Below are 144179 nucleotides of genomic sequence, written 5' to 3'. Positions count from 1 at the left end.
AAAATGAGTTCCTCCAGTGCCGTGTGACAGAGACACATAGAGTAGGATGCTCGGGTTAAGAGTAAAGAGCCAAGCAAATAAACAAAAACCTTCCCCACAGTTTATAAGTAAAGCAGGAAGTCAACTGTTTGCAAACTATATTGCAGGGAAATGAAGCCTCTATAAAGCTTGTATTTAGGTGAACTCTGAACTTTGCCAATGCAAAGAATAAGTACTATTTAAAATCCCTATAAGGCACTGAAGAAAAGAAGTAACAATTCAAACAGGGAATGGTGTGGGGGTAGACATGGGAAACAGAAAATGGTTGGCAGAGCTGGGACAGTACAGGAAGAAGTGTCCAGATCTGACCAAACCTGAGATTGTTCCTGATGTCATTCTGCTTTAAGGATTCTCACAAAATCTTTAAGGAAGAAAATCTGGAAATTAATATAAAAAATACACTTATATGATGTCTATGGATGTATTATGAGCCTTTCACATTGTAATTTGCTTAATCTTTAAAACAACCACATGAGGTACTATTGGTCCCATGTTATAGATAAACTGAGGCATAAGTTGCCTCAAAACACGAGGCAAGAAACAGAGCCCGAATTAAAAATCAGGTAGTCTTAGAGTTATCTGGGGCACCCGGGTGGCTCAGAGGGTCAAGCATCTGCCTTCGGCTCAGGTCGTGATATCTGGGTCCGGGGTTGAGGCCGGTGGAGCCCCGGCTGGAGCCCCACGACAGGCTCTCTGCTCAGAGGGAAGCCTGCTTCTCCCTCTCCCTCTGCCACTCCCCCTGCTTGTGTTCTCTCACTCTCTGTCAAATAAATAAATAAAATCTTCTTAAAAATTAAAAAAAAAAAAGTTATCATAGGATATAGTAATTTCACGCCTAGGGCCTACTAAATCTGTTCCAAGAGAAATGAAAACATATGCTCACATAAAAATGTGTGCACTAATGTTTATAGCAGCATTATTCATAATAGCTAAAAGGAGGAAATAATTCGAAAGTCCATTGATGGGTGTGAATGGATAAACAAAATGTGGCATATCCATACATAGGAAATTATTCAGCATAAAAAGGTATGAAGTGCTGATATATACTATAACATGGATGCACTTTGAAAACATAGTGCTAAGTGAAAGAAGCCAGTTATAGAGACCACTTACTATTCCATTTATATGAAATATCCAAAATAGGCAACTCTGTAGAGATGGAAAGTAAATTAGTAGTTGCTTAGGGTGAGAGGCATGGGAATTGGAGGTAATAGCTAAGGGATAATAGAATCTTAGGGGAAAAAAAATCAGGTAATCTGGTTCAAGAGACTGGGCTTCCAACCCCTGCGCTATGGCATCTCTCTTGACCACAGAAGCCTGCCGACCAGAACTTTTTGCTGTATATGCTCAGATACTTTAAAATACATATGGTTTTGGGGCGCCTGGGTGGGCTCACATCATGATCCCGGGGTCCTGGGTTGGAGCCCCACATCGGGCTCCCTGTTCAGTGGGGAGCCTGCTTCTCCTTCTCCCTCTGTGCTCTCTCTCTCGCTCTCACTCTCTTTTGCTCTCTCTCAAATTAATAAATAAAATATTAAAAAATACATATGGTTTTGATATGCATGGGGGAAAAGTCAACTAAAAGAGACCTTAAAGAAGGTTGGCTTGATGAAGCTCAATGATAAATGGATGGATAGCATGTTACACTAGGTTTTAACATCTATCTGCTGTACCCTTCCTTCCCCATGGAAAAAGCCTACCATTCTCTTTTTGTTGCTGAACATCACAAAAAATGTGGGATAAAAGTATCAGGGTAGGACTCCAGAACAGATTCATTACATTGTTGCTCTATTTAGCTAAGTTCACCTTTCAAAAATGGCCAAATTGAATTCTGAACTTAATCTCTCAAGGAAACAATCTTCAAGTTGTGAGAAAGTGTCAGGTAAGTAAATGGTGCACCGATACTTCAAAACTGAAAAGCTGAAAACTTTTATTTCTCTTGCCTTTGTAAAAAAAAAAAAAATCTCAATATTAATTTCTGGTACTCGCCGACAAACAGGTGTGAAGGGCCCCCTGCTGGCCCTTTACTAATAAATACTAAGTGAATTGGAGGCCTATACTCAGTGCCTTGGCCTGGCATGTGTAAACTGTCTAAAATTACCAAGATACTAGGCTCTTTGATGATAATAGTCTCAGGTTGTAAATAACCCTCTCATCATGACCAAGGCTGCTTTATTTTTATTTTTATATTTTAAGATTTTATTTGACAGAGAGAGACACAGCGAGAGAGGGAACACAAGCAGGGGGAGTGGGAGAGGGAGAAGCAGGCTTCCCGCTGAGCAGGGAGCCCAATGCAGGGCTCGATCCCAGGACTCTGGGATCATGACCCAAGCCGAAGGCAGATGTTTAACAACTGAGCCACCCAGGTGCCCCAAGGCTGCTTTAATTGACCCGGGTTTCATGTGAACAACCATCAGTCAGAAATGGTAATATGAAAAGGCACACACCTTGTTATTTGTCCCTGTTTTCTTAGAGGAGGATTTCATTCCTCAGGTCTCCATTCTAAAGCTCCCAAAAAAACTTTCATTTGAAAACCTGATTATGTCTATGGCAATAATAATTTTAAAAAGTGCCCACAATTACACATTTGGTAATTTTCCACATTCTTTCCTTCTTACCCACCAGATGGTGCTACTTCCTTACATTTCCTAAAGATATCAATTTACTCATTACAGTAGGTTTTAGGTACTCTGTGTTCATATTCAAATTTGCAAATTTCTCTTATTCAACATGCTGTAATGTAATAAGGAATTTTGTAAATGGAAACCTGTCAGTTGCAACTGAAAAGCAAGGTGCTTGACTTTTTAAGTCACTCTTGTATATTTAAACCAGAAGAAAGGCCAAGTGGTCACAGGCAAGTTGTAGGGACAGAAACCACACACTCACCAGAGACCCCACCCTTCTACCTGCATGGTATCTTATTCCTAATGTGGGTAAGAGTAGATGTGTTCTCATCCTATAAACACTTAAACAATTAAAAACAAAATAGATTACCTGCAATGATCTCAGAACTGTAACTTCATCTTTATTAAGATTTATAAAGATCTTGCAATATTCTTCCCCGATCACAAAAGGTAAAGCAGTCTCCAAAATAAGGATAATATTTATTCTGAACCTAAAAGGAACCTTGGAAATGAAAGATCTGAAATTAGGAGGGGGTAAGTACTGGATGTGTGGATCAGGTTTATAGGGCTGTGACAGAGATAGGGCAAACATTCCATTTGCTCTTCTACATTTCCTGGCCCCTTTGCAATGGAATGAGTAAAAAGGACTTAGTTCTGACCAGTGAAATCTTAGTGGACGTAAGTGTATTATTTACAGGCTGAGGTAGTCAAAAGCCCATGCGAGTTTCTCAAGTTTTTCTCTTTCCCTAACAAAATACTGAGGAAGGTGCATGTCCAGGATGGTGCAGCTAACCAGATGGCGGCAGCTCCATCTCTGTGTGGATCTCTGTGTGGAGCAGAAAGTTTGCCAACTCCTATGGGACATGTAATGGGAACAAAAAATAAATTTTTGTTGTATTAAGCTACTGAGATTTTGGGTTGATCATAATGCTTGAGCATATGCCCAGAACAATGCCAGCTTGCTTTCTGCTCTGTGGCTTTCTTACATCATTCCTAAGCAATATATTACTTGATTCTGTTTCCGATTATTTGCTTTATGGGCTTTTGTTAGAACGTAGATTTTAAGTTGATTTGCCTTCATCTGTATTACATACTGTGCTGGAATCCTTGGCTTTTATTTTCTTTTTAGAAGTATTAACACAAAAATTTCAAGAGAAGGCATTTAGCATGAGTTTTGTAGATAGAATGATTGGAGTCCCAATAATGTAATTTGATAATTTGTGTTATAAGTTAAAAGGTAAAAAGATCTTCATAAGTATCAGTTTCTTCTCTAAAATGGGAGTAATAAGATCACTGAACTTGTAAGTTTGATGTGAAGATTGATTGAATCAGATAATAATTATGAGTACTTTTTAAAAATTAACAGTATAATTTTTTTTTGCTTTTCTGAGCTCATGATTTTCATCTTGGTTTTAAGGAGGCTTCCCTCTGTGTAAGATGAATCTAAAATTTGTTGTATGAGGAGTGCAGATAGAATAAATTAAAATTCTGCTTCTGATATATACATTTGAATTGTGCAGGAAGATAATAGCCATGTTAGCTTGATGGACTCAGCTAAGCAGTTCTCCAGTGATAGAGAGATGTCACTCCTACCTATGACCACCAGGCCCTCTCTGGGTAAAACATTCATTTTTGAACTGCGGGGAATAATGTGAAGAAGAGAGTAAGAAAGTGAGAGTGAAGGGAGCAGATATCTCTGTACATTTTCCTCTGTGGGTTTTGGCTCTGGCCTAGAGCTGAGCATTCTGTAAGTGAGAAGAACATTGAGAGTAGAGAGGTATTCTTTCCTCCTTTCACTATTTGAGATTCTGGGAGAAAGCAAGCATGCTAGCTGCCATATACCAATTTCAAGAACAGTCATCCAAAAATGAACTATGGTCAGGTAGCTTGCCTGAGCTGCCTCTGTTCTTATGTGGTATACATTGACCCCAAGTTATTGAGCATCTGACTAGAGAGCTTGCTGGAAGGAGTAACCTTCGCAGAACAAGAAGCCTAGTGGCCAGGATTTTAGAAGAGACTCTGATCAAGTTGGAAACAGACAGACCTAGAGCAGTGACCTGGACCAGCAGAAGATGAGACTGAGTCACCTGGGGGTCACTACCCTGAGACAAAAGAAGTCAAATCACAGCTGCACCCAACTTCAACCTCAGCCGTAAATACCTCCAAAGGTAAGCAATACCCTGGTGGATAAAGAATATTACACTACAAACCAGAAGAAGCAAATACATTACATTCCAGATCCTGGATTCTTCCCTACTGCCATGAGGTTGTTTAAGCTCCCCTTATGTACCCCCACATGAAAGGACACCATTCTTTGTGAGAGATGTAGAAGAATGAAGGAGGCCATACGAAAGACAGCACTTTTAGTCTACAGAAAGAAACATTATACTTTTAAAGATGTTGGGTTTGATTAAATTTAAATGGAATTAAACAATTTGTTTTTTAACTCAGAAGTAGGGGGTTCAAACTGAAGACCAAAATAGTTGTAGACAACTATTGTGTGTGTGTGTGTATATATATATATATATATTTATATACATATATATGTATACAATGAATGTATACATACATTCTTGCAAATATGTATGCATATATGTGTGTATATACATAAAATGTAATTGCTTTGTTTTGTCTACAACTACTTTGGTCTTCAGTTTGAATCTGCTACATGTGAGTAGGAAGAAAATACACAACAGAGTATGACTTAAATTTACGACCCTGCTCCATATGTTAAATAATGAACACAGTGCTCATAAGTGCTTAATACATGTTGAATTAATGTCAACTTAGAACTTCCAGAAAGTGCAGCATCTCTTGGATATTTAAGCAGCATATAAAATTTAATATGTTAAATGAAGAATTCTTGATTCCCACCATTCTGATTTACCCCTTCTCTGCCTTAGCCGTGTCAATATATGGCCTCATCTTTCAGCTGATTTCCTTAGTCTTTAGGTTTTCCCTTGTCTTTTATCTCCACATTCAACCCAGTAGGAAATCCTGTTGGCCTTCTTATTAAACATGTGTTGACTCTATTTCTCTCTCTGTCTCTGTTACCTAAATTGAATCAAAACCAACCAGATTTCTGCATTTTACTTCCTAACAGTTCCCCTATCCATTCTTTTTTTCTCTCAGGAGCCAATGTAATTTTTTAAAAACATAAAATAAATCCTGTCAATCCCCTTTGTCTCCCACCTCTCTCCTCCTTCCTCCCCAGTGCAAACCATACAGGACTCCTTGCCATTTCTCAGTCATGCCAGAACTTTTGCATAGGTCCCGTGTGTCTGGAATTCTCTTTCTCTGGATCTTTGCAAAACTAGCTCTTTCAGTCTATACACATCTCTTCTCAAATATCAATTTAGAAAGATTTTTCTGACTATCCCAGTTATTCTTTATCAAATGTTTATCTCCATTATAATATTTATCACCATCTATAACTATTTTGATTTTGAAATTCTGCCTACCTGTTAATTTCCAGTATTCCCCCATAAACTCTGTGGAGGGCAAGAATCTTGTCTATTCACTGTTGTATTGCCATCATCTAGAATCATTAGCAGTATATAGAAGGGTTCAACAAATATTTGCTGAAAGAGGAAAGAGGGAAAGAAAAAAAGGAAGGTGGGAAGGAAGGAAGGAAGGAACGAAGGAAGAACAGATATGAGGAATGAATGAAATGCTCCCAAGTCCAAACCATTAATAAAATTCATTATGATTAATGGAATATATCGTAACCTATTTTCTGCATATAAGTCAAGATTAAGCCATTTATTATTTATAATGAAACCAGAATTTATTTGCTTTTTACAATCATTGTATATTCTGAACTAATTTCATATGAAATTTTATTAATCTTGGTTATTGAATTGATTTACCAAATTTGAAACACAATTCATCATGTTGTAGTGCTATTTGTCAAATATTTTCAGGTTCCTGCCTTCAGATAAATGGTAGGAGTGTACTTTTGGTCCCTTTTTGGTTGGGTGGGGCCATGTGATGAGTTCTAGCTAAAGAGTAATGAGTGGTGACGGCAGTGGTGTGTGTCATTCTCAGACTGGAACATATAATTACCGATACAAGATGTTTCAAAGATTTCTTTTCTTCTGCCATGGGTTCACCAGATAAAGTTGCAGTCTTTATGCTACTTTTATTATTTGTCTTTTAGATGTTTTTTTTCCCAATAATTTATTAAATTTTGATGAATGTATGTATTTTTGCTGCATTTTTGTAAGGCCACCACTTCAATATGTCTTGGAAATATATATTTTTAAAATTTTTATTATTGGGGCGCCTGGGTGGCTCAGTCGTGAAGCGTCTGCCTTCGGCTCAGGTCATGATCTCAGGGTCCTGGGATCGAGCCCCACATCGGGCTCCCTGCTCCGCAGGAGACCTGCCTCTCCCTCTCCCACTCCCCCTGCTTGTGTTCCCTCTCCCGCTCTCTCTCTCTGTCAAATAAATAAATAAAAAATCTTTAAAAAAAAAAAAAAAAAAAATTTTTATTATTGAAGTACAGTTGAGGGGCACCTGGGTGGCTCCGTCAGTTAAGCGTCTGCCTTCGGCTCAGGTCATGATCCCAGGGTCCTGGGATCGAGCCCCATGTCAGGCTCTCTGCTCAGCAGACAGCCTGCTTCTTCCTCTCCCTGCCGCTCTGCCTACTTGTGCTCTCTATCTCTCTGTCAAATAAATAAATAAAATCTTTTTAAAAAATTGGCTAAAAAAAAAAGTATAGTTGACATATATTAGTTTCAGGTATACAACATAGTGATTTGGTAATTCTATACATTATGCAATGCTCATCACAATAAGCATATTGGAAATAGATTTTTATAAATTCTTCATCATTCACTTATTCAGGAAACATCTGCTATGTATCAGGTACTCTTCTATGCTCTTGGGATAGATCAGTGAACAAACCTGACTATGACGTTCACCCTTTTGAAGCTTGCATTATAGAGTTGTAGAGATAGACAATAAATATGATATTCAAGTAAATTATATAGTATGTGGTAAGGTAATAAATGCCATGGGAAAGAGAAAATGTAAGGGAGAATGAGAAGTCTGGGATTGGGAGGAGGTGGTCAGGGTAGGCCTCACCAGGGGAGTGAAGTATAAGCAAAGTCTTGAAGAAGGTGTAGGACTGAGCGGGCAGATATCAGAGGCCAGGGCACTCCACGCTGGAGCAATGATTCTCAATGTCTTGGTGTCAGGACTCTTTGATACTTTTAAAATACGTTAAGGACCCCAAAGAGCTTTTGTTTTATTCTTGACCATTTAGATCTCATGAAAGGATCCTGAGGTCATCCTTTGATGGATGCTGGAGCAAAGGCTCTGAGGGAGGCCTGGTCTGTTGCAGGGACTTCAAGGATGCCATTGTGACCAGAGAGAGGCCTAGGGGAGAGAGACAGGAGAGGAAACTGTGACCAAGTTTTTTAGGGCCTTCTAGGATACTGTAAAACCTTAATCTGTACTCTGAGGGGCATGGGGATCACTTAAGAACTGTGAGCAGAAGAATGGCATGATCTGACAAGTTTTTAACAGGACATTGTGGTTGCTGTGTTCCAACTAGACTGGACAAAGCAAGAGAACAAGGCGAGAGACTTGTAAGAGGCTACTACGGTAATCCAGTGAGGGCATCCTCATTCGTCAGGTGGTTCTAAGTGCATCAGTAGACTCATCACGAGCTCCTTTAGTGCTGTCGAAGTAATGCTCTTTCCCTTTGACTGATTCGCGTTCAGTGTACTTTTCTCTTCCTTTCCTTCATAGCCATATGTAAAGACTTTTTTTTTCCTTAATTGCACATTTCCTTTAATTTTCTTGTTAAAAGGCAATACAGAAAAAAATATTTATTTTTATAGCTCCTTTTTAGCCAGTATTTTCAATTCCCTACTCTTTTATCAGCAGGCTCATTTTTCTAGCTCTTTTAAAAATTATAATACTTTGAAAGGCAATTATGAATCATTTTGTTAACATTTTGTTAATCATCTTTCATTTATTCATCTAGCTCCATGTTTTTTGTTCGTTTTGTTCTTTTTATCAGACATATTTTTCTACAAGTGAGTCTCTTGCATTTTAAACTAGGTCTGCCTTTGACTTCAATTCTAATATGAATTTTTTTCCCAATACATCTTTTGGTATGTGAATTCATTATAAAATAAAAATAGAAGTTCCTCCTCTTTTGGTACTTAAAAAATCAAGTAAGTCTATCATCTGCTATGATTTAATTAGAATGTAGTCACTCCATTTCTCTGTATTTAAAAAATTCTTTCTAGTGTAATACTCATCCATTTTAAATGTCAATATTATTTTGAAATATAATTTATTATGCCAAATTGTTTTCTATGCTTATTTCATCCACTAGATTGTAAACTCCTTGAAAAATAGGCTTCACTAATCTTCCTTTACCCACCACCTATTCATTTCCATAGCTCTTGTTGGCTCATAAGAATATAATCAATTATGGCATTTATTCATATAATTTCTCATTCGTTTCTGGTTTCCATACTGAGGCACTTGAAAAAAAATTTTTTTAAAGTAATCTCTAGGTCCAATGTGGGGCCTTGAACTCACAACCCCAAGATCAAGGGTTGCTTGCTCCACTGACTGACCCAGCCAGGTGCTCCTGCACTTGAAAAAAATTTACAAAACCTATTAAAATTTTCTAAAACTTAATTTTTAAAACTCTTTTTCAAATTTAAGTGGAACTGAGTGGGGGTGGGAGTAGTATTGGGAGTTATTAATCCAGGAAAGGAATTTTGGTCTCTTTTCTATCTGTGGACCTTAATATTCTCTCAAAAATAGATGAAATATTTCAGTGCACTCATTAGCTTGAACTAATGATTATATGAGACCTTTTCCCTTGTGGGAAGAAAGAGTAAAAAAGTACAAATCAGTTTATTGAAGATGGCTAACAATTCTACAATTAAATTTAAAAATATATAAAAACTGCTTATTTCTAAGCAGTTTAAACTAACTCATATATAAAGTTAATCAAAGTATCACATCTAATTGATATCATCAATTTTACTGCATGTTTGATTTTGTAAATTTTTTTTTTGCAATTTCATATTCCTCCATTTTGTAGGCTAAGTAGAAAGTTTTATAATAACTTTTCTTCCTTCCTTCCTTTCTTTTGCTCAGACTGCATCCTCACCCTCTTGCTCTCCCAAAGGAAGAGAAGAACCAACCAGTATCAATGGTGAATGGCGTTCGCAGAAGCAACATCAAGAACCAGCTTCACGCTCAGGAGAGAATGCTGTGCCTCCTCCTGGTAGTTTCCAGTGCTCTCTACACATTCAGAGAAACTTCTCTAGTAACAAACTGTAGAAATGATCCTTGAAAGTATGGTCTTTGAAATTTTTATTTTTGGTATTATGTGTCTCCTGAGTATACATGGGGCAATTGCTACACATGGAGGGTGTCCATGTAATTTACCGTCTGAATTGGGGCAGTTTGGAGAATTAAAAGGTGGCACTACCAGTAATCACTTGAGGACAATGGGTGTGACCTGTGACTGTCCCCAGCACACCGGAATGTCTGGTCACCCTACAGTCAAGATTTTAGGGGAACACTTTTTCCCCTCAGGATTTTGTGTCCTAGAGAAGAAGGAATTTCTAGAATAGTATGGAAAAAAACCACTTTTATCTTTTCTCTGCCTCTTCTCTTATACCTCCCCAGGAGAGGAGGAGTGATTTTGCTGATTGATGAGTTTAGGAGAAGAAATGGAGTGTGTAATCTCCGAGTATAACTACTGACAAAGCAACCAATATAATGCCTGATACTTCTAAAAATAAAGATTTCTCCAGATGCTTGTTGCAGAAGTTTCTGACATTATATAAAATAATATTTTTTTTTTTGCTTGATAATTCTAATTTTAAATGTCCATATGGACTTTTGGAAAACTAAATTTAAGCACATCCCTCTCTTTACCACAGCTCCCTCTACTGTAAATCTTTTCATATGTTCAGGTAATATGTTCTTTAGGAAAGCTTTCCTATTTTTACACATCACCCAAAGATGCCTTCTCTGTTTCAGAGAATCCTCTGTTTATTTAAATTTAAATCGAACTCTTATCGTTTTGCATCCACTAGCTTTTTGATTTAGGTAATAAATCAGGTTTCATCTACTTTATTTTGTGTATTATTGAGCTACATTTATTAGTAATCTAACATTTTTTTTGAAAGATTTTATTTTTTTTAAGTAATCTCTATACCCAACGTGGGGCTCAAACTTACAACTCCAAGATCAAGAGTCCCATGCCCCACCGCCTGAGCCAGCCAAGCACCCCATATTATTAATCTAAATTTTTTTTTAAGATTTTTTTTTTAATTTATTTGAGAGAGAGAGTGAGCGAGCGAGCAAGAGAGAGAGAACACCAGCGGGGGGAAGAGCCAAGAGAAAGGGAGAAGCAGACTCCCCACTGAGAAGGGAGCCCGACCCCGGGGACTCCAGGATCACAACCCGAGCCAGGCAGACGCTTAACTGACTGAGCCACCCAGGCGCCCTTTTAATCTAAATTTTAAAATTTAACCCAAATTGTACAGACCAAGTTGGGACGATTTCTTTTTCTTTTTTTGAAGACTTCCCTGCAAAAGAGGACAGCTTAAGTTTGTTACTTTTGAGCACTCTATAGATCTTTCTATGATACTGAATCTTTAATGTTAAAGACAGAATCAAAAGATACTAAAGCAAAACTAAATATTAACAAATACCTATTTTTCAATTGCTTGCAAAAATGAGAATGGTTTAATAAATAATCATGAAAGATGCAGTACTATTCCAAATATAATATATATTTTAGATTAGGAAACATCTACGATTGTTTACCACTATATTACGCCCCTCTCTTAAATCTCTCAAAACCAACCTTGCTGTTATTTCAGGACTAAAAGACACCAAGCTCCATGTACCTGACTATTTACTAGGACTCTGAATTGAGTGTCGGTCTCTTCCTTTAGCTCGTTAGGAATAAATTCAGTTGAGTACCCCGAAGTTGAGAGGCCTGTACCATTCAGACATTCCTCCTCCAGAAGGGATCCTCCCTCCACTCCCGCTGAAGGAGCTTGAGCGAGAGATATCAAGAGGTCCCAGGGAGACTGCACTTGAGTCTGAGGAACAACACTGCCTTCACTCAATGGACTTCCTTATTAATCCCTTCATATTTTGAGGCCAGTCAACATCTAACTGCCTCAGCAAGTTGCCTTTTCTTGGTGTTCATCTTCCACAGCTCATCATCTTCCTTAAATACTGTGGTCCCTCGTCTTTAGGTACACTGTACTGTCCTCCCAATTCTCTCATGACTTTTGTTTGTTTGTTTTTCTGTTGTTGAATATTTTCTCTCCTTTGATTTTGAGGTGATCCTCAAAATTCTGTCTTCAGGTCTCATCTCTTTTCTGTAGATATTTCCCTCCTTTGTGTCAACCACCACCTCAACACAGAAGAATCCCAATTCTACACCTCTAGAAAAATTCCTAACTGCCTGCTAGATGTCACCACCTTGAGATCTCTACACCTCAAAAGGCAATGTCTGTTACCATTTGTAAGTGCTTTTTGTCTTTCTTCCTCTGTATCTTTCCTCTTGCCATTCCCTCCATCTGGAGTCTCTTTGCAATTTCAGCCTGTTCAAATTCTGCTGGTAAGTTAAGCCTTAAATATTGTCTCCAGCTCAAAGCTTATCCAGATTTTCTTTCTTTCTTTTTTTTAAGCTTTTATTTATTTATTTTTATTTATTTATTTATTTTTTAAAAGATTTTATTTATTTGACAGAGAGAGACAAAGCAAGAGAGGGAACACAAGCAGAGGGAGTGTGAGAGGGAGAAGCAGGCTTCCCACTGAGCAGGGAGCCTGATGCAGGGCTCGATCCCAGGACCCTGGGATCATGACCTGAGCCGAAGGCAGATGCCCAACGACTGAGCCACCCAGCAGCCCCTATTTATTTATTTTAGAGAGAGAGAGAGAGCATGTGTGGTGAGGGCAGAGCGGGGAGAGAGAGAGGGACAAGCAGACTCCGCACTGATCATGGAGCCTGATGCGGGGCTCGATCCTAAGACCCTGAGATCAGGACCTGAGCTGAAACCAAGAATCAGATGCTTAACTGACTGCGCCACCCAGGTGTCCCTTATACAGAGTCCCTTAACCACATTTGATGTCTTCATGTTTTAAACTCACTTGGCATTCCAGGCATATCTAACTTACAGAACTGGTTTTATTCCACATAATTTGTAGGTTATTTATATAATCATCTTATCCTTATACTATAGTTCATAAATTACTCCTACTATATACTCTATACATGTTAAGCAAATGTAGCTTTTCCCCCTCTGTGACTGAGCTGATTATCCTCACAAACCACCACCTGCCTGGTATGAATAAAGCACAGAAGTAAATGGCATATGTGACGTGACATTGTTTTTCTAAAGAAATGTATGATGAGTAGGGTTATGCACATATTTTTCCTGATTTCATCCACCAGTGAGGATAAATGTTTCACATGTGAAATAATACAGCCAACCCCAGTGCTCTGAGATCCCTCATGTGGATGATCAACATTTCACTCTGGTTACCCTCTCCAATTTTTACCTTGTGGACTCCTAGAGGAAGGGAGAAGAAAGATTCTCATTTGATCAGCACTTCACATCCCTTCTGCTCAAGCATCATCTGCTTTTACTTTGTGACCTATTGTCACAGTTTGCTCAAGGGTCTGGTCCCTGCCCTTTCCTGTGTGGCCACCAGTCTATCCAGACCACTGCATACTGATCCTTTTCTCTCTCCCCTGGTAGGTGAGAAGCTTGTCTGAATTCCACAAGAGAACTGTAGGTCCCTACAGCAGTAGAAAACAGTACTTTTTAGTAAGGGACGGTGGGGGCTAGGTAGGGAGAGACAGCTTGGAGGTTTACGGGATCAGGCTCACAGAAATCCCAATAATGTGGAGGTGTAAGGAAACCAGAAATAGGGGAACACACCAGACCACTCTGACCTAGTTGTCGGCGGGGGCGGGGGGGGGGGAGTCTTTTTTATGATAGTCACCTGTGACCAACAAAGAATAACCAGACCCTAAAAAGAAGTAAGCCATTAAAGATGTCATCACTAGTCCTACTCAAGCCAAGACATCACAAGAATGGTAAGTCCACAAGCTCCCTGGCCAGTTCTAAATAAAAGACTGCCAGTGGAGGCCCGTGTCGGCAACCCTGTCTGGATCCCTCTCAGTCCTGAGAGCTTTTTCTGTGTCCTTGCTTAATAAAACTCTATTGCTTTACTCACTCTGCTTTGTCCACGAGATTCATTCTTTAACTCCGTGAGACAAGAACCTCACTCTCCCACCTCACTTTCTTCTGTCTCACAGCTCTCATTTCCAGAGAGCTCCTGAAGGAAGGAGCCAAGGAGAGCTCAGGAGATGGCCAAGCCCAATCTCACACAGTCCTTGTACCTGTTCCCTCCAATCTTTGGATTCTGGAGCTCAATCTATCTACCCCTCAAGACTATTATACCTTCTGGGGCGCATGGCTGGTTCAGTCAGAAGAGCATTAGACTCCTGTTCTTGGGTCTTGAGTTCAAAACCCATGTTGGCCTAGCACTTACAGAAAGAAAGAAAGAGAGAGAGAGAGAGAAAGAAAGAAAGAAAGAAAGAGAGAAAAGAAAGAAAGAAAAGAAGGAAGGAAGGAAGGAGGGAGGGAGGGAGGGAGGGAAGGAAGGAAGGAAGGAAGGAAGGAAGGAAGGAAGGAAGGAAGGAAGGAAGAAAAAGGAAAGAAGGAAGGAAGGAAGAGAGAAAGAAAGAAAGAAAAAAGACTACTATACGCCCTTGTATTCCCCTCTAGGACTCTCCCTCCAGCCATCTCTTTCAGGGAGCCTGAATTCATCTGACTGAACTTACAAATTAGAAGCCTATCTGCAGGGGAGATTCATGTTTTCTTCCACAGTCCTGGGTTTCATAAAGATCAGAAAACACATCTGGACTTCTACTCCAGTGTCCCTGTCTCTGATATTAAGCATCTGCTCCACCAGGAGCTCACAGAGAGCCTAGGTGTCTGGATTGCCTGATGGTACACTCTAATGGAACAGAGTCTCTGCCCACACAAACATGGATTTGCCTTTAGAGAAATCTCTGTAAAAGTGCACAGAAAAATATTACTTTGAGGGTAATGAGAATACAATCAATCTGAATTTTTCTTTATATTTTTCCATATTCAGTACAATAACCATTAATTTGATAATAAGACAGCTGTTTTTTAAAAAGAGAAAAAGTTAGCACTTGTGTCCTTCTGCCTCGTATTTTAATTGGGGTGTATACTTCCCTGGCCTCCCCTATTCCCATTCTATGCACACACATATGTATACACAGGCCCCCACACACATTAGCCTGAGCTTCTTGGGCATAAGAGATATTTTGAATCTACCTTTAACATCAAACATGGTGTTGTGAATGTCGTAAACTGTCAAAATTCATCAAATTCAAGGGTTAGGAGCTCTATAAACCTTGCTGCAATGAACCAAATGTTTGTGTCCCCCCAAAATTTATACATTAAAATCTCAATCCTTAATGTGATGGTGTTAGTAGGTGGGACCTGCTAATTCATGGGTGGAACTCTCATGAATGGGATTAGTGCCCTTATAAAAGTGCCCAGAGAGGTTGCTTACCTTCTTCTTGTCCTGTGAGGATACAATGAGAAGTTTGCATTCCACAGCCTGGAAGAGGGACCTCGCTGCAACCTGAGGGTGTGATCTGACTTCTAGCCTCCAGAACTGTGAGAAAGAAATTTCTGTTTATAAACCACCTAGTCTGTGGTATTTTGTTATTGCAGCCAGAACTCACTAAGCTATTTGGCTATAGCTGAGACATTATTGATCCTTTATATTAGTGAACTTTTACCAGGCATTTACAATTTTTTGCCTTAAGCATAATAATTTCACAGATTACGAATGTAATCTAGTCTCATGTCCAGAGGTGAGGGTGGGTTTTCCTAAGTAGGGTCTCAGAGACAAGTCCCCCCGCTTTTTTTTAAATGTTTTAATTTTTTTAAAGTAATTTTTTTAAAAGTATTTATTTATTTACTTGAGAGAGAAAGAGAGAGAGAGAGAGAGAGAGAGGGAGAAGCAGGCTCCCCGCTGAGCTGGGAGCCAGATGTGGGGCTCAGTCCCAGGGACCTGGGATCATGACCTGAGCTGAAGGCAGACACTTAACCGTGTGAGCCACCCAGGTGCCCCTTTATTTAAAATTTATTTGAGGGAGAGAGAGAAAAAAAGTACAAATGGGAGAGGGAGAAGCAGGCTTCCCGCGGAGGAGGGAGCCCAATGTGGGGCTCAATCCCAGGATCCTGAGATCATGACCTGAGCTGAAGGCAGATGCTTAACCAACTGAGCCATCCAGGTATCCCGAGATAACTCCCTTCTTAATCTCTGGCCTCTCTTCCCCAGGTATTTTGGGAAGGTGGAGACAGCATGAGTCAGTAGATGCATTGCTATGTAGTAAATAATAGCAAGGGTAGAGCAATCACAAGTCCATTTATTTGGGTCTCCAACAATCTATCTCAGTGAACATTAATAACTTTCCTTTGTAGCAGTCTTGCACAAGTTTTGAATCTTCTCTTTAATTATGTTTTCTAGCTGTTTCCTGCTGGTGAATAGAAATACATCTGACTTATATATTAATCTTCTATCCAGCTACCTGTTAAACTCTGCTAGTTTTTAAATTCTTTGTGGACATTTGTGAGCTTTCTACACAAGCAATAATATCTGAATATGGCAGTTTTACTTTCTCCTTTCCAAGTATTAGGTCTGTAAAAGCAGGGGAGTGAGTAAATGGAATTATACTGTTGTAAGATTATTACATTTGTGAAGCATGAAGTGTAAAATGTCAAGTGGAAAGTGAGAATTGAAAAATGGAAAACAGAAACTGTCAGGTATAAAAGGTAAAGTGTGAATAGCAACAATATTGACAGTAAATGGACATTGATGAGTTAAGTAATCCTATTGTTAGTCATAGAACAAATATTAGCAACATAATAAAAAGAGATACAGCTAAGAAGGCAGTAGATAAAATGGAACGACAAAAAAAAAAAAAAAAAATCAAGTAACCCAAAAGAAGGAAAGAAAGGCATAACAGATTAACAAAAAAGAGAAGATATAAAATGAAAATAAGTAGCAATATTAGAAACTTAAATTAACTATACTGATAATTACATTATGTGCAAATGGACTAAATACACCAATTAAAAGGCAGAAATTGTCAGACTGAGTTAAAAAAGCAAGTCCCTACTCACTTCTGGGGAAATTATAAACCTTGTAAGCTTTTCAGAGAATTTTTGTTACTTCCTTTTTTTTTTGTACAGAAATTTACATAATTTGAATTTGATCTAGCTTGTCATTTCATTAGAAATTGGAAATATGGGTGAATCTGAGCAAAATACTGTATTGAATCAAATCTGCTTTGATCACTCTTTCTCTTCCTTTTCTTTTTAGAAAACTATTACTCCTTCTCTGAGAAAAGAAAAACCTAAATAATCTGCAGGTAAAAAAAACAAAAACAAAAACACAAAACTTATTCTGAATGCCTTCAATAGGGCTCCAATTTTCATGCAAACAAGACCCCAGCTTGAGAGAAAATTTCATCTTTGCCTGGAATGCCCCATAACACATTGTAAGAGGCTCTATAGTATAGTTATGGAACTTGGTGTTTTTTTTAAAAAAAATTATTTATTTAAAGTAATCTCTATACCTAACCTGGGGCTCAAACTCACGACCTGGAGATCAAGAGTCAAATGCTCCTTCAACAGAGCTAGCCAGGTGCCCCTAAACCTTTGTTGGTTTAAAGTTGTAAATCCCAAAGAGATTTTTTAGTTGATCCTAAGTTAATAAAGCATTATCATAATAAACTTAGTGATTGGTCATTTTATCATATGTAAAAAAAATACATCTCTCTGGGAGACATCACAAGATTTGCTATCATTGAGTGGAAAGAATAAAATCCCCAATCATATGTGAATTTGGACTCTATGTACACACACACACACACACACACCTATATTTAGAACCATCTTAACAAGTTCACATTTCAACTGAAGAAAATGTATAACAAGAGCATGGTAAAACCACATCTTTCTCACCTTTGACACAGTTCTTGGAAGAACTGAAAAGGGGGACCACAGAACTCTGAATGCTTTTGGCAAAATGATGCCCTGTCCCCCTAATACCTCTCACTGCAAATATCTAAGATACCAATGACAAGTAGGTTATCATTGGAACCGATTATTTACCTCCCCTTAAAAGCCCATTAGAACTCATTCCATCATGCCTTGAGTGCATAAAACCCAAATTACCAGGTTATTTTTAGCACTTGTGTTTTCCTCTCTGTACCTTCTCATTGAGTCAAATTCACATCACTCCCTGACCTGGCAAACCTGTCCGTTACGTCCTCTGTAACTTAAAATCTGCAAGCAAGAAAATCCCTTAGATCATACAAATGATCCAGGTAGCTACACAGCTATTCTCTGCCAAGTCCAGACCTTAACCCACAGCTTTTATTGAGCCAGGGGCATGGAGGTGAACTCAAAGGGCAATTATCTAAAGTGGCACCACCTGGGCACCATAGGATCTCTATTAGTTATCCAAGGTGGCGCCTTCTGTGCACCACTTTAGGGAGATCAAAACAAGTCTTCCCACATTCCAGTCAGGGCTTACATTAACTTCCATGCGGCCTGGAACACAAGCCCCAAGGGAGGTTGCTCAGTAGGCATGAACAAGATGGAGGGCCAAAGATGGAGTCAGGGTCGTCAGCACTCCTACAGATCTGTTGAGCAAAAAACAAAGCGTATATATGTATGTATACAGGTTATAAGTCAGAAAATTTAGATCTAGTTTTATATTCTGAATAATACAAATGGCTAGAAAATGGAATAAAATCTCAGTAAGCATCAGAGGGAAAGAATTAATTGTATTTAAAAATTCATACTGTTTAATAATGCATAATTTTGTTTTTGTAATAGAAGGTAATTATAAAATGTATACTGGGGACCAAGATAATGCCAAAGTCTTTACAAACTTAGGGTGCTATTTTGCCAGAGTTAACATATAATTTTGGTTGGTATCATTTCTTGCATTTAATATATTAAATAAAGACAGCAGGAACTACACAAGAAGGAACGTATGACTCTCAAAAAGATACTGAGCTTAATTACATCAGAGAAAAATCTGTGATTCCTTTATGTAAAAAAATATGTACATGATAAAATAATTTTGATATATAACTTCAATTTGACTGCTTTCGAGTGAGGTCTCATTGGCTGGAATGCATCATTTATTAGGCAGTCCTCATATTCTGGAAGATTCTTTGGCAGTTTTTAGTCAACTGACTATTCAGAAGGGATTTAAAGAGCCAAGATCATTTGGGATTTAACTGGTGAAAATACAGTCCAATTTCTTGATGAGAAAACCATACAGTTAAAGAACTAACAGGTTTTTAGGCTTATTTATGTACCTGAGAGAAGACAGCACCAAATCCATCATCAACAGCAGGTAAATGCCATGTCTGTTTTCTGTTTTAGCCTGTGCTAATTCCAAGGGTGATTGCTGTCTTTTACAAATAAACAAAATAAAACAAAACAGATAAACAAGTGGACAAGCAAATCTTTGAGGACAGTGCATTTCAAATAGCAAGCAAAGTACTGCTATTGCTGCTATTATTTGTTATTTTTTATTCCAGTTAATAGTTGTTAAAATGCCATTATTTGTTAATTTTCAACAGGCCATGTTCTTGGTCACTTTTCCCGTCATCAAGAAGAAGATATGGCAATCCATTCATATTCTTTTTTCCTAGTTTTCCTTACAACCAAAGTTTGGTCTGTACTGGATGGATTAGATCAATGTAGTCAGAATAATAGGAAATTAAAACCAGAACATCTTGCAGGTAGAGTTGGCATAGCTGAGAATTTGTGTGAAAACTTTTACTTTAGTTTTTATTCACTGGATTTTGTTTTCACATTTCCAGTGTTTGTTTTTTTTTAAAGCCTCATTTTTCTTTTCTTGTTCAAATGAAACTCTAAATTAGGCCTAGATATCAATAAACCTCATAAATCTAAAAAAAAAGGTCTACCATTTAAAGAAGAGCTTGAACACTACTGAGTTTACTTCATTTGCTACTCACTGTGTAGTATGTAGTATGAAACTAAAGGGACATTTGACTCCATCATGTCTAATTTTTTTTCCCTCTTCTTATTTTTAAGGAGACTGCTGTAATGGTGAAAACTATAAGCCATGTGTAACCCGTGGGTGGCATGGGTAGGAGTACTGCTGCCCTTGATCAAGTTCACTCATTCAGTCCTCAAACCAGCACTGCTTCCAGTGATCAAGAACCAACCTTTCAGCATTTTCTGGGCTGCGCCAACAATGCAGTGTCAACATTTCTTCAATGTGGATTTGACTCTCCAGTTATTTAATATTATAGCAAATCCTTTGGAGACTCAGAGGGGATCAACAATTGTCATATTTTATCCAAATGAATTAGGGTATTATCCTTATTTCTCTCAAGATGGAAAACCCTTTAATGGAGGGATTCCTCAGAATATGAGTCTTTCTAAACACCTCAAGAAGACAGCTGATGACATTGCAAAAGTTGTCTCTTGGTGGAGATCAGAAGGTCTTGTCGTCATTGACTGGGAAAGCTGGAAACCCCAATGGGGTAGAAATTGGGGCAATAGACTAATCTATAGAAACTACTCCTTAGCCTTCACTAGAAACCGCCATCCTGACTGGTCAGAAATGAAAGTGAATACAGTTGCCCAACAGGAGTTTGAAAATGCAGGAAGGAGTTTTATGCACACCACTCTCTCACTGGCTTTAGAAATGAGACCAAAGTGTTTATGGGGCTTTTATCTCTACCCAGACTGCTACAATTATGATTATAAAATAAACCCACAGACGTACACAGGTAAATGCCCAAATGATGAAATTTTCCACAACGACCAACTCCAGTGGCTATGGGAAAAAAGCACAGCACTTTATACTTCAATATATTTGGATAAAATATTGAAGTCAAGTTTAAATGCTTTGAAATTTGTTCATTATCGAGTTAGGGAAGCCATGAGGATTGCTGAAATGGCTAGACATGACTATATTTTGCCAGTTTTTATTTTTTCCAGGCCATTTTATTTGCATAGTATTGAAGCTTTGTCACAGGTAAGAAAAAATAGTCACTCACCTAAAAATGGAAATTTAGTACAATGACTATATAAAATCTGTGAAAAAATGCTTTAGTATAATTATTTCCCCTTAATAATAGAACACTATTTTATTTTATTTTTAGAACACTATTTTATTATTAAAGGTATATATTTTTTCAAATGTCAAGTCAGTTCTGAAACAGCATCACTGACAATTAGATGTTTACTTGGTTTTAAGATGATGATTCTTATTAGCTTAGCATTTTCAGGGGTTTCCCGCAAAAGAGTTGTCAAGCTTGAATTAAATGATGCAACAGATTAATTTTAACCCTGGAGAAATTTCAGAATCAGCTTTTTAATAGGAAAGAGTAGTAGCAATTTTTCAAATCTAAAAACATACAAAACAAAGTTTGGGTAAATTATTAAGCAATTACAATTTTTGTTATATTGCATTTTCATGTTTTAACTAAGTTCATTGAAAAATAACATCAATTCCATTGATTTTATATATTTAAGAGTCTACAATGTGATCTAGTGGCTAGTGTCAAGGCTTTTAAAATGGTTTATGTACACAGATAGATACTGTCCTTAGACTTAACACAAAGTAGGAAGCACAAAGAGGTGGGAATGAGCTTGTTTGGAAGATAATGAGTTTGCAGACACGTGGAAGTATTCAAGCTTTAGCTAGATTGTTATTTAGATAGGAGATTATTATAGGGCTTCAATCATTGGATGGATAGCTAGATAAGAAAACCCTTAAATCTCCATCCATACCTGTGAGCCCACAGTTCTGTTACTCCAATACCCAACACAGACACAGGGCCATTGGAAAGACAACACAGCTCACCTTATTAGACCACTCATGTTTGAGATGAGGAAATTTAAAAGCAGTATCAATTCTTCCTCAAATTTTTCAGAATAAACATCTACTGACCCAAATGCTGTTGATCAGACTTGACATTTCTATCATTGAAGGATTACTCATTAATGATGTTCATTCAGTCATAGCATCTTGGCAAAAAGTTGGAGATCTCAGAGGTGTCTAATCCACCTTTCACCCAAACATGGATTCTTTCTTATCTGGCCTCTGCTTCAGCACCTTTCAATGGGCTCTCCCTATTCCAGAAGAAAAACTGCCATTTTGGGACAATGTTAATTCCCAGAAAGTTCTTGAGTATGTTGAGTCTACTCTGCTCCTGGATAACTTCATACCATTAATTCTAATTCTACCTTCTGGTGCAACCTAGACTAAAGCAAATCCTTCTTTCAAAAGTCAGGTCTCCAGGTATTTGAATACATCAGTTATACCTACCAAAGTCTTCTCATAAGTCATTCCTCAAGTAACAGATCTCTCAAATCATGTCACTTTCTCAAATCCTTTTGGGAAAAAGACTAGGTTATATTTATTCATTCCAAAATTATTTACTGAGTGCCTATAATGTGTCATTGTATTAATAATAATAATGATAATAACAGTACTAATATTATTATTGTTAATAATAATAATGGTAGAAACTAATAATGGTCCATACAGTTAGTCTTGAAAGGAAATGAGAGAATGAGATGAGCCACATTATATATTTTTTTTTAAAGATTTTATTTATTTATTTGACAGAGAGAGAGAGAGCACATGAGCAGGGGGAGGGGCAGAGGGAGAAGGAGAAGCAGGCTCCCGGCTGAGCAAGGAGCCTGATGTGGGACTCGATCCCAGGACTCTGGGATCATGACCTGAGCCGAAGGCAGACACTTAACCGACTGAGCCACCCAGGTGTCCCAAGATGAGCCACATTTTAATGAAAGTCTTGTTTAACTTTCTTATTTTTTGTGCTATTAGACTTCTCACATAAATTATGGGCTAAGTATCACCTCTGAGCTCTACTTCAGAAATCAATAGATCACATACTCTACTCACAAAAAACTATAGAATTAATCTGAGTATTATTATATTGAAGCATTTTAAAACATCCTATTGCCTTCACCAATCAACAAATGATATGAGTCTTTTTTACTTATTGTCTAAATAACATAAATTTTCAAAGAAATAATTTAGAATACCAACTCTGTTCGATATTTTCTTTCAGAAGTGTCTCAATTTAAGTGAGGGACTTGATTTACATTTAAGGAATGTAATACTGGCTAGTAAAATAGAAGGATGGTTTCCTTTCTTGTTGCATTACCTACCCAATTTGCGGAACGTAAGCACTAGTGTTACTGGAGGCTTCCCATAGTGCAGGGACATTTTGCCATGACACGGCCATTTTCTCATCCTAGTTTTTGAACACTGTGTCTTTGCACTGGATCTCTGGTTCTCCACACCTTGGAACGAAGGGAAGAATGCAGATTCCTTCATCTATCATCTTCTCTTTGTTCCATCTCCCCTTATGCCCTGCATCTTTGTTCTTGCTCTATAATCATAAACATAACCTTCTCAGTTACTTGTCTTGGTAAATTATAATCTACTTAGTCGCTCAGTTTGAGTGTCACTTGTATCCTTCCTTCTCTTTCCATTATCCAATAGATATCCATCTTAATTTCCAAATCACTCTTCAATCTGTCCCCTCTGCTTTACAAGGACTGACATTGCCTTTGTTGAGGCCCTCATCATTTCTCATTGAGCAGTGTGCATCATCTCCTAATTGGTGTCCCTTGCTACCATCTTGACTTCCTCCTCCAATACATGTTTTATGTGACAGCCAAAAACATCTATCCAAGTTGCAAATTTGTGGTTTTCCAATACTAAAACTTTTTTTTGTACTTAAGTCCTAATAATTTAAAATAGCATAGAAGACTCTTTGTATTTGGATCCTCCCTATATACAAAGATTCAGATGCCTTCACTTCTTCCCAAATCCCCTGTGCTTTACCACAAGAGTTACCGGCAGTTCCCTGGGAGGACTGTTTTTTTCTACATAGGAACCTCTGCCCTTATTCTTCCTACTGTACAAAATTCTGCCCTCTCTAATTGGTCTTATGAATTTGCACTCATTTCCAAGAACACATCTGAAATCTCACCTCCTGTTTTCCCAGACTCTTCCATATAGCATTAAGCAGTACTTCTGATCCATAGGTCTAGTGGGACAAAATAGAACTTAATTTGTTATACTATAATTACTTTTTTTTTTATCACAGCAAGCTTTGTTCTTTTTTCATTATTATTATTGTTCAGTAGTTAGAGGTGGTAGAGCATCAAAGTTAAGAGTTCCAGCAAATTGTAATTACTTGTTTATATGTCTGTCTCAACCATCACACTAAAGAGCTCCCTTGAGGACAGGAACTGGAATCTATTTCATTTTCATATTCTCGGTGTCTAGAATATTGCCTGGAACATCATAAATATTTGTCAAATAAAAGTAAGTAACCAAGGCAAAATTACCTTTCCTAATTCTGCTCTACAGTCCTTTGTTTCAGAAACACGGATAACATTATCAGTGTGTTTTTTACCACAGTTGATGGGTTGAGTCTTATCACTGAAATGTCAATGACTAAATTTAGTTTGGCAGAAACTACTTGTGATACTTTTCTTTTCTAGGAAGATTTAGTACATACAATTGGCGAGAGCGCCGCGTTGGGGGCGGCAGGGATAATACTGTGGGGAGGATACGAATATTCTGATTCAAAGGTAAGCAGTGATTTCTCTGTCAGCATCTTGAATATATTCTAGATATTGTTTTTCGTTTTACTTTTTCACTTCAGAGACAAATGGTTATCTGCTCACATGATTTTAATGAAGTTCAAAGAGTACAGGGACTAACACTGCTCGAGCACCTCCCTGTACCAGCCACTGTGGCTAGTGGCAGCATGGAAAGAGCACAGGTTGTCCAATCAGACAGCCTGAAGGGGGGATTCAGTTTTCATGTTCTAGAAGTGTAATCATAGGCTAGTTAATTAACCTCTCTGAGTCTGAGTTTCTCCATCTTAAAACAAAAAAAAGGTACTGAAATAAAATCCCTAAAAAAATCCCTACTCTGCAGGGATTTCAGTAGATGCAATGATATAATGTATATGTGACAAAGAAAAAGAATACTAAAGTTTAAAAATAAATATTATTTCATCCACGTTAAGAAGGATGGATTTTCTAAAAATGGCTCTTTATTGCCTGATTGGTGATGATAGAAATGCTCTTGGGAGGAAAAAATATATGTATACAAAGGTTTATTAACAATCTGTTCTTGATGGTAGTGCATACACAAAATAGCTATTATTTTTCACAACTGAATTTGAACATGTTCTATTGGTCGCGTGTGACACTGCCTAAGTGAAAATTCTGAACCACAGCTTTTCCTCACTTCCAGGTATGAACAAATAGTCTCATTTTCAGGTATTAAAACATCCAGTCTCATAAAACATAAAAACAGCCATCTCTTTCTCATTCAGCATGGCACGAATGAGAATCTGCATGGAGGAGCTGTTAAGAGCAGGGGGCCTGAAGCTGGGTTGTTTGGGGTCCACTGCTTGCTTTTTGTCACCTACTAGCCATGTGACCTTGAGCAACTCATTAACTCCACAATTCCTCTATCTGTAAAATGGGGGAAATAATAGTATCTGCCTCACGGGGCTCTTATGCGAATTGCATCATAACACACGTAAAGCGCTTAAAACAGTGCCTGGGATGCGGTATGTGTCAGGTACATGTTGGCTATTATTATCCGGGTTAACATTTCCTGCCCTCTGTCCCCACACAACACACTTAGGTCTTAGGTATGGGCAAGAGGAGTATGGGGCAATTTCTTTGTTCGTTTGCTTTAAGGAAGGGTGTGGGAGACTGGGTTGGGGAGGAGACAAAGTGGGCAATGTAATTTTTTTTATTTGGGGCATTTATAATATTTTTATCTTTTGAAGTTCTTCCCACACAACTGCCACATAGGGACTGGCTCTTCCTCGCATGCGGGGTCCCTGAGATTTGGTTAGAGACACCCCCACACCGCACGCAACTCGCACCCCCCAAGGCTTTGCTCCTGAGGCATTGGCAAGAGGAAGCTGGCATATGCTCAGATGGGGAAGACTGCCAGAGTTGCAGGCTGGCAAGAGGATCAGCAGATCACATTGGACTGTGTTAAGTTTGAAATGCTTGTGAGACATGCAGGTGGAGATGTCACATAGGTAGGTGGGTGTGCAATTGGTTCAGGGATAAAGTCTGAGAAATCACAGCTGGGAGTTCTATTTAAAGCAAGGAGGTGGGGTGAGTATATCCAGAGAGAATATAGCTAGAGAAGAGAAGAGGTCCAAGAATTAAGCCTAAAGTACTCCAGTGCTCAGACGTAGGAAGGATGAGCAGGAGCCAGTAAAGGACACTATGAAGGAATGTCCAGTGAGGTAGAAAAAACCCAGTGGGGTGTGATGTCCTGGAAGCTAAGTGAAGAAGGTATGTCATGGAAGAGCACTGGGACAGAACAGGAGATGCCCAAGTTGAACCTGTGTTCATAGAACCTGTGTTCTATGCTCTCTTTGAGTATAGTCTTCCCTCAATCTCTCTCTCTCTCTCTTTTGTTCAATGGTTTGCTTGTTTTTTTTTATTCCATCTGTCCTAGAAACCCCCTCAGATAAGGAGGCTTGTCCTGACTAAAAATAGCATTTGTTCCTAAATAGAGTATGAGGCTAGCTCAGACCGATGTCCCTGCACCAAAAACATTACACACAGGATTTTCATCACTTGTTACTGCCCAAAGTGATACCTTGTTCAACCACCTGTCATTAGGAGCTTTATTCCACCTTGTGACTTTCCATTTGAACCCCCTAAGTTCTCTCTAGATGGATTCACAGTACTGGTGCCTCTTTCTCACTGAGAAAATATCCCAGTGCTTTAAATTAATTGGAGTTTAATTATGGACCAGTGTTAATATTGATCAAAATAATTGAAGTGCTACTGGAGAATTGAGTGTATGTTATTAATGAATCTACTAGGATTTTCCCATGGTTCTTCCTATATGGATCAAGGCAGGAATTTATCAAGGTTCTAGCCAGATTCTTCTGGGCTACCTGATGATATCATTTTGATTAGGCCAGCCTATCCTAGCAGCACAGTGTGATCAATAGGTGGAAATATGTCCTAAAGTCCAAAGTTGGGGACATATCATTCACACTTAATGGCAGCTTGTGGAAGACCACCTTCCTCACTATCACTGGACCCTATATGCTAGTACAAGTGATTTGGGCATTTGGTAATAAATAATGACCTTTTATATTCTACCTACTACAACCTGACTGATGGATAAATAAAGTATGCTGTATTTATACTATAAATACTGAGTCACAGCTAAAATGAAAAAAAAAAACAGAGCTACATAGCTACATATATCAATATGAAACAAAAATCTTGAAAATGTTAACTTTAAAAGGCAAGTTGCAGAAAATAAAATATCTCTAATGATATAAATTTATGTGAAAGTTTAAAAACACAAGATAATACTATAACTGCTCATAATTATATATATATGCAAAGTAAATATATATATAGTAAAGTTATAAAAACATGGATGCAAAGACTACCCTCCCCCCCCAACTTCAGGAGAACTGTTACCTCCTTAGAGGTAGGGAGAAGAATGGGATAACATGGCAGTCTTAGAAAAATCTGACCTATAATATTAATGTATATTAAGTATCGGTGTTGAAGATGTTTCACAATTAAAGTTAAATTTAAAATAACCACGCCATATTAATGCTGACCTTTTAAAAGTGTTACTACAAATACCTCTTTATATTAATTCCTAGTTAAAGATATGGATCTCCCTCCTCAGCCTTACCAAATATAAAGCTTCAGGTATTAATACCACCTGTATAATAGAATCACATTTTGAGAGTGAGCTAAATCGATCTCTACTTTTCCTACAGGAGACCTGCTTATCTGTGCAAAAGTCTATCCAAGGGCCATTGGGCCATTATGCTGTTAATGTGACATCTGCAGCCAAATTCTGCAGCCAAAGTCTATGTAACAGTAATGGAAGATGTATCCGAAAAACACCTGAATCCTCCTCCTATCTGCATATGCCTGAAAGCAGCACTAAGAAATACATCCTAAGTAAGAGTTTCAGATTCATCATTTCTCCGACTAGTAAACTGAAGACAATAAGGGCCATGAAGAATGGATTTGTGTGTCACTGCTATTACGGCTGGCAAGGAGAATCTTGCCAGCAACAGTCTTCAGATCTCTTGAGAGGGAAGAGTGAGGCGCCTATGACTCACTTTAATTTATCAGTTTTTCTCAGCATGACCTTATCTATGATTCTGTGGAATTCTGTCACCCCCTATTTCAATGTCAATTTTTCCTTGAAATACTGAAGAGTAGAAAATGCTGGGGTTTTTTTTTTCCCTTTCACTTAAGCTACTTCTAAAATATTCATTGGCTTTAAAGTAAAAAATTTTTCAAAAGTGATCATTGGCTCCCCATTCCTTGCCAGAGTGATTATTTTATGGGGCGCTTCCTTCGTGCTAGGCACTAGGCATGAGGAAGTGAACACACAAAAGTCCCTGCCCTTGCAGAGCTTAGATTCTTGTGAGAAACTGAACAATAATAAGTAAACCATAAATAAATACATATATATCAAATGAAGATAAGTGCTGTGGGGAATAATAAAGTAGGGTGAAGGGATCAGGGGGTGCAGCAGAGCACTGGAAATTGCATATAAGGTAGACAAATAAGCCCCCTAATGAGATGACCTGAAGGGGGAAGCACATAGCAACTACATCCGCATTCTTGGAGTGGGGAATAGGGAAGAGCAAAGGGAGCAGACGTGGAGAGTTTCAGGACATCAAGAAGGCCAGTGTGGCTGATGCAGGAGGAAGAGGAGGGGGAGGTCATTCATTAACTTTGTAAGAACTAAGAGTGTGAGCGAAGGTACTTTTTTTTTTTTAATAATTAAAGAGAAATTTCTGGAGGAAATCCAGTCAAATAAGATACAATATCTACATTAAAAAATAATATACACTTAAATTGGATAAAAACAATAGCATCTATTAGGATTAGATCGATATTGCTACTATGTTCTTGAGACTCCAACCATTTATAACAAATTGGAAAATTTGTTGTTAGGTCATATGGAATATGGAGCACTACAATAACATGGGAGCTAAAGAAGGCAAACATTATGTTCTAGCTATTTGTGCTCCAGGGACTGGGAATTTCTAAATAATTCAAGTGACCCCAGGATACCAAGTCATAGGGCAAGAGGGAATCTATACTGAATTCTGTCAGGTTCAGTTTTATCAGGAGTATCACTAGGGCTCTTAGAAATTGATTTGGCAATATCCTCATCAGATGGTAAGTCCTATTAGACTCCTCTAAAATGGAATTTATATAAGAAATTCTTTGATATTTGTTGGTTTATTAAAGTATACTGTATCTAAGCAACTCATTTCCTTTCAATTCTTGACGCATGCTAAGTCATTTGAAAAATTCATTTGGTCACTTGGGCTGACCTAGTTATAATCCAGATCAGTGTATTTCATAAAGACTCAAAAGAGATTAATAGTATCCCAAATAATTTCCCTCAGCTTAGGGAGGATACTGTCGGACACTTTCCAAATATTGTACTTTCATATGTACTTCATCTTGGCCCACATATAGAGGGTGGATAGGAAGATCATACTCAGATTCGGACTTCATTTGTTCATTTGTTCATTCATGCATTTTCAGGAGGAGTAAAAGTTAAGGAGGCAGTGAAATAGAATAAGTCAAATTTGAGGGCTCTTTGCTAAATTCCCCTATTTTGTTGGTATTCTGCTGCACCAAGGCTGAAATTACAGTCATTCAATTCTTTTGCCCAAACAAGAAATGTTTTTACAACTATCAAAGTTGGTACTAAGCCATGGCAAGTGAAGAGGAATGGCTCTTATCCTTACAGGGATGTTTTCAACTTTATTCTATCAAGGTTTTGATATGCAATGAATTCCACTAAAGCAGGAAAAGTCAAATATTAATAAGTATTATCACCGTTCTGAAGATGAAGTAAATAGGATATGGAGAGAATGAAAGGTATAGCTAATTTTACCCACTTATCAGTGAATACATCAAGTATAGGATACACATCACCGCTCCCTACTGTTTAAGCTTACAGTGCCTCCAAAATGATCAAGGGATAATAAGAAGAATTGAGGTAGATGAAAGAAAAAGGGAAAACATATAGAAGATACATAGAAGAAAATAGGAAACATCCCAATTCTATAATTCACAGATAATCATTTTTTTTCTAAATAAAAAATGTTAAATTTTATGTCACTTAAATTTAATAGCAAGCAAAAGAAACTAAGACCCAAGGAACTACCACATTTCTAATAATCGATTCTTCAAAACTTTGGTTTTTTTTTTTAAATCTGCTCAAGTTAAAAACAGATTATGAAAAACATTTAATTTTGTTGTAATTTATTTTGACTTGCATAACTTTGGGTTTCCAGACTATAGTACTTAGTCAACTATCTCATAAAAATGGGAAGTCATCAATTATGTCCAATCCAAAGACAAATATGCACCTCTTTATTTTTCTTGTAAAAAATCAAAATTTAAACTCTATTCCTCTGCTACGATAATTCTTCAAGAGACATTAATAAAGGATACATCTGTAAGAAAAATGGCTTTTAAATACTACAAATCACTTTAGTAAATGAAACATACTTTCCAAGATGATAGGTAGTCCTCGTTAGACACCCAAAAAGCACCTGTCTCTTTCCTGACTTGCCTGAAAAATGACACTGCCTCTTCAGGGCACTGAAGGTATTTCTTACCACCCATTAATTGTTCAAAACTCACAGTACCTTTTATTTGGACACAAGCTTTTTTATCAGATACTTGTTTTTTTCCAGTCTCTTAATTGTTTCACACCACAATCAGATGGAATGTATGTCTTCATCTCAGAAACAGAATGTCATAATCATACTTTCTGGTCCTCAGTAAATTCATAATTCATGTCATCATCTTTATTTTATTTTTAAAAAATTATTTATTTATTAACAAATAATCAAGTCAAAAAGTGGGCAGAAGATATGAAAAGACACTTCTCTAAAGAAGACATACAAATGGCTAACAGACACATGAAAAAATGTTCATCATCATTAGCCATCAGGGAAATCCAAATCAAAACCACATTGAGATACCACCTTACACCAGTTAGAATGGCAAAAATGGACAGGGAAAGAAACAACAAATGTTGGAGAGGTTGTGGAGAAAGGGGAGCCCTCTTACACTGTTGGTGGGAATGCAAGTTGGTACAGCCACTTTGGAAAACAGTGTGGAGGTTCCTCAAAAATTTAAAAATAGAGCTACCCTATGACCCAGCAATTGCACTCCTGGGTATTTACCCCAAAGACACAGATGTAGTGAAAAGAAGGGCCATATGCACCCCAATGTTTATAGCAGCAATGTCTACAATAGCCAAACTGTGGAAAGAGCCGAGATGCCCTTCAACAGATGAATGGATAAAGAAGATGTGGTCCATATATACAATGGAATATTACTCAGCCATCAGAAAAGATGAATACCCAACTTTTACATCAACATGGATGGGACTGGAGGAGATTATGCTAAGTGAAATAAGTCAGGCACAGAAAGTCAATTATCATATGGTTTCACTTATTTGTGGAACATAAGGAATAACATGGAGGACATTAGGAGAAGGAAGAGAAAAATGGGGAGGGGGAATTGGAGGGAGAGATGAACCATGAGAGACTATGGACTCTGAGAAACAAACAGGGTTTTAGGGGGGGGGAAGGGGGGACTAGTTAGCCCGGTGATGGGTATTAAGGAGGGCATGTACTGCATGGAGCACTGGGTGTTATACGAAAACAATGGATCGTGGATCACCACATTAAAAACCAATGATGTATTGTATGGTGACTAACATAACATAATAAAATTAAAAAATATATATTTATTTATTTATTTATTTGAGAGAGTGAGTGAGAAAGAGTGAGAGAGAGAGAGAGAGAGAGAGAGAGAGAAGGAGCGGGGGAGGGGCAGAGGGCTAGTGAGAAGTAGACTCCCCACTGAGCAGGGAGCCTGATGTGGGGCTTGATCCCAGGACTCCAGGATCATGACCTAAGCGGAAGATAGACACTCAACCGACTGAGCCACCCAGGCACCCCATCATCTTTATTTTAAATTAGGGATAGTCTTTACAAAGCCTTGTAGCTTTCCCTTTTAATTTAGACTCTCATCTTTAGCTCAGGATAATTTTCTTTCATTATTTTTCAATGGTTTCCTTTCTTCCATTCTCTCTATCTACTTATGAAATTACTATTAGATGGATCTTAGTTCCAGATCTGTACTATATGTTGCTTTCCTTTCCAGGATTCTAAGTCTTTGTCTTTTTTGCTTTGTAACAGATTCACCCACCTTTTCTTCTAGAATACTAGTTTAGTCTTCATCATATTTTTAATTCCAAAGAACTCTTTTTTTTGTGCATGTAAGGAAATTGCTCCTTTTTTGTAACAGCCGTGTTTTGGTTTGTGGATTTGATAGCTTCCTGAACCTCTCTGAGAATATCAATTAGATGTTTTAAATTGCAGTTGTTGTTATACATTTTATTCTGTTCCACTTTCTCTAAGATCAGCTGTTCACTTTATTAATTTCTTCTCTTTCATACTGTCCATGTGTACCAAATGTTTGGTGATCCTTGGTCATCTATTTGTATTCATGAAGGACCGGAGTGACTGAAAAAACTGTCACAGGGATCTCCCCTCCCCACATTTCTTTGGGCATTTTTACTCAACAGGATTCTTATGTGGAATGGGAGGATGGATTGTATGTAGACAGTGAAAGGGGCTGAGGCATGTTGACAAGTCAGAGCCCATTTGGAGCATGTGAATAGAAAACAGGCAAGTCTGGTAGGAACCCTCACAATTATCAAAGTAAGGAGAAACTAATCATGAAAGAAGAGTCTAATTCCTCATGGGTTGAGCAGGCTTTCCTTTTTTATCCCCTCCATGCCTACTAGGGAGACCAGTTCATCTCTGCTTTTGTAGTTGGTCCAGTAGTCAAACTCTGAACTCTACTTAGGAAGATCTTTATATTTAAATGTCCTGGGGTCATGGGGCACCTGCCTGGCTCAGTCGGAAGAACATGCAACTCTTGATCTCAGGGTTGTGAGTTCAAGCCCCACATTGGGTATAGAGATCACTAAAATAAATAACTAAATAAACAACAACAAAAAATTAATGTCCTGGGGTCAAACGTCTTTGCTACTTGTCATTCTACATACTCTGGGAAGTTGAATGGTCTGGTTCTCCTATACTGGAAGAAATATTTAATTGATTGCTCTGATAATTAGTCTTCAACACACTTCATCTTTTGGATCTCTTGTCTCTGCACTTAGGGTTTCTCTCTCCAAAGGAAGGAACAGCTCATATCTCTGCAATAACTTTCTACTATGTTTTTTTTTTTTTAATTTAAATTTCTGATTCAATTACATCTGTTTTTAGTCATTGGGTCATGTCACCACTTCTTGTTTTCAGGTTTATATCATATTTTTTTCTAAGGCATACACTGAAAACAATGCAGTAAATACATGTGCTTAGTGCATCATCTTGAACCATTCGTTCTGGTAAATTAATGTTATATTTACTCAGGATGATAGCTAATGCCTTGCTAAGAGTTAATTATTCCATTATCATCAAAGACAGCCATTAGAATATATTTTTTAAATAATATATATTGTGGTACACATAGCATTTGACCTCCTTTTTTCCCTTTAATCTGGAAATCTTTTAAATATAGTTTTCTTTACCTCTCTATTATCCAGCTAAAGTCTCAATCAAAGTTTTCTTTCTTTCTTAAGTCAGTGAATTTAAGTTGGGTATTTTCAGAAAGCAATGGTCATTTCTACCAATATGCTTTTAAGAGAGTCTGAGTTTGGTTATAAAGAGATTTAATGCAAGCCTCCAGTTTAACTTGGAGGACTGAGTCACCCCTGTAATGACATGTTTCTCTGAACCACCACAGGGCATCCTTTGCCACTCAACCTCTGCTTGGCATCAGGTGACTAAAGGGCCAGCAGCAAACAAAAGCAAAGGTAAAATATACTTTTTGTTCTGTTGGAAAAAATTTAAGGACTGTTTTTAGAAATATGCTTTCTTAGGGGAGTTAAAAGAAAAGTAATTTTGTTTTATTTCTTGGAATACCCCAATTTCTTTTCTGGACTAACTGTATTTACTCTGCAAATAGTTTACCTTCAAAATGTGAGCTTGCTTTTATGAACCTAACACTCTACAAAATATATTTGTCACTGATAGTTGTAAGTTAAATTTCAGTTAGTTTTTTATTTATTGTAAATTCATATTTGAAATGGATTCTCATTCGAGGCTTGTTTCATTTCTCCTCTGTATGCACAATTTCTTTGAAAAGTAGCTTTTTGCAGTATGTTGGGCTATCATAACCTAATACTTACCTTATAATAGCATCAGGATGTATTCCCTGAAGTAGATTAGAAAACTGACTTTAAATAAGCCACAGGAGAGAGAGTACCACAACTTTAATATTTTTTATAACATATCTGTGAGGAATTCCTCAAGCTAACATTATATACCTAAATAGTTTTCTTTAGAATGTAAGTGCATTTCTTTATTGGATAAAGATTTCATTTTTGCTTAACTTTTAGTGAAGGATATTTTTAAAGATATGTTCCATAGTTATCATATCTACCATGATGGGCAGTATTAGAAGACAGTTACTTAGAAAAAGAAATTCAGTTTTTAGGAAATACATGACATTTAAAAGGGTTCAGAAAATGGATTTTTTTGGTCATATAAATAGATTTAAGTTTTCTTTCCAAACAGTAACAACGGGACTGAATACTTAGAGATGACAATCAACAGGCACTTTAAATAAGAAAATCCCTCAGTAATTGGTAAGAAGATATATATGTAGGTAGATAGATTTAGATTTTCCAGAAAAGAAGGAACAAGTACCAAAATAATATAAGAAAGATAAATCTTAAACCATTTAATCCGGAGACAGAAAATCTTAAAGTCAAGAAATTTCCTAATGATGGAGAAAAAAATTGTCTACTTCAGTGGTTACATATATCAAAGGTAAGGTGAAAGATCTGAAAAATTAGGAGTTGAGGAAGGTAGTGTAGGCAATAAAACTTGGTGTCTCTAACCCACTTGCCAGCTAACTAACTTTAATCTAGAACCATTGTTAATCGGGATACTTATCTTACTGATAGATACTGATGTGGTAATAGCTAAGGAAGTTTAGTCACATGATTTATTTCCACCTTGTTTGTAAATTAGAATCCAGTTTGATGCTGGAGGGAAGATATCTTGCTGAGGTATTCACAGATTTTTTTTTTTTTAAGATTTTCTTTATTTATTTGACACACAGAGAGAGAGACAGCAGGAGAGGGAACACAAGCAGGGGGAGTGGGTGAGGGAGAAGCAGGCTTCCCGCTGAGCAGGGAGCCCGACGTGGGGCTCGATCCCAGGACCTAAAGATCATGACCTGAACCGAAGGCAGACGCCTAACGACTGAGCCACCCAGGCGCCCCGGAAGTCACAGATTCTTAACATTTAAGTGGAGTTACAAGCAAAGAGTTGAAATGGTGTTAAACAGAGAAAGTTAAGAAAAATGAGAAATTAACAAGTTAGAAAAAATTCATGCGCAGAGATTCAGGGTTCATATTCTTCATGATTTTTTTTTGAGAATTATAATGCATACCATATTTTCTTAGCAATAGACTTCTTTGTGAACCTGATTCTTTGTTGGAAAAAGCTTTATCAAGTTCAGTGAGTTATATTTAGACTTACATCATCATCTATAATTACTTGTTTGTTGAAATGTTAGTCTCCTTAGTTTAGCACATTCCTTGACTTTTTCTACGTATGATAGAAGTGTAGATGCTGTGAATTTCTAACAGGAACAGTTTCCAGTTTGTCTTTTTGGCAGAATGAAGCCTTTCACCTGAGCACAGGTCCAGTGTTCATAGTAGGTCCAAATGAATGAATTCCATGTTCCCTCTTATCAACTATATTTGAAAAAACAAATCCTACTCTTCAAGGAACACTCTTTCTTAGACATATCCTTTTGGGTGGCTCAAGAATGGGCTATCATCCTAGGCTGGGACTGCGCTGCCTCTGTCATAGGCATTCTAGAACAACCTTGCTGCATCTTTAGTCCAACTCAGAACCTGTAATTGGAACATTTCTCAATTTCCTCATTGTCATAGGAGACCCTCTCAAGGTTATATTTGGAAATTAAAATACATTTCCTAATATTTTCAAGTTATATGGTTTGCATAATTAGAATGCCTGCAATTAATGGCTGTGAATAAATAAACTTATTTTTAAGAAATTAAAAAGTCTTTGTATGAAAAAGCATTTATGCCATATTTATTGTTAATGATCATTAATGCAGAAACTCAACTTTCTTTACTAATATCCAAATGTAACACAGTTCGCATTTCTTGTGAATGGGCAACCAAAGTAGAGAACGTGGTCTCTAATGATCTGTTTAAAATGCATGCAAATTATTGATTAGTTATATACTATATTTGGTGTTTCAACAGTTTATTATTATTTTATTAAGAAACAAAGCATAAGGACGCCTGGGTGGCTCAGTTGGTCAAGCCTCCACCTTCGGCTCAGGTCATGATCTCAGGGTCGTGGGATCGAGCCCCACTCGGGCTCCCTGCTCAGTGGGGAGTCTGTTTCTCCCTTTCCCTCTGCTTCTGCCTGCCACTCCCCCTGCTTGTGCTCTCTCTATCAAATAAATAAATAAAATCTTTAAAAAAAACAAACAAAGCATAATCTACTTGGTTGCACAATAATGCATACTATTTGTTTTTCAAAACTGATGGAAATTAGCCTAACTGGCAACAGTCAGTTGCAGCAAAAGCTCATCATTCATCCAGCAGGTGTACCTGGAGTTAAAGCCTAGTGCCTTAGAAGGAGCTATGAGATAGCTCTATAGCTCATCGTACAAGATCCAAACCTAAAGAGTGAAGAAAAATTCACGTGCACATGATTTCACCAGCTCTTACTTTCTTCATGTGCCACAATCTTTTCAGATAACTTAATTTTAATGAGTTTGACAGTTTACCATAAAGTTTAGCAATGGTTGATGGTGATATTTCAGGTAGGAAACATTAGTTGCAATGCCAAAGGGCACTGTAAACTCAGGTGTGACTCAATTGAGTACCAGGAGATCAGACCACAGCAGTGAGATGTTCAGAGAGCAATCCAATTCAGAGATAGGTATCCTGGGTAGAAAATCTGGCCTGTGTGAAAATGTCAGCAAGAGGGCTACAGAGTTGCAGAGAGGCATGAGGGAAGGGGTCGTGGGCAAGATTCCATCCCATATTCATACATCTTAAAGATTAGAATTAAAGTTTAATTTTCAACAGCCAAGACTTCAGCTCATAGGCAGAGAATCAATGTCTATGCTGTGTTTGGATTTATAAAATGCTATCATTATTTATCATCACCACCCCCCAAGACAGTATTGTGACACACTGGAAAGGCTACTTGAAACAATAAAAATTAAAACTGAATAGGTGAAACCATGGAACTTTTTCTAATGTGTTGAATGATAAGTACCCTGGAGTCTAAGATTTTAACCTCTGCTTTATATACTGTCTGCTCTTATATTACATTGAAATTTCCTTATTTTGTCTTGTAAAATAACACAAGAAGATAGCCGGATAGAATTTTTTAAAAGCAGTAAGAGTTGAGAAAGGATTTTTTAGAAGAGCGAGGAAGAATAAAAAGAAATAAAAATAATGCCATGAACATTTGAAGAATTAAAAATTATTGTCAGGGGGCACCTGGGTGGCTCAGCCATTAAGCGTCTGCCTTCGGCTCAGGTCATGATCCCAGGGTCCTGGGATGGAGCCCCGCATCGGGCTCCCTGCTCAGTGGGAAGCCTGCTTCTCCCTCTCTCACTCCCCCTGCTTGTGTTCCCTCTCTCGCTGTGTGTCTCTCTGTCAAATAAATAAATAAAATCTTTAAAAAAATAAAAATAAAATTTCTAAAAATAAAAAATAAATAAAGATTACTGTCAGAATTTAAGCTTTGTCAAAAAGGTATAATTGGATAAAATACAATGGAATTGAAGTGCTTAAGAAAGTTCAAGGAAAAATGATCTGAAGTTGAATAGGTAAAATGCAGCTACCTGAGTTATTTAAAATTAGGTTGGATAAATCACCAAAACTAATAAATTTTCAAGGAAATAAGAAGATTCAAAGCATCTTTTTCATATTCAATTCCTCCAAGTACTTTTATTGTTCTAACTAGAGTTTTGCATTGTTTACAATCAGAGAAGGCCTATTACTCTATGGCATATTTTTCTACTTGTAATAAATAACATACTCATATGGTGCACCGCATCTTGTGGTGCGTAATAATACTAATCAATTTCTTCAAGTCTATCTTCTGTGTTTCTACTGAACTTCTACTAAACCACTAACCACTATTAGTTTTCTTTACCATAGAGAATTAACCAACCTATAATTAGCTCTTAACACCCACATGTCAGAATAGTGTGGTAACTTAAAGCTCTGGCTGATGGTGTTCACTTCAACTACAAAAAAAAAAAAAAAAAAAGGAGGAGGGTCTTTGCTATTTCCTGAAGAGGGTTTTTCTTGCCAGATTTTGACAAAGCATAGCATTTTCTCAAGTAACTTTATAAAAAAATGATCTTTGTAATAACATCCAACTCTGGATGTTTTTCAAAACTGGAAGCCATGCCTGATTCCTTAAAAAATTTTTTTTAAGATTTTATTTATTTATTTGACAGAGAGAGATAGTGAGAGAGAGAACACAAGTAGGCAGAGCAGCAGGCAGGCAGAGGGAGAGGGAGAAGCAGTCTCTGCTGAGCAAGGAGCCGGATGTGGGGCCTGATCCCAGGACCTCAGGATCATGACTTGAGCCGAAGGCAGCCGCTTAACCAACTGAGCCACCCAGGCGCCGCAGCCATGCCTGATTCCTTTTAGTCAGAATCAATTTGTATCTTATCTTTTTGTTTCAAGAGAACTCGATTGGTCTTCTAATTCAAATAATGGTTTTGAATAGCTGTTACGTCAACATAGGACAAAATCCCAACAGAAGTTGCCACTCAAAGAAATTTCGCCCACTTCTTTCCCTCGGCCACCAGCTCTCCTTCCTGGAGGCAAGCAACATAATCAATTCTTGAGTGTCCTTCCGGATATATTCCTTAGTACTCAAATTACATACAAACAATGCACACATAAATATAAACAGAAATATAAATATACCCCTTTTTCTGAAAAATAATGGCAGCTTTCTATACACGTTTTGCTTTTAAAAAATGTTAAATATACGTACGAATAAGTGTATAAAACAAATATATATATTAAAGAATAATTAGGGTATCTGGTGAATATCCACATCAATATGTAGAAGCAACCTCGTCCTTTGCTATGATTGCATAGTATTCCATTGTGTGGAAGTCCACAGTTTAACCACTTCTTTAATAATGGCCATTTGTTTCCAAACTTAATTATAGGCAATGCTGCAGTGAATAACATAAAAGCAGAATTTCTAGGTAAAAAGTTGTATGCATTTGTAATTCAGATAGAAATGTGCAGTTTTGTTTCCATTGGGAATGCACCAAAGCGCTTTACCCTCTGCTCATTACGAACACCATGGAGTCTGTGCCTGCACATTTTGCCTCGCTCAGGTGTTTGTTTACCTTGCTAAAATATGTGTGCTGTACAGAGAAATGGGTGCCAGCTGGAAAGCCAGGCCAACCCCAGTTTTCCCCAAGGTATTCCTGTCAGGACTCAGGCAGAATATGAAATTAAGCCATTAAACTCAATTAAAACATCGTGATCCGGCTACAGCCTTTGGCCTCTCACGTGCCTGCCCTTCTCCTCCCATCTTGCGCCCTGACAGTCCCATCTAGTACCCGGAGAATCCAGATCCAACTCTTCTGTTTAAATATGGTTCCGGCCTTCAGGCCTGAGGTTCGGCCTCCACTCCCCCGATCCTAGTTTCTGTCTGTTTACCTGCCTGGTATCCCAGCTCTTCCAGCCAACGGCTTGGCTCATATCTTGGAAGAAGGGGGTATTGAATTTCAGTTATCATCTTGACTATGGCCATTGAAAGGACCTAAGTAACATTTCACAAACCACTAGGTTGCTTTACAGTTCAAAATCTTTAATTAGAAAGCTGAAGATTCAAATCAACCTAATGTTATTTTAAGGAGCTTAGTTAAAAACAGGTTGACAGAGGGAACATTTTATTCAAAATGTGGTCCCTAAGACTTTGTGTGCTTTTCCAAGAAAGCTGTTGATCTTGGCTGCAAGAAATTTCAAGTCCTAAAGGAAAGTCATACTTTTTGACAAAGACTAAGTATATACTCTTGCATAAGGACAATCATATTCTCTTTCAGATCGCATTTCTTAAAACGAAAATTGTTCTTGCTTCATAAAAAACGTGGCCTTTCCCACTGAAGAGTGAATTTTCCATTAGCATGAGCGACACGGACATAGTCATTTTTATATACTTGGCAAAACTGAAGCTTATTTTTTAGGAAGACGGGAAGGGAAGCAGTTTTATACAATCAAGATAATCCAGTAGTTTTAAAATTTTTTAGATAGAGGGACATCAGTGCTCTTTGATAATGGCATGAAATAGAGTTATAATAAAACTCAGTACCTAATGACGAGTTTGGGGACTTAAAGGGATATTATCATATGGTGGATTATATTATAAACCAATTGGCACCAAGTTTTTAAGAAAAATGTATGGGAAAAACTTAATTGAGAAACTTTATCCATTAAAGTATATTTTTTCTTCTGCTGGAACATACAGCTTTCACAATATTGATATTTCATGAGAGAAGAACTTACAAACCATCAGGATAAGACATTGACTGACAATCAGACTAAGGCAGTAACATCCTTCAGAGCAAAAAATGGAAGCCTATTACTGGCGTTTGCTTTAACGAGCTTTTATCAGAAAGCAGGTTAGCAGTTCGTTCTGCAGAGCTGAGAGTATCACTTTGAACTCAGAGGCTCTGCTGTATCTTCCATTCTGATAAATATTTATGCATATATTTTTATTATTAGCAACAAAATATCACTTTGGTCAACATTTTCCTTAAAGGTTTGGAAATAAAACATTGCATTTTTAAATTTCCCAAAAAACTGGGTTCACTGGGATCCCATTTAGAGATCATACCTTTTCAAATCTTATGGATTTAGGGGCAGACGCTCGACATCTTAAAGGTTTTGATAACAAAATCTCAACATTGTGAAAAAGAGCAACAGAAGAGTTGTAGATTTGGAAAATTAATTCCTTCCACATTAAGAGATGGGTGTGTATGTTTTTAAAAGCCTTCCAACAGTCTTCCCTCTATTTAGAATTTAGAGTTGCAATCAAAATTAAAACAAAACTAGCAGGATTAATTTACAGATTTATAATATTATTATTTTTCTCTTGTAGTGATTGTTAAAAATATTGTGAAATTCTGAATATCTGGGTTGCAGCACTCTCATCTGTGTCCTGGATTATTGCAAGAGCCTCCTGACAGGCTTCTGGCTGCTTCTCTCTTGTGCCCTTTCCCTTTTGGGCTTGCCTTAGCAAAGCAGCCAGAGGAATCCAGGTGAGCCCAGTAAGCCCAATTCAGACCAGGTCATTCTTCTCTCAAAACTTTCTAATTCTTTCCCACCTCACTTACAGTGAAAGCCAGAGTCCCAGCAGGGCCCTACAAGACCCTCTCTCTTACCTCTCTGTCGCCTCTATCTAGTCACCGGTTTCTTTGAAGTTCTTCAAACATGGCAGGCATCCTCCTGCCTCAGGGCCTTTGCACCTGCGTTCCTCCCATGCTTTCCCAGACATCCTTCAGGCTTACTCCTTTTCTCTTTCAGATCAGTGAGGCCTTCCCATCTAAAGTGAATCCCTGCATTATTTTTTTCTTTGCCATTACCACCTTCCAATGTGCTATATATTTTATGTACTCATCTTGTTTACTGTCTGTCTCCCCTGAAAAGATTTTTTTTAATTTTATTTATTTATTTTTAAATATTTTATTTATTTATTTGACAGAGAGAGACACAGCGAGAGAGGGAACACAAGCACGGGGAGTGGGAGAGGGAGAAGCAGGCTCCCCGCTGAGCAGGTAACCCGATGTGGGACTCGATCCCAGGACCCTGGAATCATGACCCCAGCCGAAGGCAGACGCTTAACAACTGAGCCATCCAGGCTCCGCTCCCCTGAAAAGATTTAAGCTTTATAAGGGCAGGGGATTTTGTTTGCTTTGTTCACTATTGTATTCCTAGTACTTAGGCTGGGAGCCTGGTCTTTAGAAGGTGCTCAATAAATACTTCCTCAGCACTAAGTACTGCCTTCACACAGGTGTCAGTGACCCTCAGACTACCAGGAACACACCCACAGTTAAATGGGTTGTGTTTATTACACGTCACAGCAAGGGAAAATGCCCGTCATGAGGAACCGGGAGGTTTCTCAGTAAGAGGATATCAGGAAGAGCCTGTGATAGAACTTTGGTTTTAGTTGGGTCATCTGGCAGACTGGCCTAAGAAAATGGAGGTTTGCCCCATATTGGATGCTGTCAGAAAGGAGGTGCATATCTGTAATTGGGTAAAGAATAGCAGTCACTCATTCAGCAAGAGAGAGGGATGTTTGATATTTTACGGGTGGCACAATGACCTTGTTTTTAATCTGTGCTTGCACAAAATGAAAAAGTGGCCTTGCTTTGTCTCATTTTATCACGGTCTGAGATTAAACTTGCTTGACGTTGGTATTCTGTGAAATTGTTTGTCTGACAGGAGAATAACACGGCATAGCTTTAAGTGTCTCCAGCTTCTGAAATCTGGATGTTGCTTTTTTTCCCCCTTAAATGTATCACAAGCAACTACACTTTTGTGGGAAAGGAGTGAGAGGGAAATAGGAGTAAGCAGAGGATAGAGACTTCTCTGTTCTCTGAGACTCTTGTATGTGCACATGGCAGGCCCGTCTCCCTCCGGGGGACCTCCCCCCTTCTTCACCATCCTTCACATCAGGATGGGGTGAGGGCTGAGGCCTGCTGGATATAAGGCAGGCCCCAGCTTTCTGTTCTTTTTGTCACCTTCCCCTCTAGTGGGCTAAGCCAAGTCAGAGCAGCTTCAGCTGAGCCTTCCACACTGTGGCTCTTCTTTCTACCAGGGGAAGGGTCTGAGGAGAAAGCTACCTCCCTTGACCCTCAGGTTTTCTGGGAGCTGTGGCCTTGCTGGGAATCATTTGTTCAGGGGCCTTCAAAATGCCTTCACAGAAGTTTCCCTGTTGAAGGAAGGGAACTAGCCCCTCATATATGTTCCCAGAACAAACCCTACTCCTAGGAAGAGAAAACTGGGGGATAAAATCTAGGGGAGAAGTCCAAGTTAAACTCCTCACTTATCCCCACCCCGGATATCTTGCCGACTCTTCCTAAAATTCCACCAGTTAGAGATTTGCTTAAAGAAGCAAACCTTCCGGGGTAGACTGTAAGCGGGGGGAAGGAAGAAAGAAAAGGCAGGTGTTGCTCCTGGTGACTCGTGGTTAAGTGTGGGTAACCGCACAGACCGCTATGCTGTAACAACCAGTCCAGAGACGGGGAGAGCTCTCGGCAGTGGGGATTTGGGTGGCAGGGCCGGGATGAGCACAAGGGGTCCAGAGGAATTCTGAAGCCAAGGGCATGCTTGGAAGGGCAGGTGTGGGGAGGTTCCCTGGTGAGGGAAGGAGGGCAGGAGAAGCAGACAGCCAGTGACTGCACAGTGTGGGCATAGAAAAGCTTCTGGGAGGTGCCAAGTGAAGGGATCTCCTCTCAGGGAGCCATGTTTAATTAGGAGAGTGACAGAGGGTTCATCAGCACCCTGTCCTGCCTGAGTGGGAAGCAGAGAGCTGAGACATACAGCAAACAGAAGACACAGGCACTGAATTTTCCTTGTTTATTTTGCCTGTATTTGTTGTGTAATTCGCACATTTTATTAGGAGTTCTGCCTGCTACCTGCTGCGGAATGTGCACCTTCCATTCACCAGAGGAAGGGGAATAAAAATGTTCCAGGATAAGGAGGAAGGAATCACTTGATAATTTTATAATGAATGGGTGAGGATTTCTGAGGCAGTAATGTGGGGGCTGACCAAAGGGGAAACAATAATCAGTGGAAAGCAATGTTCTGAACAAGATCCAAAGCAGGAAGTGTTCTGATAGGTTAGATTTTTTTTGTTGTTGTATACATATATAGCCTTCTCTAACATGAACTGAATTTTAACTTAAAAAAATTTTTTTTTTAATTTTTATTTATTTGACAGAGAGACAGAGAGAGAAGGAACACAAGCAGAGGGAGAGGGAGAGGGAGAAGCTGGCTTCCCGGCGAGCAGGGAGCCCGATGCGGGGCTCGATCCCAGGACCCTGGGATCATGACCTGAGCCGAAGGCAGACGCTTAACGACTGAGCCACCCAGGCGCCCCCCTGAATTTTAACTTTAAATAGAAGCTTTTTTCTCCCCTATTAATGAACACATATGCAGATAAATCAATTTTTCTTATCCTGAGGCAGAACATAATAAAAAAATCAAAGATAAGGAACACTTTTAAGGACCATGACTCTTATTGTATTCATAAAATTATATTCCCTTGGAAATACTGTTCTTTTCAAATCATAATTTATACCTTCAGTATAACATATTTCATGTTACTAAGTGAAGTGATCTTATTCTTGTTTGTTCTGTGGAGGAATACAGATATTTATTCAATTCATGGATGAAGAAAATATCTACCTCCCTAGTTCTTAAAAACTGATATTTTATATATATATCCGTTCACTTAGTACTTCTTTAATGTCTTTGCATAAAGTTTTATACATTATTTTAGTAATTGGTCTGTTCAGATTTTCTATTTTTCATAAATTATTTTATTTATTTATTTTTTCATAAAGTATTTTAAATTTTGGTTTACCTAGTGTCCTGGCCTAACAAATGCTATACGGTGTAGCTGGTGACATCTGGTGGTTAAAAATGATAATTACATACAACATGCTGCGCTCAGTTTTGTTGATGGAAATACTCAAAAGCCACAGATTGCATGGAAAAAACCTGTGTCAGTCGGTGTTCCTGGCTGTAACCAACCAAAACGAAACCTCACTGACTTGAGCAGAAAAGTCCTGTCCCACGAGGACAATGCTGCCACTTAACACCAACACCATGGCTATCTGGTTCTGGATGCACTGACAGGCACTGTCACTCCTGGATGTGGGAATTTCTGGCACCACCACCTTTTAGGCTCTCTGATTCCCAAGATCTCAATTCAAAGTCTGGAGTAGGAAAAAAGAAACACACACACACACACACACACACACACACACACACACACACACAAGGTCTAGAGTAGGATGGATCCTGGCCAGGAACATATATAAGTACCCTAGCTGCAAGGGAGCCTGGGAAAGCATTCAGACATCTGGGCTTACTTAATGAAATAATAAAAAGGTTAAAAATAAAAAAATAATAAAAATAAAAATAAAAAATAAAAAGATTAAATGAGATGAATATTTTATAAAGTACTTAAAAATGGTGCCTAGGCTTTGATGAGTTTTCCAAAATGATAGTTGATATAATTTTGCATTTTTTTGTTTGATCATGAGGTTTTTTGGAGGGCAAGGACCACATCTTGTTCATCTTGTATTCTGGACATAGGGTCTGAAGTTCTGTGAATGTTCACTGAATTGCATTGCTTGCCCCTGAATAGAAGCTCAGTCACTACCCTTGCTTCTATATCTCAATTTATTTATATTCAAGCCTTTAAATAAAAAGCACCTTAAAATATAAATATGTAACAACAATAATATCTATCCAGTATTTGAGTCTTTTTCCTCCAAATATCACTAATAGAAAATTATATCTCCCTACAGGTCTTCCACAGTATATTAAAGCAGAAGATAAGGTTTTATCTTATCATGAAAGTATTATCTGAAGGACAATTAAGGTTTTGTGTTGTTCAACCAATACATCTCACGTCATGGCTGCTCATATTCTTCATTCTGAAGTCTATCTCTTCTCTAAAACCTGCCCGACTTCCAATTTATCAAAGGAAACCTTTTATAGCTGCTTGGAATGCTCCAACGGATCAGTGTTTGATAAAATACAATATAGGACTAAATTTGAAAATGTTTCAGGTGATTGGAAGCCCGCTGGCCAAGGCCAGGGGGCAAAATGTCACTATATTTTATGTCAACAGATTGGGATACTATCCATGGTATACATCACAGGGGGTTCCCATTAATGGGGGTCTCCCCCAGAACATAAGTTTGCAAGTGCATCTAGAAAAAGCTGACCAAGATATTAATTATTACATCCCTGCTGAAGATTTCAGTGGACTTGCTGTTATAGACTGGGAATACTGGCGACCCCAGTGGGCCCGTAACTGGAACACAAAAGATGTTTACAGACAGAAGTCAAGAAAGCTGATTTCTGATATGCAAGAGAACGTATCAGCTACTGATATTGAATATTTAGCCAAAGCAACATTTGAAGAAAGTGCAAAAGCTTTCATGAAGGAAACCATTGAACTGGGAATGAAGAGTAGACCCAAGGGCCTCTGGGGTTATTATTTATATCCTGATTGCCACAATTATAATGTTTATGCCCCGAATTATACTGGGTCATGCCCAGAAGAGGAAGTTTTGAGAAACAATGAGCTCTCTTGGCTCTGGAATAGCAGTGCTGCTTTATATCCTTCTATTGGTGTCAGAAAATCTCTTGGAGACAACGAAAACATTTTGCGTTTCTCGCAATTTCGAGTGCATGAATCCATGAGGATCTCTGCCATGACATCCCATGATTATGCTCTGCCTGTATTCGTCTACACAAGGCTAGGCTACAGAAATGAACCTTTATTTTTTCTTTCTAAGGTAAGACACCCCTTGCCAAAGATGGGGGGATTTCCTCCCTGTCTTTAAAAGAGACATTTCTTTTTTTCTTTTTTTTAAGATTTTATATATTTATTTGAGAGGGAGAGCACGAGCAGGGGCAGGGGCAAAGGGAGAGGGAGAAGCAGACTCCCCACTGAGCAGGGAGGCTGAGAAGAGGATGATCCCAGGACCCTGAGGTCATGACCTTAGCCAGAGGCAGATGCTTAACTGACTGAGCCACCCAGGTGCCCCTAAAAGAGACATTTCTTTGTTAATTATGTTCTTTGAAGAATTCTCAATTAGTGGTCTATTAGAAAGGAGCATAATTGTTCCTTTGACTAGCCATCCCTTTAGACTCTTCATTTATGCCAACTGAATTTTTTTTTTAAGATTTTATTTATTTATTTGACAGAGAAAGACACAGCGAGAGAGGGAACACAAGCAGGGGGAGTGGGAGAGGGAGAAGCAGGCTTCCCGCCGGGAAGAGAGCCAGACGCGGGGCTCGATCCCAGGACCCTGGGATCCTGAGCCAAAGGCAGATGCTTAACGACTGAGCCACCCAGGCGCCCCATATGCCAAGTGAATTTTAATTATCTTATTTATTATTCTTTTAAGGAACATGTTATGGAGGGAAGGTTAAAAGGCAATAAGAGCAACTCCTCCCCCCCTTCTTCCCCAGGTTTGAAGGTGCTCCCTCATGATTGGCTTTTTTTGAAGCAGTTGATGGTGGGCAGGCTGAAAAATCAGAGAGGATATTTTAAAATGGAGTAGTTTGCTCTCACATGTGGAAGTGTAATTGGAAGCATTCTAGCTCCTGGCCTCACCATCTAATGTCAAGAGAAGAAAGTGTTTCCTTTTTAATGCATAATACCAGTTTTGATAAAGCGTACAAGGGAGGCACAGCAATGTGAATATATGTAACACTACTGAACTATACGCTTAGAAATGGTGAAGGCAATAAATTGTATATGTGTCTTTTTACCACAATTAAAAAGTTTTTAAAAATTAAAAAAAATTTTTTTTAAAGGCATAAGGATGTTGCAAATCTGTAAAAAGTAGGTGGATCTATAGATTTAGCCATCTGGTTTATCCTTGACTATGACCATAGCTAATAGAAAGTTGGTAAGAGTGGTGCCAGTTTTTAAATTCAGTCATAAATTCATCACTAGTAGATGGTTTTGCAACCCTAGGGTAAAACTTACAAATACAAGTTTTATTCTGTTTATTTTACTGTTGTAGCCTAAGACCTCCCAAAAACCATAAGGGTAACTTTTAAAATAGATGAACTTTCAGCTCAATTTTCTCTCCCTTCTTCTCCCCTTGCTACTCTAGTAACTCAAATAAAAACTTTTAGAGATAAACACTTAAAAGTAGTTGCCGCTCTAATTGTTGGACTTCAATAATTATGTGTAAACTCTCTATGATGAGAAGACCTGAGACTTGTTCAGGCCTTCACATGGGTGGTGCAGTGGTGTTTTAAGATATTACTGGATATTATAGGTTTATCACATTTCCTCCTTCTCCACCATTACAAGTTTCAATTCACCAGCGTGTATTTTAATACACTTACACTTAAAGATGTTCTGACTGTGAAGCATCCAAGGAAGGAGGCTCAGGAAACCCAGATGAGGGCTTTAGCATAACCAGGAGGTATCTATGGAGTATATAGAGAATACAGCCTAATCCTCTGAAGAAGAAAAGGCACAGATGTATCGGGATTTGGTAAATGCTATGCCTTGGACATCATTAATGAGGTGAGTAAAGAAGAAAAAAGTCTCTATTGTGAACTGATATCTGTACTTCCCCGAAAAGTCATCAACAAATGATTAAGAATGATAGGAAATCAATACTACCTGGGAGGTTTAAAAAGTCCTCTAGATCTTCTTGACCCTGGAACTGAAAGTTAAATATTACTTTCTTCTATGAAACTTCTTTCCTTTTTTATATTTGACTTAAACAAGTTTCTATCTTTGATGATAATAAATTTACTTCCGGAAGAAACAATAAACTTCAAGGGACAAAGTCTTCATTTTGAAAGATTAGTTGACACTATTGGTACATTCTGCACATTTGGTAAACTTAGATAAGCTTCCTTGAGTAGCTACAGCCTCAGAAATATTTCTATTTTAAGAAAAGAAGGAACAACAGTTAGGGTCTCATCAAGAAACAGTTCTCTTTGGCAGTCCCAGGAATCATTCTGTATCCTTCTGAAAACTTTCTAAATGGTAAGGTATTTCCAAATGTTTTAAACCATCAGTTTACCCACCATTTTACTCTATCCTCCATAAAAATCTGCCCACAAAAATTTAAAAACCTGATATTCATCTATACCAAATCATAAATGACTAACAATGGCTTCCATTTCTGATCTTCCCAAAGATAGCTGCACTTTATTTTTTTAGGACTTTTTATTTTTAAGTAATCTCTATACCCAGTGTGGGGCTCACGCTTACAACCCTGAGATCAACAGTCGCATGCTCCACCGTCTGAGCCACCAGCACCCTGATAACCACAGTTCAGAGTCTGTTTATGTATGTGCGTGTTTGTGCATGTGTACACATACATATACAGTTAGGATTAGAGAAACGATTTACCAATAAGTAGCAAATTGCCTCAGCTGTCCAGACCTCCGTGACTCATTGTCTTAATATATAAAATGAGACAGTATTACCCGCCCTACCTACCTAGCAGAAGTATTATGAAAATCAAATGAGAAAATAGATATGAAAATTTGAGATACTAAAAAATATATGTGGTGCCGCTGTCACTTTTTAACAGGACCAAAGCCTTAAACTTGGAAAGGGAATATCTAAGAACAGAATCGAGGTCAGCAGCCATAGCTTGGTGGGATGATACAGGGGCAGTAACACTTCATTTCACACAAAAGATTGCCTACACTACTTACATACACACAACCTAAATAAAACCTGATGTTATGTTTTAAAAAATAACGAAAGGAGTTTTCTTGACTGTAGATTTAAAAATGTCTTTCCCTCTAATTAATTAATATTTCCTCTGATAACACGCAAAGGGAGCTCATTAGTGATGCTCCAGCTCCCCACAGTGGGCACCTTACTTATATGCACTGTGGTGAGCATCAGGGAGTGCTGGAGAAAACGCTAGGACCTGGAATATTTGTTGCTGTTACATCATGCGCTGTTCCCTTATTTCTTCTTTCATGTGACATCACTCATGTAGCTCATGCTCTCATGTGGTCCTTATCTATTCCCAGAGGCATCTTACCTGTGACTTCCCTCACTGAATAGTGCCCTTGCTCTTTTGGTCTCCAAAACATAGCTGCTCTGTGATTCATTCAGTACCCTGCTCTCAGCTAGGTGACAGTGAGCTAATTTAGTAGAGAAATTTGCATTAATATCTGCTATTGATTCCTTACCTCTAGTCAACATGTGCATAAAGACTCGCCATGTTGAATCAGTTCCAATAAACTCTAAAGGACACATTGGGAAGAAACTAACATTCCTTTTTTTTTTTTTTTTAAGATTTTATTTATTTATTTGAGAGAGAGAGCGAGAGAGAGTGTGAGCACACGTGCAGGGGGAGAGGCAGAGGGAGAGGCAGAGGGAGAGAGAAAGGGAGAAGCAGACTCCCCGTTGAGCAAGGAGCCCGATGTGGGACTCGATCCCAGGACCCCGAGATCATGACCTGAGCCGAAGGCAGAGGCTTAACCAACTGAGCCACCCAGATGCCCCTTAACATTCCTTTCTGATAATCAACCTCAGAAGGTGTGGGTTTCACGGCAAACATCTGTAGCTTCCTTACTTATAACCTATAAATACAAAATGTAAATGCTGTGTCTCCCACTTCCCTCTGATGACACTGCTTTAGCCCAAAGGAATTCATGGGAGATTTAGGGTTTCCAGTTCAGCATGGTAAGAAGCTTGGAAGTTGCTACTCCATCCTAACAAGTAAAAAGCTAAACAGACTGAAAAATCAAGTCTTCTTAAAAAAAGAAAAAAAAAAAAAAGAAAAATCAACTCTTCCTAGGTTTATGAGAAGGGATGGCACAGGGAAAATTGATGCCCTCAAAATTCGAGAGGCAGGCAGGTGAACACAGAGAATCACAACTTACCAGATCAGAAATCTCTGTGGGAACCACAGCCAGAGTAGGGAAACCTGAACTATAATTGACGAATTGCTGGAGGCTCAGTGAGGAAAATCTGAGAGATTAAAAACTCCAGGGGACTTGGTCATGGGTAGGGGTATACTTTTGCGAGTTTTCCCTCCAAAAGCTTATCAGGTACTCACAGGAATATCAGAGAAAAACGTTTTTATGCATCTGGCAGGGGGCAAGAGAAAAAGAATTATTTTGAATACTCAAGAACATTCTGTTCTTCTTAACAAGGTCTGCCCTCAGGAGAAACTATTTAACCAGTGCCAAACCTACTGGGGACTTATCAGAGCCTAAGTGAACTGGGAGAAGGGAAATACTCAACTCCAGCTGGCTCTAGTCTTCCACTTGCAAGAAGGGAAATGTCCTCCTAGCCCCATCTAGCCAACCTATTCCACCTAATAAGGGGGAAACACAACTGATCAACCTGTGAATTTCACAGACCAGAGGCAAAGGATCACTAAAAGACTGAGACCTAATCATAGGACTATAGAACCCTTCCATTTCCCCTACATCCTTACTAGCATATTACCGAGTGCCTATCTATAGCAGTTCCTTTTACCTAGTATGATCTATTTGCCCATCAAGAAAAAATTAAATCATGTCTAGCTATCAAGAAAAAAAACCACAAGACATACTAAAAGGCAGAAACAGAATTTGAAGAGATAGAGCAAGCATCAGAACCAGACTCAGATATGGCAGGGATGTTGGAATTATCAGACTGGAAATTTGAAACAACTATAATGAATATGCAAAGGGCTCTAATAGCATGCAAAAACAGATGGGCAATGTAAGCCCAGAGATGGAAATGCTAAGAAAGAATCAAAAAGAAATGTTAGAGATCAAAAACACTGTAGCAGAAATGAAGAATGTCTTTGATGGGCTTGTTTAGTAGACTGGACAGGGCTGGGGAAAGACTCCCCGAGCCTCGGGATGTCTCAATAGAAACCCCTGAAATTGAAAAGCAAAGAGAACAAAGACTGGAGAAAAAACAAAGCAAAATAAAACAGAATAGAATATTCCAGAACTGTGGGACAGCTGAAAAAGGTGTAACATACATGTAATAGGAATTCATGGAAGGCCATTGGGGGATTTGGCCCTTCTGATCACATCGTGTGAATATGGCTTCACTGAATTCAAAGTGAGTGGAGGGAGGTTCCCTGCTCCTTCTATCTTTGCCCAAAGAGGCAATGGGTGTAGACCCAGCAGAGTCCTCATTCTGGGCACTACATAGCTGGCCCCTCCCATATTCATCATATCATAGATAATTTTCAAAAACATTTCACTTCCACTATTTCGTTAGAGCCTCACGAAAACTCCTTCCTTTCCTGTTATGTCAGCTCGGACCTATTCAGCCGACTCCGTGGTCATAGAAATGGAAATGGATGTGAGCCTGAAAGGGAAAGTCGTTTAAACCAAAATCTCCACCCTTCTTGAAAATTTCCAAAAGAATAAAACTTTAAACACTGAAATTGTAAAACCTTTGAGTGGACCATAAAAGTGTCAGATAAGAAGATATATCTCAAGTGTTGATTTTAATATAAAAGGCCCAGGCAAAATACAATTATAAAGTTCTGCTTTTATTTCCCACCAAATCACCCAGTTACATTTTCTAGCAGGTAACTGATGGAAATTCATCCTTGGAGTAAAAGGTGAATGCTTAGTATCTGAAACAGTGGGAGAATATACTATAATTTAATTATCTAGGAAACCTACCATAGGACCTTAAATTAGGAAACCAACTGCATACCTTCAACTCCTAATTTCCTTCTGAAATGGCCTCAGTCCATGTTAATCCTTAAACACTTAAATCCTTTAGGATTACAAAACCAAAATTCCCCTGCTGAAATTTTGTTTTCATTTACCTTAACATACTAAGAAAAAGTCCGGCAGCTTTATCATGACTGGATGAGTCATAAATAGAGCCCATTAAGTCAGGTACTTTGAAATTATACACAAATAGTTTCAGAGACCAAATATAAGGGCAGACCAAATCAGAGCCTGTAGGTCCTTAACACTGTGTCCCTTTGCCTGGCCTTGGGATCCAAATGACACAAAACCCCTCTGGGTCCCTGTAGAGGTGAAGTCCTCACAGGAGTGTTGCAAATTGGGAAGAGAATTTAGCTAAGAGGAATGTGAGGTGTTCTCCACATTTGGCGAAGAAAAACTTTTGGATTCTGTTTCTGGGTCATGTACATATGGCGGGTTTGTGTGCATGTGGCCCTAGTTGACTTTGATTAAATAGCTTCCGGTGGCTATTTCTAGGCTGTCATCAAAATAATATCCTGTTTGGCAAAATGCAGGTTTTTCTTTAAAAATATTTAGTATGTTTTTCCATATGATTATGGAGTGTAATTTTTTTATTTTATTTTTTTAATTTTATTATGTTAGTCACCATACATTACATCATTAGTTTTTGATGTAGTGTTCCACGATTCATTGTTTGCGTATAACACCCAGTGTAATTTTTGAGCCTTGGTTTATTCAACATTAGTGTTACTCTAAGAAAGTGGAGAATCATCCTATTATATTGCACTCAGCCTCTAATCTTAATCCCTGGCGTGCTGTTTTATATCCAAATGAATAATGGACTTTATTCTCTTCAATCTAGCAAGATCTAATCAGTACCATTGGAGAAAGTGCTGCCTTGGGAGCTGCAGGCATTGTCATCTGGGGAGACATGAATTTAACTTCATCTGAGGTAAGGCAGGACCTTGACGGTACAGTTAATATTATTTAAAGTATTTGCTCTTCCTTGTATAGCTAACTCCAGTCGGAGCTCTCATGGCTCCCACAATAAACCAGCTTTAGAAGTAAAGTCCAAATCAATGCCTAATACACAGAAGGAGCTCAACAGTAATATTAACTTTTGTTAAGATAGTAATCATAATACTGACATTTGTTGACTACTTATTATGTGCTAGGATTGTGCTAAATGCTTTTTGTTTTGGATTTGCTCACTTACTGACCATAATAACCCTTATGAGGTAGGGACTACCATCCTCATTTATAGATGAAGAAACAAGAGAGGAAAATCCAACTAGGGTAACAGCTAGCTAAGCTAGTTAATGGTGTGCTGGCATTAACCACAGTTTGATTCTGGAGCCCTTGCATTTAACTACTACATAAAATGTGTTACATCCTATTTTGAGAAGAAGAAACAGATGGTAACTTTTTAATCTCCACATTGAATCTATTTTTTCTCTATGGGGAAATTAGCTGAAAATTAATAGCATTTAAAGTGAGATCTATAGCTCCCTTCAAATTTCTCCCAGATCAGATATGATTTACTCTAATAATAGTCTTTCTAGTTTTCCCCAATCCACATTAATCACTATCTCTTCTGTATTTCCAGATGCTGTTTGTTTATATCTCTATAGCATGATACATTTGCCTGGAATTGTAATACTCGTATCAACATTTTTTGTTAAATTGAATTTTTTGCAAGTTCGTGATGATCTGATATTATTCTTAGAATTGCACAGGCTCAATTTGTTGCTGTCAAGATATCTTTCATGAAACTGTTTGTGACAATTTCAGGTTAAAAGTCTCCTCTGTCCAATATAAGAATTAGGTAGAAGTGAGGAGAATCAATTCCTGACTGTCTAGGTGTGGTATTCCCCCTCCAGCCCATGCGGCTCATGAGAGGAAGCTGAGTGCACAAACCAGGTGGCCTCTGTTTAGAACACATAACAGGAACCACAAAAAAATGACCTAGTCAGCCTTCCAGGCTTTCCTGTGTTTGAATTGTATACAGAAGTCCAGAACCCAGGGCAGTTGATACTTGAGCATAATTAACAGGATAAATCCAGGAACCTACAGGTTGACTGTTAACAATAAATCGGTAGACTATGAGGATTCAGGTTCCTACACAACCAGGAAAGGTATCACAACACCCAAAAGGCGGCCAGAGGACAGCAGCTCTGGCATGATTTCTAATTTGGGCTTGTTCTTTTTTTCACACCTATTAAGTTGGGGGCTAGAAGGAGGAAAAAAGGATGTAAATCGGAAGAAGGCAGGGTGTGCTGACCCTGGGGCCCATTTGCAAGTTCAGTTGCTTAGCCCTAGTGTAACCTATTCTCCATCTCCTGCCCCTTGGACCTTTCATCCTTTCTGATCAGCTCCCCTGTGTTACAGCACCTGAGCCTAAGAGATCAACCAACTGGAGCCAAGATGTTAGGTTTCACTCCAGGCCAAAGAACTGCCTTGGGGGCCTAGACGCTCGAACCCTGTCAGTGCCAAAAGCCACTAAAACCCATTTGTTTCCACATTCCTAGGGCAACTGTACCAAGGTGAAGCAGTATGTGAGCTCTGATTTAGGGAGCTACATAGTCAACGTGACCCGAGCGGCTGAGGTGTGCAGCCTTCACCTCTGTAGGAGGAACGGGAGATGCGTAAGGAAGGTCTGGAAAGCTCCACATTACCTTCACCTGAACCCTGCCAGTTACCACATAGAGGCCTCCGCGGATGGAGAATTTATTGTGAAAGGAAAAGCATCTGACACAGACCTGGAAGCGATGGAGGAGAAATTTTCCTGTCATTGTTACCAGGGGTACGAAGGAGCCGACTGCAGAGGGACGAAGATGGCCCATGGCTGCTCTGGGGTTTCCTCCTTCTCTGGCTCACTAGTAACACTGAGCCTGCTGGTTTTAGCAGGTTCTCAGAGCGCTCGGTTGTGAGAGAATTGAGTTTCACGGGAACTGTATGGCCTATAGTCACTTAGAGAAGAGATGAAACTTAGGATGGGTTTTTTTTTTTCTTATGAAATCCATTGAGAGGTATCATAAGTAGACATTAACATAAACACGCACATATTACTTTATTTGGCTCTGATTTGGCTAAGAAACCAGATCCAGGAATAAAATCAGTGCAGTCTTCTTCATTACTGGAATGTTTAAGTTGTATTTAAACTAGACCTAGTATATTTTAGTCTTTATATGAACATGTGTGTGTGTGTGTAAATATACATATTAAATTATTGATTTCAAAGTCTGGTTTTTCTGGCCCTCAATGTATTAAGGACAGATTACGAAGTAATTATCTGATTCAACAGAAGAGGTCACCTCAGGGTATTCAATCTACTGAAAAGGACCAAATACAAAGTTCCTTGTTCCAGCCTTAGGTTCACGCTGGGCTTCTGTTCCCCACCTGAGCACACTGACTGCAGACCCAGGTCCTGATGTAGCTTCTCATGGGGGTGCAGAGACCGAGGCAAGGGGAGCTGTTCCCAACTCACTGCAAAGCCATCTATTCCAGTATGGTGCTTCTCTTACCCACTATGAGTCCTTCTCTCACAGACCCTGGCAATTTAAACACTATAAACGGCGGCAGGATAGTAGTCACGCTTGCCTAGGCTGACATTGCTCTAGGTCCAGAAATTGATGTCATGCTCATAAAAATGTGGTTTGTGTCTTTTGCAAGCAAAAATCATCACAAAAAAAAAATATTTAATAAACATTTAAGGGACCCAGAAGTGCTATTGGAAAGGGGTTCTACCAAGAAATATTTGATATTTTGGTCTCCATATGTAAGTTTTTAAGCAGTAGTTTTAGAGTCAGTTTGAATCTAATTTGAATCATGGTTTCATTACTCATCTGGATGTGTGACTCCAGGTAAGTTATTTATACTTCCCATTTTCTCATCCAAAATTTGGTAATATAGTTCTCACCTCAGTGAATTATTCTGAAGAGTAAATGGAATAGCATATCCCATGTGTACTTTGGCTCTTAATACATGTTGCTAACCTTCAACTATCTTCCCTTGACCACCAAAGTAATGGAAACACTTAGGATAAAACAGGGTCTTGGGCAATTTCCTCTTTCTGATGTTATGTTCTATTTATAAACCAGTTAGCCATTGTGTTCTCTTGAGAGGCATGTTCAATTGATAGGATTTCCTACCCCTGGAGAAAATCTACTTGGAAGGTAAACTCCAGATAGGTATGATGTTGTAACAAGGCATGAGACTTGGTTCAACCTCCTCCGCTGCCTCTTTTCTCTTTTTAGGAAACATTTGCAATCCAGGTGTGCTGTTTTCAACTTTGGGTCCAGCTTGTCCGAGTTATGGACATGGTTAAGGTCTAATTTGTAAGTGTTAAATACAAACAAAACGAGACAAAATACTTTTATAATACTATGAATGAGAGGTATCATAGACTAACTTTTTATTTTCATATCAAAGATAAGTCAACACATTATAGAAAATTTGGAAAATAGAAAAAATAATAAGGGGAGTCACCAATAATCACTATTAACATCGGGTAACTTTTGGTATATTTATTTTTAGCCTTTCTTCTAAAGACTTTTTTTTTTACATGATTGTAATAAAAATACATGAATAATTTTGTGTCCTGTGTTTTTCACTTAACCATGTTAGAAGTAGTTTTCATGCTCTTTCATAATCCTCAGGTCATCTGAATGTCATCTTTAAAGCCACATAATAGTCTATCAACTGGATGGAGCAAAATTTAATCAACAATTTTCCATAAGTTTTATTTATTTATATTTATTTATTTGAGAGAAAGAGAGAGAGAGGAGGGGAGGGGCAGGAGGGAAAGGGAGAACCCCAAGCAGACTCCCTACTGACCAGGGAGCCTGACACGGGTCTCGATCTCATGACCCCAAGACCATGACCTAAGCCAAAATCAAGAGTGTGACGTTCGACCAACTGAGCCACCCAGGTGCCCCCCATAAGTTTTAATTTTGAAATGTCTACCATTTAGTCACCTCATCAGAGAATACTTTCCAGATCACCCTCCTAATTCATTCATTCACCTAATAATCAGTTTTTACATTCATCAATTTATTAAGCATTTCTTCTTATTAGGCACTGTTAAAATGCATCCTTGAACAAAAGAAAGAGCCTTGTCTTCTTAGAACTTACATTCTAGCTGGAGAAGACAGATATTAAACATACAAATAAGCAACTTATATCAGATATTAGCTCTCTGGGAAAGAAAATAGAGAGGGGGGTGGGATTTTTCCATGTGTTGGGCCTCAGTAAGCAGGTGCTGTGTGAATGAAAGAGAGTTAGCTATGAGGATATTTGGGGGCACAGTTTCAGAAAAATGAGTCAGCTAGCACACATTTGGTAGTAGGCCTGGTGCATTCAAGGAAGAGCAAAGAAGGTACTGGGGCTGGATACTTCCCTTCACCATTAACTTCCATCTTTTGGTCTGTAGTATTTATCACCATCTGGCATAGTGTATATTACATACTTGTTTTTTTCTGTCTTCCCTTACTAGAACGTAAACTAGAACAATGAGGACTTCACTTTGTTCAGTATTTGCTAGAATACTACTTGTTACAGTGCCTAGCACATAGTATGTGTCCAATAAGTTTTTGAATGAATGAATCATTCAATGATTCAGAAACCTGAATCAATGGAAGCTATATATTTGTTGTAAGGGTTGTTTTGTTGTTTTTTTTTTTAATTCTGCACATGAACAGTAAGTTGTTACCAAGCCATACCCAAACATTAGTGTTCTATTCTAATCCTAGAACATTAGCTTCTGAAATCTGTAGTTTAACTCTGTTGAAGAACTCAGGCCCAAAGAGAAAAAATCATTTGGCAAAGTCAAAGAGCCAGTTTGTAAAAGGGCCCAATCTGGGGGTGGGGGATGGGTGAAATAGGTGATGAGGATTAAAGAGTACACTTACCATGATGAGCACTGAGTAATGTATGGAATTGTTGAATCACTATATTGTACACCTGAAACTAGTATAACACTGTATTTTAACTATAGTGGAATTAAAATAAAAAACTTAAAAAAAGTATACTCCTCCATCCTCCCACAAAAAAAAAAAAAAAAAAAAGAGCCCAATCTGGAATCTGAGTTGCTGAGTTTTCTTTCCACCATAACTGGTTGTAATGGAATCCAAATATATTCTTTCAGGTTTTGACCAAGAATTTAATGCATTTTTAAAAATTAATTTGGGCTACTATTAGTAATTATGTTCAATCAAACTCCAGATATTCCAGTTGTAGATTCTCTATTTAATTCAGCTCATTTCTCCTGGAAAGGAAATCTACCTCCTGAGGGGCTTAATGACCATAGCTTCTTTGGATCACCCTAACTTCCCTTTATGGAAACAGCAAGGTACTTCACCTCTCTAATCTGTAATATTCTCTTTTATAAAAGGGAGATAATAATGGTATCCTTTGGGGCGCCTGGGTGGCTCAGTTGGTTAAGCGACTGCCTTCGGCTCAGGTCATGATCCTGGAGTCCCTGGATCGAGTCCCGCATCGGGCTCCCTGCTCAGCAGGGAGCCTGCTTCTCCCTCTGACCCTCCCCCCTCTCATGTGCTCTCTCTCTCTCATTCTCTCTGTCTCAAAAAAAAAAAAAAAAATTTAAAAAAAAAAAAAAAAAAAAAAAATAATGGTATCCTTTGTCCTTTTATACTGATTTAATGAAATCAATCAGGTAAAATACTTAGCATAAAACCTGGCACATAAAAAATCCCTAGCAGGGTGCCTGGGTGGCTCAGTCATTAAGCATCTGCCTTCAGCTCAGGTCATGATCCCAGGGTACTGGGATCCAGTCCCACATTGGGCTCCCTGCTCAGCAGGAAGCCTGCTTCTCCCTCTCCCACTCCCCCTGCTTGTGTTCCTGCTCTCACTCTCTCTCTCTCTCTCTCTCTCTCTGTCAAATAAATAAATAAATAAATAAAATTAAAAAAAAAAATCTAAAAAAAAAAAAGATTAAAAAAAAAATCCCTAGCAAATGTTAGCTATTATTATCAAGTACTTTCAATATTGGTCCCATAAAAGCTGTGATAGGCAATATTGTCTCTATTTTGAAGTAGAAATTATATATGATTCAGAGTATTGAAATGACTAACTTAATATCACAAAGAAGTACCCAGACCTTGAACCCTCTTTGGGAAACTCTTTTTAAAGATTTTTTAATTTTATTCACTTGAGAGAGAGCGAGCGCACGAGTGAGAGAGTGAGGGAGAGTACAAGCAGGGGAAGGGTTAGAGGGAGAGGGTGAGAGGGAGAGGGTGAGAGGGAGAGAGAGAAGCAGACTCCCCACTGAGCAGGATGCCCAATGCGGGGCTCGATCCCAGGACCCTGGGATCATGACCTGAGCCAAAGGCAGACGCTTAACCGACTGAACCACCCAGGTGCCCCCTTTTTGGGGAAACTTAAACTAGTTATCTTTTTATCATATCTCAGCAGAATACAGAAGACTTATTAGTACCAAATTTCTTTTTACTAATTTACAGAGATATATAACCTACAAGTATACTGATTCCGGTATCAGGTAATCAGTGCTTTTTTTGACCCCATGTAAGAAAAACTCTTAAATTAACCAATCTACTAGCAATGTATCCTTAGCTTGCATACTCTAAATAACATTTACCTATAAAAGAAACCAGGGTCTCTTAGGGAAATGTCCAATTCTAGATCTAAGACAGGAAATGTATACAATGAATTAGAAATATTTTGTTGTACCATTAAGCAAAGATGCTATCAAAGATTAATAGAATTGTATCAAAAATATCCACTAGCCAACTTAAAGAATCTTCTGCTGCCAAAGGTGGGAAAATTCAAGAATCACTAAAGAAACAACTGCAATGGACTGAAAGGCATCAAATGTATTTAAATCCTTGAAGTCAAAATGATATTAAAGAAAAACCTTCATTGACCACCTTTGAAGAATGTTAAGGAACCAACTTACTACTCTGAAAACTGGTAAGTTACAAGGGAAAAATAAACCATTTATTGTACATTTCTTATATGAACTCTATATATCTCAGGGTAACCAAAGAGTGGAGGAGGGAAATTTTCTTATTCAAGCAACAAATGAGGAGCGTATGATAAAATTAGAATATAAGCATTTTGCAGTTCCTAATGAATTAATGAATCAGGCACAGATCATCAATGGCTGCTAACATCATGAAAAGAGATAAAACCAGACATTACATACCACTTAACTGAAGTATGTAACACCAGCTAAGAATAAATCCTTTCAGAAATCAAACAGAAATCTGATCAGGCTTCTACAAATTCACAGGAAACATTAGGAACAAAGGAAAATGCAGAACAACATGACAGGGATATAATGATCAAAATTCAGTTCCTAAGGAGCTCTGTAGGACAAATAATCTGGTTTTATCAACAAATAAATGGCAAAAAAAAAAAAAAAAAGAAGAAGAATGAACGAATCCATGTGTATATCAACATGGGGCTTGTTAAATGAATTATAGTAGATCTGTACAATGGGATAACATTCAGCTTTTAAAACGGAATGAGTAAGTTCTCTGTATGCTGATGTCAAAAGACCTCTAAATACAATTGTCTTGCTTCAGCTTTATTTTCACTTCGATCTAATCACATTGGAGGCAACTCACTATCTTATACATTAGAAATCTATTTCCAATCACAGTTTAGAAAACACTTCCTGGATATAGCTAAACTAATCATAAGTTTTTTAGGATCCAGTGGGTATGGAACTCTAAGGGGATACAAACACAAAAGCCAAAAGTGACCAGCTAAACTCAAGGAAATGATATCATCAAGAAAAGGGAACCAGAATAGGCCATTACTAAGTCATGTACCTCAAATATAAAGTAATATATAAAGGGATATAATATATTAAAGGGAACAGAGATTGGGGAATAATGAACAGTCTATGCCACTCTACATCCTGTAATATATAGTTCTATCTATATTTTTTAGAAATTTGCTTATTCTAAATCTGGAGCAGCAGCTCTATTTTGTGATTATAACTTAAAATGATAGAATAAAATTTAATAATGGGAAAAATAACTTGTGTCAAAGTGAATGCTAATAGTGTGCTTTTTGTTTCTACTAGAGAACTAAATGTATAAACTTACTGATTCCTTTGTCTTTTTTTAGAACTAATTTTAAGAACTTGGAAAATTTTTAATGTTGCTGAATATTCGTTTATGAACTTGAGTTCTTCTCTGCAGATCTAGGAACCATCAATTTTTCACTTCAAATATTTCTTTTATTATGAAAACTCAGAACAGAGTACTCTATTCTTTGTGTTTGGAAAGTAAAAGTCTTAGGTCATCATTAAGACCGTTTATTGCAATCTGTTCTATTAACATACTAAGAGAAGTAATTTTCTGCAATCAAATTTATTGCTACCCCAAATAACTTTTAATTCTTTTGTCAAAGAAAAATAGATAATAAATATTGTATTTCTAATGTATTATCTATTGCACTGTGTTTGTACACCTAAGTGTAACAGGGTGCTATACTCTCTTACCTAGGAGCATTTACTGATTTTAATTTGTGTGTATCCTTACAACCTATATTTCCCTCTGGGCATATGAAATCTGCCCTCTCTTGAAAAATATTAATCGATTTGGCCTTTGGAGGCAGTGCAAGACTCTCTTCTACAAAGAGCACAGGGACTAAGAATTATCAGACTCACTACTTGATCAATCTCAAGATGGTGTATGACATTCTAGCTATCGCATCTGAATTCCAGGCAGCACAATGGAGGAAAGTCCAAAGACGAAATAAAGCAAACACAATAAATCTCCTTTAGAATATTTCCCAGAAACTGTCTGGGGAAATAATGCACCAGTTTATATCCTTTGGCAGAATTTGATCACCTGACCCCATTTTGCGCTGCAAGGAAGACTGGTAAATGTCGTCTTTATTATTTCTGACAGCCATTTGGCTAGATTAAAATCTATTATTATTAAAGGGAACAGAAATTGGGGAATAATGAACAGTCTATGCCACTCTACATCCTGTACAATGGACACTTTTTTCATTTCATTTTTTCATCCCCCTACTCACTGAAACTTCCTGAAAAGTAGGGACTATCTTATGCAAATAAGATAAGATTATCTTATATAATAAATATAAATAAGATTGTATCTCCAGGTCAAGCTCAGACCAGACACATAGGAGGTACTCGAAAAATATTTGTTAAAACAGAGAATAATAACTTGCTAGCCAAAGATGCATATTAAAATCACTTGGGAAGCCATCCCAAAACAAGCACTTCTGGGCCTACCACCTACTGTGGAGTCAGAAGTCTTGAGCTTACATGCACATTCTGAAAAAGCTTCCCAATCCATGATTAATGTCTGTTCCTAGTGAGAAAACATTAAACTAAATAATAAGAGAAGAAAAAGTAATATAATCTTTTTTAAAAAACCATTAATTGGAGTTCTGCTTCACATCCTAAGCTATAGTGACACAAAATAGATTGTGCTTAGGAATTGTGAGAGCCATAATGTGGGGATGCTTTGCCTCTACCTCCTTCCTTCCTCCTTCTCCCTTCTTTCTTCTTTCTTTTCTCCTTTCTTTTTTCCTTCCTTCCTTCCTCCCTTCCTTCCTTCCTTCCTTCCAGTTAAATTGAATTTCTGTCCAATATTTTAGTTCTTTTCATTTTAATTTCCCAAATTAAACATCATTATTATTTTTATTATATACAAACACAGTTTGTTTAGATTTACTTACATATTTACCTTTTATTCCCTCATTTTACATTTTTATATATCAAATTTCTGTCTAGGATCACTATCCTTTTTACTGAGGAACATCTTTTATCGTTCCATTAGTGAAAGTCTGCTGGGGGAGAACTCTTTGTGTTTTTAATTTGATAATTTCTTAATTTTACCCTTAATATAGAAAGATAGTCTCAATGGGTATAAAAGTATAGATTGATAGTTATTTTCCCTTAGCATTTTGTAGATCCTTATCCTAGTTTTCTATTGTTTTTGGTGATAAAACTACTTTCTATCTAATTGCCTTCCTTTGTAAGTAATCTGACCCATTTTGCAATGTTCTGTCTGGTTTTGGAGTTCTATAGTTTTGGTTTAGGGTCTAAGTGGGTTTTTTTCTGCTTATCCTGCTTATCATCTGACAGTCTTTATCATTTTATGATTCCATATTTTTCCTTTTTAGTATTTTATACATAGATATTTAATATTTTATAATTCCTTGAACATTAGGAGATTCTGTGTTTGTTGTTTTTTATTCTTGCTAACCTCAGTAATGATAGCTTATTTATTTGTGTTTGGCAATTTTTGATAATGAATTCATATTTTAGTCTGTGAGAATTCTAAGTGTCAAAATTTGGGTTGCTTTCCTGTAGAGAGAATTTTTTAAAAATTATACAACTCAATTGAGATATAATTCACATATTATACAATTCTTCAATTTGAGTATTCATTTCAATGATATTCAGAGTTGTGCATTCATCACCCCATTAATTTTAGAACATTTTTCTCACCCCCCAAAACCCCACAAAGCCATTAGCAGCACTATTCATTTTTCCCCAAACCACCCCACCCCAAGCCTAGAGAACCACTCACGTACATACATGACATGCTAAAAAGTGACAGGTGGAAAAAGGCAACCCTAAATTGGTTAATGCTCTGTGCTAGGAAAGTGTTTGTCATTAAAAGAATCATAAGAGTCTTTCAAATGCTCTCAGCTTGGTATTTACAAGATAAAATTTTACTTCACAAGACGATTAAGAATGATATTTCTCCCTGCTTGTACTCTCTCTCTCAAATAAATAAATAAAATCTTTAAAAAAATGACAAAAAAATGATATTTCCTTAGTGGAGCCTAAGAAAAAATAGTCTGAGATGCTAATGAGAGTCAGTAACAGGGGCTATTTTCCAGTTACTCCAGAAATACAGCAAAGATGTTCCTTATTAGCAATAGTACAAGGCTGAATTCTGTGTACCTTAACCAAGACCAAACCTCCCCTTTTCAATCCATTACCTCTTTTCATAGACTCCCAAGATCTAACCTACAGTTGTTTACTTGGCCTTCAACTTATTCAAAACTGACTTTCCCCATAACTTTGGCACCATCGGGTTTGATTGTCAAAATCCAGGAAGAGGTGAGGGAGAGGAGAAAACAAATTATACATGAGTAATCATTAGTGACTGGGTCAGGGTGGACTAAATTGTCCTGACTGGGTAGATTCCTTCTGTTGCCTCGTTTAATAATTCATCACAAGTAAATAATAAGAGATTTCCACATTGAAAATCAAATATTGGGTTTGAACTTCCCTATTCCTTCCTTTCATTGACCTTTGACCCACACATTATTAACAGACACTGGCAATGCCCACACAGATCCCCCAAGGTCCCTTATATAATTTGTTATGCATCCAGTTCCCCATATTCAGCGTGCCTCCCCTCCACCTTCCTTCCAGTTCAGTGTGGTTTTGTTTCCCCTCATCCCGTAATTGGATCCCTTGCATGAGCAGGCTTATGCTGCCCTCCTCAGGACCTTATTGAAATTGCATCATTTCTTGGCTACGTCTCCTTTCTGCTTCTTTCATTCTCTTAAGTGTTTTTTTTTCCCTGAGAAAACTTCCTTAATAAATCATTGCACATGAAACCTTATCCTAGGTTAGCTGCTAGGGAACCTGACCTGAAATCATTTTGTTCTCCAAATATTTAGAGACAAGCATAAAAAAGGAAGTTTGCCTTTTACATGGAAACAATATGTTTATTGTTAAAGAACATTTAAAGTAAGTTCAAGCCCCACATTGGGTGTGGAGATTACTTAAAACAAAATCTTTAAAGAAAAATAAAATAGTTGAATCAACAAATTAAGTAATCAGCACCTATGGTATAGTTTGAGATGCCCCAGTGACTCCAGAACATCTCAATATTCTTCTGCAGTGTCTGAAATTCTCACTTAGGCAAACAAACAGACATGTTAGAACACAAATTGGAAAATACCCTTTAGAACATGTGACAAAGTGGAAAATACCCTTTAGACCACGTGACAAAGCGCTAATTCCTTTATGTAAAGAGCTCTTAAACAAATCAGTTCAAAACAACGCAAACCTAACATGGGAAAAGGACAAAGACAGAAAATCACCCCAAAGAAACTATGAAATGGCTCAATTTCTCAAAATAAAAGAAATTGTGATTAAAATGACAATGAGATACCATTTTTACATTACCTAGTTAGGCAATGTCTTTATAAAGTATAACAATACAGTGTTAGTTTGGGTATGGGGATTCAGCCTTAATTTTTGGAAGGAGTGTTAACTGATACAATCTCTTTAAGAGTCAACATTATACATTACACTTTAAAGTGGACAAGACTTGCCTTTTCAACCCTAATTGCTGTCTTTCTCATTCTTCTTTTCAAGTTTTGTAAGAGCATTTGCTATAGTCTCAATATTTGTGTCCCCTCAAAATTCATATGTTGAAATCGTAATACCCAGTGTGATGTATTAGGAGGTGGGGCCTTTGGGAGGTGCTTAGGTCATGAGGGTGGGTCCTCATGAATGGAGTTAGTGGCCTTATGAAAAAGCCCCCAAAGAGCTTGCTAGCCTTCTTCCACTATGTGAGGATACAAAGAGAAGTCTGCAACCCGGAAGAGGGCCAACACCCAACTGTGCTGGCACCTTGACCTTAGACTTCCTAGCCTTGACAACTGTAAGAAATAATTTTCTGTTGTATACAAGCTATTTAGTCTGTGATATTTTGTTATAGCAACCCAAATGGATTAAAACAGCATTTATCATTCTGAAATTATTTGCTTATTTACTTGCTTATTGTCTCCTCACACTAAGTGCAAGCTCCATAGAGCAGACACTGGTCTATGTGGTATCCTCCATGCCTATGCTTGACATGTAATAAACACTCCATTTAAAATAGTTGAATCAGGGTGCCTGACTGGCTCAGTTGGTGGAACCTCCTAATACCATCACACTGGGTATTAGGATTTCAACATATGAATTTTGAGGGGACACAAATATTGAGACTATAGCAAATGCTCTTATAAAACTTGAAAAGAACATTTAAAATAAGTTCAAGCCCCACACTGGGTGTGCAGATTACTTAAAACAAAATCTTTAAAAAAAAATAAAATAGTTGAATTTACAAATTAAGTAATCAGCACCTATGGTATAGTTTGAGATGCCCCAGTGACTCTAGAACATCTCAATATTCTTCTGCAGTGTCTGAAATTCTCACTTAGGCAAGTAACAAAGATGCTAAGGGAGCCTATTAAACTATTATATCATGAAAATCTAAATAGAGGTAAATTAGCTAAGGAATTGGAGCAAGAAAGAAGTTGGTTGTAACTGAGGTTGTAGGCCAGGTAAGATCAGAATCATGAAGTAGATCTTAATTAATTGCAAGCAAGTAGATGGCAGACCTTGGAGTGTGGGGAGCCTTATTTGGGTTGCAGAGATTATAGCCAAGAGAAGTTTTAAGATAAAATACAGAGGAGAAACCAGAATTAAAACCAAAGCAGGCAGAGTACTACAGTGTTCACCAGAATGTTCTAAGCAGAGAAGTGAAAACCAGGGCACAGAGGAATATCCTTCAGGCATCAGAACAGATCAAGCAGGGAGAAGCAGTGGGTTATAACCAGAGCCTACAGAGGGCAGCCCATGAGTACAGGCACAGAAGAATTAAGGGGAATCCACGACATTATTTCTGGATGAAGAGGGAGGCATTAGAGGTGCCAGCCAACTTAGGCAGATTATGACAAAAATAATGGAGACTTCCCAGTTTTGTCACTAGTAGGAATATGGAAAGGGGCAGGGTTGAGGTGTGGAACAATTCTGTCCCTTTAGGTAGTACCCTATACTTGACTACAGACACTAATGCTACAAGAGACTAAGGGTTTCTGGACACGGTCTAGTTTTAGCCAACCCTCTGATCTGGGACCTTGGTTCCAGCCACATCTCTTTGGGCTCTTTCTGGAGTTCTCTCCCTGAGATTTTAAAATTCGAGTCTAAATCTTTGAAGATAGCCAGAAACATCTCACATATCATCCAAGCTAGCTTTTTGATAAAACAAATCTCTTAAACTGAAGAACCCACCTGGTCTCACAGCAACTGGTTTATTTTCTTCATCTGAACTGCTGAGCTAAGGCTCTCCAGGACTTTGGTAATGGAGTAGATATGGTTCTGAAATCTGAATCTAAGGGATTCAACTGAAACTTGCTTGCCTGAGGTTAAAAAAAAAAAAAAAGTTGAGTAGCATCTGTAAAACAGGGACAAAACTTGTGTCTACTTCTTAGGATTATTATTGGGAAGAAATGTGTTAATATGTCTACAGTGTCTGGGAGAGAGAAGGGAAGAAGGGAGAGGAAGGGAAGAAATGGAAGAAAATTAAAATGTTACTGACTATTCAACTCTCTTCTCAGAGTTGGGACTGAGGCTGAACTCAGGTCAGTGCCCTTTGTCCTCTGTTTCCTCAACGTGCTTTATATGACAAAAATGTGTAGGCTCGGTGCTGATGGGCGCAGACTTCACCCATCTTACATTGTATTTTTCTGAGAAAGTTGTATGACAAAGGTGTACTTCAATTTATCAGTTTTGGCAAAGTTAGAAGGTAATATACATTAACCGGGAAATAAAAGACCCCCATAAATAATTCAAATTTACCTCTAATTTAAGTAAAGGGTTAGTCTTTTAGTTTAAAGGACTTCTTATTCTAACTTCTTAGGTCCTGTGATGTGGAAAGTTAGTAACTATGAACACAGCATTTCCATTTTCCTGTTCAAAACCGAATAAATGAGGTCAAAACATGAAACATGATTGCCACATTAATGCCACTAATCATTTGGAGTGAATAAACAAAAAACAAGAGTTGCACCAAAAAATTAATAGAAAGGGTGAACATTCTGTTAAAGTTATTGACATCAAAAGCAGGCAGGGTTTAGGAGTAAGCTCACTGCAAACGGGGTCTAACTGCGCACCTTTGAAAATATTTAGATTGGGCTTTAATTCCTTTTTTCTCAAGTGAGTTGATTCTAATAGCAAATTATGATGATTAATTATGCCAGTGGAAGTATGTCCATATCTACATGTGTCCTAGACAATTAAAATATTCAGTCTCCCTTCTCAGAAAATATCCTGTTTTATATTTTCATCTCTGTAATAATAGTGACCTGTCCAGTAGAGGACATTGTAAAGAGCAAGATTTTCAGAATTAGCTAGAACTGGGTTGGTGGGCAAATTATTTAATTTTTGCTAATGCTTACTTCCTCATTTAGAAAATGAGGATGATAATTCTTACCCCAGAGTGTTATGGAGACATTCAAATACCATAACTAATTGTTAACTAAAAACCCTTAGATGACTTCCTAATTAGTTGTTGATTGTCTGATTTTAAAGATTGGTTGAAACTGCTTTCCTGTAAACACTGTCTCTTAATGACATTTTAATGAAAGGCTTGCTGTACTCGTGTCAACATTTAAAATATAACAAATATTGCACATTTGTTGAAAGCAGTTTAGGCGACCAATAAATATTACTTATATCTTGGATTTTTAAAACTGTAGCTATTGCATATTAAGAATTAAAAGTAAATGAGCCATACACAATTGAATAAAAACAATATTTTTTTCTCAAAATTATAAACATTCATTAAGTAACTAAAGTACTATTTAGATTCAACCTCGAGAGACTCACTGCCCTATAATTATGTTGACAAGTGAACACGTGCCTTGGAAGTTTCTTTTTAAATCTTTGAAGTTATCTTGTTATCTGTCTATTCTGTTTTGTGCTTGTTTTTTTTTTTTTTTTTTTTTGGTAGCAAAATAGTAGGTCTTATAAAGATCTTGTCCCCATCCCCCACCCTCATACTTGGTCCATCCCCCAACTTCATAGTTGGTCCAAATGCTTCAAAAATTCTAAAGCAGAATCTCTGCTGCAGAAATTCTGATTTCCCCATTCTCTCAGAATTCCTTTTTTTCCTTCAGCCATCTCCCAGTAGGTGAGTCTTAGGGACACTCCCATCCCGTCATAAATTAGCCGGATCCTTAGTCGCCCGTCACTCTGAGTTCCTGTTTCCCCTGTCTCAGGTGAGAACCATAGGGTACTTCTGCTTTCCTCTGTTCTTGGTGAAGAGACAAGTACAACTGCCTGCTCTTCTCATTGACAAGGGTAAATGTGCTCAGGTTTTTATGGAAGAGTGTAGGGGGGCAGAGATAAGTCTAGGTACTAATGGATCTTTCTAATGGCATTAGAAGGTTGACTTTATAATTAATTTTTCTTTTTGGATAGCATCTGTCACACATTTTGATATATGTGATATGCTAGGTGTATTGTTTATTTTAATAACAACAACAATAATGATTATTAGTGAGTACTTGTATCTCGTAGAGGTAATAAACATGCTAATAGCCAAAGGAAATTTGATGCTGAGAAATAATTTTGTTAACCATCGCTTCTTTGAGTTTTGGTAACAGCTCTTCCTCCTCTTTTGTGAAATGGAAGCAGAGCCAGCTCATTCAGCCAAACTAATATATAACCCACCAAACACTGTAGAGATATCTGAATTCTATATTAATAATTTTTGCTATTATTTGTTTTAAATGTCACTTATTTATATGCCACTTACTTATTCCACTAATCCGATATAAAGGCTGAAAACTGTCTGGATAAATCACATTTGACAAGTTAGAAAAATATTTCCATCCGGCTGAGTGAAGAGTTTGAAGTCTGAGCTTGAAAAGGTTGCTTTCTTAGTGGACTCCTCCATAAGATGCCAAGAAGCAGTCACAGCCAAACTAATGCAAGGCACATGAAGGCTAGAGCCAGTCTAATCTGCTGATAGAGTCATGATCCATGAAGACTTTCTCATGTAGGTTCCCTCTCAGATCACGCTGTGTGCTGATGAATGCCATTGCTGATGAACGCCATCATCAGATCTGGCTCCACGGTGGTATGAATTTGTTGAGTATCTCAGTTCTATCAGAACAATTCCATAATGCTCACATATTTAGAGTAAAAAAAAAATTTTTTTTTTAATTTCCTAGGGAAGCTTTAATGCTAGCAGGTCTATGAATCATGAAATAGTCTTGGACTTTGCCTTCTTTTGTCATGCTTTTCCCTGTCTTTCACACAAGAGGGTGGAGGCAAGGGATAATATTATTAATAAAAACAGGAATAACTTACGTTTATTTGGTATTTACTCTGGGTCAGGTGTATGAGAGAAAAAAGAACTTGCCTTAACCCTGTTAGATTCTGCACCTGGAGCCTGTGAGTTGAACTGACAAAAGACAGATTAATGGGAGAAAAACATACAAACTTTATTTAATAATTTTACATGCACATGGGAGCCTTTATAGCAGTTTAGTCATTCATAGACATTACTTTAAAGAATCTTCAGACAGATCAGAATTCTATTCTGGTTGCTGAAGAAATTAAATTAATGAGATTTGAGAACTTGTCGGAGGCCACTTAATAAGCAAGGGCCTATTCTCAGCACTCAAAACCCAGGTACGTCAGACTCCAACGCTTCTGCGATCAGAGTGGCTTGATTCGTTCGTGCCACAGTAAAAAATACATTTTACGTTGTGACTCAGTGCACACATTTGTAAATATATAACAGACAGAAAATGTTCATAAAATAATCTGCTTACTGTATGTGATGATGGTATTCTCGTGCTTCTGATTCTGTCCTGCCCTGTTCTAGCCTAGCCTAGCCATTCCACTCTATGATAGTCAATTTCACTTCTTTTTAAAAAAAATGCTCATTACAACCAATTAAATCAGTTTTATGGCCCACTAATAGTCTGTGGCCTGAACTTGGGGGAAAAATGCTAGAAATAGGCCTCTCCAACATCACTTTCTTAGATAATCATGCTCACAACTACTCTCCATTTTGGCCTAAGATGCACCTAAAAGGCTTAGGTGATGTTTCGCCCTTGCTCGGCAATGCTCTTTGTAGTTGCGTTTAGGCCAGAGGTGACCTCACTGTGGAGGCATTATCTGGGCTTTCCTATTTCCTTGAACTAGAAGCATGTGATCTCCGCTGAGGCCGAACAGCAGCAACCTCCCAACCTCTAGGTGAAGATAAGGGGGCAACTTAACTGTAAATAAATATAACTTTTACTGAATTTCTACAATTTGAAGTAAATTTTGCTGCTATGAGTCTTCTTCTTCCCTTCTGCCTTTTTCACTGAGCACACTCTTTAAAGGAGAGTTAGAGTCCCACTATTACCCCCAAACTTCTCCGTGTCCTCTAAAACTTTCAGCATCCCCAGTAAACATTTCTTTGGCATCCTTGGACTAGGAATTCGCAATCCCTAAATTTTTCTAGAGATACCCCTAATCTAATTATATATATTGACTTTTCTGGTTGCTATAAGTCAAAAACTACTGTCTCCACACCTTACTACAGCTGTCTTTCTTATAGTTTGGGGTAAATGCAAATGAACCATAATAAGCAAGATTTCATAATATAGGTAGTCCAGGAGCAATAATACTGCACCCTAGATTTGCATAGCTTCTTGTAAAAAATACTTCATAGATATCATTTCACATATCATCCCAGCATCTCTGGGAGTGAGACTGATCTAGGTATCACCAATATACTTTAAAAAGTTAATACCTAAAGATTGATTAATTTGAATCTTCCAGTTCTTGCATGATGGAACTAAAAATGGGAATAACGTCTCAATCCTTTTCTGGTCTGGGCTCCTTAATCCCTTTAGCTGTGGGTGTCCAAGCTTCAGGTCCCTTTGGCAGATGGAAGACTCAGTTAAGATAGGAAGAAAAAAATTAAAAGTGGATGTATGAGGAGGAGAGAAGAGTCATTGCAAAGGGAGACACCAATAAATGTTACTAGTGATGCTCTGTGGCATATTTGTTCTAATCTTGAGCTATAGCACATCATTAGCTGGAGAGCATGGTAGCAGTTAGGGACCCTCCTGAGAGAATAGGACTAGATTTGAATTAGTAATCTTAAAAATCCCTGCTAATTATAATCTCTAAGATAAATCTTACTTTCCATGCCACAATGTGAGGTCAAAGTAGCTACTATTATTTCTTCAACTGTTTTAACTCCTTATCTTGTTAATGTTTAGGATAAAATAAATTGGATCTTATCCAATAGGTGAACTTGTGCTTTGGGAGAATGGCAGGAAATCTAAAATAACTTAGTGAAACTGGGGAGAAGGAAAAAATAATCTGATCAAAGAATTAATTGATGGATAGATTCACTCATTCACCCATAATTAAGTACTTATGGACCTTCTACTACGTACCAGGCATAGTACTGGGAACTGGGGACACAGTATTGAGCTCACAGTTTAGTGAGAAAGATAGACTTATTTCAAATTTGAACACAAACTGTGACTGGTACTAAGAAATAAGTACAATTTTTATGAGAGCCTTTATACATTAAAACTCTCCTTGGTGGCAATCAGAAATGAACACTTTAATAGTCAGATGTGTTTGGAAAGGCTACACAGTGGGAACAGTCATTGAGAGATATATCTCTATGCTCAGAATAGATTTTTAAAGATCCAGGGCAAAGAGATCTATACAAGACATGCAAGGCAGGATCCCACTGGAATGAAACATATATAATTCTCATATGGAATTCATATGGTCCACAAGAGCCTGTCACCACAAAACTCTTCTTCCTCAAAGGAAGAGGGACTTTCATATGGATAATGAAAGATTTGAGTTTTATATTACTTTAGATCCTGGCTGAAAAGCGGGATTAAACTGAGTTGCCACACATTCCTTACAAGTGGAGAAAGAGATGAATAGGTTGGGAAGACATTTGCTTGCTTGAGACTTCAACCATAGTTTTGCTTTCACAAAATGTGCATTCTTAAGGTGGACTGTAGAACATGTATTTTTAGGAAGATAAATATTAAATCACTTAAAACTCTGACAAGATTTTTGAACCAGTCTTCTATCCTAAGAAGAAAAAAACAGTCTGCATCCTACGTGCAGCATTTAGGAGCCTGGTATTTCTATAGGCGCCAAACAAATTGATAAGAAGGAAAACATCTGTTGTATCGTCTTTTGAAACTTGTTTTCAATGGCATCTACCTTCAGCATTTGCAAATGTGCTTAATCACATTCGATGCAATTAGGTCCCTACTGCCTTTGAACAAAGGGCATTTATGAGCAAATAGGTGTTTTCTGTTTGTGTTAGACTATAGTGGCCATTTGGATCTTTGATATAATCCCACATGTAGATTTAGCAACTATGACTGTGACAATTCAGAGAAACAAAAACCCAAAATTCATCTGACTGGTCAAGGAAAGAGAAACATTAGTTATTGCTAACAGAAGACCAGTTGTAAACTCATAGCCCATATCATAGCTGGTACACCTTTGTGAACTTCATTGTGTAAGGCACTAGTTATCATGGAGGTGCTGGTTATTCCTAGACTTTGACTTGAGTGATACTAAGGCTTTTTGCCTAGTTGTCCGAGGCAGCTGAGACACTCTAATTACAGAAGAACTACGACAGGTTTATGACGGTGGGATGTTGGGTTGCCTGCAAGTCAGGCATTACTAAGCTCAGTCTGGGGCTTGACAAATGGTATTGCAGAGAGTATCCCTAGTGAGGTTATTGTGTTAACTAGCCTCTAGAATTTGAGGGACTCTTAAAGACTGTATTCAATTATTCAAGTGCTTAGTTTCAGTCATATCTGGGTGTGTCAGGGCCTCACGCTTGGCTACAGAAGACATAATTGTCTTCTGAGTAATGTTTGAACTCTGTGGCTTCTGGATGCTATACTTTGTTTTTTATTTGAACATTTTCATCTTAAAGTGGTACCATAAGCCATAATTTTGAGTTTACTGAAATTCAGAGTACATTGAGTTTATTTACTTAATTAAATGATTAACTCATCCAGCATGCACCATAGTGGGGACTGACAAAGATTCTCTATTGACCACGCCAATCAGGCTCATTGAACTCTCTCTCTCTCTCTTTTTTAAAAGATCTTTTTTTAAAGATTTTATTCATTTATTTGACAGAGAGACACAGAGAGAGAGGGAATACAAGCAGGGGGAGTGGGAGAGGGAGAAACAGGCTTCCCATGGAGCAGGGAGCCCAATGTGGGGCTCAATCACAGGACCCTGGGATCATGACCTGAGCCGAAGGTAGACGCTTAATGATTGAGCCACCCAGGTGCCCCTGAACTCTCTTTGACTAAGCCTCAAATGCTGGGCTTCTGTATCATTCCTTGTAGAATCTAGTTCTAGCAAGAATCCTGTTAAGTCAATTTAGCAAGAATTCCCATCCTCCCTATCTAGTCACCTTGGGTATCTGATTAGGTTTCCTATCTTCTACTGTCCCCCTGGTTTTGCCTGACCCCCCTGGCCTGACTTTAGCAAGAATCCTGTTAGGTCAGTTTAGCCAAAATCTTCCCTTACCCCTGATGTTCCCTCTTAGTAATTTTCCATCCACAGACACCCCCCTCCTCCAACTTTGCTCTTTGGCTATGAAGTCCTGCTTTTTCTCACTGTATTTGGAATTGAGTCCAGTTCTACCCTACTGTTCTGGTTTTCCTTTGACAGCTCTGTGGATTCTGAGTGACATATTTTGATTTTGTTCGAACATCTTCAGGCTGTAATTTTGAGTTTACTGAAATTCAAAGTATATCAAGCTCATTCATTTAATGAACTAATTAACTCATGTAAGTATCTATCGAGTATCAATTAAGTGGCTTGGAAATTTGAACAACAACCTAATCCAACAATTAAGGGCATATTATGTACCTTCTTTTATAAGGCCTCTCAGGTCTATAAAGACATTACGGACACAGAATGTTATTATAGGCACCTTCACCTTCTTTTTAAAGGAATTTCCTTCTAAGAGTGAGATGAATTACTTTCTTCTTTTCAATTAAACACTCTTGCTATTGAACTATCTTGCATTTTCAAAAGCTGAAATATTAATATCTTTTACACCTTATCAATGTAACTTGCTTAAGGCTTCAATATTTACAATTCATGTTTAATCATATGGTAGTTTTATAGCTTCTTAGATGTATTGCTTTCTAATTATATCATGGCCCAACAGGACAAACTTTTATTGCATAAAATGAACATGTATAAATTATATCTCTATATTCTACTATAGCAATTAAATAAAATTTGATTTTGGGAACTGCTTTTGAGGGATTTTGTTATTTATTTGGTTCTCTTTTTTCTCCTCTCCCCTCTCCCTTCCTACCTTAGAGAAAGGAACAGGATTCAGAAAACTAGTATTTTCCTACAACTAACAAATGTCAAACATGGCTTTCTTAATCACTTCGAAGATATAAATTCATTTTAATTTTGTAATGAGAAATTACTTTTATCGTAAATGCTGTACTTCCTTGAAACCAATTCATTCTTCATCTATATTACACGACAGAAATCTTTTATTAATTTAACAAAATGGTTAATAATCAAAACAACTGCAATTAGGATTTGTTTTACCATTGGATTCTTAAACTTATTTCAAATGCTAATAAAAAATTTATAGCATTTTGGTGTTAATTTGCCATCTTTACCAATCTTTTTTGCTACTATAAGGCACTTGAATTTGCTGGGATTCAATGCATGCATGCACGCACACACACCACACACACACACAAAAACACACACACACGTCCCCCTTCCTCCATCACATAATAACATTTCAAAAGATTAAGTCTTTCTTTAATTCCTTAACTGACTGGGCAAAGAGCTGCTTTTTCTCACCCAACACGTTGAATACTGAAGAGCATTTAGATTCTTCTGGAGCAATTTCTGACCTGCTGACATTTCAGAGGAAACTTTTAAAATTTTGCTTCAAAAATAAGTTGTCTTTTTTTCTTTCTACTGCATAGCCTGATCGGGATAATCAGATACGGTATCTGTGAAAAAGAATTAGAAGTTCTGTAACGTGCCATGTTTTGAAAGCTACCTCGTTAGTGGGAGTAGTTTGGCACTTTGTGCTTAGTAGTAGATACACAGATTAAGAATGAGCAATTTCTTTTTCTTTTTTTTTTTAAAGATTTTATTTTTAAGTAATCTCTACACCCAACGTGGGGCTCAAACTTACAACCCCAAGATCAAGGGTCACATGCTCTACCGACTGAACCAGCCATGGGTCCCAGGAAGGAGCAATTTCTTTAGCCTTGAGGAGTTCCAGCCTTTGAAAAAATTATCTGTGGGAGACACTGACAAAGTTAAGACAAGAGTAGGAGAAGGAACCAAAGGAGAGGAATAATAATGATGATAATAATAATAATATAGGAAAAGGGGAAGGAAGGAGTTGATGGAATACCACCAAAAATAATATTAACTTCTCGTTTTGTTTGTTTTTTAAAGATTTTGTTTATTTATTTGTCAGAAAGAGAGAGAGCACAAGCAGGGGGAGTGGCAGACAGAGAGAGAGAGAAGCAGGCTCCCCGCTGAGCAAGGAGCCCAATGGGGACTCCATCCCAGAACCCTGGGATCATGACCTGAGCCGAAGGCAGATGCTTAACCGACTAAGCCACCCAGGTGTCCCTTAACTTCTCTTGTTTAATCAATTTTATCATCATATCTATTTCTGGCCAAGTTATTTATAAAACACCACAGCTTAATAAGAAATTTCCTACAAAAAAAAATCTTGTTTGAAGGCTCCTTTCTTTCCTGAAAGCATGAATAAATTTTTGCTTTAAGAGAAGAAAATTACACATGGACTTTTTTGCTTTGGGGATATTATGCTGGTCTCTTAAGTTTGCTCAGAACTCAGCTTAGATTTAATATGCCTTGTAACTGGAGGTAGAAGTCAACCTTTGACTTGAAATTAGAGACCAAGTAGTACTTCAGAAATGATACACAGCCTACCAAATGTAATTAGTATACAAGGGGTACCAAGGCAATAAATTTGGGGCCAGCTGCTCACTTGAAGTTTTGCTTTTTATTTTTCATATTAACGAATGATTCCTGAAGTATTTACAGAGGTAATTTAGATACATTAAAGTTACCTTCAGCATCCTGAGGCTAGGGGCCATTTGATGAGTATTATAACCATGCCTTTATCATGTTCAGTTGTTCTGGGGGCAGTAGGGTCAAGGGGATCTCGGAGGTGCTGGGGAAATACATCTTAAACCTTGGGACTCTCCACTCTGTCCCTCCCTTCAGTCCTCACTGAGCTTTTACCAAAGTTATAATCTTGGCTTTATCACTATTTGTCCACATTTCTGAATGTTCACCTTTATATTTATAATAATAATTTATATTCAAAATCTGTAACAATTTTAATAGTAAGAGGACTGTATCTAAAGTCAGTTCTTAATTCCATTGAGATAATATATACATGGACTCCTTATAGGAAGTAAGAATACCAGAAGAGTGGATTCTGAAGACAGTCCTGTGACTGACTTCTACATCTGTTAATTATGATTTTCTAGAAAGAAAGCATTTGTTGTAGAAAAGAAGAGCTTAGAATTAAGCCGAGAAATTTGGCTGTTTTGTTTGGCTTTTTCTGTCTGTGACTGTCTTCTCCTTACCTCAAAAATTCCAAACACCAACTCCTTCAAAAAGTAAAATGAGGGGTGCCTGGTTGGCTCAGTCACTTAAGTGTCCAACTCATGATTTCAGCTCAGGCCATGATCTCATGGCTCATGAGATAGAACCCCATGTCAGGCTCCACTCATCTGCAGTCTGCTTGGGATTCTCTTTCTCCCTCTCCCTCTGCCCCTCCCACCACACTTGCATGCCCATGCGCACTCTCTCTTTAAAAAAAAAAAGAGGTAAAAGGAGAACCCCTTGAACAAGCATCCTAGTGAATAAACAGTAGGAAGGTGGATGGTTATTTTTCCTCTTGCCACTAAGGAGAAGTTGAGCTTCAAATCTGTTCTGGCAAACAAAATTCTAGCCTTAAATTTTATTTTTCTCCCAGTTTTTATTTGAGAAACTATATGGTAGTTGAATGAAAGAAAATTAGAAGATCGAAAATATGTAATGGACCCTCAGGAAATATGAATATTCTTTTATATCTCTGGATTTTCTTTAACTCCTGAAGCATGTGCTTACGTTTCTGTATATCTCAAAAAACTGCTTGTCTTCAGTAGCATCAAGGCAAGGAACTAGTTGGTCCCTGCTTACTAGTATTTTAGGCAAGCATCTTCACATGTTACTTAACTATCTTTATAACTAGCTCTGATGTCTGCATAAATTCCTTCAGCCTAAAATACCGTATTTATTTAAGCATCTCATCATTGTCAGCTTTTAATATTTTCTCCTGCTCTGATTTAGACACTACAATACACAGTGGTGAATGATACATTTTAAGTATCTGTATCTACCCATATTGTTTTTTATTACAAAATAATTTTGGACTAATTCTCAGACAAAACATTCCTGGTTCAAAGGTTTTAATTAATATGTGTTTTAGTGATAAAATTTCTTTAAAATAAGGATAAGAGTTAATTAGAAGGATTTTAGATGTCTTCAAATCTTGAGCTTTTAAATTAATTCTGAGATACATTGATTTTTTTTTTTTTAAGGAATGTTATTGACTTGCCAGTGCTCTAGGAAGACATTAAAACTAACAGGCTTCTGGCCTGGACACCACTGAACACAAGTTGGGTGTTGGACCCTGAAAGGACTTCTGGGCAAATACTACTATTTGGAGTTGGGGCGGGGGGTACCAAAGGCTTAGCAGGAGTGCTTTAGGAAGCTATTATCCAGACAATGGGGAAAAAGGACACTTGAGAAGTAACCTAATAGGTATAAATTGAGAACAGGCCTTACACATACTAGTGGAGAGATGCTAATTATCTGGAGTTAAGTCAGATAAGATTTTCTAGGGAGATGAGATTTTTTTTTATTTTTTATTTTTTTAAAAAGATTTTATTTATTTGACAGAGAGAGAGCAAGATATAGATCACAAGTAGGGGGGAGGGGTAGAGGGAGAAGCAGACTCCCCCATGAGCAGGGAGCCCGATGCGGGACTCGATCCCAGGACCCTGGGATCATGATCCAAGCCGAAGGCAGCCACTTAACCAACTGAGCCACCCAGGTTCTCCTGGGAGATGAGATTCTTATGTAAAGTCTCTAGTATATCTTCTAAAGAGATGCTTTTCTAGATGCTAACCCAGGTCTGCCCCCAATTCTGTGCCCCAAGGCTTTGTCCAAAGATGTATAAAGAAGAGATACTTTGTTTCATAAAAATTTTTTTACCTATTTTCTGTACCTATACATAAATTTTGTGTATGTACGTGTGTGTGTGTATATGTATATACACACAGGTATCTATAAATATAGTGCATCTCTTACTTAATCTTTTACTCAATTTGAGATATGATGGAGCACTGTTTCAAATAACACTTAAACTTGTTCCTCAGTAGGAGATTTTGGTTAATTCAATAGTCTCAAGCACGCTTTTGTTACACTCCTTCTGGGAGAAGTGACGAGAAGTGACTTTTGCCTCCTCCTCTACCTGCCCCCTTCAAAAAAAAAAAATGAAATCTCATAATTTTATGAGAGGTTGTTTTCAATTTTTGGCATGCCACTCTAATGCAGTCTTTCAAGAAATAACAAACAAAAATTAGAGGTTCAACTGGAATTCTATTTAACAAGGCTTTGCTAAGGCATAGCATTCTACACAGTGGGAAGGCAAAAGGAAAAATAGCTACATTCACCCCAGTCATGATTTGGAAAGATGACACAAATGTTAGCTATTATAGGATTTGTATCATACAGAAGAGAAAATAATTTTATTGATTCAAACACAGGAGTTCTCCAGCTTGGAAAACTGAATTAAACTCCTGCACTTCCAAGTTGAGAACTTGGTAAAGTTGACAGTCTCGATACAGAAACATAGTGTAACAATATATTCTACATTTATTTTTTTTCCAGTTATAGATGAAGCAACTTGCAAAATATTCTTGAAATATGAAGCAAGAAGAATAATATTTAAAAGTAATGTGATCATTATACCCTTTTATCCATCAAAGTGGCTTCATTCCACTCTCTCTCTTCTGTACTTAGGTCTTGCATGAAATATTGGACAAGCCGAAGTGTTTGGGAAGAAATTTTCATAGTCATTAATCTTTGCAATGGGTGTGCTCAGGTTCCAGCATATCTTCTTTAGGAGTTTTGTGGGGTCCAGCAGAGTCACCCAAGCAGTGCTCACCTTCCTTCTGATTCCATGTTGCTTGACTCAGGAGTTCAGAGCACCCCCTTTTATCCCCAATGTATCTTTCCTCTGGGGCTGGAATGCCCCAACGGAACTTTGTGCTCAAAAGTTTAACGTGCAGCTAGATCTGAACCTTTTCTCTTTAGTAGGAAGCCCTCGAAAAAGCGCCACAGGACAAGGCATTACATTATTTTACGCTGACAGACTTGGCTACTATCCTCACATACATGAAAAGACTGGCAAAAATGTGAATGGAGGAATCCCCCAGGCTGGAAACTTAAAAAAGCACTTGGAGAAAGCCAAGGAAGATATTAGCCATTACATACAAAGAGACACCACGGGCCTGGCTGTTATTGACTGGGAAAACTGGAGGCCTGTCTGGGCAAGAAACTGGAAACCTAAAGATATTTACAAGCGCCAGTCTATTGAGTTGGCTCAGCAACAACATATAGAACTTAATGCCACAGAGGCCGCCAAGATAGCCAAAGCAGATTTTGAAAAGGCAGGAAAATGTTTCATGCAAGAGACCTTAAAACTGGGAAAATTCCTTCGGCCAAATTATTTATGGGGTTATTATCTCTTTCCTGACTGTTACAATCATAATTATAAGACCCCCGGTTACAATGGAAGTTGCTTTGATTTAGAAAAGAAAAGAAATGATGAACTCAACTGGATGTGGAAGGAAAGCACAGCCCTTTTCCCATCCATTTATTTGAATAGCAAATTAAAATCTTCTCCATACGCTGCTTTCTATGTCCGCAATCGTGTTTGGGAAGCCATCCGGGTTTCTAAAGTATCCAGTGTTAAACATCCACTTCCAATTTTTGTATATACCCGTCCAGTTTTTACTGATGTGTCTTTGCAATATCTTTCTGAGGTGAGTAAATCAAGATGTGAGGCCTATGAAGTAGTATCCACAAAAGGCATTTAGTGGAATTCAACATCATTTTTGAAGGGAGTGAGATTTGGCTTTTAACATCCTTTAGGAATATGCACACAGGTAGTTCTGCATTGTTATATAAATGCAAAATAAGAATATATTTTATTATTTATTTATTTTTTTTTAAAGATTTTATTCATTTATTTGACAGAGAGAGACACAGCGAGAGAGAGAACACAAGCAGGGGGAGTGGGAGAGGGAGAAGCAGGCTTCCCGTGGAGCAGGGAGCCCGATGCAGGGCTCGATCCCAGGACCCTGGGATCATGACCCGAGCTGAAGGCAGACGCTTAACAACTGAGCCACCCAGGCGCTCCTATTTATTTATTTATTTTAAGATTTATTTACTTGTGAGAGACAGAGAGAGAGAGAGCACAAGCAGGGGGAGCGGCAAGCAGAGGGAGAAGCAGGTCCCCCACTGCGCAAGGAGCCTGATGAGGGACTTGATCCCAGGACCCTGGGATCAGGACCTGAGCTGAAGGCAGCCGCTTAACCGACTGAGCCACCCAGGCATCTCAAGAAATTATTTCATTTTAATGTAATCCTATAATATCTTAACAACAACGAAAAAACTAGGTAGCATAGACAATGTATTCACTCAGTCCTTTTTTTTTCTTTCACACGGTTTGTCAATAGAAGTAATTAAAATAACAGAAAAAAATCTGTATTTTTGTTCTAGTGGGGTCGTGGTGGCAATAAAAATTGAAATAGTGGGGAAATATTTGAATTATTATTGTTAAGTCAGAATTCTTAGCTTTGCTGTTACTGTCTTATGCACAGCATTTCTATTTTATTTCTATCTGTTAACTCTTTCTGTCACATTCACCAGGATGACCTTGAGAATACAATCGGTGAAACGGTTTCTCTAGGTGTCTCTGGAATGATAATATGGGGAAGCCTCAATTTAACCCAAAATGTGGTAAGTTGAATTGATAGGAAATAGATGAAAACATGTATTCTTTTAATGTTTTTGAGGATTGCTGTACTGAATAATAAAATAAGTACTACGCTTGGCACACAATAGTAGGTGCTCAATTAATACTGGTTGCATCAAACTGTCCTTCATTTGTGTGGTTATGCTATAAGGCAGAAAAACCTGTACCTGTTTTCCACTGACGAAGCAGAAATTCAGTGAAATTAACCAAAATTCTCTAGGCTATGTGGTTAGCAAGTGGCCAAAACAGGACGACAAGCTCAGTGTTCTGCCGTGGTGTTTGGCTTTTTGTACTTTACTGTGATATGTCTCTTCTCAAAAAACCCATGAACTAGTCAATGAAAGAATAGTCAGTTCTTTCATTCATTCCATTACTGTTTATTAAGCACTTCTTTTACTTATTCATTTAGTCATTCAATGGCAGTTTATTACAAGGGTCAGCAAATAACAGCCAGGGGCCAAGAATGATTTTAAATGGATGGGAAAAAACTCCAAAAGAATAGTATTTATAATATTTTTTAAATTTTATTTATTAGAGAGAACGAGAGAGAGAGAGAGAGAGAGCATGAGAGGGGGGAGGGTTAGAGGGAGAAGCAGACCCCCTGCAGAGCAGGGAGCCTGATATGGGACTCGATCCAGGGACTCCAGGATCATGACCTGAGCCAAAGGCAGTCGCTTAACCGACTGAGCCACCCAGGTGCCCCAAGAATAGTATTTATAATAGGTGAAAATTAGGTAAGATTTAAATTTTAGTGTCTATCGGTAAAGTTTTAGTGGAATATAGGCATGCGCCTTAGTTTAGGTGTCTATGGCTGCTTTTGCTGTACAAGGAAATAACTGAATAGTTATGGTAGAGACTGTATCATTCAAAACCCCCGAATATTTACTGTCTGCCCCTATACAGAAAACATTTGCTGACCCTTGGTTTATTGAACATTTCCTATGATTAAGGTGCCAGATAATTCTAGGTGCTAGAAATGTAGCAGTGAACAAAGTGAAATCCCTTCACCGTGAAGCTGCATCCTTACAAGTGGAAATGCAACATATCCAGATAGGATAATGTCAGGTAGTGATAGGTGCAATAAAGAGCAATGAAACCGTGTAGGCAGGATAAACAGAGATAAGATGGCGGTGCTTAAGATGGGGCAGTCACAGAAGGCCTCTCTGATGAGGTGCTGTTGGAGCAGAGACCTGATGGAAACCAGGGACCAAGTCTCCAAGGGACCAAGTCAGGGATGGTAAGTGCAAGAGCCTTCAGGCTGGAATGTGCTTGTCAAAAAAAGATGGAGGCGGTGTGAGCAGAGTGCAGTGAGCAAGGAAGACAGGGGTAAGAGTGTGGTCAGTGAGAAGAGGGTCAGATGGAGGGCTTCGTAGGCCACCATGGGGCTTTCATTCTGATATGGAAGGCCACAAGGAGGCTTGAGCAGAAGAGTTGCAATCTCTGACAAACATTTCTTACTTAGCTGAGCTGAGGATCTGCGGTGGAGGGGCAAGAGCAGGAGCAGAGAGAGGAAGCTGTTGATGGCTTGGACCATACATGCTGGCAGCGTGGTTTGAATATAACCCAACAGTAGAACTGAGAGGTTGGACTGAGGGATGGGATGAGTAGGACGGATAAGAGAAGTGGTTAAGATGACTCCGAGGCTTTTGGCTTGAAGGAAGTGGCCTCTGAGATGGGAAAGACTTTAGGAGGAATGGTTTGGTGGGGGCCGGGAAGGGAGTAAGAAAAAGGATCCAGGAGTGCGGAAAGGGTGCATAGGCAATTGGGAATTACTTTTTAAAAATATTACTAAATTGTTCAAAACTTCTCTAAGGGAGAGGAAAAGGAATGCTTCTTTATTTTCCATAGGTTATATGTACTATTGTCTATTTTAAGTAAAATTTTGAGTAAAACTTGTTTTATTGGAGAAAAAATGGCATTTTTTTTCTGTATGGATGACTTGTTTTCATTTTCTCCCAATGCATTTTCTTTAGTTCAAAAAGCCTTTAACTATCACCACCTAATCCTTTTCTCTCTTCATTTTCATCCTCATTTAATTCTCTGTATCAGATCTGTCTTCCCCACCTCTTCAATCCTCTTGACTCAAGAGTAAAGCTATCACATGGACACTGCTGAATTGGAGATCAACTTTTTCTTCTCTAACATATGGAAATATGAGTGACTTAGGTGCCATAGAGAATGTCCCATGAAGCTCATGGCCCGGGAGAATTATCCTAGGACCTAGAGAGAAGAGACTTTATACAGCACTCTAAGACCAGAAGAGACCTTTTGTCTCTTGTCCTCCAGATAGACTCGCTATATTGTTAATTCATTTATAAAAGTACTCAACAGTAGTTCCCATCATGAGATTCTTTCAAAGTAATCTGAGCCCTTCTACTTATTTGGTAGAACTCTATTATCTCTGGCTTGATCACCGATAAAGCGAAATAATATAAGTTTGGAGAAAGGTATATGTCCCATTTGCAAAATCTTTCATGTCAGAAAATCATTTAAGAATTATAATTCTCCCAAATATATTCCTAATTTTCATTCACTGTTTCTCAAATCTGTAAACACCTTTCTCAAGGGTCTTATAAATTCTCTGACGGAATCATTTATAAATTCCATACTACTTCCTTTTTTTTTTTTTTTTTTTAAGAACTGAGAACTCCACCCTTACTCTGATGAGGAGTGAATCAGGCTTTCTCCAATTAGTAGTATGGCATGACATTCTATTTAATTGTCACACCTGTTTTTTTTTTTTAAATTATTATTGCACTTTAATCTTAGATTTACATTTTTCTACCATGACTCTCAGATCATCTTCAGCATATTTCATACAGGGAGAGTTCTTCAATTTAAATATGGCTATTTTCTACCTAATGACACTGCCTTGAAATTGCCCCCTGTGGTCTCCGTTTTATATATTTCTGCTACTTTTCCCAAATGCTGATTCTGAATGCTAGTTCTATCATTACTTCCCCTTTTTTCTATGCCATTTGTAATCAATAGAATCATGGATTACTCGTCTTATTTCCTCTGATTTATTGACAACTTGAGAAACTGGTAACTGCAGGTTTAATGACTGAAATTGACTTAAAACAATTGTTATCAAATGTAAGCAAGCTATTTCCTTCCATTCCATTTTATTAGATTCAGTGGTATGACAGCCAGCTCCTACTGGTCCCAGCTCAGGAGATCTGATTGTTAAATATTTGGAAATTTTGTGAACTGGTTGTTAACACAATCATTATTAAAAATTAAATTACCAAAACTTAGAATGAAATAAGTACTGTCAAAAACAAAAGTAATAAACACTTGGGGCACCTGGGTGGCTTAGTTGGTTAAGCAGCTGCCTTAGGCTCAGGTCATGATCCCAGGGTCCTGGGATCGAGCCCTGCATCGGGCTCCCTGCTCAGTGGGGGGCCTGCTTCTCCCTGTCCCGCTCCCCCTGCTTGTGCTCTCTCTCTCTCTGTCAAATAAATAAATAAAATCTAAAAAAAAAAACCATAATAAATACTCAAAATATATCAGTTACATACTTCACTTTACTATTATCTCTTGAGGAACTTTACATCTACTGTATCTGTATAAGTGGAAATAGTATGTAATGATGTGATTCTCCACACCATACTATCACAACGTGTGCTTGATTTCCAATCACTCAGTGATGTCAGGCTGATAGCTTAAAATTGGCCATGGCAGATGTATTTATAGCATGGAAATTGACAAATGCTATAAACCAGGCCTTATCTTTTAGAAATGGTTTCAGATCCTTCCAAAGAGTACATCTTGTGTAGGCCAACGATTCTCAAACCATTGTCATACTTTACTCCTCTTTTTGCCCAGCTCTTGTCTCTGTGGTCACTCAGACTGTCCTCTGAACTTGGTATTAATTCTCATATACCTTGGGCCCAGGGGATACAGTGTTGAAGAATACTGGCGAAGTCTCTGCACTCATGGAGCTTATATTAATGTTGGAGGGAAACAATATACAAACAAGAAAAATATTTGATGTAATAAGTACTATGCAGAGAATTAAAACAGATGTGAGAGTAGATAGGAAAGGTGTCTGAGGTTTAATTAAAGCTGCAATCTGAATGACAAGATAAAGTGACCATGTTAAAAATTAGAGGAAAGAGCATTCCAAGCAGAGGGAATAAGTAAGTGCCCTTTGAAATGAACCCACCATGCTTATGAAACAACTAGTATGCCTAAGGTAGAGTGGGTAAGGGAGAGGTGTTCAAGAGGAAGGAAGGATTACCTCACATCAGGCTGTATATAAGTCGGGAGAAGTTGAATTTTATTCTAAACACCATGCAAAACTAGGATTAAGAAGAGGTTTTCTATTGCTGCCATAATAATGACAACACACTTAGTTTAAACAAGAGAGAATTATTATCTTATAGTTCTGTAGTTCAGAAGTCCAGCATGGGTCATAATGGACTAAAATCAAGATGTTGGTTGGGTTGCATTCCTTTCCAGGGGAGGATCCTCATTTGCTCATTTGGGTTGTTGGTAGAATTCATTTCCTCGTGGTTGTAACAACGAGATGTCTATTTTCTGGCTGGCTATGGCTAAGGGTCATTCATTTCCAGCTTCTAGAGTTCACTGCATTCTTTAGCTCTTGGCCCTCTCCTCTATCTTCAAAGCCAGCAATGCGGGGTTGAGTCTCCTTTACTTTTGAATTTGTTCTCTTTCTTCCATCTCATTTTTTTTTAATCCAAGCTGGAAAAGTTTCTACATTTTTAAAGGACTCATGTGATTAGATTGAGCCCATCCAGATAACTTGGGATAATCTCTCAAGGTCCATACTCTTCTCTGCAATCATGTGTGTAACACTCCTTTTGCCATGCAAGGTAACATAGTCACAGATTCCAGGGCATTAGAGTATGGACATTCTTGGAAGGCCCTATTCTTCCTACCATCGATGGCGAGAGAGTCAAGTGGAAGCTGCCTCAGCTTGCCTTCTGATCTACTACCATCACTTCCTTTGGTCTGCTGAAGGACCAGCACAGCCAGCTTACTCAGTGGAACTATGGATTATGAAAGAAAGCGAGTGACTATCTTCTGTGTTTTTAAAAAGACAGCATCCCAGTTTTAGAATGCACCAGTCTCGAGATGAATCATTTTCGTTACTCATCACTCGTGCTCTGCCAAATAAGTATGTTTGTATAAGAGCTTCATAATTCACCCATAACTTGAACTATACATAACATTTAACATAAAGTATACTCAATTGAACCTGTTTAGTTGTTTTGAGCCAGCAGTTGAGAAATCTTTCTTATGCTGTTTAAACTTGTCCCACAAAGATGATTCTTATTACCTTTATTCATAATTTCTTGAGGGCTAACCAATGATATGCTGGGCCCTGTGCTAAGCACTTTTATATACATTGTATCTTTTCATCTGAGTTAAGTGCTATAATCATCCTTATTTTACAAATGATGAAGCTGAAGCACAGCCAGGTTAACTGATTCACCCAAGGTCACCCAGATAGGAAACTGAGAATGCTTGCAAGATGCCCAAGGTCACAGAGCTAGTCATTAATGGAACTGTGACCAATCAGGGAAGATGGGCCCCAGAGACCATTCTCTAACTGCTCTACCATTCTGCCCCATTAGTTTATGAATTATTAAAGAAGTCCAAGGCTAGTTTGAAGTTAAGGTTCAACTGGTCAATTATTCATTGACATGAAATGGCATGTGAAACTTACTTACAAATGTTACAAAAACAGTCAGAATAATCTTGCTTGATAAGGTAAAAAAGGTAAACTATTCCCTACCTCTTGCCGGGTCTTGTTTTATCATGCTTCCTTAGAACTTGCATATCACAGATGAACTAACTTGTCCCTTGATATTCTAACCTTCTTATAATTTTACAGCAATCTTGCACAGAGCTAGACAATTACATGAAGAATAAACTGAATCCTTACATAATCAACGTCACCCTAGCAGCCAAAATGTGTAACCAAGTGCTTTGCCAGGAGCAGGGAGTATGTATAAGGAAACACTGGAATTCAAGTGACTATCTTCACCTGAACCCAGAGAATTTTGCTATTCAACTTGAGAAAAGTGGAAGATACACAATACAAGGGAAACCCACACTTGAAGACCTGCACCAATTTTCCAACAAATTTTATTGCGCTTGTTATGCCAATGTCCGTTGTCAGGAGAGAGCTGATATGACTGAAATTCATACTGTTAAAGTATGTGTTGCTGGAGATGTTTGTATAGATGCCTTTCTAAACTCAGAACCCACTGGTCATCTTTCTAGCTGGAAGGGGAAATCTGCCACTTCCAGCAATATCTTACCTGCCATGTCACCTGCCATAGGGTCTCCATGTGATCCTGGTAAAGACCTTAGTAGGTGCCTCAAAGCCAGATTTATAGCAGAAGCCAACTCCAAAACCCCTCAAGTGGGCTATTAGAGTGTATATATTCGAAATAAGAAACAATAAAACAACCTATTCAAGTACAAGCTCAGTGTTTATTAAATTTTCTGTCTACATACATTGTTTTAATATCTTTTACATCTCTATATGTAATAGTTTAGCTAGCTTAGATTTTTTTAGGCAAGTGATGATACCTATATACTTAAAGACTTATATTTGAAATGTGAATCAAAACTCATGGCCAAGATAGTATTTTGATTTTTTGAGCAAAGATTGCTTTTTCATGATCAAATTGAACCTGAGATTATTATTAATTGATAAACAAAGTATGTTGGCTAGCACCTTTAATTTTCAAAATTGTAGTCAGGGCAGTGTTACTACTAAATCCATTGATACTACATTTTGCTTTTGAAAATCAGAGTAGAATGTTAATTATTAATATTGCATAGAATTTGCTTTGTAAGATGATAACCAACTTTGTATTTTCTAATTGCCATGAGTCTATAGCAAATAATCTCACATACCATGATGTATATACAGAACTAACAGGTATCTGTTATATTCTTGGTTCAATCTTGGTACAATCTAGACTGATTTTAAGGTCTGTAACACTTAGAGGCCTAGTGTTCTTTCTGAGAAAAGTAAAGATTTAAATAACGCCAATTTACTTCAAACGAATGTCTTTCTGAGTAGTTTGTAATTTGCAATAAAAATGTCAAGAAATTACTATGGTAATAAACCTTATCTTTTAAAATGTAATATCCCAAGTGTACCTGTCTGCCTTGAGCACAGAACTATGGATTTTAGCTATTTCATCTTGATAATGTCTTCAAGTTATGTTTTATAAAAAGGTAACCTTTAAAAAGTGATTATCCTGTCAACTCTGTACATGGTTTAATAGATATTCAGAATAAATATAAAAAATAGCCCAGTTTTCTTTCACTCTTGATGGTCTTTGACAATCTTGTGTACTTAAATGGCCTTATTTCATCTGAGCATCCATTCACATGGCAGAGAGTATTTACTCTCTGCCAGGCTCACTATTCAGTTTCACAGATTCAAGGTGAAGTAGCATGTTCTTGCCTCAGTGAGTTTTTTGTACATTTGAAGAAGACAGATATTTGAAAGTGGAAAACGCCAACATAGTCTGTGATAGAAATGCTATTATAGAAGTTCAGCATGCTCTGGCATACAAATAAGAAGTTGAAGGTTTCAGAGAAAATTTCAAGGATGCCATGAAAGAGATGATGCGTCCACTGCTCTGAAGACTGAACAGCAGTTAGTGTGGAGACACAAGACAGAAGGAACTTCAGAAAGATGGACCATTGAGTGTGGTTTTTACAGTGGTATACAGTAGATGATGGGCCAAATGGTGAAAGCTTTTATTCACCATACTAAGAAGTTTGGAGTTTACAAGGAAGACACTCCCAAACTTCTTAACCTTCCCTGTTTTCCCATGCACACCTGTCACAGCATGACACATTTATCTCTTTTTACTCCCCACCACCACCCTATAATGTAAGCATCAAGAGGGCAAGGCATTTGGTCTATTTGACCTGCTGCTATATCCACAGTGTGATGAACAGTATCTGGGACTTAGTAGGGGCTCACTAACTATTATTAAACAAATAAAAGCCAAGGGGGAGCCACTAAAAAATTCTAAGTGTGGGAGTTGTCATGGCCACTTTTCACATTTGGGTCCTCTTGGACCAATGCTGCTCTTTTCTTTAGCTCTGTCCTTTATTCTCTGCTCCAATTGCAATTCTTTTGTCAAAACCAGGTTTTCATAAGTAAGCCATGAAAAGAGATAATTTGATAATGATCTGGCAAGGATATGTTATATGGACTAGTTTAGTTTACTTAGAATACATAAATGGCTATCAGGTGACTAGGACTTGGAAAGAATGGAGGCTGCAAGGCAAACTGGAAAAGGCATGGATTCTGGAGTTGGACAGTTATAAGGGCAAATTCCAGCCTCCAACAATTAGTAGCTATACAAGCCTAAGAGAGTTAACCTTCCGTTTTATATAATGGCAATTATACAAACCTTTTACGGTTCTTGAGAGGATTGACTAATATAATACTTGGAAAGCATCTGGCCTTAGAAGCAACTCTGTAAATGTCTCTAGGAGGAAGGAGATGGATATGTTCCTGCCATGGCAGACTTGGCCATGAACCCAGTTAAGAAAAGAGACCACTAAATAGAAAAAAAGTTGGCAGGAATAATTTATATAATACACATCTTTATATATGATCAGGTTTACAGAAGCAAAGTTGGATTTCCACACAGATCCAGTATTTTCACGAGGGATCATGTTTGTATCTGAGATACAAAGAAAATAATTTGGTATCCCTGCTCTTCAGAAGCTTGCACACTGATAGAGATGATAGATGTATCAACCAAAATTGTCCACAGAATGTGGCATATACAGAAATTGTAAAAATTGAAGGGCTATAAGAAACACAGTTTCCTCCTGTTAATTAACACAACATACTTAAGGAATTGAGCAATTTAGCTTCTAAAGATACGGAATTCGTTTGTTAGATACAGAGTGCATCCCTAAACTCTCAAGTGTCATACAAAACCTGTGTCCCTGGTACAGCAGAGGGCTTAGTTCCAAAGGTATTAAGATACCTGCTTTTATTTTTGAAAGTGAATTTGAAAGGAATATAGATTTAAAGTAGACTCTTGAGTTTATTATACAGATACATTCAATATTGTTGGAAGAAAGCAGATGTTTACTGAGAGATCATGAGTAATCATTTCAGGGTACTTACTGAGTAGTGATAAAGACATGAGATAGTGTTTTAAAAAAGCTCTTGGCAGTGAACTTTAGATAAATGTATGTATTCGGGAAAATTGTTGGATTCTTAATATAGCAAACATTATGCTGACACAAAAGTGACTAACAGGGAAATGATAGCCCACAGGAGTACATAGGACAAAATGAAGAGGAGAAGTCCACAAAACAAGAAATATTTCCAAAATGCTTACCTTTATTTGGTATTGAAGTAGTAGTGAAAGAAATTAATTTCTCAAACTTTTCTATAAATCGGCTGTTGGCAAAGTAATAGTGATCTTCAGATGGTGTCTGACCTCCTACTGAGGAAGAGGCGAATCAGGTACATGTTATTTTATGACTAGATATTTAAGGACTCTGAGGACATTTACGTTCCATGTAACTTCACACTGCAATGAAGAGTAATTTCCAGCTTATATCCTTTCCACCCCACTCCCAGATAAGCTCAGTAAAGGCACAACTATATGCTTGGGATCCTATGACATAGCACAATTCTTGGCACAGAGTAGGTGCTCAAAAAAGTTGAAAAAATATTGCAATGACTATTGAGTATAATTGCTATTGATTGAAAGTGAATTTGATAAAGTCCTAATTCAGTTGGTTAGTTACCATGAGTGAATGCATTTTTTTTTCCTTTGCTGGAAGATATTCATTTGAAATTATTTTTCACTTTCGAAATGCTCCCCACCACTTTCCTCTGTTCTTTGGGTATATGTCAACAATGATCTTACTCCTAAAGTTCTGCCTGATAAGTCCAAGGTAATGGTATATTAATCATGTTTTTTTATTTTCTGTATATTAGGATGTTTTGACATCTTAACGCTCCTTTTGTCAGGGGAGTGACTGCCCCTCCTGGGGCTAGCTAATTCTTAGAGACAGCAAAGGGCATGCTATTTGATAAGCAAACTAATGAAGTCAGAGCCATACCACCCCTATCTGCTCTGTACACCCCAGAAGGCAATATTTCTCTGTCTTTATCATATCAGGGCTAGGTACTAGGCAACTAGAGACCATCTCAATAGCCCTGATGGGGTTCAGGACACATTACTCCAAAATAGGGCACCTGGCCTACTGAATATTTTAAGCTGAAGAATTTGAGAAAACAGCAGAAGCAGAAAGTTCACTCTGATCTCCTCTCACCTCCCCTTCTTACCTGAAACAGGCCACAAAACCCTCACATGAAAGGTGTCCTCCATATACCTGGAGGAAAGGATCATCCTCGTCTCCAAAGACAAAGAGGTGCCAAGAAGAATCCAAACGAACAGGCTTTGCTAAGTTTCCCCCAGTTTACTATAATTACCTCATATTCTTTACCGTATTTTATTTCCACACTACTTCCCACTCTTGAACAAACCTATCATAAAAATACACAGGTCTAACTGTTTCTTTGGGTCTTTTCCTTATGAAGTCTCCTGTGTCACCCAAATCTTAAAAAAATTTGTATGTTTTCTCCTGTTAATCTGTCAGTTTAATTTTCAGATCCAGTCAAGGAGCCTAAGAGAGAAGAGGAAAACTTTTTCCTCTCTGCAGCCCAGAGCCTGCTGAAATTATTCAAACTAGCCAGTCCTAAACTGTTTAACCAACCCTGCCTTGCAGTTCTCAAGGAAACTCCAATAAAGGTTTTCCCCTCGCTCCTGGTCTGCTTCCTGTCCAAAACCTGGTGTTCCTCATATGGTCCTCTATGTCACCTTTATAAATTAAGACTCCAGCACAGAAAAAATGGGAAAGTAGAAATGCTTTTCTCTTTGTTCGTATCTTGTTTCTCCCCATGAATTCTTCTGTAGTAAGTTCATACTCTACATGTTAACTGAAATGAGCCATATGTCCATTAAAGTGTGCTTTTTTTTTTTTTTTTTAAGATTTTATTTTATTTATTTGACAGAGAGAGACACAGCGAGAGAGGGAACACAAGCAGGGGGAGTGGGAGAGGGAGAAGCAGGCTTCCCGCCGAGCAGGGAGCCCGATGTGGGGCTCGATCCCAGGACCCTGGGATCATGACCTGAGCTGAAGGCAGACGCTTAACGGCTGAGCCACCCAGGCGCCCCTAAAGTGTGCTTTTTAAACTAACTGTGAAAGGAGCTTCTCTCATTGAAAGGTCATTTTTGGAAAGGACTTTTTGAATGTGGTACCTAGCAAATGGCAACTTCCTTTGAACTTGACAAATACTGCAATCTCGACCCTGGGTGTAAGGTTCATATTCCAGGACTCAGGGGCTTATCTCTCAGTGTTCCCCAGCTAAGAATACTAGGGCTTGCATTACATTTCACTTGCAAAACTGCCAGGATTGTTTCAACACAATCATTTTGCACAAGATACTGACATTCTGATGACACTGAAATTTGACATGGAGTGATTAAGAATTTGAAAATCCACATAAAACCATCAATAAAATTGAAAACCTGGATACTTCTCTTTTCTCCTCTACTTGCAGTCAAAGAGAGAGGGAAGGGAGGAAGCGGGAAAAGAAGGTGGGAGAGAAGAAAAAACATTCACTGCCCAGATATCACAAATGTCACTTCCTCATTCTTTTCCCCTTGCCTCAGACTTCCTTTAAAAAGCAAAAAGGATGAAGCCATGAAATGGTGGTATTGTTTGGTATGTGCCAAATCCAGCCTGCTATGTACTCACAGGTTATGGTACAGAGTCACTAAGATCTTGAGGTCAACTCTTTGAGGCATTAAATTTCCTGTGAGAAAAAAGGGAAATGTTTTGTTTTAGACCTTACTTCATGTCTAAACTTTGTTTAATATTTGATTTGGGATGGAACTATAAAAGCACTCAAAATGATTCAAATTACTGCACATTTTCAAGCTCTAATAACTTTATTTTTTTGAAGGTCATAGTTTAATCTTTCTATAATTAGATTAGGAGGAAAAAGCAAGAGTCTTCTAGGGTCTGCATTTGATGAGATAGATATTCTGTTCCTGTGCATTTCCATTGTGTTTCCATGGCAGAACATACAGCAGAGACTTGGCAACGTGCATGCTTGGTGCCAGGTTACGTTTATGTTCCGTAACTATGTTGCTTGCAGACTGTTGTGGCCACAGTAGTTGACTGTGCCCCAGACAAACGGGGGTACTGGTCTGTTCCCACAGATATTTATCCCAGTCTTCATCCCAAGGAGGGCACTGCCATGTGTTCTCAGCCACAGTCTCTTATCCAAGGTTCCTGGTTCAGATAGCAACATCCTGCTCAACATAACTTTTATCATCACAGCTTGAGATAAGATGACTGATTTTGGCCAGAGAAACATGGTGGCAAGCACTGAAGGGACAAGTAGCCATTTCGCTTTCGACATTAGGATGATTCTTTCTGCACTTGATAAGATGATAAGGAAACCTGCCAGCCCTGATCCGGGGGTTTTTATCATAGGGGCATTGTAATAGCTTTTCAAGGTCCAGGGAATCAATGTAAATTTCTTACTTGTTGGAAAGGAAGGAGCTGAATCCAAGTTCTCTGTGGAGACACCCTGTTCCCACAATCTCTTTCTCCCCACATCCGGCCCAGCAACACTCACTTCCTGCCCCTGACTTTAGGGGGTGGGGCCCCACTTCCTGTGACTCCAATAATTTTTTTTAAATGGAAACACTTGCATGGCCTTTTATATTATGTTGGTTTAAAATCTCTTTTATATTCTATGTGGAACACCCAAAAGACTCCACCTCAAAATTGCTAGAACTCATATATGAATTCAGCAGTGGCAGGATATAAAATCAATGCACAGAAATCAGTTGCATTTCTATACACAACAATGAGACAGAAGAAAGAGAAATCCAGGAGTTGATCCCATTTACAATTGCACCCAAAACCATAAGATACCTAGGAATAAACCTAACCAAAGAGGCAAAGGATCTGTACTCAGAAAACTATAAAACATTCATAAAAGAAACTGAGGAAGACACAAAGAAATGGAAACACATTCCATGCTCATGGGTTGGAAGAACAAATATTGTTAAAATGTCTATGCTACCAAGAGCAATCTACACATTCAATGCAATCTCTATGAAAATACCATCAACTTTTTTCACAGAAATGTAACAAATAATCCTAAAATTTGTATGGAACCAGAAAAGACCCCAAATAGCCAAAGGAATGTTGAAAAAGAAAACCAAACTGGTAGCATCACAATTCCAGACTTCAAGCTCTATTACAAAGCTGTAATCATCAAGACAGTATGGAACTGGCATATAAATAGACACATAGATCAATGGAACAGAATAGAGAGCCCAGAAATGGACCCTCAACTTCATGGACAACTAATCTTTGACGAAGTAGGAAAGAATATCCAGTGGAAAAAAGACAGTCTCTTCAACAAATGGTGTGGGAAAATTGGACAGCCACATGCAGAAGAATGAAACTGGATCACATCCTTACACCTTAGACAAAAATAGACTCAAAATGGATAAAAGACCTAAATGTGTGACAGGAATCCATCAAAATCCTAGAGGAGAACACAGGCAGCAACCTCTTTGACCTCAGCTGCAGCAACTTCTTGCTAGACACGTCTCCAAAGGCAAGGGAAGCAAGGGCAAAAATGAACTATTAGAACTTCATCAAGATAAAAAGCTTTTGCACAGCAAAGGAAACAGTCAACAAAACCAAAAGACAACCGACAGAATGGGAGAAGATATTTGCAAATGACATATCAGATAAAGGGCTAGTATCCAAAATCTATAAAGAATTTACCAACTCAACACCCAAAGAACAAATAATTCAATCAAGAAATGGGCAGAAGACATGAACAGACATTTCTCCAAAGAAGCCAACAGACACATGAAAAAGTGCTCAACATCACTTGGCATCAGAGAAATACAAATCAAAACCACAATGAGATACCACCTCATACCAGTCAGAATGGCTAAAATTAACACATCAGGAAACAACAGATGTTGGCGAGGATGCAGAGAAAGGGGAACACTCCTACACTGCTGGTGGGAATGCAAGCTGGTGCAGCCACTCTGGAAAACAGTATGGAGGTTCCTCAGGAAGTTGAAAATAGAGCTACCCTACGACCCAGCAATTGCACTACTGGGTATTTACCCCAAAGATACAAATGTAGTGACCCAAAGAGGCACATGCACCCCAATGTTTATAGCAGCAATGTCCACAATAGCCAAACTATGGAAAGAGCCAAGAGGTCCATCGACAGATGAATGGATAAAGAAGATGTGGTATATATATATACAATGGAATATTACACAGTCATCAAAAAATTGAAATCTTACCATTTACAATGATGAGGATGAAACTAGAGGGTATTATGCTAAGTGAAATAAGTCAATCAGAGAAAGACAAGTATCATATGATCTCACTGTTATGTGGAATTTAAGAAACAAGGCAGAGGATCATAGGGGAAGAGAGGGAAAAATGAAACAAGACAAAACCAGAGAGGGAGACAAACCATAAGAGACTCTTAATTATAGGAAACAAACTGAGGGTTGCTGGAGGGGAGAGGGGTGGAAGGATGGGGTAACTGGGTGATGGACATTGGGGAGAGTATGTGTTGTAATGAGCACTGGGTATTATATAAGACTGACGAATCACAGACCTGTACCCCTGAAACAAATAATACATTATATGTTAATTAATTCAATTTAAATAAAAAAAATAAAATCTCTTTTGTTCTTATAAAGCCATTGCTGCTCATGGTGAAATAATGCAAAGTTATGCAGATGAAAACTAAACACCCTCTTCCTTCCTCCTTCTACCAGTGATAACTCATGGTTATAGTTTCTTGTATGTAATTCCAGAAATTTCCTAGAAATATGGAAGCAAATGTGTGTGTCTATTGTTAAAAGATAAAGTGAGATATATTAAAAATTTTAAGAGCTTATTTGAGCAAAAACTGATTCAAATTGGGTAGCACCAAACCAGGGGTGGTTAGGAGCGCTCCACAGACAGGGACCAGGGAAAAGAGATATGGAGAAAGAAGGGAAGCAAAGAAAGGAAATTATTGATTGGCTAAAGCTAAGCCTAGTTGGCTGTGATTGGTTGTCCTTAGTGTTTTAATTTCTACCTTTGAGGCATGTATAGGTTTAGATTTTGGTTTGCCTTTATAGGCTGCCATAGCAACAGAGCCACATCAGTCTCAGGGCCTCTTTATTTAACAGTGTATTTAAAACAAATGGGGCTATGGTGTAAGATATTCAGTAAGATGCATTGTCTAAAACTTACTTTTCTCACATGACCATATTTTTGGAGTATCTGTAGTAACCACATTGTACTCCACTGTACCCTATATGGCAATTTTTTTTAAAGTTCTTATTGATGGACATTTCATTTTCTGAAGATTTTTTTCTTCTCTATCAAAAATATTGTAGTTAACGTTTGTATGTATGTATGTGTGTGTGTGTGTATATATATATATGCACACTTTTGCCAGAATGGAGTGGAATTGCTAATGCAAAGGGTATATAAATTTCACTTTAGATAGACACTGCTGGATTATTTTCTAAAAAGTTTGTTCCAAATAAGGATCTCAGCAATAATGAATGAGAGGGAGCCAGTTTTCCTTACCAACACTGGGCATTATCAGATTCTGTAATTACTATTTATTCATAAACTTGGTTTTTAAATAGTAAAGTTGACATTTTTTTTCATAGTTTGTTTAAAGGGTATTCTTTTTTCTTGCCAAGATTTTTTTTTTTTAAAGAGCAAACCGTGTTTTGTTTCTCATTTATGCCCAAATTATATTTTTAGGAGACTGTTGCCATTTCTGAAAATTAAGATAGACCTTTTCAGATATCAACAGATTACAATATGAAACAGGAAACCAACGACCAGGTTTAAAAAGAACACCTTCTTTCTTTTGCCTATTGTTTCTCATGTGGTATTTGACTTTAATTATCGTTATTATATTTTAAAAGTACATTAGTCACTAGGAGCTACACATTCCCCTATCCACTGAACCTCATTGCTTTCATGAGCAGTAAGGCCATATAAAGTTTTGGCAAATAAATCTTTCGTTAGAAGTATCTTTTAAATAAAATAAGATAGTAGTTTTTCATGGGAAGCCTAAATTAGTAGTAAAGGAAAGAACAAGCTAATTCCAGTTCAAGCATTAGCAAGTTGTTGACTTTGGGTTAGTCACTTCCCTTCTCTGACTTTGTTTTTCCAACTATGAAAGGCCAGTTTCTGAGAAGACTAGACAAAGTAAACAAAAGTCAGCTAGTGCAGTGCTTATCATAGAATGGTAGGCACTTCGATAAAGATCATTATTTATTTGAAGGCTTTATAGACATTCCAGAGTTTTCCATCTAGTAGATGATTTAGAGTTTACATTTGAAATCTAAAACTGGCTTTAAAAATTTCATTTTGAGGAATATGATATTCAGGAAGATGTATTTATAATTATTCTTTACTTAAAAAGGATAAGTAGGGGGCGCCTGGGTGGCTCAGTCGGTTAAGCGGCTGCCTTCGGCTCAGGTCATGATCCCAGGCTCCTGGGATTGAGCCCCGCATCGGGCTCCCTGCTCAGCAGAGAGCCTGCTTGTCCCTTTCCCTCTGCCTGCCGCTCTGCCTACTTGTGCTATCTCTCTGTCAAATAAATAAATTAAAAAAAAAAAAAAAGGATAAGTAGGTTTAATTTGATTGAAAACAAATTTACCTAATTCTGGCACAATGTGTTATTATGCCGATGCACAAATATTATCAAAATAAAATTAATACCTCTAGGGGTTTCTGTCTTATGCCTGATGTGCCATATTTCTAATTAGACTCCATAAAATTTTAACACATTGTGTTAATACAATTTTGTTCACATACTTGGTTCCCAATTATTTCATTATAGCACATTTTTAATAACAAATGTCAGAGTAGGAGGTAGCACATACAATTTTTACTGAAATATATTTCTTCCCCCACACCAACTTGCTAATCCTAAATAATACATATAGGGACAAGGATGGGCTTGGGTTAACATATAATTATGTAACTTTTGGAGAACAAATCATTATGGATTATTTCATTTTCCTCTTACAGGTTTTAATTGAAGATCAGAGGTAAAAGAGATTTCTGGGATTAATCATTTTATGAAAGTAGAAATAATCATGAAGATTATAATATGTAGTATACAAATATTTTTGAGAGTTGAGCAGCCAAAAGTAGACTTTTTGCATCATATAGAAAACCTTAATCCTTGAATGGTGAGAGCTGAGTGACTAATAATTTTAGTGACGTCTTGTTCCCTGATGATGTTGAGAACTACCCTTGCTGAAATTGTCAATCATTGCCTTATAACTCTTCATAAATAAGAAGAGCTTCCATTTGCTACTCATCATTTAATTATGTGCTTTACATACAACTTCCCATTTAATTTTTATTTTTCAGATGAAGAAACTGAGCCTTCAATTAAGTGACTCCCCAAGGTCACATAGGTCCAGCTACAAAGAAGGCCCCGATGGCTTTGACTTCCCAGCCTGTGCATCCCACCATTACAACATACTGCCCTCCCATAAGGTTATGAGATGAAATAACATGGCACATAGAACATAGAACTACTTCCGATTTCTTTTTACTCCACAGCAGCATCTGACCACGAGTGTCTGCCAACTACTGAGAACTTTTCTGTGTGCTAGACCCAGGGCGCAGGTGACCAAGGGGCATTTAATTTCACATATACTTTCAATATGTAACTTTCATGGTTTAAAGGAGAAACTGGCCTTCAAAGAAAGAGAAAGTCTGGATGTCAGGCACATCGTGACAAACTTTCCATTTACAGCAGCAGAGGGTAGTAGGATAACAGCGTCAATCCCAAGGCTTTTTCAACAATACCGCCTCTGTCCTTGAAGCCTTTTGGTTTCAGCAAACAGAAATGATAACTGGTCACATGCTAGCCCACTTTGTCACCAGAAGAAAATCAGTCAGCTTAACCAGATGAAACATGGGGGATTTAGATACTAAAAACAGAATATAAATAATTGCTGGTTTGTGGTTACTTTAGAATCTTTATGTCTTGGAGATATTTTTTTTTTTAACTTGCTTACTTATAAAACTGATTTAAAAGCAAGTTTTTTTTTCCTTCAAGTAACAAATTTAATTTGATGGGCATTTTGGCAGTGAGGGAAATGGTGGGTGGGAAAGTAAGTGATTATATTTTCCCTGTGATTGTTTTGTGTATTCTTAGTAGATAAGCTGAATAATTCTTTTTTTTTTAAAGATCTTATTTTTTATTTATTTGACAGAGAGACAGAGAGAGAGAGAACGAGCACAAGCAGGGGGAGCAGCAGACAGAGGGAGAGGGAGAAGCAGGCTTCCCGCAGAGCAGGGAGCCCTATATGGGACTCGAACTCTGAGATCATGACCTGAGCCCAAGGCAGCCGCTTAACCAACTAAGCCACAGAGGCACCCCTGAATAATTCTTTTTAAATGTAGATTCTGATATACTAGTTGTGAAACAACATGGTATATGAGAGAGACCGAGAGACAGAGACAGAGAGGCAGAGAGATGGAAGGAGAGCGAGATGAAGAGAGCACCAGGGGTTTGCTCAAGTGCAAGAAGGTGTGGGACAAGGTAGGAGGGGGAGTTGAGGCTGGAGAGGTAGACAGGAGTCAGATATGAGGGTCCGCTGGGCTACATTAATGAACTCCAAATTAATCCTTTAGGCAGGACTGAAAGGGTCAGATTTGTATTTTAAATCTGTGGAGAAGATGAGGGGAGGAGATGAGCCTGGAGGCAGGAAAACTAGTTAGAAGGCTGTTGCTATTTTCCAAAGCAGAGACGATGAAGTCTTGAACGAGGTAAGGATGAGGGAAGGAGATAGGAGGATAGAAATAGAGAAATCAATAGATTGCTTGGGTGTGGGAGGGCTAGGAAAAACAAGGAACCTAATGTGACACCAGGTTTCTTGCTGGACGATGGCATCCACTCCTGAGAAGGGAGCAGGGGCAGGGAGCAGGTGTGGGGGCTCATTTGAGCATGTTGTATCTGAGGTCACTGTGGGGTATCCACATAGTTTTCTGTTGTTTGTATTTTTGTTTTTAAGCCATACGATTTGGAAGCTCAAGGGAGAAAGTAGGACTGTGTCATTAATAATGAAAAATAAGTCAGAGAGATACAGTATGCCTAATAGTTTGAGAAGACAGTGTCTGGAACGAGACTACCTGAGTTTGAGTTCCAGGTCCATCATTTGCTGACTGTGTGAGTTTCAGCAAGTTGCATAACTTCTCTGTTATCCTTCTATGTATCCTTAGTTTCCTCATATGCTGTGAGAATTAAGTGCGTTGATCTGTAAAGCTTTTACATCAGTACTTGGCACGTGGTAAGCACCCTATACTGGTTTGTTGTATTGTTTTTATTTTTATTTCAGCTTTCATTTATGGGACACCCGTTCTGGGCCACACCTGTGTTAAGAGCTTACAGGCAATTTCTCACTTCCTCTCCATAACACCCTGTAATGGTGATACTGTTAGGATCTAAAGAAACTCAGAGCTCAGGAAGGCTGCTCAGATTGCCCAAAGCAACCCACTGGGAAAGAAAGGGCAGAGCCAGGATGCAAACTCAAGCCTGAAGGACAACAGGAGTCCAAGCCCATTAAGATGATACCTGAAACCATGAGAGTGTGTGAAGGGAGAGGAGCCAGGGAACATCAGGGTGCCTCCATAGCTGGGGGTGAGGGCAGAGAAAAGCAACTGAAGGCGTGCAGGGCCAGAAGCAGCAGCGGGTGAGTCAAGTCGAGTGTAGCTGGAGCCCGGGAAGGTAAGGATTGACTTCCACAATGCTCTTATAATTGCTCCTCTGCCTCTACCCCTAACATTGAGATTTTACATTTTAAACCTCTGGGCATGAAAAAAAAACTACTAACTCGACACAAGAATTTTGACTCCTATACTAGAGGCATTGCATTATCTAATAGACTTAATGTATGATGAAGGTACTTAAAACTTTGAAGCTCAGAGCTGCTGTCTGTGTCAGGTGCTAAGAGCTTTCGCCTTCCCGAGGCAGTGGCCAGAGGGATTAATCATCATATCTGCTTCTGTGTCCCAGCGTAGTGTTACTTCCGGGGTCCCCCTAGCCTATATTCACTGTCTTTGCCTGGAGTTCCTGGGATTTATTCTGGATATATGTGTTAGTTTGTTAGAACTGCCATGACAAAGTACCCTGGACTAGGTGGTTTAAACAACAGAAATTTATTTTATCACAGTTCTGAAGGATAGAAGTCCAAGGTCAAGGTGTCAACAGAGTTGGTTCCTTCCAAGGGGCATAAGGGACAGGTCTGTTCCAGGTCTCTCTCCTTGGCTTCTGGATGGCCGTCCCCTCTCCATGTCTTCCATCTGTCCCTCGTATGTGTCCAGATTTCCTCTTTGTATACGGATACTAGTTGTATTGGATTAGAAGCCACTCTAATGGCCTCATTTTAACTCGATTACCTCTGTAAAGATCTTGTCTACAAGTCACATTCTGAGGTACTGGGGGTAGAACTTCAATATATGAATTTTGAAGGGACATAATTTGGCCCATAACAATATCAATACCCCAATGATGTTTACTTTAATTGTTAAAGACTTTGACTTTGAATCCAGTATGGAAATGCAGTACAAGTAAGGAAACATATTCTACCCCACTGTTTTGTGGTATCAACCAAAGGAAATAAATTTTCATTTTATATCCTCCCAGTCATCCCTTTCCGATTCATAAGATATTTAATAAAGAGGGGCACCTGGGTGGCTCAGTTAAGCATCTGCCTTCGTTTTAGGTCATGGTCCTGGGGTCCTGGGATCGAGTCCCACGTTGTGCTCCCTGCTCAGCGGGGAGTCTGGTTCTCTCCTTCTCCCTTTGCCCCTCTCCCCCACCCAAGCTCTCTCTCTTGCTTGCTCTCTCTCTAAGTAAATAAATAAAAGCTTAAAAAAAAAAGATATTTAATAAAGAAGCTTTCGGGGCACCTGGGTGGTGCAGTTGGTTAAGCCTCAGACTCGTGGTCTTGGCTCAGGCCTGAGATCAAGACCTGAGTCCGGGTCTATGCTCAGTGAGGAGTCTGCTTAAGACTCTCTCTCCCTCTGCCCCTCCCAGGCTGTGCTCTCTCTCTCTCAAAATGAATAAATAAATCTTAAAAAAAAAAAGAGGCTTTCTTCTTTCTCTTGCTAAGGAAAAAGATTTGCACTCACTTTAAAATTAAAAATCATGAGTTTACCTGCTCATTTAGCCAATTCTGTCTCTTTCAGTCAACATCGTTTAGGGAATGGGAAAGCCATGACTCCCATGACCAACCTCTTGGGTATTAAGTGCAGTCACTCTCCCAGGTGCTGTGGAAAGGGAGGCAGGTTACAAAGAATCTCTGACCTCGAGATATTTATAATTTCATGCTATTATTCTTAATCCTTTTTGCATCATAGAGGCTTGGGAATCTGGTGAAAGCTAGACCTTCTCTTCTTGGAGATATTTATATATGATGATAAGCAAAATTATGTGTACAGCTGATTTTGTTAGGTTAGATCAAAATACTTTTATATAGAATGGTGCTTTTTCCATCCTTCTTTACATGCAAAATTAATCTCAGGCAACATTAAAAAAAAATAGGAAGCAGGAAAGAAAGAAATCCAATGAATGCAAATAAAGTTAAACCATAAACTTTATCTTTGCTAAAAAATAAATTTCACTGAGAAGGCATCTCTCCCTTGGCTTGATGAGAAGCTGAAATTACTGAGTGGTCTCTGGCATGACAACACATACACTTTCCCATACACTTTCTGTTTTGATGGCAATACATGCTAAAATGCTGGGCTCACAACAGCATGTGGTGGCAAACAGAATCAATTCATGACAGATGACACATGGGCTTACGACAAGAGAACACCAAGATATTTCAAGATGATCTGACGTGGATAGTGGTTTAATGTCGTTTAATTTCTGTTGGTTTCACATCACTGAGTTTCTTCTTCAGCAAGGGGATGCTGTTGATGTCAACAAAGGGAGATTTAAGAACTCATGTTTCAATTTTCAGGTTGTCTTATCAGAAGTACTTTAAAGAGTTGTGGAGTTTCAAGTTGTCTGCATATTTCTGTATCACAGATTTGTAAAAGAGAAGTTCACATTCTGCTTTCGTTTCATGAGAAAACATTTTGAAAAGGCAATGATTCAAGCCGCTGGCATAAACAAAGCTGACACCTTGCTGTAGACAGCAGGACCAGAGAGAGCAATGGGCATAGAGCTTGCTGCATGAAGATAGGTCCTCTCAGCTGTGTCACCAAGCCCCACAGGTGTTCTGTCTATCCACAAAGTGCCCAATGAATTGTTTTTGCTGAATAAACTTTTCAGCATTTCAAAGATATCAATGGATTTGAAATTTCTGAAGGGACTTGCTAGATGGGAATTTATTTTTGAAGGCATCAGCTGGCTGCATAAAGAAGCTTCCAATTCCTCCATCATATGCCTCAAAATACTATTTTTAAAAAGTCAACCATCATGGAATAATTTCAATTTTTGGAGTCACTGCTTTAACCTGTCTCTTCTGCCCCAAACCACACACTAACTTGACCATTTCTGGGGTACCCAGGTTTTACCACTTTGTTGCTATATTAAGAGTAGGCTGATTCATCTCAGGGCAGACTAAATTTTCGTAAAGTCTTGCCTTTTCAACTCTAGTTTTCTTTTCTTAGAAAAGAGCTACACTACTAAATTTTTGGTATAAAAATTATGAGATACTTCTTCAGCATTTTTGGCTTCATGCTTCTTTCACCGACAAGAATGTGTCATGCAAAAAGGACTAGGGCTTTGGTGTTCCATCACACACAGTGGGAACCAAAGCCAAAAGCTATTCGACATCTCTTCCTTATTATTTTCTTTGCCATTTTCTAACTTAAGCCAATCCTGAAGTAAACAAAGACAGATGCTCATCATCATGATGGCAGGACACATATTTTTTTAGTTCCTAGCAGTAGAAAGCTGTTCTGACATATGACAACACTGATGAGTCTACAGTGTCTGTCTATAGGGGCAGCCACAATTGACATTGAAATACTGTATTCACTAAGATATTTTGGAAAAATCACATAAAAAATTACTGGTGTGTACGTGTGTGTGCATTTCTGTCCCCGTGTATGTTCACACACATATCCATAGCCTGATTCACGGAGTGCCCTCTGATGCCCTCCCACAGACAACAGGGTAAGAGCACTGGGATGAATGAGTGGACAGTGTCTTCAACGAAACCCAGACTCCAAGAAGGGTGTGAGCCCGACGGTGGGAGAGCCCCACTTTCCTGGTAGTCTTAGAAAAGTCCCGGATAACATCAGAGCTACAACTTGAAGACTGAGTAGAATAGAAGATCTTTAGGTTGAGAGGAGGACAAAGGCATTCCAGACAGAAACGGAAAAGGGAGATGCCATAACCAGGGAACTTCAGTACGGTGTGGGAACGGTTCTAAGAAGCTAAGAGTTATGTTGGAAATGTTTAACTATCAAGACAGAGAAAACTATGTAGGCTTGAGTTTTAACTCTGCTATTTTTCTGTGTGATCCTGGATAAGTTCTGTAAACTTATCCTATTACCTCCATTTCCTCATTTTTAATATGGGGATGGCAGCTGAAAGTCAGCTTGGGTCAGGATCTTGTATTTGTCCAAATAGGATTTCTTTAACCCTTCCTTGCCACACCAAGTACATCAACACCCTAGGAAAATGGATACAGCCACCCTCCCCTTCATTTAGGGTAAATAACAATAGCAATAATAGTATTGATAATTCTAATAGCTGCAGTGGAATGAGCCTATACTCTGTGCAAATGTCGTATTAAGTGTTTTGCATGTATCATCAGGTTTCATTTCATAACACTTGAGGTAGAAGCTGTCCTTGTTTCCATGATGAGGAAACAGGTTTGTTTGTTTACTTATTTAGTTATTTTTAAAGGTTTTATTTATTTATTTCACAGAGAGAGAGAGTGTGCACATAAGCAGGCAGAGCGGTAGGCAGAGAGCAAGACGGAAGCAGGCTCCCCGCTGAGCAGGGAGCCCGATGCGGGGCTCGATCCCAAGACCCTGGGATCATGACCTGAGCTGAAGGCAGACACTTAATGGACTGAGCCACCCAGGTACCTAAGGAAACAGATTTAGATAGGCTAAGAGACATAGCCAAAATTTCTCAGAGGGCTGCCATAGAGCCAGCCCTCTAAATCAGGCTCTTTCCTCTACCTCCTCTGTTTTAAATTTCCTCCTGTAGAAAGTCTTCATCAATTGTATCCAATGATCACCATGCCTGGATTCACCTTCTCTGGTCAGCCCCTCAGGCAGATGTTTCCTTTGGATGGTCTGCTCACGTTTGATTGACTTCTTTGCATGAGGCTGCTTCTCAGACCATCCTGGCCACACACACTTCTGTGTGCAAGTGACACATGCCGCCACTTGACCTGGATTCGAAGGACACTGTGCATCCGCCAGGGCCCAGGACTACAGGTCCTTACATGTCTGGGAGAAGGAATTCCATGCAGTATTGATCGATTGTCAGTACTTTCTCCCAGGGGTGCCTGGGTGGCTCAGTCGGTTAAGCGTCTGCCTTCGGCTCAGGTCATGATCCTGGGGTCCTGGGATTGAGCCCCACACTGGGCTCCCTGCTCAAGGCAGAGCCTGCTTCCCCTCATGCTCTCCCTCTCTCTCTCTCTCTCTCTCTCTCAAATAAATAAATAAATAAATAAATAAATAAATAAATAAATACTTTCTCCTGGAATATGCTAGAAATGAGTGCCCCCGAGTGACATAAAATTGTGTTAAGCAGAAGCTGTGACTGCCCTGAGTCTCACTTATATGTTCAGAAAACTGAGCATGGGGAGGACTGAGAAAAAGGGCAAGAAGAAGGAGCACCAAAAAATAAAACAGATTTTCTAAAAAGGTGCTCATGGAGTGGAGGCTAGGTGCTTCTCTGGGGTCTGTACAAAACACATGCTGGGTTTCTTTTCATTTCTTCTAAAGATTTTATTTATTTATTTGAGAGAGAGAATGAGATAGAGCATGAGAGGGTCAGAGGGAGAAGCAGACTCCCTACCAAGCAGGGAGCCTGATGTGGGACTCGATCCCGGGACTCCAGGATCATGACCTGAGCCGAAGGCAGTCGCTTAACCAACTGAGCCACCCAGGCGCCCTCTTTTCATTTCTTCTAAGGAATTTTGTCAGATTATAATCAACCATGGAGCTTGTTCTGCCTGAGGGAGATGACTCCAGCTGGATCTAGCTTGATTTAACTGTTTATATTTCTGAATTTCCTCCCTCATATCTTCCTCTGTCAAATGAGCTTATCCACGCAACTCAAGGTTATAGGAAGAAAGTATCTTAGTTGATATTTAGTCTGTTTGGGCTGTTATAACAAAATTCCACAGACTGGGTAGCTTATAAACAACAGAAATTTATTGCCCACAGCTCTGGGGGCTGGGAAGTCCAAGATCAGCATGGTCATGTTTTGGTGAGGGCCTCTTCCTGACTCACACCTGGCACCTTCTCACTGTCTTCACATGGTGGGAGGGATCTCTCTGGAGCCTCTTTTATAAGAACACGAATTTTGGGGCACCTGGGTGGCTCAGTTGGTTAGGCGACTGCCTTCGGCTCAGGTCATGATCCCAGGGTCCTGGGATCGAGCCCCGCATCGGGCTCCCTGCTCGGCGGGAAGCCTGCTTCTCCCTCTCCCACTCCCCCTGCTCGTGTTCCCTCTGTCGCTGTCTCTCTCTGTGTCAAATAAATAAATAAAATCTTTAAAAAAAAAAAAAAAACACGAATTTCATTCATGAGGGCTCCACCCTCATGACCTAAGCAACTTCCAAAGGCTCCAGCTCCTAATACCATCATCTGTGGGAATTAGGATTTCTTTGTCTGAATTCGAGGGGGACACAAACATTCAAACCATGGCAGTTAGTTCCTGCCATTTTTGTTTATTTGGGTTGATTCTGTGAAGTAATAAAGAGTAATAAGGAATAGAAGCAGAAGATGAATCTTGGGGCTTGTCAAGTTCAACTTCCTGACCACCCCACCACTCTCAAGATTTGGGCTAAGGGTGCCATCATCCAAAGCCCCATAAACCATCCAGATTCCTTTCTGATTCCAATTTGAAAACAGTGTCTCATGCTCTCTGTCACAGTGGATGTAATCTTTCCTCCTGCTTAAGATAGTATGTTGCAAGTCACTCAGATGGACCTTCTGGGTAGCATCATCTGCTTTTCTTAGTGTCCCTCACCCACATTTTGACGAGACAATATATTTTGAGCTGGATTGTATGTCACAGGCATATTTACAGATATAAATTAGCACGTGATTTCTTTCAACCAAATAACCTAAGAGAAACCTTTGTCTGAAATCTCATCAATTACTTCTTCATACTTTTAAAAAATATTCATACACAGTCTTGCATATATTAACTCTTAGGTCTCCTCCACGAAAGCCTCTAAATGAGAAAGTCAGAATAAAGAAAAGTGCTACATTTATATCCAAAGCACTGTGGACACAAAGAGGAGCCCAGGACTAACAGCTCCTTGCATTAGGGCTGCATTTGAAGTGACAGCTGACCACATTGCAGTTTCATTTCAGTCCATTCCTACCTCGAGGAAGTTGTTTCCAAAGCCCAGTCGTAAGAGCTTGTTCCGAGCTGCCATGTTTACAGTGACAGTGTACAGCCATGCTGTCAAGGCTGCTCCCTCTGCCTGAGACCAGGCAGGTTCTCAAAACACTTCAGGAGCTTTTAACGAGTCCTCCCAAATCCCCTGTGAAGTGGAACATTTTTCATCTGCCTCCAAGCAGGAGGTAAAACATTTGCTTGACTTGCTTAAGGTCACAGAGAAAGGAAGAGGCAGAGAGAGCCAGAGAAGACAGAAAGAACTGAGCTGGATGTTGAAACCACCTGTATTATCCCAACAAAGTCAAGGAGGGGAGCACAGGTGGGATGCAGCAAGGCTGGGGGAATTTTTCGCGGTCTCATCACCGAAATTCAGGGGACAGGGATGCGCAAAGTATGCCATGTGCTTTTCCTTGGACTAAGAACGCATCAGAGAGTGGGGTGGGATGAGGAAGGGGCCGTGTGGGGATAGAGGAAGAAAGCAGGATCTGCCCAGGCAGGGTACGGGGCAGGTGGAGACACAGGGCTGAATGTAAAGTTATGGGGATGGGGGGCTGCCAAGTAGGAAAAAAGTCAGGGAAAGGTTTGTCCTGTGTCCGGGTCTTCATTTATGCAGGTGACTGCATAATGAGTGCAGTCTGAGTGACTGCACGGAGAGGTCAATACCAATGAAGGAAAAAGTTAATGTTACTCACAGACTTACTAGAAACAAGAGGCAGAGCTCAGCACACGTAGATACACGAGGAACAGCAGGTTTGTGTTAGGAAGCAGAGGCAGGAGTAGGTGAGGGTGGGGGAGCGCTTAGGTCATGGCCTTTGGAGTTTCTATGGAAAAGGCAAGGCAGGGCAGGGTAAATAGTTTGGGATTGGCTAGTTTGAATACTTTTGGTAGGCTTGGGGCTATAAGGGTGGTCTCTAGTTGCCTGGTACCTGGCGCTGGGATGATAAAGACAGAGGAATATTGCCTCCTGGGGTGTACAGAGCCGACAGAGGAGGTAGGGCTCTGGACTGGTTCATGTGCTCATCAAATAGCATGCTCTCTGCTATCTCTAAGAATTAGCTAGCCCCAGGAGGAGCAGTCTCTCCCCAGCCAGAAAGGTGTTTTAAGATGTCAAAACACGATAATATACAGAAAATTTTAAAAACACGATTAATATACCATTACCTTGGATTTATCAGGCAGGAATTACTTAGTATTTACGGCAGGAATTTCTTCTCGAATATAAGAATGTTAATAAATGTCTTAGGTGACACACATGATTATCATGAGAACAAAATAAGGTAACGGAAAATAGATGAGAAAACACTCGTGTTTTGACATAAGATGTCAGGGTCTTCCAGAGAGTCCCCCCTCCACTCCGTGCTGTCATCGGGAGGCCCTGCCCGAGACAAAGCAGCCCTGTGGGAGCCATCACACATGACACCTGGAAAAGTGACCACCATGGCCCACATCAATGCCATCCACCTTAAGATGTGTTACAACAACTCACAAGTCCATCGGATGAAGATATATATCAAAATGGAGCAAAATGCGAAGAAAAGACAGAGACGTATGTCTGACTTCATCATTCCTGCCGCCTAACTAGCTAGCATGGATGGTGAATCAGGTAAATGTGGGTTCGAGATCTGGATGCTCACTTCTGAGCCATGGACCCCGGATAAATGTTAACGCCTCTCTAAGCCTCCTTCACTGGTACAATCAGGAAATTGTGAGGAGGACTGCATGAGATAAAGCATGAAAGAATTTATGGCATAGAGGAAGTGCTTCTTGATTATAATAATAATATTAATAATAACAATAAGTAACTCATTAACTGACTTAGTATAATTACTAGGGGTTATTCCTGAGTTTGTATTTAATTTCTGCTTTATCAGTGCTAATAATTTCCTCAAATTATATTTCCTGGGTGAAGTTTGTTATTCCCATTTAATAAACATTGAGTGCTTTAGGATTAAAGATGTGTATTTCAGGATAAGTGGGAGACCTCGAAATTACCATTGACTGTGATAAGGGCAAGATTACACATTCTCCCTAAGCATCAGCTCCTAGGGGGTAGGAAGAGCTGCAAGCCATCCCCTAAATGTTGATGAGGATGTCAACCACACTAGAAATCTGCTCAACTACATCCTAATCTCTGAGAAAAATATTCCATTGGAAGTACATTCTCAATATTAGATTTGTTTCTTTTTCAGAGATCATTTCTATCTTGATAGCTGATTAGTTGTCCCTCCAATGATCTAACAGCAATGGTACTCTACAAAGTGGGTTCCTTATAGGTGTCCCACAGTCCATCCTCACAACACTGAGGGGCCTCTGAAGAGTAACATTTGAACAAGGAATGCCTTTGTTATTGGCCAATGTACTTGTGAAGCCTGAGTTTTATTTTTCCATCAAACTCAAAAGAGGATGCAGTAATACATATTCCCTAGAGAGATGAGATCAAAACAGAAAGTTCCAGCCTGTTGAACATGTGAACTACTAAATTCTTCATTTTATAGTCAAAGCAGGCCATTGAATAAAATTCCTATTAAAAAGTGTAATGTTAGGGGCGCCTGGGTGGCTCAGTCATTAAGCGTCTGCCTTCGGCTCAGGTCATGATCCCAGGGTCCTGGGATCGAGCCCTGCATCGGGCTCTCTGCTCAGCAGGAAGCCTGCTTCTCCCTCTCCCACTCCCCCTGCTTGTGTTCCCTCTCTCACTGTGTCTTTCTCTGTCAAATAAATAAATAAAATCTTAAAAAATAAAAAAGTGTAATGTTAAAAAACAAAGCAGGAAAAACCAACTCTGAAGAAAAGTTGCAATTCATTGAATTGCATAGCATTTCTTTAGGTTATAGAAGTAAGATAAATAAAAAAAAATAAAGGATGATAAATTAAAAAAAAACTTAAATGACATCTCATAAATGAAGTAATGGGAATTACCTAAAAAACAACAAAAACAAATTTTCTCTGGAATAAGACTGGTATACTAATAAATGTCCTCCTTAACCAGAAATAGGTAGAATTGTGTCAGGTAATTGTTTTAGCTGAAATTCAGTGATTCTTTTGGATTACCTCTAGTTTACAGCTCTATCAGTTCCTAATCAATTCCACAATTGATGATTATTACTGTAATTTTTCTTTTTTCCTTTTTATAATAATTGTCTTGTTGAAGTATAACATACATTCAGAAAGGGATACAGATCATACATCTACAGTTCAAAGCATTCTCACATTAAAACACCTTTGTGCTTTTTTCCCAGTCACTGTTCCCTTCATCAAAGGTAATCACTGTCTGGCTATTATCATCATAGATTTGTTTTTCTATTTTATAATTTTATAAAAATAAAATATACCCTCTTGTAGCTGCCTTTCTCTCCCCTGAACATTATTTTTGTGAGATTCACTCATACTGTTGTGATAGTAGTTTGTTCATTTTCATTGTTGTATAACATTCTGTGGTATGAATATCATAGTCACTATAATATAATAAAATATGATATAATATAATATAATCTTACTAAATTATATAAAACCAGTCCTATGTTATACTTAGGAGAAATGTACAGAATGTGCACCAAAGGACAGGTTCAAGAATGCCCATAGCAGCATTAATCCAGCCTTAATGCCTATCAGCGTATTTTCTTCCAATACTGTGGCTTGCACTTTTCCTCTCCTAATGGTTTCTTTTAAATATCAGAAGTTCCTAATTTTAATGTAGCCTGATTTATCTGTCTTTTTCTCTAAGGGTAGTGCTTTTTCTGTGCTGCTTTAAAAATCTTTGCCTAGACCAAGGTTATTAATAAATCCTATGTTATTCTAGGGGCACCTGAATAGGGGCTCAGCTGGTTGAGCATCCAGCTCTTGATTTTGGCTCTGGTGGTGATCTCAGGGTTGTGAGACTGGGCCTCATGTTGGGCTCCACACTGAGCATGGAGTCTGCTTGGGATTCTCTCTCTCCTCCCTCTGCCCCTCCCTCCGCACTGTCTCTCTCAAAAAAAAAAAAAAAAAGTCTATGTTATCCTCTAGAAACTTTGTTTTACCTCTCAGATTTCGCCCTGCCATCTACCTAGAATTTATTATTTTCTATGGTGAAAGGTAGGGTTAAGATTCATTGGTTATCCTTTTTAGAGTTCCAATTTTACCAGTACCATTTTTTAAGACAATCGCTCTTCAGCGTCACCTTATCCAACTGGTTTTAAGTAGCGCTAATCAAATAAAATAAAACCTGAGAAGAATGTTTTCTTTTCTATCACCTATACATCTTTTTGTTATGTATCTGGAATCCATGATAAAAGATTTCTCTAATTTTTTGTTGTTGTTGTTGTTGTTGCTGTTGCTGTTAAAGCAGACTTTTTTTAGATGCATTTTAATGATCCTTAAACCAAGACCACCACAGATTCTACCACGGTCTTGGAGTTTTGCCATAGTCTTGAGAAAGCAACTTAAATTGGTTTTTGTTCTGCTTTTGTGTCTTTTAAAATAACTGTCAGGAAATGAAAGGGATAATGCTTGAGGTCAAACTTCTTTCCCAAGATAAAATATTTTTGCTGAAAAAAATCTGTACTTCCATAAAAAGAAAAAAAAAAGCAGACTTCTCACTGAAATGTAGTTAGCATCACGTAACTGGAGGATGTTTGTTTCTCAGGTTATGGAAAATTTCTGATTTCTAAAAACAGTCTTGATTTTCAAGGTTAAAGAAAATCACAAACTTAGCTTAGGTGCCAAGAGAAGTAGCCTGATAGAGTGAAGAGCTCAAAGAGCACTGGACTCGGAGCCATGCTCCTGGTTTCCCATTCCTGCGCGTCACTAGGTATTTTGTCTACTCTTCTTCATTTTCTTCTTTCATACAATTAAGTGTTCCTGGTCAGTATTTTTCTTTCCCCCTGCTGTGACGGCGTCACATGTGTTTCACTGTGCAGCCTACACCGATATTCAAGCCTGTCACTATGTCCCTGTCTGGCCTCTGTTTATTGCTTTCACTACCCCCTATTCAGGAAGCTTTCCTGAAGGCAAGAAAATAAAAAAAATAAACTTTATCCTCTATAACTTATTAAACATAATTTTCAAGTGACTATTAATAAAAATTCACTTGTAACCACATTAAGCTAAGAAGTTGGAATAACCTATAATTCCTCACAGACCCCACTCATTTATTTTTTTTTCTCAATTTTTGTCACCCAAAATCCTAGACCCTATTAGCTTTTGTTGCAATACAAAGAGTTCTGATTTTTTCCAGCAGTCCTAAGGAAATGTGTAGTTCCTCTTCATGTTCTTAGCTAATTGCACCTTATAACCAAAGGCATGTATTTATTTGCCAAGAACTTAAAGGTAAAAGATAAATTTGTGACTCTAAAACAGTGAAATTAATTTACAACTTGTAACACCGTATTTCATTGAATCTAATACTGCATCCATTGTTAAGATGCAGCATCATTTTAAGTTCCACTAAGAAGGACAAAAAAGTTCTCAATTAAACCATAAATGATCAATTATAAGATATAGCCTAATAAAAAATGTTCAAGTGCATAAAAATGCCTTGGAATCTATGAAATACAGTAATCATATTAGTTCTCTAATTAAATGATTTACTGCATCATATCCAAGAAAAAAAAAATAAAGGTCTGAGCATGGTAGCCCCCAAACTCGGCTGTTTGTTAGAACTACGAGGGGATTTCTGGATCCCTTCCCCTGCCTGCTGAATCAGAGTATTGGGGCGGGGGGGTCCAAGGAATGTATATTAAAACAATCCAGCCAACTAGTTAGCAAACACTCCTCGCTTGGGTCTGCTGGTCATTTATATTTGGGGACTACTGGAACAGAGGAAGCCTATTTCTGATCATTGGCTTTTTATCTCTATTGTTCTGCTGCTGTTGCCAAATCTCTAGAACCAGCAATAGGTGATGTCAGTGGAAGAGCGACCTGGTATGTTGCTGGATTTTTTTTCTCTTCTGTAAAAAGATGCGGCATCATTTTAAGTTCCACTAAGAAGGACAAAAAAGTTCTCAATTAAACCATAAATGATCAATTATAAGATATAGCCTTTTTGTTCAAGTGCATAAAAATGCCTTAGAACCTATGAAATACAGTAATCATATTAGTTCTCTAATTAAATGATTTACTCTGCATCATATCCAAGAAAAAAAAAATAAAGGTCTGAGCATGGTAGCCCCCATGGGATTGCTGTAGTCCAGCAAATGGATTGCTGGACTAACGCTGTTCATATTTTCAAAAAATGGGGATGTGAATTCTATTAGTACTAAAATTGATTCTTGGCAAAAAGTTAAAAATGAATAGTATGCAGATAGTTTGGTATTTTAGAAAGGAATAAGTTGAGCACAAGAAGCATACGATAGATTTGATAGCTAAATTAGCCTATTTTTTCTTCTTTCTAATTTCAATAACTGTCACTAGGTTATCAGGGAATGATACAAACACAGTGTACTGTCAATACAGCAAGCCATCTGACAAGCCTCCTAGGATCTCCTTGAGGACTTGCTGATGAATTATGTACCAGATAATATTAAGTGAATTCATTTCAATGGGCCAAATAAATAAAGCAAGGTTTTACCCTTGACCCTGTCTTATTTATCTTTTTTACAAATGATTTGATTGAAGACATAGTAACACATTTGTCCAATCTGAATGTGACCAAAGCTCAAAGAAGGCTCACTGACACTACTTGGCTGTATGATCCTGACAGGCTGGGCCATCAAGGAAAAAAAAACTTAATTGAAAAACTGTGAGCTTTCATATTTTGATTAAAAATATAATTCAAACAGGTATGGTATATGTATAGTAGAGATGTCTGAACATCTTGAGCACTTTACTTGATTTGAAATTTATCATAACTATAAGGTATAATGTAATTGTTGAAAAGCTAAAAGTATTAGCATGTTACAAGGAAGCTTACAAGCTCCCTTAATAGAATAACTAATTCTCCAGGCTCAGCAGTGGACAGAGAGTCTCCAGATAGGGATGAGCACTTGGACGTCACAGCTTTCTTCTTATCCCTTAAGAGATTACACTGGCACCAACAGCTATACCCTCTATATCCTTACTCTGGCACAAGCTATAATTTGACAAAAGGCGCCAGGAAACTGGAGGCAATTTCCACACAAAGACTACTGTACACAATCAGCTTCTAGGAATGGCTCTTCTCAAACAGCAGAACCATGGCTCGCCTCAGGACCCCCTGCCCAACCATCACATTGTGTTTCCCTGCTAACCATTCAGTTGCCTCCCTGTGCAACGTCTAATTTCCCCAGCAAACGAGAGTCCTCCAAACACTTCTGAAGACCCCGAGTGGAGAGAGGAAAATGATCCATTTCTTTCACATTGTAGACCCCCTTCCAGGTCTTAATTCTATTCCCAGGATGTCTCTTTTCCATGGGCAATTGACGTTGGGAATGACTACTTCATCACAATGAGACCCTGGTTTCTACTCTGGTGACTGGCAAGAGAATACACTTTGGCCTCAATAAGACAACTGTGTCCTAATACAATAGTCCAACATGAGTACGAGATACACACATATGGGCAGGGCGGGGATTTCTTATCAAATTATAGTATTACCTGCATGAAGAAATAATGTCTCTGATTTTGCAATATACCAAATCTTGAATGTTAAAGTCAATTCTGCATGTCAAAAAGAGAAACTTTGACAAACTGCCATGTTTCCCAAAGCAGCAACTCAGGTTGAAGAAATTGGAGGAGTGAAGCTTGCAGAGTAATACAGGGAGATATGATAGCTTTCTTTAAATTCCATGTAGGTGAAGAAGCACCTGAAGGATGTCTGAACTTAAGGTTTCTTTCCACTCAAAGATCTCTGATTCTCTGACTTGTTCTATATTGTTCTAGACAGTAGTACTGAAACCATTGGGTATAAGATACAGGGAAGCCAACTTTGGTTCAATGTGATTACAAACAAAAACTCTCAAATACCTAGAACTGCCCCTATAAAAAAAACAAACAAAAAACTGCCCTATGATGTATGCTGTCTATTGTTAAAACTATATAAAGAATTCCCCTGGAAGGAGAGCTGGTTACTGAATGGTAAATAGTTCAGGGTCTGCAGCTGGATTGCTTACTTCGAATCCTAGATCCACCACTTACTACCTGTGACCTTGGGCATGTTATTCAAACTCTCTATTTCTCAATTTCTTTAGCTGTATCATGCAAATAACAATAAGGTTGTTAGGGGGAAAAATGAGTTTATAATTGAAAAAGTCTTAGAACAATGGAAGGCAAATATTAAACACAATAATTGTTGGGTGTTATTAGTTCCTTATTCTGTGATTCTGACCCTAGCTATTTTCAATGTTCCTCACATTCTTTATAGATAAGGAAGAGTCCATTCATATGAGACTTAAGAGAGGGCAAATGCTTGGGTTGATGGGCTTATTTGGTTGTGTGCTATGATTTAAACACCAATTTAGTAGAAATACAGAACAGATATGAAAATAAGTAAGTTTATGCTCTTATAAAAACAATTTATAATTTGGTGCTTTTTAGGTGACTTTGAATTACATTTGGTTTAGCATTAAGAAAAAAATTAAGTACAAGAATAGTAAATTCTAAAACAATATAAGTGTTGCAGAATTGCATAAGTAAATAAAATTTTTCTCGACTAGTTTTTAAGCTTATAAACATACATAATTTTATATAGTTTACCAAAAAAATGGAATCATACTCACACACTGATTTACAGTTTCCTTTTTAAAAAAAATTTAGACAATTTTTAAGAACAGTTTAAGTTCACAGCAAAATTGAGGGGACGATACAGAGATTTCCCATACATCCCACCTGCCACCACTACACACGTACACAGCCACTCCCATCACCAACGTCCTTCACCAGAGTAGCACATAAAATGAAGGTCTCAGAAGACCAGTTCTTCAAACTCTCAGCCTGTGTCCAGTTGGGATGTTAGCTGCTTGGTATTAAGCAACAAAGATGGCTTGCCTTTTTCAGTAAGAGTGAACACGAGGCACAGATTTGGAATATTCATTATAAAGACCACATAATGAAGAAGAAAACATACCTACGTATGGAGTAAGGAAAAGTTTTTTATGTATAAATAAAAAGTGGAAATTGTCATTGCTTGAGGGTATTTCCCATTTTTCATTCTCATTGACGACTTGCTTTTTCTACTCTATTGTCTACTGTCTACTTAAATCCTAGCCTGAAAGGATTTTTCTATTGCTCTGAGAACAGGAAAGAAGCCAAATTAGTGTATCATATTCCCGGTAGGCTTGAAATTAACAGATAACAGCTGTTTAAGGCAATTCTTTTTCCACTCCAGGGTTCCTTAGAATAATGTTTCTTGAGTATTTAAAATGTGATAGGATTGGCTATAGGTCAATTTAAAAATGTTGTGCCTGGGGGCGCCTGGGTGGCTCAGTTGGTTAAGCGACTGCCTTCGGCTCAGGTCATGATCCTGGAGTCCCAGGATCGAGTCCCGCATCGGGCTCCCTGCTTGGCAGGGAGTCTGCTTCTCCCTCTGACCCTCCCCCCTCTCATGTGCTCTCTCTCTCTCATTCTCACTCTCTCAAATAAATGAATAAATAAAATCTTTAAAAAAAAAATAAATAAATAAAAATGTTGTGCCTGGAACGATCCATTTTATAAAACAAGGATAATTGTTTATGTCCAGTTTCTAAAAAGAAATAAGTATACACAGATGGAAGAGAACCCATGACTTTTTAAAAAAAGCAATACATATGTACACTGAGAGTGGTTTATATGTATTATAGTTTTCTAGTTTCTAGACATATCTGAAGGCCATATAATGATATTGTTCATATATTAGATTTCCACTTCCTATTAATTTTGACACTGGTTTTATCAAGTCAGATGATAATATTGAATAACTGAGGTGGTCTCTGTAGAAATAAGGTGATAGCTTAAGCTTCATTCCGAAAATGTGCACTATGAAGACAAGATGCTGATTTCTAGGCAAACATCTCTTGCATCAGAGACTTGAAGCAGAGACTTTTAAATTTATACATGGAAAAATATCTTGCTAATTCCATGCAAATCTTTGTAGGAACTGGAATGAGACTCTGATTTGTTCCTTTGCAGGATTAGTCCTAAGACATACACCAAGAAGTCAACCCTACCTTACTTTTTTAAGTTTTTATTTTAATTCCACTTAGTTAACATAATCCCAGCTCACTTCTTAGTGCCATAATCTAGCTCTTTTCAAAATTGCCAAAAGTATGGACTCAATATGATACTAAGATAATATCTTTTATACATTGCTATTTCCCCCTGCTTTTTTGTTCAGGATTTTATTAAATATTTGCAGGACATAACTCTTCTACAAGAAGGCGTTCTATAGTCTCTGTCCTCCTTAATTCTTTTATTCAACATGTATTTATCGAGTTCCAATAATGGCCAGGCACTGTTCTAGACAGAGGGGAGGCATCTGAGAAGAAAAGAGACAAAGATTCCTTCCTGTGAAGATTCTAATGGAGAGTTAAACAACAAACTACAATAAACAAATTAAATAGAAGGGTGAAAGACAATAAGTGTCATAGAAAACTGGGAAAAAGGACTAGGGTAAGGGAGATCAGGGGTTCCTGGAGGAGGAAGAGGTGTGGGGCAGGTTACAATTGTAAACATGACAGTCAGGGTGGGTGTCACTGAGAAGTGACATCTGAGCAAAGACTTGAAAGTGCTGAAGGAGCTTTTATTTAACAACAACACACTTTTTATTAAAACACACTTTTAAAAAATACTGAGAGTGCCACAAATTTCCCTACACTCAACCTTTTTAATATCAACTCTAGATCTACGGGTTAGCAGTTTTTACATTTCTGTTCTTTTTCATCTGCATTGATGTTGCTTAAATATGAAATTGAGCTTAGGACGCTTGAGTGGCTCAGCTGGTTAAGCATCTGCCTTCAGCTTGGGTCATGATCCTGGATTCCTGGGATCAAGGCCCGCCTTGGGCTCCTTGCTCAGCCGGAAGCCTCTCCCACTCCCCCTGCGTGTGTTCCCTCTCTCACTGTCTCTCTCTCTCTGTCAAATAAATAAATAAAATCTTTAAAAAATAAATAAATAAATAATTTCTTAAAATGTTCTTGATGTGAGTAGCATTTTTTTCACCTTCACTTAGGAGAATGTAGCATGTAAATTATGCAAGTAATAGTAGCAGCAATACTGCGTATTTAGTGCTTATCATATACCAGTAGATCTTGGGCTTAGTATTTACATTATTATCCTGACAAAATCCCCAGAATAGTCCTGTGTTAAACAAAGAAAACCACAAGCCCAAAATGGAGTCACTTGTACTAGGCATGGCACCAAACCAGGGCTTAACACCTAACCTAACTGCACTTTGAACCTCAGCCTACAGTGTAGTCTTAAGCAGGTGAGTCAGGAATTTACTGGTCAGCATCAATAAAGTAGTCTGTCACATGGACCCTTCTATCACCCAAGGAGAGATGAGGTAATCCACCTCATAAGACCTTTCTGTCCCCAAAGGAAGGTGACCTCACCTGAAATAATCCTTTTTTTCTGTTTATGATTTCCTTGTCCTGCCTTTAAAAACATTTTCCTTTCTATGGTCTTCTGGAACTCCCCTCTACTTGCTCAGTGCTGCCTGATCCACGAATTGATTAATAAAGCCAATGAGATTTTTAAATTCTACTTCGTCGAATTTTTGTTATTGAACTCCTGTGAGATAGCTCTTGTTATCTCCGTGTCACAGGTTAGGAAAACAGGGATTACAGAAGTCAGTAAACAAGAGAACTAGGATTCTAACCTGTGTTGGCTTCAATCCAAACTTTTGCTGTTTAACTTGTCACTGTTCCCAAGTATGTACAGCACAGTTGTAAAATGCAAGATCATTTTGGATGGTACGGACATGAAAACTTTTTATTTTATTTTATTTTTTTAAAGACTTTATTTATTTATTTGACAGAGAGAGACAGCGAGAGAGGGAACACAAGCAGGGGGAGTGGGAGAGGGAGAAGCAGGCTTCCCGCAGAGCAAGGAGCCCGATGCGGGGCTCGATCCCAGGACCCTGGGATCATGACCTGAGCCGAAGGCAGACGCTTAACGACTGAGCCACCCAGGCACCCAAACATCTTAAGAATTGTGTACTTAGGGGTGCCTGGGTGGCTCAGTCGTTAAGTGTCTGTCTGCCTTCGGCTCAGATCGTGATCCCAGGGTCCTGGGATGGAGCCCCGCATCGGGCTCTCTGCTCTGCGGGAAGCCTGCTTCTCCCTCTCCCACTCCCCCTGCTTGTGTTCCCTTTCTTACTGTGTCTCTCTGTCAGATAAATAAATAAAATCTTTTTTAAAAATTAAAAAAAAAAAGAATTGTGTACTTACTTTAAAGCATTAAATTGACATCCTCAGTAGGTCTGATGAGATGGGAGGGTACTGACCAAGTAAGAAAGGGATGCTGACATTGGAAGGGTGACATCTGGGAATATTTGGAGAAAGCTAAACCTCAAAATGGCCCAGAATCACTCAACTTTTCTCTTCCCTATTTTGAGGGAGTAATTCTGATCCCTGGCTTTGCTGTAAATAGCTAAACATTTCCCTTATTAAGAAGGTGTTGGCTTTTAACTACTTATAAGAATATGAATTTATAGAGCCTCACGGATAAAATGTAGATTTAGATTACAAAAAAGAAAAGTGACAACCAGAATAGACCAATTTCGATTTTTAAAAATCTTAGTTATTTCATTTACTCGTTCAGTGCAATAATTATTTCTCAGAAGCTGCTGTGGTAACTTACAGTGTTAGATCCTGATCCCTTGACTTCAAAAAGAAGATGGCACAGCAGGGAGTCAGAAAACAATCCAATAATTTCCCAGCCAATATAAAACGGCATTTGTGACATGTACTTCCAAGGACTGGCCTGCTGGTCTGTGAGCTGCTGTAATGGGAGGTCTGGCTTATTCAGGGGGAAAGATTCCCTGCCAGGTTAGAGTTAACCAAGGAAAGAAGCAGGGACAAGCATTCCAGGTAGGCAAGATAGCATGTGCACACACACTATACACACACAAAACAGCTTGTGCACACACACTGTGGTGGCAGGGATAATGCAAGAAGGGACTTTAAGAAGGCTACCGTGGCTGAGTGGGGAGAGAGCAGTTGGAGTGAGGAGGCACAATATGAGCTTTGTTAAGGAACTTTGCCTTCGGTGGTAAATCTTATTCTTCAAATTTCAATTAGCATTTTAGTTGCAATGCTTTGTTTTCATTGTACTTATGTTTTTCAGGTTACCTTTTTTTGGTACTAGCAATAGTCATTTTCCTTTTACCGTAGTAATATTATTTTCATTTTATAATCAATTTATTTAAAAACAGAGTGAGCTTGGGGTGCCTGGGTGGCGCAGTGGGTTAACATCGGATTCTTGGTTTGGGCTCAGGCTCAGGAGGTGATCTCAGGGTCAAGTCCTGCATTGTCAGGCTCCGTGCTCAGCAGGGAGTCTCCTTAAGACTCTCTCTCCCTCTGCCCCTCCCCATGCTCACGCACTCTCCTCTTTCTAAAATAAATAAATCTTGGGCGCCTGGGTGGCTCAGCCGTTAAGCATCTGCCTTCGGCTCAGGTCATGATCCCAGGGCCCTGGGATCAAGCCCGGCATCGGGCTCCCTGCTTGGTGGGAAGCCTGCTTCTCCCTCTCCCACTTCCCCTGCTTGTGTTCCTGCTCTCGCTGTCTCTCTCTCTGTCAAATAAATAAATAAAAATCTTTAAAATAAATAAATAAATAAATAAATAAATAAATAAATCTTTAAAAAAAATAAAAATAGACTGAGCTTTAAATTATGTCATAATCAATATGATTATGAATGTGCATAGGTTTAGAAAAAAACCATAAAGGTAGTATGGACATGACTCCAGATTGAGAAACATTATCCTAGACCAGTGTTTGGCAAATTTGGGCCACTGGGCCAAATCCACTCCTGCTTTTGTAAATAGCATATAATTGGAGCACAATCACACCCATTCATTTATCAGTGCCTATGGCCGCTTTCCCTTACACAGGCAGACCTGAGTAGTCGAGACAAGAGACAGCGTAGCCCAGAGGCCTAAAATATTTACGATCTAGGCTTTGACAGAAAAAAATTTGCTGACCTTTCTACCAACCAAGCTATGCTTCTAAAGCATTTTTGAACACTTAACGATCAGTATAATCATGACACAGATACATTTAACAGCCAAACTTAACACTATTCTTGTCCGTTTTCTATATCCAAGACGGTTAAGTGCCTTTCTACAGGGCAGGAGCTTTCCAGGACAACTAAGACTGCATGCCATGTGAGAACACTGGGTTATTATGAGAGTTTCTTTGTTTACTGTTTGACAGGATGGATTCTCTTACTCAAATTCTGTTTGATCAGAAACACTGTGGCATAATAAAAAGAACAGATGAATCACTGAGGCCCTGAGGCTCTACTCAAGATTAGAGTAAAACTTGCACTTCAAAGGATCCTGGTGAAGGAAGGAAAGTCAATAGCTTTGAATTCTAAATGGGGATGAGGCAAGGGGACTTGGGATGAGGGAACTGGAAACTGTCATTCCTCAATGAGCTTTTGCAGAGCGGTGTGGGGGTGCCTTTGTGTCTGGTCAAGGTTCTGCCACACTCCGGTTTCATGTTCCTCTTTAGCCTGACAAACTACTCTGACTAGGTCTTCCCGGATCAGTATTCTTGCCAGAGAACATTTCGCCTGGTTACTTGTGTGCGTCTTGTGAATGGGCAGGAGGCGTGGCTCTGCATTACAGCTAGTTAACGTGACGAGTCCTTGCTATGTCCTGAGCCCTGTTTCCAGTATTCGACATCTATTATCTTACTTTACCCTTACATCCACCCCATGAAGTAAGTATGATTATTATCCCTATTCCACAAAGGTGGGCACGGAGGCAGAGAGGGATTTAGTCACCTGCTCCACATCACATAGCTGGTAACTGGCAGAGTGGGGACTGGAACCCAGGATCTGACTCCAATGCCTCTGTTCTGATCTGCATCCCTGAGGAGGGCACAGTGTAAAGCCATAGTCCCGTGCTTAGAAGACAGGTCTTTTTTTCTTTTCTTTTTTTTTTTTTTTTTTAAGATTTTATTTATTTGACAGAGAGAGACACAGCAGAGAGGGAACACAAGCAGGGGGAGTGGGAGAGGGAGAAGCAGGCTTCCCGCAGAGCAGGGAGCCCGATGAGGGGCTCGATCCCAGGACCCTGGGATCATGACCTGAGCCGAAGGCAGACGCTTAACGACTGAGCCACCCACGTGCCCCTAGAAGACAGGTCTTTTTCGAAGAGGTAACTATTAGTGTCAATCCCTGAAGAAGAGACAGGGGTTTGGGCAGGAAGCTGGGATTAGGGAGGCTGGCCTCGGAAAGGCTGAAGAAGGAATTCCTGTCCCCACACTTGGTCCTTTTCTCTTCAGACTAGACTGTTAGGGAGGTAGGGTTTAGACATTAGCTCCATGTGGAAATAAGGCCTCGAACAAAGAAATTTTAGGTGAACCAAAGGAAATAGGGAGCTGTTGGAAATTTTCAAATAAAGGAGTAAGATATGTGCTTTAAAAAAAAAAAAAAAAGAAAAAGCCTTGCAGCTTTGCTGAGGATAAACGGGAGGGAGGGATATAGGAGACTCGAGTGGAGTACACACTGCCGCAAAGGTGCGCAAAGGAGGAACGGGGAGAGCACAGCGTGGGTGCCGCCGCCACCCTTGCTGTGGGGAGGCCGGGGAAGATGAGACTGGCTGGCCACCAATTTGGCCACTTAGAGGCCATTGGTGACCTTACAAGAGCATTTTCCATGAGTAGTAGAGACAAAACCTTGTTGGAGTGGATTCAACAGAGAATGAGCTGTGAGAAAGTAGAGACTGCAGGGTGGAAACCTTCACAGAGTTGTGCTGTGAAGGAGAGCAGGAATTGGACAGTAGGTGGAGAGCTGTGAAGTCAGGGGACATTTTATTATGCTAAGGCTGAGAAACCTGAGGGGTAAATGTAAATATAGCACTCCTTCCTTTCAACTTAAATACAGCATGATTTTTGTTTATATGACTATTCATCATTTAAATTATTATGGTTGTTTACTGTTGAGCCAAGTCACGTACCATGATTGTTTCCTTTTTATATAACTTGCTTCTCACGAAGGTAATCATTGGTTCATTTTTTTTTCGTTTACATACTTTTCTTCGTAACTACCATTAAATCCTCCTACGTCCTCAATTAGTCTCTCGATATAATTTCCACACTGTCAAACTTGCCAATTAGTGCAAAGTTCTTTTTCTCCCAAAGAAGCTGCTTTTCTGGAGGCTTCTGTCTTATTTTCCAAGTTGGAAAAAGCTGCAAAACCAGTTCAGAGAGGCTCAGTGTGCCAAGGTCACACAGCTAATAAATGGCAGGGCTGGAAGTCAAACCCAGCAGGCCCTTGTCCCTTACATTTCTTACAGGTGTCTGCATTGATGACCTGTGGGGTCCTTCTTACTGGGTGGAGGCTGGTGGCTCAGGGGGTGAAAGAATTCCCCTGAGGCAGAACAAAAGAGATAGAAGTGTATTGAATACATGGGAAGGGAGCTGTGGGCAGGACAGTAAAAGAGAGAAGGACTGCAATGGGGGGGGAGGGCGGGGAGGAGCCACAGTTATAGGGCGGAGTGAGGGAGGAAGGGAGGATGGGAAGGCATGGAATTCTCCCTTTTTTGGTGACCTTAGGAACTGTGCCTGGTTGTAATTAGTCAGTTAGGGCCTATGGCTATTTTGAGGTGGGTCGATTAATGAGCCTGTTTGCTTGAAGCTCAGTAGTTGCTGTGGGCCCTTTTACCTTACTCAGATTGTCCTTCAAGTTGGTTGCCTAAAAGCGGCCTCTACATTATCCATTTGCCAAAGTAATGGTGTGTAACCAAATACCCCAAAACTCGGTGCCTCAAGAAGCAATCATGTATTATTTCTCATGTGTCTGGGGTTGGCTGGGCTTGGCTGGGCTTGGCTGGGCTTGGCTGGAGCAGCTCATGAGAGGCAGATGGGCTCCATTTACCTACAAGCTGGCCCAGGCATGTTCTCGTCAGACAGCAAAAGTGCAGGAAAACAAACTCAACTGTGTAAGTGCTTTCTGGCCTCTGATTATCATATCCTCCTAATCTCCCATGGATCAAAGCAAGTCACACGGCCAAGCCAAAAGTCAACGGTTAGAAAAGTTCAGTACACCCATGGGTGTGGGGTGGGGGACAGCAAATATTAATTAACAATAGTTGTATCTACCACCTTGGCTAACTAGTAATATATGTAAATGACAAGAAACTCTTATCAAAATATCTAACGATTGGGGTGCCTATGTGGCACGGTCAGTTGGGCATCAGACTCTTGGCTTCGGCTCAGGTTGTGATCTCATGGGTCTTAAGATCAAGCTCCGCGTGGGGCTCTGCCCTCAGTGGGGAGTCTGCTTGAGTTACTCTCTCTCCCTCTCCCTCTGCTTCTTCCCACTCCCGCCTTCTGTCTAAAATAAATAAATAAATCTTTAAAAACAATCTAATGATTAAAATACATAAGTCAGTTACCTTGAGATGTCTCAATTAGTTGTTTTTTTGCTAGACTCAAGCAATTTCCTTAGTTTTTACCATGAATTCTTACAGAAAATATATACGCATCAAAATCATATTGCAATGCAGTATTAAATGTATCAAAACACTTCAATCTGATTTTTTTTTTTTTTTAAAGATTTTATTTATTTATTTGACAGAGAGAGACACAGCGAGAGAGGGAACACAAGCAGGGAGAGTGGGAGAGGGAGAAGCAGGCTTCCCGCTGAGCAGGGAGCCCGATGTGGGACTCGATCCCAGGACCCTGGGATCATGACCTGAGCCGAAGGCAGACGCTTAACGACTGAGCCACCCAGGCGCCCTTCAATCTGATTTTATTTGCTTTCTTGTTCTCTTTTGTAAGTTTTAAATGTTATGCCATATAAATGCACATACCCATTTGAAAATAAAATGTTATAAACAATGAAATTAAACTTATTTGAACTTTAAAGTAGAATGTTAAAGTATCTTGCTCTTAGACTACATTAATATTTGAATGACAAAAATACACAAATCAATTTTATTTTAATTAATATTCCTAGAGTTAAACCATATCCATACTCTACAAATTTATAATACCATATTTTTAAAATATGCTACTATAATGTGCTAATGTAACCCTTCCTTATGAGTCACTGAATGATAAACACATTCAAAAAGAAAGCAAGGACATTTTAAAAGACGAAAGACTTGCCAATTTCTGTTTGAAAATGCTAAGCAAATTACCTTAAGATATGCTTGTCTATTAAAAAATGTAAAAGAGTTCAACTGTATAAATCACTTAATATACCATGCAAAGTAATCAAAAGAGCCCCCAGAGTAATACAAGAAACTTATTAATATATATGTATTATGCTTATATTTATCATTTATTAGGTAATATTATAATAATGTTACTTTTCTATGATGCTGGATTTGTTTTAATGTGGATATCTTTCAACTCTGAGAGAAGATAAGAAAGACAAACAGGAAAACAAAGTGTTTTTATACAACCATAAATCCAGTCAGAGATATTCTACTACTAAATCCTTCCTTCTTTCTTATTTGTACAGCTATAGCCTACAGCTAAATGGATTTTTCACTTTTTGTTTAGATAATGTAGAAATAGGTCAGGTACCAGGACTTTCCCTTGTTAGAACTCCCATGTAGGTCAGTAAATTATAGAATGGGTTGGTCTGTAAATAGGCTCAGAGTCAGGGCGCCTGGGTGGCTCAGTTGGTTAAGCGACTGCCTTCGGCTCAGGTCATGATCCTGGAGTCCTGGGACTGGGTCCCACATCGGGCTTCCTGCTCAGCAGGGAGTCTGCTTCTCTCTCTGACCCTCCCCCCTCTCATGCTCTCTCTCTCTCAAATAAATAAATAAAATCTTTAAAAAATAAATAAATAAATAAATAAATAGGCTCAGAGTCAGATCATACACATACTTTCTGGGGTAGAAAAAGAGGGACCCACTGAAGGATTAATAGCCATTAGACCTAGGGCTTCACCCAGAATATCTGTGCCCTCCTGGAGAAGTGTCCTTAACATAGTTCTGCTCATAGTGCTTTCTTGCAAGCTGCAATTAGGAGAGCTGTCTTACCTCTCCTGCTGAAAATCCACACTCTAAAACCCAGCCTGCAACAGCCTTAGGGAGGATAATAGAGGATGGGGAGCAAACAGTGTACCTTGGCCGGAAGTGCTGCTTTGGCTTATTTGCTGACCCCAGGTCCTGGAACTTGCTAGCACCAGTCTTTCAATTCTGTTATTTCTTCCTGGGAACAGACTGAAATTGCCCAGACCTGCATTGTGTTGAGATTACGCAGAAAGCCATTTAATTTACAATTGTCAGTAGTTGCTTTGTGCCTCTCAATTGGTGTGAAAATATTAGGATTGTTGTGCTAATTAAAGTGTTTTTTGACAGCTGCACTTTCTGGGGAGTGGGCCAAGGAAAGACTCCTGGGCATGCCAGTGCCCCTTCAGGGAGCAGGTCTGTGACCTCAGGTGGCCCAAGATGAGTCCATTCACTGACACTTTGAGATGCTTCAACTTCACCACACCCTGAACCACTACTTTACAAGGTTGTTAGGCATCTTTGGCCTTTAAATATCACACCATATATATAAAGCACTTTAAAAGGGGAAGCAAGCCAGCATCAGGCAAAATGAATGTGTATTAAAATTAAAACAAGAAAAAGAAATTATGCAAATTACCTGTATTACATAGAAGATATTAAAGCCACGGGGAGTTGTTAACATGTGGTAATTCTGTCAGTCTTGACACCACTACATTTTAAGACAAAAATATAAAGAAAGTCATGGGGAAAAGGAGTACAGCATGGTGACTATAGTAATAACACTGCATTGCACTCTTGTTAAGTTGCTAAAAGACTAAATCTTAAAAGTCCTTATGACAGGATGAAACTATGTATGAAGACAGATGTTAACCAGACTTACCGTGGTGATCACTTTGCAATATAAACAAATATTGAGTCATTACATTGTACACTAATATAATGTTGTATGTCAAAGAAAGAACGAAACAAAGAAAGAAAGAAAGAAAGAAAGAAAGAAAGAAAGAAAGAAAGAAAGAAAAAGAGAGACGGAGGAGAATGAGGATGACATGGTGTTTCATCTGGCACATGCTTATGACTAAAAATTTTGGCATCCCAGCCCCTCCAATCCCTTTTTTGCTGCACCCAGTAAGTCTCCAGAACCTACTTTCCAAATAACTTTGTCCTGTCCATTCTGCCACAGCCTTACTCAGACCTTCAGCATTTACCTGGATTATTGCAGCAACCTCCTGGTTTCTCTGTCATTTACTATTCCCTCCCTGCTGATCAAACTAATCCTTCTAAAATCCATATCTGCTTACAGACACTTCACTCTCCTGTTTCAATTAACGCTCAATATCCATAGGATAAATCCCATCTTGGCATAGAATACACATCTCTAAATAGTCTGTCCCCTTTTCCAGTCCCACCCTGCAGCCACTCCTACCTTGATCCCCTGCCTCTCCATCTCTGACCAGAGTGTCTAGGCTCTCCATCCCCCACCCCAGTTAAGTGACCCACATGCTTGATTAAGGACAGAATTTGTTTGGGAAGGATGCAGCTATTTCCTTGTGGTTACAGTAAAAGGGTACTTAATACCTACTCTCATCAACGAACTTGGAAGTATAGCGTAATTCCAATCAGACTTTAAAGTCTTATAAGTATGGAATTTTGAGATTAAAAAAAATGTATCATTTATGCAGGTTTTTTTTTTTTTAAACCTGACCCCAGTAGGTAAAAATGTACTTAAAAGTATCTATTAAGAAGAGCCTCCTGGTTTTGGAATTAAGTTAGATGTAGCCTATGGGGGGAGGGGGGAGGGGGAGGAAGGAGGAAAGCGGTATTTCATATACAATAGAGAAAACACACAGCAAAGGCTAACGCCTTGGTTAGTGTGATTTACGGAATAATTTTTCATCCCTGATAAATCATAGCTAAATCTTCCTCTCTAATTTGAAGCCAGTTTTTAAAAGGAAGTGAACTGAAGCGTTAGTTTACACATTTACATAGTCAATTTAAAATTTACCTATTCATGGGCGCCCGGGTGGCTCAGTCATTGTCAGCTCAGGTCATGATCCCAGGACCCTGGGATGGAGCCCTGGGGAGCCCTGCACCCAGCTCCCTGCTCAGCGGGAAGCCTGCTTCTCCGTCTCCCACTCCCCCTGCTTGTGTTCCCTCTCTCGCTGTGTCTCTCTCTGTCAAATAAATAAATAAAATCTTTAAAAACATTAAATTAAAATAAAATTTACCTATTCAATCTTCCTGTGAAAATTTTATATCACATTTGGTCAATAAAGAAAAAATTCAAGGTAGACTGAACACAAAAAGATAAGATTAATTTAAACCTGAATTTATCCTGTGGGACTGATCTCACAGGAGAGGGTCATTCATTAATCAAATAGTAACTGAACACAGTGGGGCCCAAGTGTTTGGTACCATATCTAGCTGAGTGAATTCCACAGACAGGGCCTACCAGAGAGGAAGGGGCGGGGAGAATAGATGACCAACAGTGGAGGAAAGCCTCTAAAAAAAGAAAGAGATTAACAGATCATGGGACTCTTAAAAAGCACCATCCGTGCAGAGAAGGACATCCTAGAATAATGATGGGCTTTCTTTCTACCTTCCCTTCCACTCCTGTGCCACATACCCAATGATAAGTGAAATTTGCACTTAGACTTATTTCCTTCTAATACACAAAATCTTATATTTGAATTTCAAAATGTTGATCTCCTAAGAGCTTTACTATAAGTCGATACAGAGGATTTTGCTTTAATTTCAAGCTTATACATTTTATTTTTTTCATTCCTTTATTCTCTATTTTCCTACTTTCCTCCCAGTTTCATAAGGAGCATAAGCAATGCAGTGGTGTGAAGAAGAGCTTCTATAGCGCTCAGGTAAGGTCAGACATACAGATGTATCTCCATCTGAAACCACCGTATGTTTTGTTTGGAAAGTTTTGTTTAGATGAAGCCACAATTCGAAATACCAAGCTCTTCCACAAAATGGTATATGAAAGCTGGAAACTGCCCAAATGTGTTTCTGGCATTTACATGAAAGATACTTACATAAATTTCCATGAAAGAGAAAAAAAAATTATCACGGATATTAAATAATGAATAAACAAAAACAGGGATGAAACCTTGTTTTTATAGCTCTACAGATATATAAAACTGAGGGGCGCCGGGGTGGCTCCGTCGTTAAGCATCTGCCTTTGGCTCAGGTCATTATCCCAGGGTCCTGGGATCAAGCCCCACATCGGGCTCCCTGCTCCGCAGGAGGCCTGCTTCTCCCTTTCCCACTCCCCCTGCTTGTGTTCCCTCTCTCGCTGTGTCTCTCTTTGTCAAATAAATAAAATCTTTAAAAAAAAAAACAAAGAAACAAACAAACAAAAAACAAATATAAAACTGAAATGCATCTATACATTAATATAAAGCAAATTATAAAGCAATAACATTAAAATAAACTGTTAATTTAAAGTGATGGATGATGTTGCTTTGCTGAAAGTCAACTGCAGGTATTAGGTATACAATAGGAAGATGTGGCTTCTGTTATTGTCCTCTAAGACTAGTTTAGACATTGAACTGTACAGAAACCCAGGTAGGGAGATAAAGTATGAGACTGTTAACAGTAGATTTCTCTTTGCTCTGGAGGCTGAGGGAATGGAAAGAAATTAATATAAACGATAATGTCAGAGGAAATTCTGGGTTCCTGACTGCATATAAGGTATGCAAAAAGGAGGTTTCCAAACTACTCTTAAATTTTGAGAAACTTTTTTAATACATTTAAATCCTCTGTGAAGGAGTGCTGTTGTTATAGAGTAACCAACAGTAAGAAGATCAGAGTGAGTCATGGCATAGGCTGAATGTTAGTTGATACATTTAGGGCAATGTTTTCCCAAGTGTATTTTGTGAGAGGCCAAAACACAAAGCAAAACAAATGTTCTATCGGATCATACTGGTGAAAAGTAAAGTTGACTATCAAATTATTTATCAACATTTATCTGGTTTAGTGAATGGGCCTATTCAAGAAAGTTCGGTATTGGAGAAGAAAGTGTTTTTGTAGAAAGGCCATTTGGAATAGCTAACTTCAATCACTGACCTTTTCATTCTGAAAAGTTTCCAATGACCTCCTTAAATCATTTGGGGGCAGCAAGTGGAGCCTTGACAGAATTCCTACCATTAAATTAAACATATTACCCCCCAAATGTGATTTGTATGGTGAATTTTAAAATCTGGAATTTATTTATCTTCCAAGATTTCACCTAGCTGCCTCAACAAAAAGTTTTCACTCAGACTATTTCTAGTGTTTTGGAAAAGCTAATGACTTCTAACACCAGGGGTGACTCACAGGATGTGTCCCTTTACTGTACTATGTTTTAATTGAAGAAGGAATACACCGAACATTTAAACTGCAAACAGTTTCCTAGGAGACCACCTTTCCTTCTGATATTGTGTCTAAATTACCTGATTTGCATGCAGCTTCCAAAGTAATATACAATTTTCTGGATTAAAAAAAAAAATTCTTTCCTTTGGCTAAGAAAATGGAATACTTTGTTATTTATGTTTTCCATCTTATGCCATCAAAAGCAAAGCAACACATTGGCAAGCATATCTAGAGTTATTTATAGATCATCTAGAAAAAATATGAGGAATTCATGTTTCTGAAATGGAAATAAACACCCGATAAACTTAATGGAAATGTGATTACCCAGTAAAAGTTATAAGACATTGAAAACTGATTTTGTACTCTTGCACACCACTGGCCAACTATTTTAAACCTTAATCCCCAAATATATTGTATGAAATTAAGTGAATTGGCTCTGAGTATAGTTGCCCTTTAAAGCCTCTGTGTCAGCTTGGGAGAGTCTTGGAGACACAGTGTCTGTGATCAGTGTTTCCAGAGAGCTAATTTTCTGGGTAACAAATAGACTCTGGAGGAAAAAAAATGGGGAGAGGCTCACTTAGAAATCTGTGTATAAATACTAAGAAAGGTTAAAATTAGGCATGGACAAAATAGAACTTATCTCTAGAGAGAATAAAAACCAATGATTGGTTTATGTAACTAGAGAGGGATAAAACTAACAGGATGCTCCTTCCTTTTTAGAGTCTTTCCCCCTGGACTAATAATACCGCCCTGGACTTCCTGAGAGACTGATACATTGCCTAAAAAGAATACTGAAATGGAGTCTCATTCCTGTCCCTTACTAGCTGTGTGGCAGATAGGTTTCAGTGACTTCATCTATGAGTTGTAAATTAATAATAATAACAAATAATAACCACCACCACCATACAAGGTCATTGTGGGAATTAAGAGAAAATATATGCTATGGACTGAATTTTATCTCCCCCCCCCCTTAATATGTTGAAGCCCTAACTGCCAATGCAACTGTATCTGGAGATGGGGCCTTTATGGTGGTAATTAAGTTTAACTGTGGTCATAAGGATAGGACCCTGAACTTGGTAAGATCAGTGTCTTTATAAGACGAGATACCAGAGATCTTGTTCTCTCTCGGCCATGTGAGGACACAGTGAGAAGGCAGCCATCTGCAAGCCAGGAAGAGAGCTCTCACTAGAAACAGATCCTGCTGGACCTTGATCTTGGACTTCTAGCCTCCAGAACAGAGAAAATAAATTTCTGTTGCTTAAGCCACCCAGTCTGTGGTATTTTGTTATGGCAGCCTCAGCTCACTAATACAATAAGGTAGGGTATCAAGGGTAGGGTCCCTGTCATACTTGCTCATTTTTTTTTAAAGATTTTTTATCCATTCATTTGAGAGAGAGAGAGAGAGCACGAGCAGGGGGGACGGTAGAGGGAGAGGGAGACACAGACTCCCTGCTGAGCAGGGAGCACCACGTGGAGCTCAATGCTAGGACCCCGGGATCATGACCTGAGCCAAAGGCAGATGCTTAATTGACTGAGCCACCCAGGCGCCCCGAGATTTGCTCATTTTTTAATCCCCGATCATTCTCAGTGCCTGTTACATAGTAGATGCTCAAGAAATTTTTACTGAATGAGTGAATGAATCCATAATTGAATCAAAAATACAAAAGTTAGTCAGCAGATACGCATCTGAATTCTCCTTGAGTAGAACCGGTTTCAGATGCTGTCTCTGGGTTCTTTATTAGATTGCATAAATTGGGCAGCATGGACATTCAGTGTAGTGCCAATCCCAGGTTCTTTTTCCCTCTCTCTGTCCCTTTTCCTTTTTCCTCCACTTGACTATGTAGGTGTTTAGAGAATACAGCTTGGGATCCAGACTGCCTGGGTCCAAGTCCTGGCTCTACCGCTCGTGGCCTCAGGAAAGATGGTTAACTCCCCCATGTGCCGGTAACAGCATATGTAAAAATGGAGATAATTATAGTACCTATGATTAAGTTGCTGTGGGAATTAACTCATACATGTCATGCTTTGAAAACAAACAGTGAGCTCTCATTAAGGTTAGTAGTTATCAATTATTCCTACTTATGCTTTAACCAGAGACCTTTTATCCCCTTCCTCTTTTGTACCTTCAACCTCTGTACTGGTTCCTTCCCAGCAACATTATATATGCACAAATCTCCCAATTTAGAAGATAAAAAATTCTTCCTTGACTCCTTACCCCTCTTTGCCTACAGGCCGATCCTTTCCCTCTACTTTACAGCCACTTTTTTAAAAAGATTTATTTATTTATTTATTTGAGGGAGAGAGAGAGAGAGAGAGACAGTGTATGAGGGGGAAGGGGAGAAGGGCAGAGGGCAAGGGAGAGGGGAAGCAGACTCCCTGCTGAGTGCAGAGCCTCACGTGGGGCTTGATCTCCTGACCCTCCCCTACCAGGAGATCATGACCTGAGCCAGAACCAGGAGCCAGAGGCTTAACTGACTGAGCCACCCAGGTGCCCCTACAGCCACTTTTCAGACAAGTCACATAGCCGCTGTCCTCATTTCTCCAAGTTGCACCCCTCAGTATATTGCAGTTTCACATCCTCAGATTCCCTGCCTATGCTCCCTCTTCCTGAATATCTTGGAATACAATGGTCGTTGATTCTGTTCTTAATTTGCTTTAATTTCAAGCTGAATTTGATGATACTGAAAACATCCTCCTTCTCTCTCCTGTTGTCGGCCAAACCGCATTCTCCGGATCACCGGCCTATCTGACCATTTATCCCTGCATCTCTTGCAGGCTTTCTCTTGTCACTAGCTGTGGGAGGTCCTCAAGGCTCGGAGTCTATAGTCACCTCACAGCCAATTGCATCTGCGTCTCTCCCTCTATTTGCACAACCATCTTATCACCACACACCGTCTGTTGGGCCTTTTTAATGTCTCTCAGATCTATGTATGTTAGTCCATCTCCACCATCAATCCTGGCCCAGCCCACCATCCATCTCTCACTTTTTAAAAAAATTTTTATTTTTTTAATTTGAGACATAGAGAGCGAGCACAAGTGGGGAGGAAGGTCAGAGAGAGAGGGACAAGCAGACTCTCTGCTGAGCAGGGAGCCTGATGTGGGCCTCGATCCCAGGATGCCGAAATCATGACCCAAGATGAAGGCCGATGCATAACTGACTGAGCCACCCAGGCACCCCATCACTTTTTTTTTTTTAAGATCTTATTTATTTGTGAGAGAGAGAGAGAGAGAGAGAGCACACAAGCAGGGGAAGTGGCAGGCAGAGGGAGAGGGAGAAGCAGGCTCCCCGCAGAGCAAGGAACCCAATGTGGGACCCTATCTCAGGAACCTGGAATCATGACCTGAGCTGAAGGCAGATGCTTAACTAACTGAGCCACCCAGGCGTCCCAAGCTTAATATTTAAGTCAATAGATGAGGTAAAGTGGACTGTCCTTCCTAATTTGGGTGGGCCTCATCCAATCAGCTGAAGGCCTGAATAGAACAAAAAGACTGACCTTCTCTGAATAAGAGGAAATTCTTCCTGCCTCACTGCCTTCTAGCTGGGACATTTGTATTTTCCTGTCTTCAGACTCCAATTGAAGCATCAGTTCTTCCTGGGTCTTGAGACTGCCAGTCTTGAACTGAAACTACACTACTGGTTCTCACGGTTCTCAGGCCTTTGGGCTCAGATAGAACCTGCGCCATTGGCTCTCCTGGGTCTAGCTTGTAGACTCACCCTGCAGGTCTCAGGACTTGTCAGCGTCCATACTTGTGTGAGCCAATTCCTTATAATAAACCTCTCTCTCTCTGTATATCTCTATCTATTTCTCTATCTATCTATCACTACATTTGTCTACCTATAGATATAGATCTCCTATTGGTTCTGTTTCTCTGAAGAACCCTAACTAATACAATCTGCCAATAATATTTGGAGTTGAAATATATCAAGAAGTGATCAGATACATAGATAACAAAACATAAATGTTTACCACCTGCCACTAGTAGCAATTTTCTAAATATAACTAATTTTGAATTTTATTTTTATTTTCTATTCAAAAGTTGCCGAAATCCAGAAGGTCATCAGCAAAAAACAATGAAAATCAAGAGGCATCAATAAGCTGCAAACTAAGCAAGTCGGTCTTCAGGGAAGTGTCATGTAGTAATACATATATTGCCAACTAGTTCATGGGCATATCAATTTTTTAAAATTCATATTTCAAAGGGTACTTGGGTTCTCTGAATAGCCTACAAATTTTAAAAATCTATAATGCAGTTAAAGTCTCTTACAGAGAATCACCTGAGTTCTGCACATGACAAAAGAAGTTGCTGAATAGAAGAGGGAAGAAGAGGAGAGATTAATCAACTCCCACCTTTTTTTCTAAGCACATGGTGAGTCTGCTTAAGACTCTCTCTACCCCTCCCTTTGCCCCTCCCCCATCCCCCAAGTTCTCGCTCTCTCAAGTAAATAAACAAAAATTTAAAAACAAAAAAAAGAAACAATGAGCTGCTAAAAAACCTAACAGTGTTTAATGTTGTTCCCATTTGCAGAAATAAAGTGCCCTGGTCAAAGCAGGTATAATTTTCCAGTTGTATACTTTATTATCTATTGCAGAAAGATCTTGGATATTTCGCCTGGAGTAAAACAATTAAGACACACTTGGAAACTTTCTTCAAATCTTTGGTCCTCTTTCTATGGGTGAAAACTTGGGAAAATGTGTGAAAATTACAGATGTGTCTTATTGTTAAGAACTTTCTAGCAACTAAAACAATAGAACAAAGAAATGGGTTGGTGAGGGAGAGCTGAGTAAGTACCATAATCTCTCTTATTGGATGTGATCAAGAAGAGAGTGGAAGAACACCTGTAAAAGATGATCTAGAAGGAATTATTCTGTTGTCTGGGAGTTGAATTAGATGAACTTTAGTTCTCTCCTCAAGTTCTAAAGTTCCATGATTTTATTTATTCTTATTTTTTTAAGATTTTCATTTTTTTTTAAAGTAATCTCTACACCCAACAGGGGGCTCCAACTTACAACCCCAAGATCAAGAGTCTCACGCTCTACTGGCGCCCCTGAAATACCATGATTTTAGATTTTAGTAAGCTGCGGACTGTTTACCTGTGTATTTGGTAGACACTTCAAAGGCACATTATTAAAACTTTTATAGCATGTCCAATAACATAATTACACCCACAAAAAAATAACTCAAAAATTTTGTCGAATAAATATTAACATAATAAAGTATACATTTTGGTACCCCCACCAAACCTAGAGTGTATAGTATTTCAAGAACTTAACATTTTCTTTGCAATTCAAATCTTACATGATATAAAGGCTTAGAATAACATTCATAATCTGAATTATTTTAGCCATAGAAAAATAATCCATGGGCTCTCTAAAGCTACTGAATACTATCCCTTGCACCATATTTTCTATTTCTGCCTTTATTATTCTTTTGTTTCTGTTTTGTTTGTTGAAAATTTCATCATTACAAGTAAGAACAATGATAAATTTTGTTAAATGCTTGCTTTTAAGTACTTGGGATCTAAGTACTTGCTCTGATGTACTCCAGGGAACTCTCTTATTTATTTTATCTTCCTGTCCATTCATTGTTTCTAATAAAAGGTTAAGGCTAAAATAGTTCTCCTTCGGAAATGTACAAGAGCATATTTAATTTCACTTTCGTTCCTAAAAGTGATTGGGTCATCAAAATGATATGATGTAAACTTTCTGCATATTCTTCTCAATACTATTTTTCTCCAACAACAACTACTTTTCAAATATTTAAAGTTCTGAATCTGAGATCCTGTGAGACTAGTTTTATTTTCATCCTGGATATTAATAATATGTTAATAAAATATCTCAGATGTAATATAAATGTCTATTGGAATCTCATCAAAAGTGGGGCTAGTTCTCTTTTTAATATATAATTCTTTTCTTTTTGATTGGGAGAGTTGATCCGTCGCATCTTTCATCCTTCCTGGCTAGCTACTTGCTTCTGTGACACCTGTGGTCTCTCAATTCCTTTTTTTTTTTTTTTTTAAGATTTTATTTATTTATTTGACAGAGAGAAAGAGAGAGAGAGAGAGAGACAGCACACAAGAGCAGGGGGAAGGGGAAGAGGGAGAGGGAGAAGCAGACTTCCTGCTGAGCCGGGAGCCCTATGTGGGGCCCTATCCCAGGACTGGGGATCATGACCTGAGCTGAAGGCAGCTACTTAATGGAATGAGCCACCCAGGCGCCCTCAATTCCTTTCTTAATGCGGCTGTTTAGGTCTGCTAGAGGAAGCTACCAGATGACATTCTGTAGGTGGACCTGAGCAGCAACCAAAGGCTCTTCCAGGGTCCAGCCACATTGAGACTCCAGCGATCCAAGCAGGGTCCCTACTATTTAACCCTCTACTCGTCTACTTACAGGCAATGTTTCTTTTTTCCTCTTTTTCTGAAGTAATGTCAATTACTCTCAAAGTTCTCAAAGGCCTGCTGCTTAGACTCAGTGAATAAAGCATCATTTGAAAAGATGCAAGACCGGGGGCACCTGGGTGGCTCAGTTGGTTAAGCGTCTGCCTTCGACTCAGGTCATGATCCCAGGGTCCTGGGATGGAGCCCCGCATCGGGCTCCCTGCTCAGCGGGGAACCCACTTCTCCCTCTCCCTCTGCCTGCCGCTCCCCCTGCTTGTGCTCTTGAGCGCTCTCTCTCTGACAAATAAATAAACAAATCTTAAAAAAAAAAAAGATGCAAGACTATATATGTCATGATAAAAGAATGAAACCCTGATTTTTTTTTTTAGTCACGAGAAAAGAGTGTCATAAAATTTTCATTGCAATACACAAGCAGGATGAATGATATATATTAGCTCCTGAAAGCTCTGAAAAGCCTTCTTCCTTCACTGATAGACAGGAGGGTTTATCAGTTCAGCTGCTGACAGCTTTCCCCTCATTCAGTCTTTGCATGAGAAACATAATAATACTGCCTTGAATAGTCCAAGCTGAGTTGAGAAACCATCTGTTAGAGATGTTCTCAGAAATTCCTGCCTTGGATGGAAGGCTGGATGTTAACCTTCATGGTTTCTTTCAACCCTTGACTCTCCTTAATCATGGTAAAGATTTATTTTTTCCAAATGGGAAAAGTTGGTCCATGTGACATTTGGATTCTAATGGAATCATTAAAAGATGAAAATCAAGTCTTTCTGTATGTCAAAGACCAGTCCCTCACTCCCACCCTCTCTTTCTAAGGGCTGTCTAAGAATTGACCATTTCTGCAAAGAGAATTTAAAAATTAAGGGAAAAAGTCTCTAAATTTAGATTCTCTTTATATTAAGAGAAAAAGTCTCTAGGGAAAAATTCTCTATACTCATCCCAGGTTAATTTACAATTGGTTGTTAGTGTCTGGACGTCACTGCTTATGTGATGGCTTCATGCCTCAATGTTAAACATCAGAATGAGGCCAATTCTAGTGAATAGAAGTCCACGCAAACAATTGCTGTTTTTGTTGGTTCCTCTGGTACCAAGTCTAAGAATAGAAAGAAAAAAAAAACTGGCAACACAACAGAACCATCTTTTACTACCACCTTCCCCTTCAGCATAAACTGAGGCATGTGTTTGACGGAGGGAGGGGAAGAGTGTTTCTTTTATTTTCCCTTAGTAAAGGAGCTTAGTTCCATTAAACAAAGTTGGAAAATATAATGGAGATAGTATATTTAAAATTAATTTAAAATGTACAGTGTTTTTAATGCCTTTTAATATAAGCAAAAATTGATTTTATTAAAATGCTTTCAGATATTAGAATATAATGATTTATTTATCACTCCAAGTCTGTAGCATGAGTATAACTTCCTTTCCAAGCATATTGATTTTTAAATGTATTTTGGAAGTGGGAAAAGAACCAAAACAGTCTACCAAAATTCTTCACCATCCCTCTTAAACAGAACCAGGTCCATTACGTCCAACAGAGTCTATTTTAAAACAGTATAGAAAAATTATTTTTTCAAAAGGATAGCGTTAACCAATTAGAAACGTTTCTCAAACAACAAAGGACAGGTCATACTTTTCTAAGCTGTGTTTTGCTGAGTTGAAATGTGAAATGGCAAATATTGATAAAATATTCAAAGTTAAGTACACTGAGTCATTGAAATTTCTGAAATATTGAAATGGATTATCAACCTTATTGGAGTCTTTGCAGAACCTAAAAACTTTCATGTTCATCGTTGACATGAAAAACTTAAAAGGTCATATTTCTCTGTAGATTCAGTGCCTAGATAGAATGGATTTAAAATTTAAAGCACTTTTAGAAGAAAATTTCAGTGTTGTAGAAGTTAAACATGGAGCAAAACTCATACTTGTTACTTTTTTCCATGTTTTCTGTTACAGATTTTCTTAGACTCTAAGGTGTCTAATCAAACTCAGAATAAATGTTGTTGCAAACAATTTAATTTTAATTTTTGGACTGTTTAGCTCTTACAATGATGCTCATTCCAACTGCTATGTTAAATATGTAGCAATAATTGTATGTATTTTTCCTAGCTTGTGATATAAGTGTCATACCTTTTGGTGTATTAGTTTTATATCAAGATTGTCTAACTTCAAATGAAGAACTCCATTTCAGAGCACTGCTTGAATATAAAGACTATCATTTAAGGATTAGAACTAGGCTGATTTTCAGTTATGTATCCTGGTATTAGCTCCCTTCTTATTTTTCACGGAATAGAATATTTTTGTTACTAGTGCCTGGCTTTTATACATCTACCCTTGCATCTGTGACAATGAAAGGGAAGAGAAATACAAATTGTAAGGTGAAATCCAAAGAACATCCAAAATCATTGTGGTCAATGAACGGAGGCAATGACAGTGTTGCTGTTAAGAAAAGAAAAAAAAAAAAAAAAAAAGAACAGACCCTGGAGTAGAGTGTACTAGGATTCAAGTCTAAATGATGTGGGGAACAAAAGCAGAAGAAAAATTATTAAATTTCCTTACTACCTATAGCCCAATGACAAGTCCTTGAAACACGCAGAGTGACATTCCTCTAGGGACTCAGCTGCCTTGACTTAATACTTTGCTAAGGGAAAATGGTAACCTTAGCCCCACCCGCCAGATCCTGAAAGTCTATCTTAACATATAAAAATACCTTTAGAAATTTCCTTTATCTCTAAACCCCCCCAAGATACATGTTGGTTATCATCCCCCAAGCATATGGCCCACCGATATACATCTGAAGGGTCTCATGAGTAAGGTTTTATTAGACAGTAATAAATGACCTTTTCCCAACAATAGCTAGCCTTCTCAAGGTCCTGGAAACCTTGCTTCCAAAATTCCTTAGAGACTTAGGCTATCCCTAATCCCCTCCCACCTTGAAAGTATATAATGGGCCACTCCTCGGGACCCCAGTACAGCTCTTTCTGCCCACGGGTCCTGTCCCCAGGCTTTAATAAAACCACTTTTTGCACCAAAGACATCTCAAGAATTCTTTCTTGGCCGAAGGCTTCGAACCCTAACATCTTTTCCTACATCATAATATTCAATAGCTGTATGACTTGAGCTGTTACTTAACCTCTTCAGGCCTTAGTTTCTTTGTCTTCATCTGTAAAAGGAGGGTTGCTAGAGGTTTAAATAAATATGTGCATGTGTATCTGTATGTATGTGTATATATATCTAGTGTTACTTAAATATTAACTATTATTATATTGACTCATCACTTCTATATCTGAACTGCTAATGAGCTAACAAAATTTATCTGATGGTTCTTGCCCTGTTTTTTCTTTAGTTTGTTACAGCAAAATGTCACTTAAGAAATTGAATAAACATATATTGAGAAGCCCTATAACAAGGTGCTGAATTAATAGACAGGATAATCACTTCCTGAATACTATGAATGAAGTCTTTGTAGAACTAGCAGAGGGGCTGTTAATACTAAAACAGTAGCCTTGCAAGTTAGTATAACCTCCTATAAATCAAAACATTAATACCTGAGCTTCATAAGGACAGAGATTTTGTCTGTATTGGGTCATTGCTGTATTTGCAGAATTCAGGCAAATGCCTTGCAAAGAGTAGGTGCACAATAACTATTTCTTGAATTAACGGAATGAATGGAAATCTTGACCTTTTCTTTAAAATAGGATTAACATTAAAACTAAACAAACAAACAAACAAAAACTAAGAGGCTTCCCCACTTTCTGATAGATTTCTGACCCTAAGAATGCTGGTGAGCAGGTAAACAGGGCTGAGGAGCAGCATGCGAAGGACATTAAGTGCAAATGTGTACATTTAGCAAGTATTCTAGAAGTCAAGGATTTGGTTCAGCATTCACAGCAATGTGTGGTGTGGAGTGGTGCCACACTTAACTCAGATTCTTGTGCATGTGTCACATTTGTATTACAAATATTTTATTCAGCATCTGACTAACTTTAGTGTCTATACTTATCCTTTTTCCTTGCCAGGGTTTTCAGAAAGGATTTCTGAAATCCTTTACCTATATATGACCAAGTGTCATAAAGTGACACTTTCTGCAAACACTTGGTTTACTTTTAATAGTTGCTACTCAGGGTTGACTAGCTAAAATAATCAGTTTGACATGATCCATTTCACTGGTGGGGTTGATTATATTGCATTACTTAATATTTAGCTCACAACCTCAGATAGTGGATTAAAATAGCTTCTCAAAATTATTCCTAACAATTGTCTAGATACGTATTCATTTTTACTGCCATAGCAAACATTTTTTGAAAACAGAAAGAAGTCCCCTTTCACAGCATAGATGAGCTAATAATTTGAAGCGGAAACTATTCATTTGTACACACTGTAAGTTTTCCTAATTATCTTCGTAATGAAAACTGAGAAAGTATTAGTCATCCTTGGCTGAGCTATATTCAATTCTACTTGTCTTTTCTAAATATAATAAAACAACAAACAACCTTAAAGGACATTACTAATTGATTAGACAAGATTTCTTAAAATGGTTTTTATCATCTCATTTAACTTAAGAGCTTCCAGACATTAATAATGAGTCACCAAAATGCTATCATTGATTTATAATGCACATTGGCACATCAGGTTTGGCCCAAGAACTCTGTGGGTCCAGAAGGAAAAAGAAAGATGTTTACAAGTGAGCTCTGGCAGAAATATACTGAAAACACTCTCTGTATTCACGGTAAACAATTAGGCCTAATTCAAGTACAGTGAACATTCAGGTTCATTTTATTCCAAGGAACTGTTTCTATTCTTGAAGCTCCATGTAGAAAGAGTCCTTAGGGTTAGAACGCTATTGAGGGTGGTATAATTTTGCTTGGCCTTTGGGCATATAAGGTAAACATTTTACAACAAAAATGTACAGCCATAGATAACACAGGATCTGATCAATGTTAACACACTTGGCGTTTAAGGCTAATCCACATTGGAAAAACAATCATTTCCAGGATGGAGATCAAATATCTTAACACAGTGTTACCTGTCTGAGTTGCTAGAAAAGATTTATTTAAAAATCGATCCACAGGATGTATTTTCACATTTGTCAGTTTCTTTCCACTTGTCTGCTAGAGGGAGGCACTTTAAGAGTTATTAACGGTGGTAGGAGTACGAGACACTGAGTTTCAGCAGTGATTGGTATATATGACA

The 144179-nt window shown here is 38.5% G+C and overlaps 4 protein-coding genes, 1 non-coding gene and 1 pseudogene across 5 annotated transcripts in view; 3 read left to right on the top strand and 3 right to left on the bottom strand.

The window, feature by feature from the left end:
- Nucleotides 1–9787: 9787 nt before the first annotated feature.
- Nucleotides 9788–10005, bottom strand: LOC116631193. Its single transcript, XR_004299131.1, has one exon. It is a non-coding gene; the product is annotated as a small nucleolar RNA U3 (small nucleolar RNA).
- A 9014-nt stretch (nucleotides 10006–19019) lies between these two features.
- Nucleotides 19020–28077, top strand: LOC116630618 (hyaluronidase-4-like). The gene is made up of 4 exons (XM_032401301.1): nucleotides 19020–19160; nucleotides 19871–20819; nucleotides 24332–24421; nucleotides 27631–28077. Exons 2-4 carry the CDS (start codon nucleotides 19899–19901, stop codon nucleotides 28075–28077), a joined length of 1458 nt encoding a protein of 485 aa, XP_032257192.1. The 5' UTR covers nucleotides 19020–19160; nucleotides 19871–19898.
- A 17599-nt stretch (nucleotides 28078–45676) lies between these two features.
- Nucleotides 45677–55438, top strand: LOC116630446 (hyaluronidase-4). Its single transcript, XM_032401180.1, has 3 exons — nucleotides 45677–46630; nucleotides 53371–53460; nucleotides 55037–55438. The coding sequence occupies exons 1-3, from the start codon at nucleotides 45677–45679 to the stop codon at nucleotides 55436–55438; spliced, it is 1446 nt and encodes a 481-aa protein (XP_032257071.1).
- A 14014-nt stretch (nucleotides 55439–69452) lies between these two features.
- SPAM1 (sperm adhesion molecule 1) lies at nucleotides 69453–88917 on the top strand. The gene is made up of 4 exons (XM_032401179.1): nucleotides 69453–69551; nucleotides 80332–81482; nucleotides 82372–82461; nucleotides 88341–88917. The coding sequence occupies exons 2-4, from the start codon at nucleotides 80526–80528 to the stop codon at nucleotides 88884–88886; spliced, it is 1593 nt and encodes a 530-aa protein (XP_032257070.1). The 5' UTR covers nucleotides 69453–69551; nucleotides 80332–80525; the 3' UTR covers nucleotides 88887–88917.
- A 5622-nt stretch (nucleotides 88918–94539) lies between these two features.
- On the bottom strand, nucleotides 94540–109212 carry LOC116630617 (annotated as a pseudogene).
- A 32965-nt stretch (nucleotides 109213–142177) lies between these two features.
- Nucleotides 142178–144179, bottom strand: part of TMEM229A (transmembrane protein 229A) — a 3542-nt gene continuing 1540 nt past the window's right edge. The window contains exon 1 of the mRNA XM_032401653.1: nucleotides 142178–144179. This exon is cut by the window's right edge and continues 1540 nt beyond it. The gene's annotated coding sequence lies outside the window, so the exon portion shown is untranslated.

This window comes from Phoca vitulina, unplaced genomic scaffold (genome assembly GCF_004348235.1).
Source record: "Phoca vitulina isolate PV1807 unplaced genomic scaffold, GSC_HSeal_1.0 scaffold4, whole genome shotgun sequence".
Taxonomy (NCBI): Eukaryota; Metazoa; Chordata; class Mammalia; order Carnivora; family Phocidae; genus Phoca; species Phoca vitulina.
This window is presented reverse-complemented; position numbering and strand designations above follow the sequence as displayed.

What these genes read in the sequence shown, in the direction of transcription:
- SPAM1 (XM_032401179.1), top strand. Translation starts at nt 80,526, where the DNA reads ATGGGTGTGCTCAGGTTCCAGCATATCTTCTTTAGGAGTTTTGTGGGG. An exon ending in CTTTGCAATATCTTTCTGAG is followed by an intron (nt 81,483 to 82,371) that starts GTGAGTAAATCA and finishes CACATTCACCAG; the next exon opens with GATGACCTTGAGAATACAAT. An exon ending in TCAATTTAACCCAAAATGTG is followed by an intron (nt 82,462 to 88,340) that starts GTAAGTTGAATT and finishes ATAATTTTACAG; the next exon opens with CAATCTTGCACAGAGCTAGA.
- LOC116630618 (XM_032401301.1), top strand. Translation starts at nt 19,899, where the DNA reads ATGTGTAACCCGTGGGTGGCATGGGTAGGAGTACTGCTGCCCTTGATC. An exon ending in GTATTGAAGCTTTGTCACAG is followed by an intron (nt 20,820 to 24,331) that starts GTAAGAAAAAAT and finishes TTTCTTTTCTAG; the next exon opens with GAAGATTTAGTACATACAAT. An exon ending in ACGAATATTCTGATTCAAAG is followed by an intron (nt 24,422 to 27,630) that starts GTAAGCAGTGAT and finishes CTTTTCCTACAG; the next exon opens with GAGACCTGCTTATCTGTGCA.
- LOC116630446 (XM_032401180.1), top strand. Translation starts at nt 45,677, where the DNA reads ATGAAAGTATTATCTGAAGGACAATTAAGGTTTTGTGTTGTTCAACCA. An exon ending in CTTTATTTTTTCTTTCTAAG is followed by an intron (nt 46,631 to 53,370) that starts GTAAGACACCCC and finishes TCTTCAATCTAG; the next exon opens with CAAGATCTAATCAGTACCAT. An exon ending in TGAATTTAACTTCATCTGAG is followed by an intron (nt 53,461 to 55,036) that starts GTAAGGCAGGAC and finishes CCACATTCCTAG; the next exon opens with GGCAACTGTACCAAGGTGAA.